The 144,179-nt window shown below is 36.1% G+C and overlaps 3 protein-coding genes across 6 annotated transcripts; all 3 read left to right on the plus strand.

Moving 5' to 3' along the window:
* The first annotated feature begins 691 nt into the window (after positions 1-691).
* On the plus strand, positions 692-43,244 carry LOC140144367 (carbonic anhydrase 1-like). Its single transcript, XM_072166188.1, has 5 exons — positions 692-790; positions 37,522-37,557; positions 39,226-39,405; positions 40,769-40,914; positions 43,218-43,244. Exons 1-5 carry the CDS (start codon positions 733-735, stop codon positions 43,242-43,244), a joined length of 447 nt encoding a protein of 148 aa, XP_072022289.1. The 5' UTR covers positions 692-732.
* Positions 43,245-60,904: 17,660 nt separating this feature from the next.
* On the plus strand, positions 60,905-104,066 carry LOC140146788 (carbonic anhydrase 7-like). Of its 4 annotated transcripts, none has more exons than XM_072168670.1 (9): positions 60,905-61,258; positions 91,634-91,696; positions 93,016-93,057; positions 95,664-95,843; positions 98,474-98,619; positions 98,781-98,876; positions 100,533-100,596; positions 100,977-101,143; positions 103,364-104,066. In XM_072168670.1, the coding sequence occupies exons 1-9, from the start codon at positions 61,183-61,185 to the stop codon at positions 103,541-103,543; spliced, it is 1,014 nt and encodes a 337-aa protein (XP_072024771.1). In that variant the 5' UTR covers positions 60,905-61,182; the 3' UTR covers positions 103,544-104,066. The 4 variants fall into 4 exon arrangements, with proteins under 4 accessions (XP_072024771.1, XP_072024773.1, XP_072024772.1 ...); XM_072168671.1 differs by lacking the exon at positions 60,905-61,258 and adding an exon at positions 87,099-87,219; XM_072168672.1 differs by lacking the exon at positions 93,016-93,057 and having other exon boundaries at positions 60,908-61,258; positions 103,364-104,065.
* Positions 104,067-119,382: 15,316 nt separating this feature from the next.
* On the plus strand, positions 119,383-140,261 carry LOC140144379 (carbonic anhydrase-like). Its single transcript, XM_072166199.1, has 10 exons — positions 119,383-119,434; positions 125,414-125,452; positions 126,367-126,546; positions 127,197-127,342; positions 128,308-128,403; positions 129,828-129,891; positions 130,270-130,436; positions 131,538-131,655; positions 139,175-139,354; positions 139,852-140,261. Exons 1-10 carry the CDS (start codon positions 119,383-119,385, stop codon positions 140,259-140,261), a joined length of 1,452 nt encoding a protein of 483 aa, XP_072022300.1.
* The last annotated feature ends 3,918 nt before the right edge of the window (positions 140,262-144,179 follow it).

Genomic DNA, 144,179 nt, shown 5'->3' on the forward strand with positions numbered 1-144,179 from the left:
TAGCATAACATGTCAAATGTATTCTATGAAATTTATTTTTAAAAACTATGGGGAATCGCGCACAGTGCAGTTTTTGGGTTGAGAAAATAATACCCGTTCACATGGTGACCCAAATCATGAAAATCAGAATACAATGTTAAAATTTCTTATCTACCAAAAGAGGCAAGAGGTTTTTTCCGTGCTTATGGTCATTTAAGGAACAAAATATTGTTAAATCAAAAAACCTGATCGACAATTTTGTCGTCACTTTACAATAGTACTCTGCCTACTAGCCATAGGCTTCAACATAAAAGTTCCAAGTTTTCTACAAAAATCAAGAGCTATCTCAGGAACCAATTAACTAATGCTAAGGTGTGTAGGACTGCTCATTTTAATCAAGTTTATAATGGTGATTCAAATTAAGGGCATGAACATGTTCAATTCTGAAATGACAGGGTCAATATAATATCATTACCAAAACAGGTGAGTTAGTGAACATGTAGGCATGACGCACCCATTAATCTGTGCCACATACACTACATTACAACATCATGTTAATACGTACGTGACTCCATATATAGCTCCACCAACGACACCGTCATGCTTTTAGAACACTTAGAACCGCGAAACTGCTCGTAGTATTCAAGGCGGGGAATCACATAAGGGATTTTCCCATGTAAGTCGAGTCACTGAGTGTATTTTTGGCGCATTGCAAACTTGACTTTGCAGACGACGTGACTCTCTAATACTACGATGGAAATAAGGGATTTTTTCAAAGCGATATTCTGGAATCTTATCGTAGCGGTATTGGGTAAGTTGTTATACTTACTGTATCGACATTTTTATCCAATCATAAGTTTGTTTGCAAATTATTAATACAATGAACATGAAGACATATGCCTAATGAAGACATGATTGTTTGTAACGTGCATGTAATGAGTAGTAGCGCATCGAATAGGGGAATAGTGTCAGTCTCCAAACTGCTGTTACCACTGCTTACGGAGCAAGTTCATCTAAAGGCCAGAAATCAAGCAGAATTATCCTGTGAATCTCCTTCTTGCCGCCCAGTAAACAACTTGGGGCTAAAATCGAGTTTAAGATGCAAATTGGGACTGTAACCGCCAAATTTCACCTAAAAGTTGGGCGAAATATTGTAAAATTAAAGCTTGCGTAAGGCTTACTTAAACAAGTAATGGTTTTGTTTCATCTGATGTCATAACTTATATTTATCCCGCTCTATTCTCACTTTCATATTCAAAGTTCATTTAATTTTCTAGCTCCCACTGGGAATTATATTTGGTCTTTGAAGGTATGCCTACAAGTCTAATTTACGTCCCAAATTTGTAAATCAGTTTCCAAGATCAACTAAGATACTAGATAAACGTAACGGGTTCCACAAATTAAGCATTCACAAAAGGCATTGTTACACTGTTACTGCTTTGCGCACTTGTTAAGAAGGTTAATATCACCCCTAAAATGTAAAAAAAAAATATTTTGACAGAAAATGCATAGCCGTAAAAACCGTAGTTCTCTTAAGGGATCTGAAATGAGCGTTTAGAGCGTTTCGACAGTATTTTTTATGGGACATGAGAGCACCACAGACGTATCGAATTGCATTCTGAATACGAATAATGTCTTTCTGATATCAAATAATTTTCATTTTTTGAAAATACCGATATAATACAAATTTTATGACAAATTATAAAAATTTGATATTTTTCAAATTTTTGATATATAACAGTCCTCGAAGTAAATTTTATAAATCTAATTATATATTCTTAAAGTGTATGTAGCTGGGAGGAAAAGCCGACGATCAATTGACAATTTTGACCTTTCATATTGAAGATATGGATTTTTCTCCCAAAAAGACCTTATTTTTTTGTGTGTTTTGGGGAAAAAAATCCATATCTTCAATACGAAAGGTCAATATTTTCAATTGATCGTCAGCATTTCATCCCACCTACATACACGTTAAGTATAAATCATCAGATTTATAAAGTTTACTTCGAGTAGGCCTACTGTTAAATATCAAAAATATCAATTTTAATGATTTGCCATAAAATGTGTATTACATTGCGAATTTCAAAAAATCAAAATTATTTGATATCAGAATGACATTCTTCGTATTCAGAATGCAATTCGATATGTCTGATGTGCTCTAAGGTCCCACAATAAATACTGTCCAAACGTTCATACCCCTTCCCTTAAAGCCATGTTATATAAGATTTTCGTTAAATTTTAATGCTTGTATTCTTTCACAAAAATGATAAAGTGTTATTAGTAATAACTGTTAGCATGGACAGGAAGGCGATTTATTATCGTATTACTATGATAATACAAAATTGATGTGCATTCTTATATAAAAACGATTTAGAACTTGGCTGATTCCAAAATTCATCTATCATTTAAAAACAATACGAAAGGTGTTTCCTCACATACCACAGTCTTAGAGAGGACTTCGTTTTACAACAAAAACACGGGACGGGCATTGTTGATATTTTTGAAGGCATAATGTACAATGACCAAACGCAACGATTTTGCCCTTGACATTTAGGTGTAAGTTGAGACATGTGTAAACATTACAAATATGCAAAAAAAAAAAATCAGGTTTGATCGTACATACTGACTTAAAAAACGAATTACCATCTGACGTATAAGAGCATCAACTCATCTTGTACATGATAGTACTCAATTCCAAGAATTTCTTATTTAAATAGTATAGACCTACATTTGAATACCGATGCATTGCCTTAACGTATGTCTGTGCATTGGCATTATTAGTGTCTATACTGATAATGTCTGCGTACTTTTGTGTATACCATGCCTACCTCAGGATCCATATGTACTTTTACAGTGTCGTAAGCTGATATGAATGTTATTTGCATTAGTTGAACTTGTTAGCTATCACCTATATTGCTCTCTTCAAAGTGTACTATTATTATTCACTTGTTACATAGCTACCTTAGATAGCTACCTATAGATACCTAACATGCCTAATGACCAAACTAGTTTTCGTTCAACAGAGAGGCTCTCAGACATAAGAATATGGGGGGGGGGGGCAATATTAATCACAGACACAATTCTGGTTTACCCTGCTCACCCTATGTTTAGGGTTAGAGGTAGGGTTATGTTAGAGTTATAATTAGGGATAGGATTAGGCCTAGGGTTAGGGGTATAATTAGGGATAGGATTAGGCCTAGGGTTAGGGGTATAATTAGGATGTGTTAGGATGAGGGTTAGGGTTATAATTAGAGTGGGTTAGGATTAGGGTTAGGGTTAAATACTTGTACGCATGTATACCAGAATTAGTCCAGTAATATTAATCACATTCAAAACTCGTTGCTGTCTACTGAATATAGCAATATTAATCACATTCTAAACTCGTTGCTGTCTACTGAAGATAGCAATATTTATTAATCACATTCCAAACAGTCAACTGAAGATGACAATATTAATCACATTCTAGACTCGTTACTGTCTACTGAAGATAGCAATATCAATCACGTTCCAAACCGTCTACTGAAGATAGCAATATTATTCACATTCTAAACTCGTTGCTGTCTACTGAAGATAGCAATATTAATAACATTCAAAACTCTTTGCTGTCTACTGAAGATAGCAATAATTATTAATCACATTCCAAACAGTCTACTGAAGATAACAATATTAATCAAATTCTAGACTCGCTACTGTCTACTGAAGATAGCAATATCAATCACGTTCCAAACCGTCTACTGAAGATAGCAATATTAATCACATTCTAAACTCGTTGCTGTCTACTGAAGATAGCAATATTAATCACATGCAAAACTCGTTGCTGTCTACTGAAGATAGCAATATTAATCACATGCAAAACTCGTTGCTGTCTACTGAAGATAGCAATATTAATCACATTCAAAACTCGTTGCTGTCTACTGAAGATAGCAATATTAATCACATTATAAACTCGTTGCTGTCTACTGAAGATAGCAATATTAATCACATTATAAACTCGTTGCTCTCGCTGAAGATAGTAATATTAATCACATTATAAACCCGTTGCTCTCTACTGAAGATAGCAATATTAATCACATTCTAAACTCGTTGCTGTCTACTGAAGATAGCAATATTAATCACATGCAAAACTCGTTGCTGTCTACTGAAGATAGCAATATTAATCACATGCAAAACTCGTTGCTGTCTACTGAAGATAGCAATATTAATCACATTCAAAACTCGTTGCTGTCTACTGAAGATAGCAATATTAATCACATTCAAAACTCGTTGCTCTCTACTGAAGATAGCAATATTAATCACATTATAAACTCGTTGCTCTCGCTGAAGATAGCAATATTAATCACATTATAAACTCGTTGCTCTCTACCGAAGATAGCAATATTAATCACATTATAAACTCGTTGCTCTCTACTGAAGATAGCAACATTAATCACATTCTAAACCCGTTGCTCTCTACTGAAGATAGCAATATTAATCACATTATAAACTCGTTGCTGTCTACTGAAGTTAGCCATATTAATCACATTCTAAACTCATTTCTATCTACTGAATATAGTAAAATTAATCACATTCTAAAATCGTTGCTGTCTGCTGAAGATAGCAATATTAAGCACATTCTAAATTCCTTGCTGTCTACTGAAGATAGCAACATTCCTCATATTTCATACTCGATATACTCTCTACTGAAGATACCAGCATTCTAAACTCGTTGCTGAAGATAGCAACATTCATCATATTCTACACTCGGTACTCTCTACTGAAGATAGTAATATTAATCACATTCTAAATTCGTTGCTGTCCACTGAAGATAGCAATATCGAAATGCAACCTTCTCTGCTGTCTACTAAAGATAACAACATTAATCGAATTCTAACCTTGCTGCTTTCTACTGAAGATAGCAATATTAATCGAATTCTAACCTCGTTACTGACGATAATCATGATAATGCTTTCACGACGTTTTTGCGTATCTGCGGGTTTATTTGTTTTTGCGAAGTAGACCTGTAGGCAGTAAATTAGGTCGATTTGCGCATAGTCTGTGATTTGTCAAATATGTATGTTATGACGGACCTATCTTAATCCAGGGCGGACATGGGCATGAAAATCAGTAAACATAATTAGCTCCAGAGGCTTACTTTGTATGTATGTCATGTTCTTTTAGTTCCTGCATGTTTAATTGCATTAAAACTTAAAACAATATTGACAATTTACACAGGGTGTGCAAGATTGCAGAATTAATTGCATCTAATTCAGGTAATAACCGCGTTTGAAATCCTCCTGCATGTATGTAAGATAAATGTATGTTTTATTTTAGTGTGAATATGTATTGCAACTCAGAATAGCCCAGTGTGTGCTTTGTTCCCGAAAATGTGCATGTTTTATCAATTAATTTCCCAAGTACAGATTGATTGATCCATGAATTGAACTGAAAGAAATTAGTAAGTGTTGAAATGCACGACGGAAAAATCTCCAAAATAGTGCTTTTGGGGAGTTCGCAGAGTTGACTAACTTTGACTGCTCGTATAGAAGTAGGTATACGCGCAATAGCTGTCCTCATGTGAACATTAGGCAATTTACACATTGTTTTATACTCATCTACACATAGCAGCTACACAGGCAGCTATTGCACTTACCCGCTTCTGGCACTGAGCAGTCGACTTTTTCTATCAAGACGTACTTTTTAAAAAATGCTTCTAATGTTAAATGAAACATATTAGGTCATATTTTCTGCCTTAAAAGACTGATTTCGAGTTTACACAAGTCATGTGTACTGAGCACATTTCTTACCGCCAATACTTAGGCCTATACAAAATATGGCTTCAGAGTTATGGGGTGTTACTGTGCGCTTCATGTTTGTTATCGATTAAAAAAAGTCCAATTTATGCATGGATTAAGGAGATAATGGTTCTTTTTAAAGGAGAATACAGTTTAGTTTTACTCCTAATGACAATTGCTGCGTAAATGGGCCATACCATGATACAGTACGGATTTGACATTTTGACTAAGAAGTAAATATCACATAAATATCAGTCATGTCCTGGAGTCCACATGCCCTTTCTGTAAGATTACTAAACTTGAGTCAAATTTGTCTGAATTGTGATAGTTCAATACCCTCCACTCAGAAATTGGCTATTGCAGTTGAAATCCACACACCCCTTATGAAAGACATGGCTTAATCTCTCACAGAGGGAATTTCAACTAGGATAGCCCAATCAGAACTGAATATTGCCCACATGATGTAAAGTATGGATATTTGTGCTCAATGCTATGAGTGCAGACGCTTGTGGATTGGCATGTCTCGGATCATATAATTATGAGATTATGCGCAAAATATTAACAAATTCTTAAACGTACAAATTAAGTTAGGTTGTCATTTCTGTGGGATTTACAAAATGTAATGTTATTGTTTGTATTCATTATATTTGAGAAAATGAGAAAAGATAACATTTTCCATTGTGATGTCAACATGGTCAAGTTGAAAAAGATTTCTTTGTATTGCATCGCCAGAAGAAAGTGACTGTCTCCAGAACATCATTCATGAATAAAGCCAGATACCCTTTGATCTTGAGAAGACAGTATGGGGTAACCCGGGGCAGTGTTTTTTTTTTTTTTTTTTTTTTGTAATTGTTAGCCCATTTTCGTCAAATTTTGCCCCCTTTCTGGAAATTTGCCTTGCGTCCTAACTTTTGCATCTTTTGGCAGATCAATGTTCATACAAATTCTATTTATCAGGTATTGATTTTTCTTTAAAAAGAAAGGAAGACTGATTGAATGAAACCAACCTCTGATATATTTTTAAAAGTATTGAACTAATAAAAGGTGACCAGCCAAAACTGTTAAACTGCATGTCAAAACTAGCTATATATATTGTGAGGTCAGAACGAGAGCATACACGTTGCTATCTTTTAGCGAGAATATAATGTGATGCACGTTGTTATCTTCAATAGACAGCAGCGAGAATAAAATGTGATATACGTTGCTAATTTCAGTAGATAGCAGCAAGAATATGATGTTAATACATGTTGTTATCTTCAGTAGACAGCAGCAGGAATAAAATGTGATGCTATCTTCAGCAAAATAAACGTCATATACATTGTTATTAGAGTCACGCGGTAGCATGACCAGCAAGTTTTTAAAAAAAACGACTGATAAAGAAGAATAAACAGATGCGCCGCGAGACTATATTTACACGGAACAAAACGCTATTGTTCTATGATATTTTTCGCTGCGTACAAAATATATCTAAAACCATGCTAAATCGTATTTACTGTCCAAAGTGTCATATTTTAACAACTCTTTATTTCAAAAAGTTACACCAATCTTACAGTCAATCCGATTGTTTGATAATAAACAAACATTCTTGCTTTATTTCACGCGGTATTTCATAGCTAAAATTAGTGGCAAATCATAGCTAATCATACAGATATCCACAATCTTTCGTCACTGCTACAGCCATACATGGCTGTCACTGTCGCACTAATTTTTCAGATTCACTTTCAAATATACCCAGGCAATTTCCTGGATACCCTACATACAAATTCTGGACCCCATTCGCCAAAAAATCAAGTTTTTCACAATTCTCTTATTCTCTCCGGACCACAGCATATATTCATATTAATAAATACTCCACTTTCACACAGCGTAATAACGGGACGTCCCCGTGGCGAAGTGGTTAAGGCCATGGACTTCTAATCCATTCATGAATGTTTGCTCAAGTTCGAAACTTCCCACCACTTTTTTTTAATGTTTTATTAATCAATTTATTGTCGTAAATCAAGAATAACACCATTTCGAACATCCATTGCTATTGTGATATTTTTTTTTTTTTCATCAAACAAACATATTTGATTTTTTATTCACATTTAGTCCTAGGCCTAGGGCCTACTTTCACCATCCAGATGCTATCACCAAGCCTGACTATCATGGCAATGCATTTTCGTCATTTAAAACACATTTATCAGTGGCTCTGTTCACAGCTCAGACTGAAATTATATTTGATATAAATATTATAAATTAAAATCACAAACCGCGAAAGATCGCCAACAACTGCCGCTGAATATTGATATCCAACAAGATTTCCCCACAGGGCTATAAAGAACCACAAACCTTGAAATTTGGATGTCCAACTACATTGCCTCGCAGGGCTACAAAGAATCACACTCCACGAAATATGGATAGCCAACAAGCTTAAACTATAAATTAAGCTCCCGATACAAGGCAGGACTTATTAAAATCACAAACCGCGAAAGATCGCCGACAACCGCCGCTTAATAGGGGTATCCAACTAGATTGCCCCGCAGGGCTACAAAGAACTACAAACCGCGAAATTTGGATATCCAACCAGATTGCCCGCAGGCCTATTGATTATAAAGAACCACAAACCGCGAAATATGGATATCCAACACATTAAGACCACAAACCGCGAAAGATCGCCAACAACTGCCGCTCAATATTGATATTCAAGTAGATTACCCCGCAGGGCTATAAAGAACCACAAACCGCGAAATTTGGATATGGAACTATTGCCCCACAGGGCTTCAGAGAACCACAAACCACGAAATATGGATATCCAACAAGCTTAAACTACAAATTAGCTCCCGATAGAGAGCAGGACTTGATGAAGGAAATTAAAACCACAAAACACGAAAGATTACAAAGAACCACAAACCGCGAAAGACTAGATTGCCCGCAGGCCTATCGATTATAAAGAATCACAAACCACGAAATACGGATATCCAACAAGCTTAGACTATAAATTAGCTCCCGATAGAGGGAAATTAAAACCACAAACCACGATATTCAACTATATTGCCCCGCTGGGCTACAAAGAACCACAAACCGCGAAATTAGATTAGATTGCTCGCAGGCCTATCGATTATAAAGAACCACAAACCGCGAAAGATCAACAACAACTGCCGCTCAATATTTATACCAACTAGATTGCCCCGCAGGGCTATTAAGAGCCACAAACCGCGAAATTTGGGCTACAAAGAACCACAAACCACGAAATATGGATATTCAACAAGCTTAAACTATAAATTAGCTCCCGATAGAGTGCAGGGCTTGATGAAAACCACAAACCATGAAAGATCGCCGACAACCGCCGCTTAATAGGAATATTCAACTAGGTTGCCCCGAAGGGCTACAAAGAACCACAAACCGCGAAATTCGGATAGCCAAGTAGATTGCCCCGCAGGGCTACAAAGAACCACAAACATTAAAACACGATCATCTGGGGCATTTAGACGTTTCCGTAGTTTAGGCTTAAATATATGCGCATTTACCAGTTCCGACATGAAGTAGGCCTAAATCGGATTTACTCTATGTGCGTCTCTCTGGCATTGTCAACATTGGGTTTGTGTTTTCCATATTTACATTTTCTTTACATATTTACGTAGCCTTGAATAATTAAAGTATATTAAAATGTTTATTGATCATTGTGTACGCCTCTGAACATTACAGTCACGCGTGACGAGCAAGTTTTAAAAATAAACAATTGATAAAGTTTTGTTTAATTATTTATTGTCATGAATCAAGAATAGCAACTTCAAACATCCATTTTTCGTTTTATTCGTTTTATGATGCACTTCGTAACCTGATGACTTTCCAAGCTTGGAGCTGCTTGGCTACATTCATAAAAAAGAAAAGAAATCTACCAAAAAACGTTGACAACGTAAAGAAATCAGCAAGTTTAAAAAACCCACCTCGGCTCACTTTTTGAAACTTGGTCCCATTTATAAAAGTTACTGATTTAAACTTTATCATATTTATATAAATTTAAAACAATTCCAGAAGTGTTAGGTATCTTTAATGTGCAGATGCGATATTAATTTGTAAGCTTTCTGGAACGACCTGAAAGGTTATTATCTTGTTCTTGCATGGTAAGCCAATATCCTATTGTGTTTTTGTTTATAATAATCATGATTAATGATTGAATTAAACGAATAATAAGTAGGCTTGTAATCTTGTTGGAAACGCTGTATTCTGTTGAAATAAAATAAAAACACTGATTTGCTGTTGGTGTTCAAAATGGGACCAAGTTTCAAAAAGTGAGCCGAGGTGGGTTTTTTAAACTTGCTGATTTCTTTACGTTGTCAACGTTTTTTGGTAGATTTTCAGTAGACAGCAAGGAGAATAAATGTAATATGTGATTCGATCAAGCAAAATCAGTCGGAACTCGGAAATATTGATTTTGAGATATAGCCAAACAAAGGAAATATTTTCTTTTGTTTAATTGCTCATATCTTTGGAACGGGTCGTTCTATTTCAATGGGGTTTTCTGCAAAATCTAGCTTTGTAAATGTTTGTTACCGTCCTATAAAAAACTGAAAATTAAATATTTCCGAGTTCCGACTGATTTTGTTTGATCGCATCACATATTGCTATCTTCAGTAAATACAAGGAAAATAAATTGTGATACATATTGGAATCTTCAGAAGATAGTAGCGACAATAAAACATGATAAAATGTAACGCACGTTACTGTCTTCAGTAGACAGCAGTGAGTATAAAATGTGATATTCGTTACTATCTTCAGTAGACAGCGTTACGAATTGATTTACATTGCTATATTGTTCTATAATAGCAGTGTTATTTTATATTGAATAGCGTAAAATATACGCATTGCTATCTTCAATAGACAGTGTGTAATTCAACGAGTTTACACCACAACTTAAGTACTGCAATGAAGTTAAATGTGAATTTGAATATGTCATGATACACCGATTGCTGTATAAGTAAGGATAATATTTTGTTTGAAGAAACCCTTAAACCAGAATAAATAAAATGTAACACAAAATACGTCTGGATTTGATAAAATAGACACCGAACTTCATTAAATCAATCTTTGTCACTTTACACCAGAGATAAGTTGCATAGCTCTTCTTGTTTACAGATCAAAAACCGGCTGACATTTTTGGCTTTGAGTGTCATTCACGTGGAACAAACACATTCACTATGGAATTGGCGTTAAGGAAAACACAAAGGCACACATACAATGCCAAGTCCACGTGCCATGTATAATAACACTTCCAATTTATCAAATTGTACTTAGCAAAATATCATTTCATGTTCGGAGAATTTAGATGTAATTATGATGTATATAAGGTGTAGTCAATTCATATTGTGAATTTACTCCTGAAAGTAAAATACACCACAAAAGTGAAAATCTAATTTATAACTTAATTTGATTTTCTTCAATGAATAAAAAGCATTATGCTTTTGTACATAATGTGAATGAAGACTTCAGAAGATAGTAGATTGGTGTTGGCGACGTTAACTCACGTACATAGGGGCGTGTTTAATGTATATTTTTGCCTTTCATCTGTGATTTTTAACATGTGTATTTGTTATTAATATTTTTCATTTACACTTATTTTGCACTTATTTTGTTTTAGTTGAATTAATTTTATGTTATTTTCTTTTATTATGTTGTGTGAAATTATATTATATTATACTTATTATATTATATTATATTATATTATATTATATTATATTATATTATATTATATTATATAAAATATGACAATATACGGAATAGAAAGACAGAAAGAAAGAAAAAGAAAGAAAGAAAGAAAGAGAGAGCGAAAGAGAGAAAGAAAGAAAGAAAGAAAGAAAGAAAGAAAGAAAGAAAGAAGGAAAGAAAGAAAGAAAGAAAGAAAGAAAGAAAGAAAGAAAGAAAGAAAGAAAGAAAGAAAGAAAGAAAGAAAGAAAGAAAGAAAGAAAGAAAGAAAGAAAGAAAGAAAGAAAGAATGGAAGTAACTTTATAGGACCTTTTGTTTTTTATTGATGACATGCATATAGTCTATTTGGAGCAGTATGTTTGCTTTTAAAGCCCATGACTAAAATATCTGTATATTTCAATATCCAGATACATTTGCCCGAAAGCATTTTTAGCTTGCCATTTCAATAATGTATGTTTCTTTATTTGAAAAGACCTATAATTTCGGAATCGGGGGCAGTGTTAATACCGTAACTAAATTATCACAATGAGTCCATGAAACAAAATACCCACGTGTCTTTTCAAGGGAAAGAGCCTTTCCTATGAAAAGGGGTTGGAAAATGATTTAAATTGAGCGATATCGGTGACATTATTTGGTTTAACATGTTTAATAACACAACTTAACAACCCATAGGCTATGGTGTATTGTGCGCAATTGGGTGTTTGAATCCAATTCGAGCAGTCGCAATTTAGATCTGTCTGGTGCCCGAATTTAAAAAGTGTATTACATTTGCAGACACGATTTAATATTATCCCTGCAAATACAAAAATACTTTGAAATCGGTATAAATGTGTTGTAAACCTTATTTGGCTTTGGATAAAACGGTTTAATAACATAATGTCGGGTTATAAGACTGATCATAAAATGCTTTTAGAACGTTTTGTGTTAAATAAAAACATTACATTTGTTTTTAAATTTTGTCTAAATTTTTCATTGTAAACTATTTCTGGTAAAACGTTTTTACAAAATGCTATTAGGTAGCATTATGTTAGAATGTTTTGCAGCAAGTTTTCAAAAATATATTGGAATGTTAATAAAACATTTTATACCCCTTTGTATAATATGGCCCGACTGATAAAGGTTTTTTGTAAAATATTTCGTGTTTACTGGGCATGCTGGGAGGTTTAATAGTTAACTTACAGTGGCATAAAGTATAATCAAACAGAGAGTTGTGGAAAGGGTCTTAGCAGTTGATAGTGGTGTAGGTGTGTGATTAGGGCCGTCTAGTAGTCCTGTCTTTTCACCTATAGGGCATAATTGTTATACTTTCTTTCTTCCCTCCCGCCCTCCTTCCTTCCTACCTTTCTTTCTTTATCCATTCTTCTTGCTCTTTGTTCCTGCACCCGTGAGGGCAGTAACTGAATAAGGAGCTTGACGCACCCGGTTGGTTTAAAGTTTACCTGAAATCCGTTGTCATACGCCCGTCATAAGTCGGACCAAATAGTAAAGTTGTCAAACAGGTTTGAGCATGCCCAAGAAGTCTAGACCTATATCACATTTTATAATGTTTATTTTTGCAATCGTTTAAGTCTAGGCCTATATCACATTTTATAATGTTTATTTTTGCAATCGTTTACACAACCCAATTTGGTGATGAAAATCAAAAGCGGACTAACTTTTAGAAGAAGCATTACGTGTCGATACTTGTTGCTGGACGCTTGGTAACCAAAATTAATTTGACCGACGTTTCAGACATGAATAGACTGTGTTGTACATATTGATTGATACCTGCATACAGGGTGATTTAAAATGAACTGTACCTAACTTTACCCATTTTTTATATATATTCGCGGAGATTGTACATATCAAAAAACTATCATAGAAAGCAGTGATAAGTGTTCTGTAGTAGAAATTTTGAATTTTGATAATAAGTGGTTCTAGCCAGAAGATATCACATTTTCAATTTATCATCCCATTTTTAGACCAACACATGGAACTATGTTTATCCGTGTTCTCTACCGCAGTAACAAAATTGGTGTGTTTTGTAAAAATGTACTTTTCTTCAAAACCATTTGATGTAAAGACCTGATTTTTTCACCAATAATAGGACACATACTATCCTGTTACAGCTTACAAACACAAATTATTTAAATATCGCTAAGTATTTTATTTTGATTTTTGAATTTGGGTACAGTTCATTTTAAATCACCCTGTACATTAATACTTATTTGGTGCGGGGATAAAGTAAGTTTACAAATATCATTTTCGAGTAACTTAATAGTCACCCTAAAATTTATTGAATATCAAAATCGTGTATATATATATATATATATACATATATATAGATATCAAAATGAGTCACTCAAAGTGGGTTGTCTAAATGAAATATTAGGACCTACTTGAATTGTGATAGCCTACTTCTTTGGCATGTTCAAACCTGTTTTAAAACATTTTGTTTTCCTTTTAGATGATCTAGCTTATGATGATTTAAATCATACAGTATCAGAAACATAATGTAGGTAATTTTTTAATTATCATTTTGCTGTAATAAAATATGAAAAAGCTTTGATTGGTACCCATGCGGTTAGCATATTGATTACACGGACATTACTGACAAATGAGCATCTCAAATTTTTGCTAAATAATGCAGTATGCTTTGACTATACGTATTTATAAATCCGCACATGACCACCTCCGCGCTGCCATAACAGCTTGTAGACAGTAAGTCTCGAAGTGACCTTCAATATAGCGGGTGGTCTCCCTGTACATTTGAATGCAAAGGCGGTAAACAACGCGAGACTGTGTAGCAAAATTGTCTATTCAACTTTGTGATGTTAGAGTCATATTGCACACAAAACCAAAGTGTGCCACGACCTAATTGTAGTGCCACCAAACCATATATATCTGAAGGAAAACGTAGATCAGATACTCAACAGTCAACATGTTTGTGCGCATACTTTGGATGTATGGGACATGACATTTTGTTAAATTTTAAAGACGGAATTTATGCGATGAATGACATACCCAGCAAAACACAAAACGTTTTCGACATCATTCACAAAAAGGTTAGAAAAGGTTGCCAGAAAACGTTGAAATGTCGGGTTATAGCGGACATATATAAAACGTTTACAGAACATTCATAAACATTTGTTGATAACCTAATGCAAATATTCTAACATTTATTTAAATGCTGACACAATATTTTGCAAAAAATGTTTCCAAAAATATTTTACAATAACATTTTTAAAACATTTTAAAAATATTGTTGCAGTGTGTTTTTATACAAAACGTTTTAAAATGTTTCCATGACCTTTATATAACCCGACATTTAGTGTTATTCAAACGTTTTGATCTAAACCCAAACCCAAAGTATAACATGTTTAAAATGCTTTAAATTAAAATATTTTTGTGTTTGCTGGGTAACTTACATTAAATATGTGACCATTGAAAGTTTGTAAAGGGATGAGCACTTTAAAATAACTTTAATATAACGATTGAGGAATAACACTATAATTCGCAGTATGAGCATTGGGTGAGAAAAGTGAATGGAAATTCTTGGTGAGATGAACCTTTAACAATGTTTAAGACACAGTGTTGGGCACAGAGTGAAGGACGTATCCATTATTATCTAAAGTAACCTTACTTTTGATTGATTTATCATGTTTATTTCAACTTTTTCCAATATTTTTCAGCACTTAAAAACATAATTATGCATGCAAACTTTTGTTTGCAATTATGTAAAATTTAGAACACATTACAAGACACACAGTGCACAAAGAAAAACTGTTTTTACTGTAATCAGTGATTTAATAATTAATGTAGTAGATTACAGATATCAATGTGGACGTATTATTGGCGAGACTGAAGTGTAACATTGCGTCTATGACCCGCTTTCTCGACAGCCAGCTTATCAATTTGCTATTCAGCCTCAAGATTAAAGAGGTCTTATTTTCAGATAACCTTTAACACGACTATAAGTCGTTGGTTACACAAATCGACATGGAAATAGGGGGAGAGCCGGGAAAGAAAGCAATTTTGAGCTGGTTTTAAATTTCATTGTTATCTGTGAAATGAAATAAAATTAATAATATTGTCTCAGAAAAGTATAGTTTCTTATTACCCTGATGTTATCGGATGTCTCCTGAAGATAGTAATGTGAATTACATTTCAATCTCACTGCTGTCTATTGGAGATTACGACATTTATATTTAGCATACTTTCTATAACCTCGCTGTCTCATACGTTTATGGCAAGCTAAGCGGCTCAGAACGTGGAGATGGCTACGCGCAGCTTATTTAAAGCTACGTGCAGCTGTTTGACCAATCAAAATAGTCAATTTAATCACGTGGTTAGGTCGTTAGCTGCGCGTGGTATAGTGCTAGGTATCCTCTTTCACAAGTATTATTTTGTGATTCATTTACGGAATTAGCATAGATAACTGACGAGCGGGTAAGGAGGCCAAATCACAGCACGTGTCAAGAGAACATGTTGCTAATGCCTGGCTAAAATGACACAAAGCATATTTATTTAGTGTTTCCAAGTTTACACCGTGTTCTGTATTAGCCGTGCAGGGGATATGAAGGTCAAACAACACCTACTACTGATGTAAAGCGCTGTGTAAAGATATTGCAGGGAAAGCGATATCACATGCCACTGTGTAAATATGGAGAGAGTAGCCTAATGGGTCATCATTTTCTTCGGAAGGGGGGGAGGGGTCCTAAATTTACAAAAAGTCGGCGTCAATAAAATTGCGGCCCTCACTATTTTGGCATCAAAAATGTTATGACCCCGGCTCCCACCACCGATACACCTTACCCCCATAGACAGGCTAAAATTGTATTGAAATCAGTCTTTTTGAATACAATAAACACATCTTATGACTCCCTACATTTTTTATTATGAATTTATGACCCCCTCCCCCTTATTTTGCTTTTCAAAAAAATATGACCCCTATAATTGGGATCCCCTTCCGAAGAAAATGATAGCCCCCTAAATATAGAACAATCATCATTCTGTTCAGATATTACTTTAATAGCACCTATACCATTTTTTGCTGATATACTACAGATATTTACAAAAATTAACAACGTAATATTTGTGAGAGAGGATGTTTACATCAGCTCCACGTGTTTAAAACCGCGAATCTGATTGGTTAATAAGCTGCACGTAACGAGAAAGAAGCTGCGCGTAGCTAGTCCCACGTTCTGAGCCGCTTAGCTTGCCATATATGTTAGATTTATATCTAGGACTTATGCCCCCGTCAGACTTTCCTGCCGCTTGCCGCTGCTGCAAGCGGCAGGGCGTTTCAACCAATGACAAGCCTTAATTGTGTCCGTTCGTCTGTAATGCGCGTGCGCCACGCCGCTCAGCGGCAAGCGGTAGTGTAGTGTGAAACCAGCATTAGTGCAACACTGTCCCATCTCCATGTCCAGAATTGTGCTTGAATAATTCTGGCCATATTTTACTGATCTGTGTCCTTATTACGGTTGGAGATGTACACGTTAGTCTTTGATGTCATTGAAAACCCCATTGTGTTTTGATAATTTGCACCTTTATTCCGTACTGTTCATATTTTTGAATAGAATCCGTAATCATTAATTTTGATTCCGTTTTTATTTGTTTTGATGAGGTATACTTTTCATTTTGATTAGGTATAATTACTTTGAACCGACAATCTTATCAAAATGATAGTTTCCGTTTTATTTTAATATGTAAATATTCTAATTTACAAGATCTCCAGCTCATTATTTGACAAGATTACCCATTTCATTTTAATCAGATTCTGTTAAATCCCCCTGTGACAAGACTGTTCAAATTTGACAAAACAAACTACTCAAAAATTTGAGTACATATCATTGAATTTATAAAGTTTTATTACTTCGAAGAAATATCAATTTTTAATAATTTGCCATAAAATTTGTATTATATCGCGAATTTCAAAAAAATCAAAATAATTATTATTATTTGATATCCGAAGGACATCCCTCGTATTCAGAATGCAATTTGAAATGTGCTCTCATGTCCAAGAAATAATACTGTGCAAACGTTGCAATCCGAACCCCTAAACCAAAACATTACCTAAGCTGTAATTTGTCACAAGTTGCTGGATGACAAACATCGGTTTACGGGGTCTTATCAGATATAAAAGTACGTAACCAAATAACATTTATAACATGTACTGCATTTCTCACACATGATAGTTGGTGTAGGTCATGTTTATTTTTCAACAGGGACTACGAGCTAAAAAAAAAGTCGCTTGTCTAAAACTTTTTTTTGTTGCCATCCATGTACAAGAATCTCTTTAATTTTGATCAGAATCAATTTGTAAAGAGTAACTGCTCGTAGTGCCAAAACAATAATAATGAATAACATTTAATGAGCGAAAACCGTAAGACGTACTAGGTATTATGAAAGTAGGTGGCAGCGTGAACTCTTTGTATTGTTTTATTTGTAAAGACGCACCAAATACAAACTGCATGAGAAAAATTGGCATTAACATCAATAATGTCAAGTGATCATTTAGAAAACACTAAAGCACATTAAAGCGAACCACAATGTTTAATAAAGAAGTATGCCCAACTGAATGAAAGTTTATCACCCGTTCTACATATACGGTCCATTGAAGTCAAAATGGCTATTCCAGTTGAAATCCACCCCTCCCCCCGCGAAAGATTTAACTGAAGTCTACCACAGATGGAGTATGGGGTTTAAATAGAATACATTACAAGAGGTTGTATAATTGGGCATAATTAACCATAGCCAATTCCATTTAAAAAACATACTCCCCTGTGGAAGACTTTTCTATATATCTTCCACAGGTGTATGGCAGAATTCAGTAATTTAGAATAGCCCACTGCAGTAGCTTACCTGTAAAAACTTAAGAAAAAATATACTGACATTTGTTTGTTTTTTTACTTGGGAGACATGTGTTTTTGAATATGTCTTCTCACACAAAAATCGATTGCTCAGTGCCATAAGTGGGTAAGTACAATAGCTGCTATGAGACGCTATCATGTAAATGTGTGTAAATTTCCAAATGTTCACAGGGCAGCCATATGAAAAGAATTGACTAAAAACGACTCTCTTATAAATGTATCTACTCACAGTTTCCACCTCGATACGCCGAGCACACACCTATTTCCAACACAGCAAGTCTGGCTTTGTACACAGTCTGTGTTATATTAAACGGTTGACTGCATAGCATCATAAGAGCTGTGTAAGATCTAGTGGAAAAAAGGATTCTGTGATTGGTTTTTGTCAAAACCTCAAGTGTTCCCTTCATCCAATCATAATCTTTTTTTTTAATATCAAACAAAAGCTAACAATTTTCCCCATTAGTTCACCAGACAACGCAATTAAATGTTGACCTACCTTGACCTATGGCGTTCACTCCAACTTAGGGTTGAGTGGTGCCATATGCTTCATAATGTCCTACCACTTCCTTCTGTCTTGAGCTAGCCTGGTGGCTCTGACCAAAGAGCTGATGTTTACTTTATTACAGTCGGCTTTCAGGCAGTCACTCCATCTTTTTGGTGGTCTCCCTCTTGGGCGTTTGCCATGGATATGTGCCTCAAACGCTAGTTTAGGAAAACGTGATGGTGGCATTCTCTGTATATGGCCGCAGTACCGGAGTCTTTTTGTTGCAATTCTGGATGGTAAATTCCATGTCGAGGGTTTTGCGAATGGCGGTGTTTCGGTTCCTGTCGAGACGTGACACTCCCATTATTTTGCGAAGGCACGTCATATCAAATGTTGAAAGTCTGTTTTCATCTTCCTTCTTGAATGACCAAGTTTCCACTCCATACAATAGAGAGCGTAAGTACCTTATAGAGCTCGATCTTTGTGCTTCTCTGGATGTCTTTGGCGCTCCATATCTTATGGAATTATAATTAAATGTTATAGCAAATGTGGTAAATCTGTTGAAAATTACCTATCCAAGAATATTTTTTGACCAAAATGTAGGTTTTAAAAGTCAAAACCTCAAGTGATCCTTACAATTGTTTTCAAATTTTATTTCATTAAATGAACAAGCACACTTACATTGTCCATATATTAACCTCATTTTAATGAGCAATAGTCAATTCTCTTTAAATTGCAAATATTGTGTAAAAGTTACTATTTTCGCCTGTTTTGTCACACGGTTGTAAATTCAATGAATTATGACATTGCTAAAGAGCGCTTACAAATTGATGTATTGCACTTGCCCACTTCTGGTACCGAGTAGTATTGGATTTTTCCCAACATTTTCAACACTTAATCAAAATTAAAAACATAATTATGTAAACCTTTGTTTACAATTCGTCGCTGTTTTGACATACTGTCGTATGACGAAAAATGCAGTTTTGAGAAAATCGAATTTAAAGTTTTTCCAATTTTTGAAGACCCACTGGAGAGCACCAAAGTAAAATACGTTTATTATTAGCAAATAATATAATCAATATTATATCTGTCTTTGTTCTCAACATAATAAAAACTGTTTATTCATTCACTAATTAGCAGTAATTAATCTGCAAACTCATACGACAGTATGCCAAAATATGCACAATTTGAAAACCTATGTATTAATAATGATACGACATTGTGATACGACAGTATGTCAAAACAATAGGCAACTACAGTTACACTGTGGCCTATGGCGACATGATACGACTGTATGTCAAAATACAGAATGACATTTTCGGGGGGGGGGGGGGGACATAAAAACCATGTCGTATCATACTAATTAGTGCCATATATCATTAACTAATTACATTTCTCAAAACTTTGTGAATATATAGAGTTTCATTTACAGATTTTTGAAAGTTTATATAACTCATTTTGCCCAAAAATCGTCATACGACAGTATGTCAAAAGAGCGACGAATTATGTAAGATTTTTGAACATATTACAAGCCACACAATGCACCAAAAATCCTTGTTTTTACTGTAGTCAGTTTTAATAATTAATGTATTAGATTACAAATATCAATATGGACGTAACATTGACATCAATGAAGTGTGGCATGACCCGGTTTCTGCACAGCCAGATTATCAATTGGCTATTCTACTCAAGATTAAAGAGGTCTTATAAGTTCATAATATAACCTTAAATAAGACTAAGTCGTTGGTTACTCAAATCGACTTTGATATAGGGGGAGGGGTGGGAAAGAAAGTAGTTTTGAGCTGGTTTTGAATTTCATTGTTATCTGTGTAATGAAATAAAATTAATAGTATTGTCTCAGAAAAGTAGAAGTTTTATTTCCTGATGTTTACTGATGTCTCCTGAAGATAGTAATGTGCATTATTGTTTAATCGCACTGCTGTCTACTGGAGATAAAGACATTTATATTGAGCATATGTGACGTGTCATGTCAAAAGGAGACACTTTTGGGCAGGTTATCAATTTTGAGTTTTTTGAATATCTTAAATATAGAGATATTTTGCTCCACAATACCGTTTTCCCCAATAAAATCGGACATTCCTAAGCGAAGATATTGAGTTCGTACGTTATGGTATTATAAAATTGGAAATTGAGATATCGGCCTTTAAAAACATTATTGACAGTGTTGAGAGTAGGAATTACCTACAAAATGTCTCAAAATACAAGATGCCAGTTATATTCCAGTCTGAAACTATCAGACAATATTTTAAACATTAATAACGTCACAAATTCGCAACAAACCCAAATTGTGAAAAAATCTCCCCGGGCAGATTTTTGGCTATTTCTCCGTTTGCGATCCTGCCCAAAAGTGTCTCCTTTTGACATGACACGTCACATATTTTCTATAATCTCGCTGTCTGATATCTCCATGGCGGTCAAAATTGCGTTTAAAGAATCCTGCCCTCTTATAGTATAGTCATCTACATCAATTCCCTGACCGTGGAGTGAGGAAGTTCGTTTCTCAGCGGATTTGTCTTCTGTGAAGGTTAATTAAAACCGGGGGTACGTCTCGCAAAAGTGTGGGCGGAATCCGTGAGAGCCGGATCCACAATGGCTGCCGTCGGCCATTTTGAAAATTCTGCCCGCATGAGGAACCCCCGCTAAATATTTAAATTAATGGCATATTCAGTGATCCCAGCGAAGATGTAAAATATTAACTTGTGTATAAATGTCCTGAAAGTGAAGGATAAGTCATTATAATTGGTATTTTTGAAATTAAAAAATTGCAAAAACAAGGAAAACAGCAGTATGGACAAAGTGAAGGCTCATTCAAATACATGTTGCTAATTTATCTACTTAAGTAGAGAAATTGGCATGTAAAAATGTCTTATTTAATTGTAGGCTACGTAAGCGAATCTACATGTATTGGACTAATAAAGGTGCCAAAATCTGAAATTTGATGAGCAAATCACTGAAAAGGCCTTTTAAATTAACCTCCATACAAGACAAATTCACTGAGAAACAAACCTTCATAGGAATTATTGAACCTGTATAGGCCGCATAATACAGACAAAAAATCTTGTATTTTTAGGAAGAACATAAAATTTGATTTAAATACAGTCCTCATCTACTCTTATTCTTCTTTGCTGAAGTAGAATAATTTACGATCGAGTGAAAAAGCGTCATATAACATATAATTCACAAATTGTCTAAAACTTTTTTTGTTGCCATCCATGTACAAGAATCTCTTTAATTTTGATCAGAATCAATTTGTAAAGAGTAACTGCTCGTAGTGCCAAAACAATAATAATGAATAACATTTAATGAGCGAAAACCGTAAGACGTACTAGGTATTATGAAAGTAGGTGGCAGCGTGAACTCTTTGTATTGTTTTATTTGTAAAGACGCACCAAATACAAACTGCATGAGAAAAATTGGCATTAACATCAATAATGTCAAGTGATCATTTAGAAAACACTAAAGCACATTAAAGCGAACCACAATGTTTAATAAAGAAGTATGCCCAACTGAATGCAAGTTTATCACCCGTTCTACATATACGGTCCATTGAAGTCAAAATGGCTATTCCAGTTGAAATCCACCCTCCCCCGCGAAAGATTTAACTGAAGTCTACCACAGATGGAGTATGGGGTTTAAATAGAATACATTACAAGAGGTTGTATAATTGGGAATAATTAACCATAGCCAATTCCATTTAAAAAACATACTCCCCCTGTGGAAGACTTTTCTATATATCTTCCACAGGTGTATGGCAGAATTCAGTAATTTAGAATAGCCCACTGCAGTAGCCTACCTGTAAAAACTTAAGAAAAAATATACTGACATTTGTTTGTTTTTTTTACTTGGGAGACATGTGTTTTTGAATCTGTCTTCTCACACAAAAATCGATTGCTCAGTGCCATAAGTGGGTAAGTACAATAGCTGCTATGAGACGCTATCATGTAAATGTGTGTAAATTTCCAAATGTTCACAGGGCAGCCATATGAAAAGAATTGACTAAAAACGACTCTCTTATAAATGTATCTACTCACAGTTTCCACCTCGATACGCCGAGCACACACCTATTTCCAACACAGCAAGTCTGGCTTTGTACACAGTCTGTGTTATATTAAACGGTTGACTGCATAGCATCATAAGAGCTGTGTAAGATCTAGTGGAAAAAGGATTCTGTGATTGGTTTTGTCAAAACCTCAAGTGTTCCCTTCTTCCAATCATAATCTTTTTTTTTAATATCAAACAAAAGCTAACAATTTTCCCCATTAGTTCACCAGACAACGCAATTAAATGTTGACCTACCTTGACCTATGGCGTTCACTCCAACTTAGGGTTGAGTGGTGCCATATGCTTCATAATGTCCTACCACTTCCTTCTGTCTTGAGCTAGCCTGGTGGCTCTGACCAAAGAGCTGATGTTTACTTTATTACAGTCGGCTTTCAGGCAGTCACTCCATCTTTTTGGTGGTCTCCCTCTTGGGCGTTTGCCATGGATATGTGCCTCAAACGCTAGTTTAGGAAAACGTTATGGTGACATTCTCTGTATATGGCCGCAGTACCGGAGTCTTTTGTTGCAATTCTGGATGGTAAATTCCATGTCGAGGGTTTTGCGAATGGCGGTGTTTCGGTTCCTGTCGAGACGTGACACTCCCATTATTTTGCGAAGGCACGTCATATCAAATGTTGAAAGTCTGTTTTCATCTTCCTTCTTGAATGACCAAGTTTCCACTCCATACAATAGAGAGCGTAAGTACCTTATAGAGCTCGATCTTTGTGCTTCTCTGGATGTCTTTGGCGCTCCATATCTTATGGAATTATAATTAAATGTTATAGCAAATGTGGTAAATCTGTTGAAAATTACCTATCCAAGCATATTTTTTGACCAAAATGTAGGTTTTAAAAGTCAAAACCTCAAGTGATCCTTACAATATTTTTCAAATTTTATTTCATTAAATGAACAAGCACACTTACATTGTCCATATATTAACCTCATTTTAATGAGCAATAGTCAATTCTCTTTAAATTGCAAATATTGTGTAAAAGTTACTATTTTCGCCTGTTTTGTCACACGGTTGTAAATTCAATGAATTATGACATTGCTAAAGAGCGCTTACAAATTGATGTATTGCACTTGCCCACTTCTGGTACCGAGTAGTATTGGATTTTTCCCAACATTTTTCAACACTTAATCAAAATTAAAAACATAATTATGTAAACCTTTGTTTACAATTCGTCGCTGTTTTGACATACTGTCGTATGACGAAAAATGCAGTTTTGAGAAAATCGCATTTAAAGTTTTTCCAATTTTTGAAGACCCACTGGAGAGCACCAAAGTAAAATACGTTTATTATTAGCAAATAATATAATCAATATTATATCTGTCTTTGTTCTCAACATAATAACAACTGTTTATTCATTCACTAATTAGCAGTAATTAATCTGCAAACTCATACGACAGTATGCCAAAATATGCACAATTTGAAAACCTATGTATTAATAATGATACGACATTGTGATACGACAGTATGTCAAAACAATAGGCAACTACAGTTACACTGTGGCCTATGGCGACATGATACGACTGTATGTCAAAATACAGAATGACATTTTCGGGGGTACATAAAAAAACCATGTCGTATCATACTAATTAGTGCCATATATCATTAACTAATTACATTTCTCAAAACTTTGTGAATATATAGAGTTTCATTTACAGATTTTTGAAAGTTTATATAACTCATTTTGCCCAAAAATCGTCATACGACAGTATGTCAAAAGAGCGACGAATTATGTAAGATTTTTGAACATATTACAAGCCACACAATGCACCAAAAAATCCTTGTTTTTACTGTAGTCAGTTTTAATAATTAATGTATTAGATTACAAATATCAATATGGACGTAACATTGACATCAATGAAGTGTGGCATGACCCGGTTTCTGCACAGCCAGATTATCAATTGGCTATCCTCAAGATTAAAGAGGTCTTATAAGTTCATAATATAACCTTAAATAAGACTAAGTCGTTGGTTACTCAAATCGACTTTGATATAGGGGGAGGGGTGGGAAAGAAAGTAGTTTTGAGCTGGTTTTGAATTTCATTGTTATCTGTGTAATGAAATAAAATTAATAGTATTGTCTCAGAAAAGTAGAAGTTTTTATTTCCCTGATGTTTACTGATGTCTCCTGAAGATAGTAATGTGCATTATTGTTTAATCGCACTGCTGTCTACTGGAGATAAAGACATTTATATTGAGCATATGTGACGTGTCATGTCAAAAGGAGACACTTTTGGGCAGGTTATCAATTTTGAGTTTTTTGAATATCTTAAATATAGAGATATTTTGCTCCACAATACCGTTTTCCCCAATAAAATCGGACATTCCTAAGCGAAGATATTGAGTTCGTACGTTATGGTATTATAAAATTGGAAATTGAGATATCGGCCTTTAAAAACATTATTGACAGTGTTGAGAGTAGGAATTACCTACAAAAATGTCTAAAAAATACAAGATGCCAGTTATATTCCAGTCTGAAACTATCAGACAATATTTTAAACATTAATAACGTCACAAATTCGCAACAAACCCAAATTGTGAAAAAATCTCCCCGGACAGATTTTTGGCTATTTCTCCGTTTGCGATCCTGCCCAAAAGTGTCTCCTTTTGACATGACACGTCACATATTTTCTATAATCTCGCTGTCTGATATCTCCATGGCGGTCAAAATTGCGTTTAAAGAATCCTGCCCTCTTATAGTATAGTCATCTACATCAATTCCCTGACCGTGGAGTGAGGAAGTTCGTTTCTCAGCGGATTTGTCTTCTGTGAAGGTTAATTAAAACCGGGGGTACGTCTCGCAAAAGTGTGGGCGGAATCCGTGAGAGCCGGATCCACAATGGCTGCCGTCGGCCATTTTGAAAATTCTGCCCGCATGAGGAACCCCCGCTAAATATTTAAATTAATGGCATATTCAGTGATCCCAGCGAAGATGTAAAATATTAACTTGTGTATAAATGTCCTGAAAGTGAAGGATAAGTCATTATAATTGGTATTTTTGAAATTAAAAAAATTGCAAAAACAAGGAAAACAGCAGTATGGACAAAGTGAAGGCTCATTCAAATACATGTTGCTAATTTATCTACTTAAGTAGAGAAATTGGCATGTAAAAATGTCTTATTTAATTGTAGGCTACGTAAGCGAATCTACATGTATTGGACTAATAAAGGTGCCAAAATCTGAAATTTGATGAGCAAATCACTGAAAAGGCCTTTTAAATTAACCTCCATACAAGACAAATTCACTGAGAAACAAACCTTCATAGGAATTATTGAACCTGTATAGGCCGCATAATACAGACAAAAAATCTTGTAGTTTTAGGAAGAACATAAAATTTGATTTAAATACAGTCCTCATCTACTCTTATTCTTCTTTGCTGAAGTAGAATAATTTACGATCGAGTGAAAAAGCGTCATATAACATATAATTCACAAATTGTCTAAAACTTTTTTTTGTTGCCATCCATGTACAAGAATCTCTTTAATTTTGATCAGAATCAATTTGTAAAGAGTAACTGCTCGTAGTGCCAAAACAATAATAATGAATAACATTTAATGAGCGAAAACCGTAAGACGTACTAGGTATTATGAAAGTAGGTGGCAGCGTGAACTCTTTGTATTGTTTTATTTGTAAAGACGCACCAAATACAAACTGCATGAGAAAAATTGGCATTAACATCAATAATGTCAAGTGATCATTTAGAAAACACTAAAGCACATTAAAGCGAACCACAATGTTTAATAAAGAAGTATGCCCAACTGAATGAAAGTTTATCACCCGTTCTACATATACGGTCCATTGAAGTCAAAATGGCTATTCCAGTTGAAATCCACCCCTCCCCCCGCGAAAGATTTAACTGAAGTCTACCACAGATGGAGTATGGGGTTTAAATAGAATACATTACAAGAGGTTGTATAATTGGGAATAATTAACCATAGCCAATTCCATTTAAAAAACATACTCCCCTGTGGAAGACTTTTCTATATATCTTCCACAGGTGTATGGCAGAATTCAGTAATTTAGAATAGCCCACTGCAGTAGCCTACCTGTAAAAACTTAAGAAAAAATATACTGACATTTGTTTGTTTTTTTACTTGGGAGACATGTGTTTTTGAATCTGTCTTCTCACACAAAAATCGATTGCTCAGTGCCATAAGTGGGTAAGTACAATAGCTGCTATGAGACGCTATCATGTAAATGTGTGTAAATTTCCAAATGTTCACAGGGCAGCCATATGAAAAGAATTGACTAAAAACGACTCTCTTATAAATGTATCTACTCACAGTTTCCACCTCGATACGCCGAGCACACACCTATTTCCAACACAGCAAGTCTGGCTTTGTACACAGTCTGTGTTATATTAAACGGTTGACTGCATAGCATCATAAGAGCTGTGTAAGATCTAGTGGAAAAAAGGATTCTGTGATTGGTTTTTGTCAAAACCTCAAGTGTTCCCTTCTTCCAATCATAATCTTTTTTTTTAATATCAAACAAAAGCTAACAATTTTCCCCATTAGTTCACCAGACAACGCAATTAAATGTTGACCTACCTTGACCTATGGCGTTCACTCCAACTTAGGGTTGAGTGGTGCCATATGCTTCATAATGTCCTACCACTTCCTTCTGTCTTGAGCTAGCCTGGTGGCTCTGACCAAAGAGCTGATGTTTACTTTATTACAGTCGGCTTTCAGGCAGTCACTCCATCTTTTGGTGGTCTCCCTCTTGGGCGTTTGCCATGGATATGTGCCTCAAACGCTAGTTTAGGAAAACGTTATGGTGACATTCTCTGTATATGGCCGCAGTACCGGAGTCTTTTTGTTGCAATTCTGGATGGTAAATTCCATGTCGAGGGTTTTGCGAATGGCGGTGTTTCGGTTCCTGTCGAGACGTGACACTCCCATTATTTTGCGAAGGCACGTCATATCAAATGTTGAAAGTCTGTTTTCATCTTCCTTCTTGAATGACCAAGTTTCCACTCCATACAATAGTATCGAGAGCGTAAGTACCTTATAGAGCTCGATCTTTGTGCTTCTCTGGATGTCTTTGGCGCTCCATATCTTATGGAATTATAATTAAATGTTACAGCAAATGTGGTAAATCTGTTGCAAATTACCTATCCAAGCACATTTTTGACCAAAATGTAGGTTTTAAAAGTCAAAACCTCAAGTGTTCCTTACAATATTTTTCTAATTTTATTTCATTAAATGAACAAGCACACTTACATTGTCCATATATTAACCTCATTTTAATGAGCAATGGTCAATTCTCTTTAAATTGCAAATATTGTGTAAAAGTTACTATTTTCGCCTGTTTTGTCACACGGTTGTAAATTCAATGAATTATGACATTGCTAAAGAGCGCTTACAAATTGATGTATTGCACTTGCCCACTTCTGGTACCGAGTAGTATTGGATTTTTTACCAACATTTTTCAACACTTAATCAAAATTAAAAACATAATTATGTAAACCTTTGTTTACAATTCGTCGCTGTTTTGACATACTGTCGTATGACGAAAAATGCAGTTTTGAGAAAATCGCATTTAAAGTTTTTCCAATTTTTGTAGACCCACTGGAGAGCACCAAAGTAAAATACGTTTATTATTAGCAAAGAATATAATCAATATTATATCTGTCTTTGTTCTCAACATAATAAAAACTGTTTATTCATTCACTAATTAGCAGTAATTAATCTGCAAACTCATACGACAGTATGCCAAAATATGCACAATTTGAAAACCTATGTATTAATAATGATACGACATTGTGATACGACAGTATGTCAAAACAATAGGCAACTACAGTTACACTGTGGCCTATGGCGACATGATACGACTGTATGTCAAAATACAGAATGACATTTTCGGGGGGGGGGGTACATAAAAACCATGTCGTATCATACTAATTAGTGCCATATATCATTAACTAATTACATTTCTCAAAACTTTGTGAATATATAGAGTTTCATTTACAGATTTTTGAAAGTTTATATAACTCATTTTGCCCAAAAATCGTCATACGACAGTATGTCAAAAGAGCGACGAATTATGTAAGATTTTTGAACATATTACAAGCCACGCAATGCACCAAAAAATCCTTGTTTTTACTGTAGTCAGTTTTAATAATTAATGTATTAGATTACAAATATCAATGTGGACGTAACATTGACATCAATGAAGTGTGGCATGACCCGGTTTCTGCACAGCCAGATTATCAATTGGCTATTCTACCCTCAAGATTAAAGAGGTCTTATAAGTTCATAATATAACCTTAAATAAGACTAAGTCGTTGGTTACTCAAATCGACTTTGATATAGGGGGAGGGTGGGAAAGAAAGTAGTTTTGAGCTGGTTTTGAATTTCATTGTTATCTGTGTAATGAAATAAAATTAATAGTATTGTCTCAGACAAGTAGAAGTTTTTATTTCCCTGATGTTTACTGATGTCTCCTGAAGATAGTAATGTGCATTATTGTTTAATCGCACTGCTGTCTACTGGAGATAAAGACATTTATATTGAGCATATTTTCTATAATCTCGCTGTCTGATATCTCCATGGCGGTCAAAATTGCGTTTAAAGAATTCTGCCCTCTTATAGTATAGTCATCTACATCAATTCCCTGACCGTGGAGTGAGAAAGTTCGTTTCTCAGCGGATTTGTCTTCTGTGAAGGTTAATTAAAACCGGGGGTACGTCTCGCAAAAGTGTGGGCGGAATCCGTGAGAGCCGGATCCACAATGGCTGCCGTCGGCCATTTTGAAAATTCTGTCCGCATGAGGAACCCCCGCTAAATATTTAAATTAATGGCATATTCAGTGATCCCAGCGAAGATGTAAAATATTAACTTGTGTATAAATGTCCTGAAAGTGAAGGATAAGTCATTATAATTGGTATTTTGAAATTAAAAAATTGCAAAAACAAGGAAAACAGCAGTATGGACAAAGTGAAGGCTCATTCAAATACATGTTGCTAATTTATCTACTTAAGTAGAGAAATTGGCATGTAAAAATGTCTTATTTAATTGTAGGCTACGTAAGCGAATCTACATGTATTGGACTAATAAAGGTGCCAAAATCTGAAATTTGATGATTTTTGATGAGCAAATCACTGAAAAGGCCTTTAACCTCCATACAAGACAAATTCACTGAGAAACAAACCTTCATAGGAATTATTGAACCTGTATAGGCCCTCATAATACAGACAAAAAATCTTGTATTTTTAGGAAGAACATAAAATTTGATTTAAATACAGTCCTCATCTACTCTTATTCTTCTTTGCTGAAGTAGAGTTATTTGCGATCGAGTGAAGAAGCGTCATATAACATATCATTCACAATGTTTTTCTTTATGTCTGCTTTATTATTTCAACCATTTTAAGTGACCAAGTGTTACTTTGAAGGCACTCCAATGCGGGCTGCTTATCATCTTTGCAGATATCTAGGCTATACATATTATTATATTATCGCTGTTCCGGTGCACTTGAGTCCTTATTTCATGTTCCCTTCAATGAATGAAAAAATAATTCCGTACTTGACCCTCTTAAAGTCATATTGTACGATTTTATAATATGAAATTATCATTTGTTTTGTTGTTGTTGTTTTAAACCTGATTTTGTAGCATATGTGTAATGTTTACACATGTCCCATGCACATCTTACACCTAAATGGAATCTGCCAAATTTGTTAAGTTTGTAGGTCAACAGTGCTATTTTAACATAAGTCATAAGTATGACTCTTTAAAGTCCGCCATAGAACTCCATGTTAAACGGGCAAAATAGCCAGTGGGGTTTATTTCACTTTACCTTGTTTTCAGCTTAAAATGACAGAAACCTTTCTGGCAGTTACACTAATGTTATTTCAGCATTGTGGGTAAAAGAATAACAAATTTGACGGAAATCGTGCATTATAAAAGCTTTAAATAGGAGTCAGCTATAAGGGGGTCAAATTTAGTTTTGCTCCGTTAACAGGGTTTTTTTGTAATTCTATTCAATGTTATCTTTGCATATGTAAACTAAAAAACAAAAAATTATCAACAACTTGCGCAAAATCTTGAGAAGCGCCCTCGCTCTCAATTTTGACCTTAAATGTCAATTTTCACGAAAATGCAACATCCAATTTTCATGGAACTTTCAAGAATTGATATTTCGACTTCATTTACATATATTTAGACACCAAAATCATATCAAAATACCAAAATATAAATAATCTGAAGGATTTTGCACCATAATTTGCTCATTTCACTATATAAAGTATGGTGACGCTTGAGGGAGCTGCATACTTTTTTGTTGGAACTATATCCAAAAAATTTGTCATTTCATGTTGAGATAGGTCAAGTGTAATAGAAAAAAATTGTTAACAGAGAAAAACAACCAAAAAGCATTTTTGACCCCCGTAATGCAGACTCCTACTTTAAGTTTCTAAAATCAAACTTTGTAATGGCTTTTTGCCAACCAATTTGTTCATGTACAAGAATCTCTTTTATTTTGAAGAACAGTTTTTAGTGCTAGAACGATAATAATGAATAATAATGAGCGAAACCGTAAGACAACCTGGCTTTTAGCAAATCGCTCTCGGAAAGTAGGTGGCAGTGTGAACTTTTTGTTTTACTTCTAAAGACGCACCAAATACAAACTGCATGAGAAAAATCGGCATCAACATCAACAATGTCAAGTGATCGCTTAGAAAGCACTAAACCTCATTAAAGCGAACCACAATCTTTAATAATTGAGTATGTCCAACTGAATGAAAGGTTATCGTCCGTTCTACTGTCCTCCCAAGTCAAAATAGGGTATTCCATTTGAAATACTCACCCCCTGTGGAAGATTTATCTGTCTTCCATAGATGGAGTATCGGTTTTAAATAGAATAGACAATTAGGTAACTTCCATTTGAAATACTTACTCCAGCTGTAGAAGATATATACAGGGAGAGTATGGGAATAATGTAATTAACCATAGCCAGTTCGATTTCAAAAACATACTCCCTCTGTGGAAGACTTTTCCACAGGGGTAGGGCAGATTTCAAAAAGAATAGCCACTGTAGTATCTGCGAGTAAATTAGATACTGCCCTTTTTGTTCACGAAGTGAACTATAATTCCACTTGAACCTACATCTCATTATATGTACAGTTTATTCCTTACATACCATGTGTCTTGAATAGGTATTGTAGCCCATCCACATCTGGGGTTAAGAGACTAGGATATGATTCCCATATCTCATACCCTCGCTTGTATCACTTTTTCTAATCCTGTCCCATATGAAAAGGACTATTTGGGCCATTTAATTTGCAGTGAGACTATGAAGTGTATGAAGTGTATGCATTTTTTAGCTTTTTCTCTAAATATGTTTACAATTGGCCTCCAGTCGTCACATAATTATTTAGGCTTTACTGATTTATGAGCAAGGTCAGTACAATATAAGAACAATATTTCCAGACAACCGATTTATTTCCAAACTTAGTCCCTATTCTTGACCATAGTATTAAGAAATCAATAGCATTCAGACTTAATAGAATTTGAATACATATTTACCCAGTAATGCTTGCTAATATTTTCTACCCGTTAAACATATTCCACTTAGATTTGGGAGGCAGACACTGGGCTATTCCAGTTTAAATCCATACATCTGGAAGACATGACCTTAATCTTCCACAGACATGACAGAGGGAGTGCAAATTTCAAATGGGGTTACCCGAATGGGTGACTCCAACGTCTATACCCGCTGTGTGGGTGATTAAGCCCCAGAGATAGGGTGTATGAAATTTAAATTGAATAGCCCATCAGTGTGCTCCTAAAGGAAAATACAGCATCGGCTTGTAGTAAGTAAATCAGATACAGCGTTCTTACTTGGGAGGTCAACGTACTATTATCCACTATACCGTAAAACCCCGTCTACAAGGATATACCTAAGAAACGCCCTCAATAAAATTGGTTGCTTGTTGTATTTGGAGTTTGAGCAAATATATACTGGCACTGGGTGGCTATGCATTCCATCTAAGTATGTTGTAACACCAATCAATTGTATTGACATAATAACGACTGTTTCGTATATCAGGATCGTATAGCTCAATTGATAGAGCGTCAGACTTTGGAACTGAAGACATGCTGAAGAGAGCATGGTCCGGGCACCGGTTCCGTTTTTTCATTCTCGTTTAAAACTTTTTGACATGTTCTTTTATCTTTCTTCAAATCTACCTTTCTACTTTTAATTTTAGGTGTTTTTGTTTTTTGTTTTTTTGTTTTTTAGTTTTTTTATAGTTTTTTTTAGTAATGTTGTGGTTTTATAGAAACTAGTAAAAGCATTTATTCTAAATAATAGCGAAACCCACGGTTAGACAGATGTGTTGTAACTACTTGTCTGTCCTCGTCTTTGCAATAAAACCTATGTTGCACCTTTGTGCCATCCCAATTCTTGAGGAATGGTAGGTAGGGTGCGTTTTTGGCTTAAGCACGATTTTGTTTCTACTTGAAATGAAATCAAAATAAATATTGTTCTGTTGCCACAATTGCAGTTTTTTCAATAAAAAAAATAGATGAGGAATAATAATTATTCCATATTTGAATCTATTGTCCCATCAAGAATAGAGTGTCTTCAAAAACTTCAATCAATTCATCTGACAAAGGAAACTATTCTGGTCATTCAATTTTGTTTCGCTTGCACCTGTTATATCACAGGCGTTGGTAGAGAAGGCACACTTCTCTTGTCTTCACCGAAGTAGTGATGTAAACACTAACATGATTAATTACCATAGCTAGCAATGGACATACACTATTTTTGTTCCACTTGAACCCATACTATAGGCTATTCGCTGTCGATGTGACGTAATTAATCGGATTAACTACCATAGCAATTGATGAATACAATTTCGAATATATAGCCCTGCACTTCATCGTTCACGTGGCACCTGTGCATTAAACCATAGTTGTCAAAGAAATGCTAATCACTCGCCATGTAAGATTAGTATTTATGAAAAGAGTGGTATTCAATCTATGTTTGGTGACATACGCGGGTGATTAGTGCAATCTGCTTGATGGTAGTTATTGCGATTATTACGTCACTTCGACAGCGAATTGTAGTATAGACGAATCCAACAAGCCAAGTGATGGTCAGAATTTATTCGGCCATTATACGCTGGTGAAGTTGCGTAATTAATCGGATTAATTACCATAGCAATAGGTGAAAACAATTTTGAACATATCGCGCTGCGCTACAAGCAGGTTACACTCATCACCTGTACTGTGTATGTCTGCAATCATAGATTGAATACAATACTGGTCTTTTCAAAGATCTTACAGGTGCAGCATGATATGGTTCAATGAAGAGGTACCGCCTGAACGTATCAGTGTATAACGCGGTATATTCAAAAATTGTTTTCACCTATTGCTATGGTAGTTAATCCGATTATTACGTAACCTCGCCAGCGTATTGGAATAAAACAGGAGGATGTGAGTACATAAGGGCAATGTCGGGGATTATAGGTGGAGAGATGAGAGGTCCGACCAACAGCCATAGCGAATGGTTCATGTTCAACTAATTCCAGCGGACGGTCTGTGGCTAGTAAGGAATCGTCTTTGACCACATGCGCAGATCTGTCTCGTCAGGAAGATATTTAATATCCCGAATTTATAATAGGCCTATGCCTACCAGTTCCATCGTATAACCGATCTGCTAGAGAATATTTGTTACCATGTTTAATAAATTCGTATTTATCGTATAATAAAATGTAGCCAAATGTATATTATGTGTCACACGGTTTTCTGCTGAACCACTAGCATGCAGGCTATGTTACCACATCTATGACAATGACAAAGGTGAATTTTGATGATTTTTACGATCGTCCGGATGAGCAAATCACTGAATGGGTCTTTAGTTCCCTCCTCTCCTTATCCTGCCAATATTATATGAATCAAAGAAAAATAAAGAAAAAATAAAATTAAACAAGAAAAAAAGACAAAGAAAAGAAACAATAAAAGAAAAACAATAGAATAAATTAAACTAAATATGAAAAAAAATGATCACGAAAGGAGTCTTTAGAAAATGCAAGAAAATATAAATGAAAAGTTTGAACAATATTTTGTTTATAAAAGTTTGTGTGACCGTGATGAGGCTCGAACTCACCATCTTCCGATCTAAAGAACCAAAGTCTTATGCCTTGCCAAGTGAGCTATGCTCGTGAGATGCGAAATAAAGATAAAATAATACATTGTATACCTGCTTGTGTCGGTAAATGATTTGCTCAAATTCCATAATGATATAATATTGTGGAGGGCGCTAGCGTGAAATATGCTATCATCACAGTCGCTTCTATTCCTTATAGACGGGTTTCTACGGTATATCACGTACACCACTGCAATGTCAGCTTATCTATTTTGATATTAAAATACCACGGTGACAAACAGGCGGTGATCATTATTATTTTAAACAAATTATACTGCAGACGGAACCATGTTGTTACGTCTTGTTAGAATTTTACGGTATCACCTGTGGCAGAGCACCTGTGTTAATTCAACTACTGTACAGGTGTGTAGATATAATCGATTACAAGTGACTGTTGTTCTGATGAGATACAATGGCATGGTATATTCAGGAAACTGAAGAAACTGTTAAGTTGGCTGTTTTAAAGCTGCTTTTTAACTGAACTCTTGAAATAAAACTGAACAAGAATAAAATACCGCATTCATCATGCTACGACTGTGCCCTACTCAAATGCCACACCAAACGGTGGTAATGAACTGTCGAGTCATATTATTATACAACGTAAACAGCGTGATCAGGGAAAGTGTGGAATGCGGACTAAATGTGACCGTCCACGGCGAATGAGCCGTAAATTCCTCCCCCGGTCAATTTTGTTTTATTTTGTTTTTTATAAATAAACATCATAAACTTAAAAATGGTATATCATTTGACTTCAAACGATATCCAGATGCGGGGTTATGGTTTGTTAAACTTTGCTCCTTCAACAAAATTATAGCTTTTTACGTTTTTACGTGTGTCTCTTTTTCCACATTGTTGGCAATAAATATCAAACAGTCATAATTGGCGGTCATTTCAAATCATCCCCAAGTCAACGAGGTTTAAGAAAGTTCTCTCATTGTTAATTGTTGGATATGCATCCCTGTACAAAATACAATGCCTGGTAACCCACCACTTGAACAGGATTTAGCAATATAAGCAAACAAAGACCAGAGCTATTAAAAGTTCTATAGCCATCTAAGGTAGAAGCTTATTATCCACTTCAACAATAGGATTATTGATTAGTTTTTGACTATCGAAATGAGACGGATGTCGGGCCAGCTTAAGTTACCGATGAATATGACCTTCGTACACATTTTACACCGTAACTCAAAATAGAATTTAGGGAATTTACGGCTCCTTTGTGCTGCCGGGTCACAAATACGCAAGTTGTGAACTTGTGAAGGGGTACTATAAACATAGACTATGTCATGAAAAGAAGATTTATATTTTGTTAACAATAACTTATATTTTCAAAAATGTTCATTTATTAACTTTTTGGGACACACGCTACATATATATCCCGACGCACCCTTCCCGCATATACAGGGTGAGTCAAAAAAAAGTGCAATAGAGAAAAGAATCCATTTTTATTTAAGAACCGAATTGAACTTTTTAGGTTTTAAAACATTTTATATATGGTATATCCATCAGTGACCTTGTGTGAAAAAAGTAAGGAATTAGCATTTACCGTTTTGTTTTTATGACACATTTTATAGCGCTACTTAATTTTAATGTTTGTCCAAGAGACATCTAAAATTTGAATGTCAGCCCACTCTGTGTTAGGTAGATTTGGAACAACTGCCATTTTCTTAACCTCATTGGCATTAAAATAAAATGGAGCACCCAAAGTGTTATTGCCCTTGGTCTTGTTTAAGGAGAAGAAACATTATTTGTTGTTGTTTTCATTTTCCCTTTACTTTAAAGATGTTTATTCTCTATCAAAAAGATACAAATTTGTAGGCGGGTTTTTCAAATGTCAAAATGAAATACGCGCAAATTGAAGTGGAGTGATTCACGAAATATCCAAAAAGTTGGACATATTGGGATTTAAAAAACTGGTGTTGGAGTCAAGTGAGGTATGAAGGACTTAAAGTAATGTTAGAAAGTTTGTTTGAACAGAAAAAAAAATTAAAATAACGCAAAAACAACCTTATTTAAGTTAAAGTCAGTTTCAGATCTGGTGTCTTTACCGTGCACTGTGTGCTCTCATTCAAAATACATGGTACCTCGTGGACAAATAACGAAATTGGGTATCGCAGCAAAAGGACTCATAAAAATTAAACGGTAGTCGTGATTCAATTCATATTTTCACAGAAGGTGGCCATTGAGTGTAGCATTTATAGAATCATTCAATATTGGGAAAGTTCGACTTGGTTCTTACATAAATATTGATTCTTTGCTCTATTGCAGTTTTTTTTACTCACCCTGTATACCACACCAGAAATGGGTCTGTTGATGAGGATGTTGGTAAAGTAGGTTTTTGAAGGGCAAATATTATGTGGGGTGTGTGGGGTTGCTGTCTTAAGGGTGGTACTTGATGCAAACCTTAATAGTGAGCATCCCTGGCCATCCCCGACTCCACATGCACACATTTCGCTGATATTGTTAAATTTGAAATTGTTATATTAAATCGTTTTTATAATATCATTATTATTATTGTTATTTTTCAGGGTGTTTTGCACAATGGAACTATTACGGTAAAGTAGGTAAGTTTATTAACATTATACGTCACGTCTTACCTGTTTACCTGTCGTCTCGGGCACTCTTTTGGAAGGCTGTAAAGCCTTATAACGCCCATCTAATTTCATCAATATTTGACTTGATCTATACTCCACTATAGGTGAATTGACAATATAGCCTATGTCACATGCTGATCAATGGGCATCACAAAATGACAAGTAACCAATCAAACGAGCATATGCATCTCAGTTACTTAAGGGCTGGGGTATGAACGTTTGGACAGTATTTATTTTGGGACATTAGAGCACATCAGACATATCGAATTGCATTCTGAATACGAAGAATGTCATTCTGATATCAAATAATTTTGGTTTTTGAAATTCGCAATTTAATACACATTTTATGGCAAATCATTAAAATTGATATTTTTGATATTTAACAGTACTGAAGTAAACTTTATAAATCTGATGATTTATACTTAACGTGTATGTAGGTGGGATGAAATGCCGACGATCAATTGAAAGTTTTGACCTTTCGTATTGAAGATATGGATTTTTTTTCCCAAAACACCAAAAAAAATTAGGTCTTTTTGGGAAAAAAATCTATATCTTCAATATGAAAGGTCAAAATTTTCAATTGACCGTCGGCTTTTCTTCCTGCTACATACACTTTAAGAATATATCATTAGATTTATATAATTTACTTCGAGGACTGTTATATATCAAAATTTGAAAAATATCAAATTTTTATAATTTGTCATAAAATTGGTATTATATTGTGATTTTCAAAAATGAAAATTATTTGATATCAGAAAGACATGCTTCGTATTCAGAATGCAATTCGATAGGTCTGAGGTGCTCCATGTCCCTCAAAAAATACTGTCGAAACGCAATAAACGCTCATTTTAGATCCCTTAAAGCCCGTCCGTCATACCAAACAGACTTTTCTTCGGTGCCCTAAAACGCTCAAGTAAGCTCTCAAATGACTCGGAATAATCGTAAGCCCATCCTTAGACTACTGCCCTCATTCGTCAACTGTCTCGGTTGGCGACCGGGGAAACTGTGTATTGAAAAAAAAGAGTGGCGAACTTTGCAACTAGATTCTGGTTGCACTGAGACTGTGCAGTTGTGTCCAAATTGACCTTTTGACAGAGTTTGTTATTGAAAACGTATTTTTAGTGGCGCGGTACACGGGCGCGCTATGGCACACAACCAAAATCACGCAAGAATACTTTCATGAGTCCGACCCGTTGCGAACTGTAAGTTATTCAATATAGTCGGATAGAACTTCCTTGTGAGTGTAAAGTTAGGTATGACTGACATTTTTTGCTTAAATATTGATATCTGCTTAAATATTGATGTCTCATGTGTATAAAATAAGAAAATAACGGATGCCCCATGGGCATACTTAGGCATGCCAAGAGACCGGGGTCAAAGTTTACGCAGGGGTCAAAACTCAAAATTGTTTCTATTTGGTTAAAACCCATTCCAAAATATTCCTCAGAGGAATAGAAAAGGTTTCAGAAAATATATAGTTTGACCTACCTACGACTAATCAGTCAGGAGTTATTGGCAAAAAGGTCAGAGGTCGAAATCTGAGCTCCATGGGAGTCAAACACAGAAAAGTTTATACCCAATTTGGCTCAAAATGGTCTCAAAAATAATTCTGAAACGAAATATTCTTTTTCATTCCAGGGCCATCAAAGTGGGCTGAACTATGGCCTTATTGTTGTGCAGGGAATAAGCAATCACCAATTGACATCAATCCTTCAACGGCGGAACATTTGAATGTTAGTGACTTGACATTTCACGGATTTAGTTCAGGTGACTTACCTAGTCCATCGGCACTGGACTTCATTAACAATGGACACACAGGTACGTAATATTTGTGCACATTTAGAAGGACGAACATGCCTTATAGGGAAAAAGGTTTGGTGATTTGACTAGAGTCTTTTCTTTCTTCTATCCATTTGTCCTAACACCAGTGGCATAGTCAAATGAAGTTCCGGAGGGACCTGTGTACCTCCAAACTCAGACTACGATGCGCACGCACACTGCAGGGCAAAGAACAATGGAAAGTACCATAATGCGTGCGCATACTGCCGGGCAATGACGTCATATGTCAAGTGGTCTATAGAATCCTTAAAAATAGCTCTAGTCTTTGTTTGCTTTGGCTAAATCCTGTTCAAGTGGTGGGTTACAATGTATTTTGTCTAGGTATGTATAACCAACAATTAACAACGAGAACATTCCTGAACCTCGTTGACTTGACTTGTTTGATATTTATTACCAGCAATGTGGAAAAGGAGACACATGTAGAACCGAAAAAATGTACCATTTTGTTGAAGGAGCAGAGTTCAGCAAACCATAACCCCGCTTCTGGATATCGTTTGAAGTCAAAATATATTCCATTTTAAAGCTTATGGTATAAATTTATATTTTCTAAACACGAAATAAAACAAAATTGACCGGGCCGACGGCTGATTCGCGGTGTACGCTCACATATAATGTTCCATTCTAGACCTGGACAATACCAACAACCATCACACTAATAATTATGTACATAATATTTCCAGCTCTTTTTAACAACATTTTCCAACTTATTCATCTTTTTCTGCATTTTTGTGGTACTTTGTATTAAACTGAATAATTTACGCAAATAATATAAGTTACTCCTAACATTTCATGATAAAAAGTTTTTTAGAAATGTCTTTGTTATTTGTTACTCTTTTTGCTCATGTTTTAATGTCATTGTACCAGTGTCTACCCCTTGTAAGTATGAAAACACCATCAGTGTTGACCATCAGGTGTGTGTATAACAGGTTGTTTCTCATGTTAGTTTTAGAAGCCATGATAAATTGATTGGACCTGTCTAGAAAGGTTACGTTCGCACCTCACCCCTTTCCTTCTTAGTATGTGTTTATGATTTTTTCTGTTCTCAGTGTTATGTGTTCCTTTTGATATACTAACAATCTGATGAATCAACAATTAATTAACTCTTCACTCTCTGTAGGCGACAAGTTTCAATTCTTTTTAATTCAAATTTTATTTTCGGAATTGAACATTTTCATGACCATGGAAAATACATTAAATGAATACAAAGAAGTCTAGTATTAGTATGGTTCAGTGGTTCTTAAGATAGCTCTTGATATTGTGAGAAAATATCTCAAATCTTTTTATGATGCAGCCTATGGCTAGTACACAGAGCATTAAAATGTTTATGATTGTATTATTACAGTTGAATTGAAGCTGCTGGGTAACTTTTACATTCGAGGAGGACCATTGGACGCAACTTACCAAACCTCCAAAGTCAACTTCCACTGGGGTGAAACAGATGAATTGGGCTCAGAACATTCTGTACTTGGCCGGAAATATCCTGGCGAGGTGAGCTCTTATTTTCTAAACATGTTAAATATCTCATACATTGCTTTCCATTTCAATGAATATTATCCATACAACATGATGTTAGAAAATAGAGTTATGCAAATACAGGGTGTCCCAATAAAAACAGAACCCTCATAGCGCCCTCTTTTTCTCTTATTTCTGAAAAGTTGATCAAATGTATTTTGGTATGTAACGAAAACTGAAAGAAATATTTTAATCGGCTCACAACTTGTGAAGATATGCTCTTTTAAAGAAATTTGTCCGTTTTTCACTCTGTCCACGGAGGAGGTTTGGATACTTCAAAGATTAAAAAGGAGTACACGTACCATGCATGAATATCAAGTATTCCTCAATCAAACTTTATTTAGGGACTGGGCTTTACCGGTGGGCCTATGGGCTATGGATTGTGTTAATATGTTTTTACTTTCTTACTTTGTTGTTTCTTGCTTTCTTTTTATTTACAAATTTGGTATGTCCTTGGTTCTTCTGAAGTGAGTTTATTGTGCTGCTTTGACCTTTACTTGGTTGCCACAGGTTTCAGCCCTGGTCCTCATTGCATCAATTACATTGCGTACCCTCCTTGTGCGCCGGATACTTGCGAATGCAGCAGTATAATACCGTAAACGTTCGCCTAATGGCGCTAGGGAGTTCATGGAAATGAGAGAGCGCCATCCCTGTAAAAGCCGACTATTATCACTGATCATTAAGGGTACGTGTAGTTAAAGAGTGAAACCTACCGACACATACAATTTGAACAAGCTCGAACAAACTTGTTCATGATAATGCGGTAATCATTCACCTGATACGTGGTGGCCCAGTGAGCAGAGCATTAGACTATAGTGCGAGGATAAAGTGAACTTGTTGAGAAGATTGATGGTTCGAATCTCATGCAGTACTTTCTGACAGATTATGATGTCTGTCAATGTGTTTTTTTCTGATTTGATAAAATTTTATTCTCTATTTTCTTGATTTTATCTTTAACATTGTTTATATAATTTTATTATTTTATCTTGTATGTGTCTTTTTTCATGATTCTTTGTTTTTATCGTTTCATTTTAGAGTAACTCAATCCATTCAATCAAATGTTGTAATGAACCTATTTGATTGTATAGGCATTTGTTATGTGTGTGTGACGAACTGTCGCGTGCGACAAGTCTTTCAATTCGCGCGAGTGTCCTTGCCTATGCATCAGTGGTCATAAGAGGTATATCATTTTATTCGAAGGGGGGGTCCCAAATATACGGGGGTTTTATGGACAAAATGTAAGGAGTCACACGATGAACACAGAAAGTGTGTTATTTTATTCAAAACGACTGATTTCAATAGAATTTTGGGGTTTGGGATCATAGAATTTTTGTTGCCGAAATAGGGGGTGCGCAATTTTATTGACGCAGACTTTTTGTAAATTTGGGACCCCCTTCCGAAAAAATGATAGCCCTCTAAGAGGATTCAAAAGATAACCTCTGCCCCAATAATCCCTAGCTATATTTGTTTGAAACTGTTCCACGGAGGATGTATCATAATAGGCTCAGTCTTCAAATGATATAAATAAAATTTGAATGAGTGAACGAACAAAATCATACAACGACCAACTGAATAGAGGCTGTGCATATGACGTATCATCCCTTAAATATGGCGGACTACTCAAATACATTCAACAAAAGCTTGATTGCATCTACCGCGACAGTTCGTCTCACACACATACCAAAATGCACTACGATCAAATGTTGATGACAACATTTGATTGAATGGACTGCACTGTGCCATGATTACGGGGAAGAAACCGGTTCAAATCCATTGTTTGGAGCCAATCGATAAACGCAAGGCCTCTATATAGCTATCATTGAATACTGGCTAGGATTCCACAACACAATGAGAACATGTTATAAGGCGCTTTGGAAGGCACACAATACCCCAATGGCTTTCCATATTATGTGCACTATTCAGTATCGAAGCCCGGTATCGAAGTTACGTAATGTTACTATGTCAACGGGATCACGCGCTTAAGTAATGAACCACGATCGAAACAATCAGTACACAAAAAAGGCATACCAAAATAGCGTGATCGTAATGATCGCCATACAAACAGTGCTTGGTTCCGATACCATCACGGAGTTACGTAACTACTTCGTGGTCTGATAGTTATATGCTCAATGGTCTGATCTACTTGTGTTCGATCCTTTTAAGAAAAGAAAAAATAGCTGATCATTTATAATGCATAAATGAATAAAGTAATGTAGTTACACAATTTGAAACATTGAGGCCGTTCTATTTTTCAAAGGTCATTTAACTATTAAATGCAGTGGAATATAACACGCATTGATAGGTAGCAGGTGGAGCAAATTTTGTCAGCGGTTTTTGTTGCCGTTTGTTCGCAGTGCCTATTTATCTAAAAAAAAATAAGAAAATTAAAATTAAATTAAAAAAAATTCACAATATTCGTTCGTAAAATGGGGACAAAATCCAAAAACATTTCTTGACCCTTCTTCACATAAAATTGGGGCAGAAATCAAGATTCGAACAAGTACCATTCACCATTCAAGGCGCACCCTCTACCGACTGAGCTAACGGGTCAGACAATAGAAGGGTGTAATTTTGAACTGAAGAATATTAAAAAAATATGAAGAAATTACAATGTTATAAAAATATTTACCAAAATGAGTTAGGTATAACGTACGAATCGATTTACAAATTACGTCCAATGGCACTTTGAGAAAGAATACCTGAAGAAACCCCAAAACATTTGCTGCTCTAGCAACTAACCTAGTGACCTAAAGTATTGGGTCATGTCACGATATTTTTTTCTGAGGCATTATGTCCAGGTTGCTCAATTTAACATACACGTATCCTTAATGCTGTTGAGATTTTACAAGGATGGCGCTCTCACATTTCTAAGAATCCAAAAGCGCCATTAGGCGAACGTTTACGGTATACGGTTGCAAATATGTTGGGAGGCCAGCTGGTGATCCTCGCTCATAATGAATGCGTTCCAAACCCTAAAGTTATTATCTATCCATGTCATAATTGCTCCTTGCCTTTTTTCCTTTCCTTTGCATTCCAAATTGTGTCTATCAGCTGATTTTTGCATTTTTATATAAACATTACTTTCGCGCTCAATTTATTTGTACTTTCAGATTCATATGATTCACTTTGACCGAGATAGACTGAGGTCTCTGAAAGAAGCCATCGAGTACAGGAATGGATTGGTAGCTCTTGCAATTTTCATTGAGGTATTAATGTTATATGCGACACGATCTGCTCCATGGGCGCCAAAGGAGGCATTTTTGAAAATTGAGTTACTATAATTATTACCTTGTAGTAACATATGTAGTGAAAACACCAAAGTTCTAACATACTTGGTTCTGAAGTTGTGAGGTTTTGTGATGTGTATTTTCTTATGTATTTTATTGTTTTTTACTCCATAATTATTTTTACCATTATCTCAATTTAAAATTTGCCGCCTTTGGCCTCATGGACCAGATCATGTCACATTATACAGACAATAAACTAAATCGGCATTACAATTCGTTATGCATTGTGGGGCAGTTATTACAGTTTTAGAACACGTTGAACTCTGACCTATCGGATTTTTTATGTGCTTACAAAAATATTGTTTGAAATGTTTTACTAGAATAAAAAAAATAAACAAATTAAGTATTATTTTTAATTATAACATTATTACAATGTTAGATGAATAAATAATAATCAAAGTAATTTTCACGATAGGTCAGAGTTCAATGTGTACCAAACTTGCCAAAACCGTCCCACAATGCTTTAGGAACTTTTAATGCCGATGTCGCGTATACTCCAATATAAGAGAGTGTAAAGAAAATACTTTGGAGAGGAGCTGTCGAGGTATGAGAATCTGACACTTGCCCGTCAATAACTTACCCTCCCCTTTATTACGACAACCTGAAACAAAATCGAAACAGTGGATGCTGTAACGAACGATTTAAATGTTCCATTCTATTTGATTGGTTATGATTGGTTTTTCATAAAAACAACGTTATAATACGTTAAATATATATATAATAGACAAGGTACATTAACCTTTTTGGTAGACGTATTATACAAAATTGCCACCGGAAGAGATTAATGAGGTCACTGGAAAATAAACTTCCAATGTGATTGGGGAAAATCCCTTAAAAAGCAGTGGCATTATATCTGTATAATGTTACTTTATAAATAAACCTCACATTTCAATTATGGGTGTACTAATGTAAATTGTATTAGCAGGCAGACTTCGCATTTGGCTTGAAATTGTAAAGGAAAGCCTACTAAAAAAAAAAAAAAAAAAGCGCAGTGATTTATAGTGCGCTACGCACAGGCACAACGCGTAGACGTTGATCCACAAGCCTCAGCACACTTTACAGGTTGTCGCTGACCACTACGGCCCCACATCATTCCATAAACCATTTAACAACAAATCAGGGACTTTGCTGCTACAAGAGCGCACACCCTAGACATTCCACATATAACCATCGCAACCAGGATCAGCTCCCCGAGTTTCGTACGGGTTACAACGAGACAATTAGCAGTAAGTTCCTTGTCCAGGGGAATTTCAAGCTAACTCAATTTTCCACGAGAGCATACTAGGCACCGTCAGGGTTCGAACCCGCAACCTCTCGCACCATAGTCGAACGCCTTAACGATTGAGCTAACTTAACTATCAATTTGTGACTTTATATTCAAAAAACACCATATTAATATAGTATTCCGAATATTGCTACCAATTTATGAGTTCATGTCAACTTTATAAATATGTCATATGTTGAAACTTGAAACCTATGCATTATAACAATTATTCAGCATCTATTGCTGTGTGTCTCTTTTTTATATTTTTATCTGATGACTATCACGTTTCATAATTTTATAAATTCTTTGTTTAGGACAGGAATACCATCCAATATTTATTCACAAAAGTTATCTGCTTCAGCATCTATTGCTGTGTGTCTCTTTTTCATATTTTTAACTGATGACTATAAACACGTTTCATAATTTTATAAATTCCTTGTTTAGGACAGGAATACCATCCAATATTTATTCACAAAAGTTATCTGCTACAACGAAATGAATATAAAGTCACAAATTGATAGTTTCGAGACATCCTGGCTGCATGAGTTGATGTTCTTTGTTTGCCGCGCACCTGTACTTAAGCCAGTAGTATGTCCTTCGCGATTGGCCCATTGTGACCCCGTTCACAAAAGGACATACTTTTGGCTTGAACAGGTGCATTTGAAACAAAGATCACCAACGCAGTAGCCAGGGCGTTTCGAAACTACCAACTTCAGACTTTATACTCATTTCGTGGTAGCAGGCCACATAATATATTACTTTCTTGTTTACTAGTTTTTAGTTCGTCGGTCGCAACACATAGTGGCGTACGTGCAGGACAAACGCAAAATACATTTTCGAGAAAAACGCTCTTGAAGGATAGGCTACTAATAACATAGTCAGTACTTCTCCAATATTATCTCTCAGTGGACCGATTACATTTGAAATTGAAGTTAAAGGATTAAACTATTAAACTGTAACTTAAATAGTTAAAAAGGAATAACCTTTATATGATATATCTAGCTCTAAACTTATACGCCACTATGTGAAACGGAAGATTTGGGTGGTTTCGGCGGATTTTTGAAGCGTAAGTCGCACGTACGCCACTATGTGAAACGGAAGATTTGGGAGTTTCAGCAGGTTTTTGAAGCGTAAGTCGCACGTACGCCACTATGTGAAACGGAAGATTTAGGGTTTTCGGCTGGTTTCTGAAGCGCACGCCACATTATTGACGGATGATGTGCCTAAATGTCATCAAATCCGATTTTCGCTGTTTCACATAATGGCGTATGTTGATCGTACGTCAGTTTGTGAAACGGAAGATATTGGATTCTTACGGGATTGTAAACATAAGTCAATTAATTAATTAACGTTATTTATTAATTAAGTATAGTTGAGCTTTCTAACTTGGTATACTTGAAGAACTTGATATATAAAACCGTTCAGCCGAATTTCATAAAATTGACCAAAATCACCGTACGCCACTATGTGTTGCGACCGACGAGTTATTTGAGCTTACTCTGTTCTTTTACAAATACAAGCAAAACAAAGCAGAGGACGAAAGAAAACTGTTTGGTGATTTTGCTTTTTCATTTTCTGCATTTTTTATAGGTTGGCGAGACTCCAAATCCAACATTTGCGAAACTAGTTGACGTACTCTACAAGATCAAACTTGAAAGTTAGTCCCATTTGTACTATGCATTTTGATAATGTCATCCTTAAAAATTTGAAAGACAAACAAAGAAATAGTGTAAACTTAAAAAAACCCAGTGATTTATAGTGCGCTACGCGCAGGCACAAAGCCCAGACGTTGATCCACTAGCCTCAGCACACTTTACATGTTGTTGCTGACCACTAGGGGCCAATATCATTCCATAAACCATTTAACAACCACTCAGGCACTTTACAGCTTCAAGAGCGCACACCCTAGACATTCCACAGTTGACATTCGCAACCACGACCAGGTCCCAGGGTTTCGTACGGGTTTCAACGAAACAATTAGCAGTAAGTTCCTTGTCCATGTGAATTTCAAGCTAACTCAATTTTTCCAAGAGAGCGTACCGCCAGAGCTCGAACCCGCAACCTCTCGCACCATAGTCGAACGCCTTATCGATTGAGCTTACTTGACTGCTTTTAGGCAACTGAGTGTCCGTTATCTAATATGCACATGAGAAACCAGGTGACAACTAACCTGCTCAAAGGAGTGTTGGCACATGAGAAACCAGGTGACAACTAACCTGCTCAAAGGAGTGTTGGCACATGAGAAACCAGGTGACAACTAACCTGCTCAAAGGAGTGTTGGCACATATGAGAAACCAGGTGACAACTAACCTGCTCAAAGGAGTGTTGGCACATGAGAAACCAGGTGACAACTAACCTGCTCAAAGGAGTGTTGGCACATGAGAAACCAGGTGACAACTAACCTGCTCAAAGGAGTGTTGGCACATGAGAAACCAGGTGACAACTAACCTGCTCAAAGGAGTGTTGGCACATGAGAAACCAGGTGACAACTAAACTGCTCAAAGGAGTGTTGGCTCTAAAAAAGTCTTGTTATGTAAATCAGACAGTTTCACGCTCCGTACCTTTTGGGCAGGATTTCGGAGCGTACGCTTTTGTTATATGCTCAAACCTTTCCCTATTTCATGTGTGCAAGGTCGTTCCTACGCAGGTGAAAGAACATGAAAGTGAGTATCGCACGAGTACATCGTGCGGGCAAAATAGCACATTACCGTACTCAGAGCATGTATTGATCAGGATTGTGTTATCAACACTCAATTTTGTGTAATATGAATTAACGATTTCAGAGAATGGTCAATTAGGCAAGGTTTAAAGTTCATGTCAATCCTGACTAGTCCTACAATTATTTAATATATTTAGGTATATAACTTTGGGGAGTCTTCAATAGTAACCATTACTCTATACAACTGTTACATTTGATATAGCTCATATTTGATATGAGAATAGCAGACCTTTTCAAACTGTCTTACAGATCAATTAGCCTTATCATTGTGTTGACCTCGCCAATTTATACTTCTTTCTCAGATAGCACATACATTTTCCCCAAAGTGATGCCTTTAGAAGGACTATTACCGAACAAGCAGGATAGATATGATTACTTCTTCTACCAAGGCTCTTTGACTACACCACAATGTAACGAAGTCGTACAATGGATTATCTTCAGAAAACCAATTTACGTCTCTCGGCAACAGGTGAGATTAGCAGGTGGTCATGAAAAGTGCACTTGAATAATGGAATACTTTGTGTGGGTGTGTGGGGTGTGTGCGTTATGGACAAAAGTTTTACTAACATTGTCGGTATTTAATTCTGCAATATTCTGCAATATTATTTACATCACAAGGTCAGGTGCAATATAAACATTTAATGGTAAGGCTATTGACCTCTTCGGTAAATCCCATAACCATTTGCGAGTACACCTAAGAACTCGTCATTTTGCGTCACGCCGCTCTGCGCAGATGCGCACATCGTTTATCGAACATCGTTACTGCGCATTGCAAGTCGGCGTGACGTAAAATGACGAGTTCTCAGGTATACTCGCAAAGGGTTATGGGATTTAGTTACCGAAAAGGTCAATAGAGGCCGTCAGCCTTTCGTCATCTTGTGGGTACAAATGATACGCGTGTTCATGCGTCAGACACTACGCGCAAGACGCAGCTTGCCACGCAGCTGTTAACACGCATCGACACAGTGATTTTGCTGTTCATGCATGGAGATCGAACGACCATCGCAGCGTGTACCCACAAGATGGCGGCATATGACGTCACGCTGACGGCCTCTATTATGTATAACAGCAATTTAGGTAACAATAGTGATTTGTCACCATTCTCTTGCTCTTCAAATGTTTATAAAATGAAGACCAGAGCGCAAGAAGACCGTAAGTCCACTTGGCCCCTCAACATGTATACACTCAAGTTGCGTATAGTTTCGTATAGTTTGGTAATGTTTTATACATGTTCAGGAACCATAAGAAACTATACGTAACTTTAATGTATACATGTTGAGGGCCCAAGTGAACTTACGGTCTTCTTGCGCTCATGTCTTCAAATGCTGTTAATAGGCATTTCAGAGTATGGGAGAAACGATCATCCGTAAACAAAATATTTTTTCATTATAGATTTTTGAAAGTCTATTTTATTTTTCATTTGAGCATAATGTAGCAGTTGATGTTATTGTTGCAAACTGTGCGCACAGTAATAAAACAATAATTTGTTTAAAATATTTTGTTTTTCTGATGACTTGCAGTTAATGTAAGATTTCTATTTGTGTGGCTATAGTGTAAATGATGATGACGACGACGATGATGATGATGATGGTGATGATGATGGTGATAATGATGATGGTTTAGATGATGATGATGATGTTGTTTTTGTTGTTGTTGTTGATGATGATGATGATGATGATGATGATGATGATGATGATGATGGATAATACAACTGATGTCAGATGATTATTAGAGTCGTGATGGTGACGATGATGGCAGTGATGAGGATTTAATTTAGTATGAAATTCTCAACCCCCCTCCCGCACCCACCAGTCAATGTTGTTTTGATACTGAGAGAGGAACGGACAATTGGTCTAGTATTGGCTCCAACATTGCTGGGGGGGGGGGTTGCAAGCAATATGAAACATTAATGTTTGCCACTCATGTTACTTGTAATGTTTAAACAAAGAGCACGTTTCTATGGTATCACTCACAGCATGGAAATAGTAGACATGCTCACATTTTCGGCAAGCCCCACGTGTCAAGGCCAAATCGACTTTTACAATGTTTATTGAAGAGATAAGATATGCATAATCTTAGTTTGCGAGAAGATAAGAGGTCAAACGTTTCCATGTTAAAAATAGAATTACATGCTAGGCATGTTTGTTCCTCTTTGTCGTTTGTGTATTAATTATCATCATCATCATCGTCATCATCATCATCATCATCATCATCATCATCATCATCATCATCATCATCATCATCGTCATCATTATCATCATCATCGTCGTCGTCGTCATCATCATCATCATATCATCATCATCATCACCATCATCATTACCTGACTACTAGCCACAACTAAAACCCATACCAAGGAAAATAAAATATCAATTTTGCTGCAAACCCTCAGAGAAAATTAATATTCAAATATTTAAAATCGTGTTTTATTACAACGTATCTAATAGTAATAGGAATTTACACACAACCATGACAACTGCTAAATTAAGCTGAAATGAAGAAAACATAGACTATAAAAAAGTCTAAAATGAAAATAAATGTTGTTCGTATCAGATTAATTTGAATCTTTGAAATTCGTGAGGTCTGAGAGGATGTCCTACAGAAGTGCGTAACTGTTAGAAACTTTGGAAATATAAGTGTCATAATGGGATTTACCCAATATCTATATAAATTATAATCATGACAATCAGGCCTCATCCTTAAATGTCCCTTTAAGTATTTCTTGGTTTGCATACGTACTCAACTACATTTACCAGTGAACTTTCAAGACAACCCATACTTGTGATAGCTTTTAATTACTCTCTAGTAAATTCCTTGTTAGGACAGGAATACCATCCAATATTTATTTACAAAAGTTATCTGCTACAATGAAACAATAAAATAATTGTCATTACGTTATCCCTGCCTTAGGCGGAGTTTGCAGTTTCTGATGATAATATATATGTAGGCTATACGTTATCCAAATGGGTCAATGAGTTATGTGAGATAACCTTGTGCAAGACACAATGTGCATGCATATAGTTCCTAGGACGTGATCTTCGCCCGGAACTTATAAGCTATTTTTAAAAACCCTCTCCATTCAAGTGTGTGTTGACTGCAGACGACAAGATTTTTAAAACTTTTTTAAAAAAAGTTAAACAAAAAAAATTTAAACAAAACTTTAAAAAAAAAAACTTATTAAAAAGGATTAAAATTTTTTTTAATTTAAAAAGTTTAGAATTGTACATTTTCATGACCATATTTGGAACCAGCATGAAAAATGCATTAGATTGAGTACAAACAGATCTAGCCTTGTCAGTGGTTCTTAAGATAGCTCTTGCTATTTTGGGAAAATATCCCCAAAACTTGGGACTGTTAGCACACAGAGTATTAACATAAGACCTATAAACGTATTCTCTCATTTCTTCACAGCTTGCTTCATTTCGTAAACTCCAAGGAAGCAACTTTGGCATGAATGGAATAAACACGACACTTGTGGATAATTTTCGGCCTGTGCAGCCGCTGAATAATAGAACGGTTTACCTAGCCACGTGTCACAGTAGTGCCTCTACGTTGTCCATATATAATTGGGCATCTCTGGTCGTCATAATGTACTGGCTGTGATTTCACAAACGTTCTTGTATACAACTCAAAGGATTGAGTAAAATTATGTATCACTTTGTCGAATTGAATGACCAAATTATCCCACTCCACCATGTCTGCTTCCTGTTGGAACTTGACGTTGGTGGCACTGTTTTGGGTTTAGGAGCTGGTCATAATTTATGTCATATTTTTACTTGTTTGATAATAAAATATTTTACACTCTCTTCTGACCACGCTGACAATGCAATTGTCAACATATTTATTATTACATGATTTTTATGAAGGTTTAGCAAACCCTAAAGTTGAATGTTTTTTACGCAAACCTTAACAAAAGGTTTTAAACGAAGTTTGAAAGAACTATGAGAACATCAGAGTGCTGTGATGTACAAATGACATCTATTGTACTAGTCTGTTTTTATCTTATAAAAACTATAGCTACTCAATTTGATATATTTTAAGATTTGATACTGCGCCCGAGACTTAAGCCCAAGACTCCCAAAATGATTCGACTCGACACGAGACTGAACGTATACAATCGATTCAAAACTAATCCCGTCACTCAACACTTCGAGACTCGACCTTCTGACTCGACTCATATGTGATGCGATCAAGCAAAATCAGTCGGAACTCGGCAATAATAAATTTTCAGTTTCCTATAGCATTGTAAAAAGTATTTATAAAGCTGGATTTTGCAGAAAATCCCATTCGAATTGAACAACCAGTTCCAAAGATATGAGCAATTAAAGAGTTTCCAAAACAATAGGAAATAAAAGGAAAAATTTCCGTTGTTTGGCTATATCTCAAAATCAATATTTCCGAGTTCCGACTGATTTGGCTTGATCGCATCACATATATTGAATGGACCCTGAATGGATCGAACCGGGTAATCAAATGAGATAAATATCGATCAACTAATCGTGTAATGCGGCCCATACACGTTCAATGTTTTGATCAATATCAAAGACCCTTGATACAAGAGTGGATGCAAAATCTACCATTGTACACGCACAATTGTAGATTTTGTATCCACTCATGCATTTAGGGTCCGCAATATTGATCAATAACATTGATCGTGTATGGGCCGCATAAGATGTGTGCCGACTAATTCCAATATTGAACATTTATGAAGTGCAAGTTATTCTTCAATGATTGCACAATATCCCAATCTTTATTGTGCTATTGACTACTTTAGATTAGGATGACGAATACAAAGAGCTTTTAAATAGAAATAGAGTCGCAATAGATTATATAATCTTTTGTTCGTTTGATGCCGATTAGAAGTTGCGACAGGCTATTCATAAAAGTGGTACCATGGTTTCGAATAAAGGGGTTCCGCCATTAAGGTTACACGAAGAAACGTATAAAAAACGTATAAAAGACGTATAAAGTTGTTCTCTAAAACCGCGTTTTCTCAGCAATCAAATATCGCAGTGAGTTAAATGTTGGTGCATGGATGTATCTTAACATTATTTTTGTGTGTGTATACAAATTTTTAGAATCCGTTTGAAAATCCTTCGTTTAAATCATTTTTACGCACCATGTTCACAAGATCAAAACACGTTCCATGCAGTTTTTTTCAAATATTCGCTCCGTATAAAACCACGCCGAGTGATTGTTTTCTCCTTTTTGTATTGTACTACAAATCGACCAAAGAAATAATGTTGCCATGGGGAAGAACCAAATACAGTACCGATTAAATTTTATTAGCCCGTTTTTGGGAACAATTTTCAAGAATCTTGTACCACAAAACACTGTTATGTTACATTATCGATATCTGGATTGTTGAACGTTAATTTTGATTTCTAACTGCCTACATTATTTCTCAAAAGTACGTCGATTCCTTTACCATTTGAATTTCACTCCAAATTTAAGCTACTTTTGCAAAAATCGAGGTTTTTCGCCATCGATACCTCCGACATTTACAGCGGTGATGAGATTGTTTATCATAAGAGCCTGGTATGCACTATTCCATAATAGTCAGTTTGAGATCAATCGATTTCACAGGTAACTCAGTAGCTCAATCGGTTAGCGCGCCAGAGTCACGTTCGACTATATACTATAGTTTTGAGCTGGAAAATTTTGTTACGTGTTCGAGTCCCGATGTGGTCCATTCCATCTATTTTATTTTATTTTTTTCTCTCACTTTTTTCTTTTTTCTTGTTCGTTTTTTTTCTTTCTGATTGCAGCGATTGATTGTTTTTGCCCGGTTTTTTTTTTTTTTTATATAATTCAGAAATATTTAGGCTATACTAGTCTAATACTAGGCCTAGTAATAGGAGCTAATAGGCGCGGCCTATGAATATATTTTTACAAATCAGATGAACAAAATATTGGTTGTTGGTTTTGTTACTGTTGTTGTAGTTATTGTTGTAGGCCTATATTGCTTAATCAGGGTATAAATAGGCATACTAGGCCTATAGCCTATAGAAGCATTGGTTTATTTCACGACAGATATCATCCAGGATAATTTTAAAAATTGAAAATTTAGAAAATCCAAAGGAAAATTGCCGAAAACGGCTGCCCACAATCACCCCCCACCCCAAACCCCCCCCCCCCATCAGCCCATATGGTCCTATCATGGTCGCCCCTCCCCTATCCCTGCAACATATAGGATCACTCACGAGCCGCGGTTTGTCCGTGGCCCCTAGTTCAGATGGATACACTATTGTATGCGTGAGTAAGTTCATTCTTTTCTGCATGGCTGTTTCCATTATTAACTTACGCCCCTCTGGAATCAAGCCTTGAAAATCAATTGTATTTAACCTTAAATTGGTCACTGATCCGGCATCATATTAACGCTCTACACAACAGGCGAGTATCAATAAGTGACCACACTACAGTCATGTGTAAGGGCAGTCATGTGTAAAGTGGTACCATTGTACTCGCGTATCCCAAATGTGTGCTTGTGTGGGTCTGAAGTCTATAAGGAGGCTTTAGCTGTCGATGCAATCATCTTTACCACCCACCTGACGTTAGGCGTTTCATTTAAATAAATTGAATGCTCTTGCTGATCGATTACACATTAGAATGTATAAAGGCTGCCATGTCCAGTCCATATATCTATATTACACTATAATGGTAATCGCTATACGTATACATGTAAGTATATAAGTATAGGCCTAAAGGTTGTTTTTTTTAAATTTCCATTTAATTTTATTTAAGAAGGAGATTGGTATAGAAATAGTGGCGTACCCAAAGAGGGGGGTTGGGGAGGGCAGATTTACCTCTGTGAGAAGTCTTGGGAGGGAGGAGAGGGAGGAGGGATATGGAGAATGAGAGAGGGCTGGAGGAAGGGAGAAATAAAAAGATATAATAAAGACAAGTAGATAAATAGAAATATAAGGAAAATGATGGGAATGAGAGAGGGAGAGTGAGAGGGGACAATGAGAGCGAGGGAGTGATAAAGTGTAGGCCTAGGAAAGAATAAGTACAGAGAAGGGAAAAGAAAGGAATGATGAATACATTTAATAATAATTATTAGGCCTATATAATAACTAAACACATAAAAGCACTGGGCAGCCATTCGATGATGACAATGCCTTTATTCGTTACGTAATTAAAACGCCCAGTCAGATGTATTTCACACCTACCAAACACAACTCACCCAATTTCGCAAACTGGGCGTTGAATGTACACTCTCATGAATATTGATTGGCAACATTTTCAAATATGTCAGCGCTCTAATCGGAAACAATAGAACAATAGACCCTGCAGAGCGTTGGACGAATATATGACCAGTGATTTGGGTTTCTTCACATGTCATACAGGTCTTTCATGCTTCGATTTGATAAGGCAATGTCTATCAGATGAATTCAATTTAAACTTTATATCAACGTTGTTGTGTTCTTTAAGGTCCATTATCTGGGTATAAAATGTAATTCATTATTTTTAGGTCAGACATACCTTTTTACAACGTAGTCAACTGCAGATATCCCTCAAAATAAACAAGTTGATCCTATAGGACCACTTTTCTTAGGGAATCATATTTTTACTTTGGTTGTGTGACCGTCTCGATTTTCTGATCAAAAGACTTGACTCGACTCTTGGCTGAACAGCTGAGTGACTCGGCTCCACCCCGTAGAGGACACTCGAGACATCAATAACTCAAATGCCCACATGTGCTTCTCAGACATGATTAGCCCTTAACTTGAATAATGATATGCGTTAATGACAAATTAGGTTGCCAACATGTGCCGGGCTTTAATCGTATTTGTGTGTGCTTTGATAATAAGAATAAAAGTGAAATAAAGTAAAATGATATTATGTTAAGCCTATGCTTTATAAAAGAAAATATTGCTATGATCAGAAACTTCACGTGCAATGTGTTAAACCTGTGTTTTGTGGAAGAAATATTTCAATGTTCAATGTGCTCCATGTTCGTTTATGTGGTTTATCTAACAGTATGTCATATATTATGTCATGCAAGTACTCAAAATTAGTGGGAACTCGGAAACATTGATTTTGAGATATAGCCAAACAAAGGTAATATTTCCTTTTGTTTCCTGCTTTTTGGAAACTCATTGTTCATATCTTTGGAACTGAATGCTTAATTTCAATGCGGTGTTCTCCGGGGGGGCACTTCAATATGAAATGGATATAGGTGTAGGGCTGGCACTTTCGCACTAAGGGGCATTTGGTGAGAGCAAAATGTAAAAAATATGGGGTCATTGGGTGAGAACATGAACTTTGTTTTAAATGGAATCTGAGAGCCGAAACAGCGCCACAGAAACCTCGAAAATCGAATTTCTAGTTCTAAATGGCTTCAAATTTCCTTGTTTTTTCAAAATAAGTAACAAAATCAGTGATAAATGAAAGTTGTTGTTCAAATTGAACTTGTAAGGGTCATTGGGTGACAGATCAAATGGACAAATATGGGGTATTCGGGTGACAGCGCATGTGTTCGTAAAAAATATGGGGTCTTTGGTGACAGCGACTGTGAAAAGGGGGTCTTAACAGCCCTACATACGCGTCACCTCCAAAGTGGGAGTGCCAATCCCCCCCGGGAGGGGGGTTCTGCACAATATGCAGCTTTGTAAATGCATATATAAGAAAATTTAATATTTCCGAGTTCCAATTGATTTTGCTTGATCGCATCACATGTGTGTGGAGACTTGTGTGAAAAACGTTTCTTATAATTCATATTGTGTGACATTAATGTTGTATTAAAGGCCCATTCAGAGATTTGCTCATCGGGAGGATCGTAATAAGCATCTAAATTCCGGTTTTGGTACCTTTGCTACTGTCATAAATAGATGTTCTAGCATAGCCTGCTAGTGGTTAAGCTGACAGCCGTGTATTAGAGAAAATAAAAGACCATTTTACACGAATCTGTCATTTCTCTACTTTTTCACTTTAGGCAATTTATAAACAGCTTCAATATTGTTACAATTACATTGGGATCACTGAATGGACCTTTAACTTTGACATGTTTGTGTAAAAACATTGTTAATATTCGTCAATACCAAATCGTCACTAGTCAAATGCAAAACCTCACAATATACAAGTGGGCCTTAGTTACATAAACCTTAAATATACATCCTTTTTTGTATCTTAACTTTTTTTAATGTAAACTACATAAATGTTTGTAAATAGCCAAATAACCAATGCCGTTTTCCATGTAAATCTTGTTATTGTTTGTTTTTACCTCTTAGACGAAATGACAAAATCGGTACAAAGGTTTATGTAACTGGCCGTAGAAGTGATGTAATAATCGGAATAACTACCATAGTAATAGGGTACAACTATTTTTGAATATATCGCACCTCACTAGTACGTTCACGCGGTACCTCTGTATTGTGCCATATCATGCTGATCACTCGCACCTGTAAGATTAGCATCTTTGAAAAGAGCGATATTGTATTCAATCTACGTATTCAATCAGACATACTGCTTACAGTGCAACACGATATATTCAAAAATTGTTTTACCCTATTGCTATGATAGCTACACCGATTACTAAACAGCCGGCATTCAAAACGCGATATTCAACATTCCCGCACCGAAATTGTCCAGTGCAATGACGTCGTGGTTATTGTCAGCCTTCATTGTATTACTGGGACGTCATTGCACTCGACAATCTCGGCGCCCGGGAATGAGAATATCGTGTGTTGAGAGACAGCTGTTTTAATTCGTTGTGGTTGCCAGAGTCATTCTTTAACGTTTTAAAACATTCCTTTCCGCCAAAGCATGTTTAGAATCGTGGCTTGTTCTTTATATGGTATTTCTTGTGAGTTTTGTATCGTCAATTCTATACTTGGTATATAGACAATTGTGTCTCTTTTCGAAGAAGTTTACATTTTGTATTATGTAACGTGCCTGCATTTTTTTAAATAAAATATGGATAATATCCAAATTCAAATCTATCAAATCAAGTACAAGAAAGAGTTTGATATTTTGTGTGTTTGTTGCGTTACCACAGTACGTAGAAAGTGGACCCTACCCGTTTGAACTAATATAGCATGTTTTATACACTTTTAGAAAGTGAGAACGATTCCAATCAGAGCAACTTTATACCGGTAGCCAAGCACCAATTTATCTGATTAGCGTGTATTAATTTTGTTTCAATTACGCGAGGACGTGTGTGGAAGGTGAGGTGAGGTGGTCAAGATATTCGCCGTAAAAGGGATGATGTAACAGGATTAACTACCTTAGCAAAAGGTTAAAACAATTTTTGAATATATCGCACTGCGTTAGTACGTTCACGTGGTACTTTTGCATTGAACCATAGAGGTCAAAGAACAGGGATAAAGACCTGGATGTAATTCTAATGATCTAATCACTCGCAACTGTAAGACTAGTATCTATGAAAAGAGCGGAATTGTATTCAATCTATGATTGCAGACAGGTGATGATTGCTATTTGTTTGTAGTGCAGTGCGATATAATTGTTTTAACCTATTGCTATGGTAGCATATGGAAAGGTTTCCATACAAAATCGATTCTCTTACAAACCATCTACGCAGTTTCCACCTCGATATACCTGAGCAGACAGTTTTGTCCAAGAACTTCCAAGCAAGCAGTGCATTGTCTCCACACAGTCTTTGATTGCTCTACACGGTTGAGTGCATAGCATCGTAAGAGCTGTGGAACCTCTAGCTAGAAAATGGGCCTCTGTGATTGGTTTTTGTCGAAACCTCAAGGGTTCCCTTCATAGAAATCAGATATTTTTTATATCAAACCAAAGCTAACACTTCCCCCTAAAAACACTTTTCGTCATTTTTCAACAGATAACTCAATTCAATGTTATAGCAAGGCAAATGTGGTAAATCTGTTGAATACTGCCTATCCAAAAACATTTTTTGACCAAAATGTAGCTTATAAAAGTCAAAATCTCAAATGTTCCTTACAATATTTTTCAAAATTTATGTCATTAAATGAAAAAGCACTCTTATATTGTCCTAGCTATACTAGCGTCATTAGAATGAGCAATGGCCAATCCTCTTTAAATTGCAAATATTGTGCAAAAAGTTACTATTTTGGCCTGTTTTGTCATACGGTTGTAAATTCAATGAACTATGACTTTGCTAAAGAGCGCTTACAAATCGATATGTAAATCATGTTACATCATCACTTCTACAGCGCATTAATGACACCTAGCACCTACATATCAAATACTAGGCCTATCCTGTTAGAAAAATGTCAGGAGTGTAGCATTGATTCTGTATAAGCACTGGCGTGTATTAAAAAGTGGTAGCTAGGCTTGTATGTATGTGATAAAAGTAATGTAATGTAATGTGTAACAGCGTAATAATGACAATATTGGTAGTGGAAATTCAAAACAGCATAACTCAACTGATGATAATTAACTTTAAATCAAAATATTTGCGTGACCATGTTTGGAAACAGCATGAAAAATGCATTAAAGTGAGTACAAATAAGCCTAGTATTGGTTCAGTGGTTCTTTAGAAAATCTGTAAAAACTTCTTATGTTGGAGCATAATGACTTTAATAGTACGCAGAGCATTATTAATTGCATCCTTGTAATAATGTGATCATATTGGTTCATCGGCATGAACATTGTCATGACATAAATTAACACTTAAAGTACCATATGTTTGGATTCCAACATACCGAATAGAACATTTTTCAAAAGCCATTTTTGAAAAAAAAAATATGACAACACCTGTTCTATATGATCTAGTTGTGAAGCCTGGATTTAATTATCTGGGCAGCAACGAAATCTCGTGCAGAAAGTTTGTTAAAAGTAAAATTCCACTTTATTTGGTTTCTTTAAGCTTATTTAGGATGTCAAGTGTTCTAAAAATCAGGGTGTCATTTTATCCAAACGGTTTAAGGGTGTCAGATCCATGATGGCTGCCAGTTATATTAAACTGTAATAATTAAGCTGTAAAATACCTCGCCTCGATACCTTTCTCTGATTATAAACAACTAAAATGTCATCGGTCGCGTATTTCTTGAATGCTTGGTTAATAATTTACAGGTTGAAATAGGCAAAAGGTCAATTTGCTGCAATTTTTGAAATTTAGGTGCTCATTCTACAACTCCAACGGACTGCCGCGTCTATTTACGTACTGTGTCCGATTTGAGCGCTGACATATTGGAAAATGTTGACAATCAATATCAATGAGAGTGAACATTCAACCAAGGAAATTTGAATTGTGGGAAGGTGAACAGAATTAACCGTTTTCAGCAATTTAACACTGCTGATGAGAGACGAGTTATATCGGAGGCAGATCTGAGGCCAGTCATGGTGTGAAACCAATCAGATTATGGATCAAAGGACATGTCTGAGGGCAAGTCTAGGGAATGGATACTTGAACTCAAATATTTCTTCTTTGATCATATTTGATCGATTTACTTTAAAAATATTGTGACCTATCCTTTCAGCATGGCGGCTATTGTTGAGACTTAACAAATCCACAATGTGACATTGTCTTCCCATCGTTATTTAAATTCCCTGATCACACTTTCGAGGAATACCATGTCCCGCAGGATATGACTAGCGCCCCCAAACGAGGTCAGTACAACATTTTAATAACAATATGTCAATAACAACATTTGAATAACAATGGGACACGTGCTAATTATTAGTGACGCTTCCATGTAATATATTCCTTGATAGTATACTAATCCAGCAGCAGAACCAGAAAGTAGTGCTATAGTGTACTGATAAACCAAAGCGACAGATGTGACGAATACTATAGACGTATACCTAGCAGATGTGATAGGTACTACATGTATAGGTTTTCAAGTACATTTAATTTATTTAATTGAAACGCCTACCACAAGATTCCCGGGACAATACTATAAGTACAGCTGTTAACTGTTGCAACATGCTAATTCGGCGTTCGTGTATATTAATTTAGCGAACATAATCAGTGTCTCTAGAGCTACTCTCCGCTTTAATTAATATATGTTTTAGGCTGGAATTATACGATGCCGTGTTTTAAAAGCGCACTAACCGTTCTCCTTACTTCTGTGATAGTGGAGGTGCTAGTATCACAAGTGAAAGGTAATTCGGTTTATATATTTTAGTTATATATTTTAAAGTTAACTTCTTTAATAACTATTTTCTGTTTTATACTATAATTCACACCACCAGTGCATGTCGCGTTTGATAATTATATTGTTTTTCTCTGCTTAATTATTCCTTATTGCTATATATAAGTATAAATGAAGTTATCTATATATATTGTATACATGCAGGTATTTAGAAAATTAAAGATAATTTAATAAGCTTCCAGTGTAGCCTCCTCATTTTAAGCAGTTGCCGTCAAAATTTGTGATGCTGTAAGTGAACCCTTCGCCGTAACCCTAACCTAAACTAAGCCATAATCCTAATCCAAAACCAAACCTTAACCGTAACCCGATCCATTTTGTTCAAGTTGTAAGTAATCATTAAAATAAAGCAACAGTGAGGTATGACAATTTGGCATCATTCATCCGTGCGGCTTATTATGCATATTGTCCATTGGAATGCATGACACATGGGCCGTATAAGAAAGGAGATTGCGATTTGCATCTTTCATACAAACGTCCACATGTAATGCCCAGAACACGTTGAAACGTGACTATTTTTCCACACGAACAAGTATCATATTGATGATAACGTCGTTATAATATGCGCGTAGTCGTCTCAATCTATCGAAATATATGTTTTGCAACCATACTATTTCAACAGCATGTTAGCAATGTTTAGTCGACATCAAAACAGGCTGAATTAAAATAGAAATATAACTAAAGACATATTTTGCTTAAAATTAATATTAGTATTAGACAGTCGCCCTCGTGTTGCCAGATTTCTTCCGCGGAAGTATTGGTCTCGGTCATAGCCGGCTTGTGGTCCTTCGTGACGAATGAGCACAATTCAGACTGGTGGTATGTACGCACGTATGAACGACCGACCGCATGGCGAAATGCGTAAGGAACATCACAATCTCTCCTACACCTGTAGTTACATGCACATGTTGGGAAGAGATTGCTTCTTCGCGCGATTTACGCGGCATTAACCGCTACCTCATGGACTCACCGATTAAGTTATGGGTAAATTTTAACACATGACACGGCAGAAATTGGTTTTGTGTTGTTCTGTAAGATATGACATATTCTTTAGATGCTATAATATTAACTGTCTCAAATTCAGGTAATGGCCGAAATAATAATCCCTCGGTGAAACATGAATTGTTCCGTTCCACTCACCTTGAACAATCCATCTTTCACCTCGTGATTATATTTCGATCACTCACACCTGCAAACGGTTAATAGGATAGTGGTCCTCGTCGTAACTGGCATGATTGGGTCACTAATATTTACGAGGTGTAATAAAAATGAAATGCCCAACAGTATTTTATAAATAAGCTATATAATTTTTATGAAGAGCTTTTCTACAAAAGAAATTGCTCATTAAAATGAAGCTATGTGTTCAATATAAGTGTGCTTTTTCATTTGATGACATAAAATTTGAAAAATATTGTAAGGAACGTACACTTGAAGTTTTGACTTTTAAAACCTACATTTTGGTCAAAAATTGTGCTGGGACAGGTCGTTTTCAACAGATTTAACAGTGTTTTTTTTTTGGGGGTAGCTTTCGTTTGATATTTAAAATATTTCTGATTGGATGAAGGAAACACATGATGTTTTGACAAAAACCAATCACATATTTCCATTTTCCAATAGATCTTACACAGCTCTTATGATGCTATGTTCTCAACCGTGTAGTATAACACAGCCTGCGTAGAGTCTAGACTCTCTGTGCTTGGAAATTTCTGTGTGGTCGTGTGTATCGAGGTGGAAACTGTGCGTAGATGCATTTATATATAAGAGAATCGTTTTTGTAGTCAAAAACCTTTTCATAATTTATGAGAAGCTAAAATCGTCTACATCAGATGATTATTTCATAAGAAACGTAGTCATTGCCAATCACTAACAAGAAGATCAACCAGGTTAAGTTGCTTTCTCTATTGATATCAGCAATAGAACTAGAATAAAACGGCAATGATTAGCTGCTTCCTCCAAAATAACCAATTCTCGCGATTCAAAATACGATGCGCCGCCAGCGGTTGCTCTTGCCAGTCCATTTTTTTTCGTACGATCAATAGATCTACTATTGCTGTTTAAGTGTGCATTAGCGTAAAGCGTCATTATATTGACATTTAAGGGTAGACAATGTATTGTTGGTCGAAGCAGCCTAAAAATCGATTTTCATTATCTAAATCAATATATTATTGAAAAATAGCACTTTGATGTTTTGCAATGTTCAAATACTGCAAATCATATTCTTTGAAAACTTGCTTGATTTATTGCTGTTAATGAGTTACGTACGTTTTACAAAAGTGTTGTTGTTTCAGTCCTCTTAACTTAAGAGCCACAGGACCTACACAAGTAGATCTGTAATATTTGAATTCTTCTACACTCTCGCTATGAAATCATGAATGTAATTTTTGCCAAAGCTTACTACCATTCGTAAGATGCTGTCAACTACCAAATCACAACAGCTAAGGGGGCACACAGGATCACTCAAAGTGGGAAATTTTAGACATTGTTTTGTATAGTATCTTTAAAAGTAATGTAAAACTACATAAAAGTATACATTTTCTGAAAGGTAATGACACAAGGAATCCAACTAGCACGGCAGATTTCTGCAATATTTGAGAAAAGCGTCAAAATTGATTTCCCATGCCAATTTTTTTCGGTCCGCCATAACAACTTACCCTAAATACCAAAATTGGTTAAAATTGCATATTTGTGTTCTAAAGACACAAATCTAATTTTAATTGTTCCTGTACGTATCGTCATTACTTCTAAAGATACAATACAAAACAATGTCTAAAATATCCCACTTTGAGTGATCCTGTGTGCCACCTTAAACACACAATGACTATAATGTTCGTGTGTTGTATTCGTATTACGCGGGTTTTGGATGTTGACCTCGTCCCAATATGCACTGACGGTATTTTGATAACTGCAGAAGGCACATAGAGGTATCCTTTACTCATGTGTGACTTCTAACAAGAGGCGCCCCTGGGTTACCTTCATGACTTTGACCATAGACCGTGAAGAGATGGACGGTCATCTGGATCGTAATTCTATAGAAATTTCACATTATGCTGAGACCATGAGACGTCTCGCTCGCACCTGTTGGATTAGCGTGTTTGAAAGAAGCGGCATTCAATCGAAGTACATACATTGTCTCTGACACAGTTACGACTGCAATCTAAACTCTGTTGTCACTAAACAATAATTATTGTAGTTACAAGAAATGCCACGGTAAAAACTGCTTATTTGATTCAGTTTGAAGTTAATTAAATAAATACATATATTCACCGTTGCGATGTATCTAACAATACATTTTACTCTGGGATTGAATGACTTTCACTTTGCGTTATATATATAAGCCCTGGTCTCCATCCATGTAGTCAAGTCAAAAACTTCAATTTGGTGACCACTCTCTGGCTAGTAAGGTTTGACGATTGACTTCTATGGACCATTTAGAAAAAAATAGCCCCCATGTCCCTCGCGAAAATCCCGGCATTTTTCGCTAGAGGCTAAAATCCAAAATGGCTGCCGCCACCATTTTAAAAATTTAAGTTTTGAACCAGAGAACCTATAATCATGCACAAAGACACTTTTTCGGATATATCGAGTACAAGGATTCCAATTCTGACATTAGTTTGACATTACGGCATCATTTTCACCCAGAAATCCAAGATGGTGGCCAGCACCATCTTGAAAATTTTTGAACCAGAGGACCTAAAATCGTGTACAAAGACAATTTTTTGGATAAGTCGACCACAAGGATTTCAAATTTGACATTACTTTGACATTACGACCTTATTTTTACATATAAATCCATGCTGGCGCCATCTAGAAAAAAATAGCCCCCATGTCCCTCGCGAAAATCCCGGCATTTTTCGCTAGAGGCCAAAATCCAAAATGGCTGCCGCCACCATTTTAAAAATTTAAGTTTTGAACCAGAGCACCTATAATCATGCACAAAGACACTTTTTCGGATATATCGAGTACAAGGATTCCAATTCTGACATTAGTTTGACATTACGGCATCATTTTCACCCAGAAATCCAAGATGGTGGCCAGCACCATCTTGAAAATTTTTGAACCAGAGGACCTAAAATCGTGTACAAAGACAATTTTTTGGATAAGTCGACCACAAGGATTTCAAATTTGACATTACTTTGACATTGCGACCTTATTTTTACATATAAATCCATGCTGGCGCCATCTTGAAAAAATAAGTTTTGAACTAGAGTGCCTAAAATCGTGTAGAAAGACACTTTTTCCGGTAAGTCCACTCCAAGAAATCCGAATCTGACATTAATTTGACGTTATAACATAATTTTTGCCCAGAAATCCAAGATGGCCCCATTTGGTAGAGCGTAAATGTGATTTTTGAATGAGAGCAGAAGCATAAGTGTGTCATTTCCGCCTTATCTGGGGTTCATGTCCCTATGGGGTTTAAACTGCCTTATCTTGGGTTTACATCCCTTATCTAGGGCTAAGGCGCCTTATCTGTGGTTTAGACGGCCTTATCCTGGGTTTACGTTCCTTACCTGTGGCTAAGATGCCTTAACCTTAGCATATCGCAGTCTAAACCCAGATAAGGCATCTAAACCCCAGATAATGCGCCGTAACCCCAGATAAGGGACGTAGACCCCCGATAAAGCAGTCCAAACCCCAAATAAGGCGCCTTAACCCTAATTGAGGAACATAAACCCCATATAAGGTGCCTTAACTCTAGATCAATCGTCAAACCTTACTAGCCACAGAGTGGTCACCAAAAAGTTTTTGACTTAACTAATGTCCTGCTTGCACGGATGATCAGAGTACAACATTCCATTGGTTTGTAGACTTCTCCGTCATTGTCCGTAGTCCACTTGCCAATTGTGCATTCTCTGGATATTACATTTAAGCTTAAAACTCTGATTCAATTATTTGTGCACAATTGATAGATTTTCACATCTGATCTTTTCAGTCACCGTACTCCCTCTGTTTCCCAAGCTTCCCAAGTGGACTACTGACTTTGACTTGCGGTTAACATTTTTAACACGGGACTGTATGGAGAGTTAGGCCAATTTCTGGCCTAACTAAAATTGGTCATGATGTAATGCGAAAAAAAGGTTGGCACACTTTGCCTGTCTTTTGGTATATCTCTGCCCCCGCTCCCCCAATTCAATGTTGGACCAAGCCATGTTGTCAACAGGTCCGTGAGACCCTCCAACATTGAAAGATGGGGAGTGGGGAAGGGTGAGATATAGGGGGGAGTCTGTACTTCACATATATTGCATGCATGTTTCACTCACCTCCCCAATTTTTATAGGGCACACATTTCCATTGTTTAGTGCAAGTGTGCCAACTCTTTTTTTTCCTGGATTGTGGCTTGTGATTGGTCGCCCAGATCTCGTTATTGTTTAAAACCTCCCGGCACGTACCATTAACTATACATGGTACACAACTAGCTATGGAATGCGGCGCTTTTGTGCTGGCGCGAGAGTTAGTGGATAAACGTACGCATCTAGCGCGTATTGTACCATCATGCTTACCGTCGTTTTATCTTTTCAGTTTCTGTTTCCGTATCCGTAATAGTTTTTGTAAGTCATTGTTATTCTGAAGTGGTAGTCTCCCAGGTATGACCAATCTTTTATTCTAGCCTTTTGTTAGTTACTGAAAATTTGAAGCTCGTGAATTTCAGTTTTCGTTTTGGTAAGTTATATTGATTTTTTACATAAAACCTTGAGATGTGCGGTTGGGTGCCAACCTAGACAAAAGAAGAGCCTAAATTTTACGGTCCTAAAATTGCGGTAAATTGTACGGCTTCAATTGACTTGTGTTTGGTGTATATGCACTTACGCCTAGACGTAAGTGGCTCTTAAAAAAAGTCTTGCATTGAAATATATACTAACCATGTTGCCAAGTTATAAGCAAAAGTCTTTCATATTGGCGATGAAACGAGCGTCTAAAATCTCCCAATGAGGCGCGTACAAGTGGTGATTTGGTAATCATGTTTTATATTGAAATGCAATACAAAAGAATTTGCATTGGAGCAAAGATAATGTATTCTATTCATGGCAAGCTAATCTGATAATTGGTTGGGCCTATATGCAAGACTCGGGTTTATTTTAAATGTTTATTTTTGCAGAGCTTATTTTCAGTCATGGATCATACTGATAAATTTCGCGAGGGGGAGGGAGGAGGGAGATACTTAAGTTGAGACTGAACAAGCGAGAGTGCGAGGGGGTGAGGAAGAAAGAGAGGAGAGGGAGAGACGGAAAGACTAGAAAGAGAAGAACTCGAGAGGAGAGAGTAGGGACCGGGGGACGGGGAGGGAGTGGGGAGACTGATCATATGGGGGGGGGCAGGAGGAAGCAAAATAGGGAGATAGACATTGATACGAGTGAAGGGCGACACTGTGGCCCTGCACAAGTGCTTTGGGGTTCGACAGGCTCATAAGCGGACCTTTTGTGATTTTAGGGCTTATTTGCAACGTTTTTACAGAAAAAAGTGGACTTTGTCATTCGGATTGGCATGCATTTTGTCAAATCAATGTAGATCAATTTACCAAGAGGGCGCTAGGCCATTAAAAACACTGGTGTTATCATAATTTTTTCTCTCCCAGTTTTATTGACATAAGCAATCACCTCTATTGAAATAAGCTGATTGGTACTTCAGAGTTAACAATGAAATCAGATTACAGTAACTTACTGAATCCCTTGCGTTTTCGTATCTGAACAAAAGACTTACGGAAACTGAAAAGATAAAAAGACCCTTAGTCTTGTGGTTAGATTTGATTGATAAACAAGTATGATTGACAGTGTGTTTTAGAGAACGAATTCCCGGGGTAAAGTTCTGCTTAAAAGTGAAAGTCCATAGTCGATTTTTAACTTGAATAATAAACTGGCAGATTCTAAAATTAGAATTGTTCAGTATTGAAGTGCCATAATAGTTATGCCATTATGATATGTTGCATTCAATAATAAAAGCCTACGTATATTTTACTTTTACTGTCACAAATATAATTATATAATTTTTTTCATAACCATTTTATACTAGTATTTTGATGTAATAAATATCAGTATGATTTCGAGTTCAACTAAATGCGTTCATCATGATTAATAACATATTTTTATTTATCAAAAATCGACTATGGCATAGTCTAATTGGTTTGCAACTGATAATGCAATTGAGTGTACGAGAGTTGAGTTATTGACCTTTTTTACGGTAATCGATTCCATGGCAGGTTTGAAGACTATCTTGTCTTTGTGTTCAGGCGAGACGATCATATTTTTATAGGATATGCTGCAGATGACCGTCCTTGTCTTCACGGTCTGTGCTTTGACGGGCTGTTTTGAAACAGTCATTGTTGCACATGCAGGTACCTCTTTTGAAAGTCCTAAACAAGGTATAGCAGTCGAGATAAAAGAGAGAGACAGAGAGCGAGTGGACAGACAGACAGAGTCAGAGACGGATATAATGACAGACAAACGGACAGAAAACAGACAGACGGAGAGATAAGCTGATAGAGAACTGTCAAATCCTATTCTGGCAGCTGGTCCCGTAAAACATTAATTAATAAACGATATTACTTTTGTAAATTAAAATCATTTCGTGTTATTTATTGCAATTAATTCATCTTTGATAAATAAACTATGTTTTATAAAGATTCGAGCTAAATTATCAGCATTTTGTTCGTATTTAATGTTGAAAATAATTGTGGATTTCCATATTGATAGTTGCATAATTAAGTTTTCATTAATGATTATTTAAAAGCATTATTCTACAGATGGCCTGAAATTAAACAATTGAGTGGCGCAGTATAAAAACGGCGTAAATAGAGGTCACTAGGACACTTTCACCTGAAAACCTAATTTTTCACAAAAATGTGCCATACGCCGTTTTTATACTAAGCTACTCAATTGATGAATAGTGTTACATGTTGAAACATGCTTGATAGACATAGCAAGCGATCTTGATAAATAGTTTGATTATGTTTAATGTAGAGTTGGTGATATGCACCCAAATTTATCAAAAATCTTTAAAACACTATTTAAAGTGATTATTATTATTATTCAGTGATCCCAGCACAAGTGTAAAAAAATTAAAATTGTTTATAAAATGCTTAAAAGTGAAGGATAAGTCATTCAAATTGTCATTTGGTATTTTTTAATGACAAATTTGGCAAAAAGAGAAGAAAACAGCAGTACTGTCGAAGTTGAAGCCCCATTGAAATACATGTAGCTAATTTAGATACTGTCAGTATCTAAATTACAGATTCGTGTAAAATGTCTTATTTGGTCTTAAATACACGGCTTTCGGCAGAACCACTCGCAGGCTATTTTAGCACATCTATGACAATATCAAAATCGGAATTTTGATGATTTTTACGATCGTCCGGAGAAGGAAATCACTGAATGGGCCTTTAACAGCAGCCAATCACCCATTATCCATTTATGATAGATGCAGGTGGCAATGATACTCTGGTTGTGGACGAGATACTATTGTTATGGAGAAGGAGAAAACCTTACTTGCCAAGTTTTAATTTTTTCCAAAAAAGTGTTTTTGATTTATGCAACTTTTTGTCATCTCAAAATCCCATTGAATTACTACAGGGAAGGGCTTTTGGCACTTTGCCAATTTCTCAAAATAGCCACATTTTTGAAAACAAAGATTTTATTAAAACTGATTTTTCTCTCCTTTATAGTAGTTGTATATAAAAGTTTTAAGTTTCATTTTGCTGCCAATATATCACAAAATAATGCAAGCCAAGTTTATTTTCTAACTTAGTGTTACTTAAGTATATATTTAAAAGAAATGTTGGTACTTTTTTATGATTTTTTTATTTTTTCTAGAAACACTAAATTACCTAAATGCTAGGATTTGTTTAGCCAACAGGGAAGGGTACAATTAGGGGGGGTGTTATTTTGCAAATTTCAACTTTTTCATATGAATTGCAGTTCAAAATATGGTATCAACATTGGAAATCAAGAATATGAAAGAATTTTATTCAAAAAAGATTTCTAACCCCCCTGTACATGCCCATTGAAAATTTTGAAACAAGGTTTCCGAATTCGGCAGGCTTGTATACTTATTGAATGTAGCAGACGACATTAATGGAAGTTCAAATGGCTGTGAACACTTGATTAAAGTGCTTTTCGCTAAAACTATGGGTTTTGTATGTGGCCTTCTTGATTAGCTAGTGTGAAATTAGTTCCATATGATGACATTTGAGCAATTTTAGACATTTATAGGTTAGTGTGGTGTAAAAAGTGAGTAGGCCTATCTTCGTGATCTTAGAAGCAGCAAGTGGAGTAGAAACTAAAACACTTTAAAATGAAAAGAGAGACTTTGTCATCACAGATCAAACAGCTCATAGTGTATGTGTAGAAAGTCTTATTTATGAAAGGCTGGATTCTGGGTTTATGTCTGACCATCTTTTCTGTAAGGAGTAGGCCCTAAGGTCCGTATGCACAAAAGAGTTAGACTGGTCTAAGTGGAATTGTGTTCCATCAGGAATGGTCTTTTACTCTTATTTACTTCATAGAGTAGCTAGCAAATTCTAAAGATTTACATGTAAAGGGAAATGTCCCTTGTCCTGGGACTAAATTCTACTTAGACAAGGTCTAACTTTAGACCCGATCTAACTCATTTGTGCACACGGACCTAAGATTAAGAGTCTTACCAAGCACGTAATTGAGAACAGAATAGGTAGACAAAATAATGCCCAAGAATAATATTACTCAACTACTGCCTGAACGTCGAGCAGTTTGACTCAACAGGCACTTGGCTGCATACAAAGTTAATAAATCATGGAACAAGTCCAATGAAACATCCACATTTCCCAGTGAGCCTGAAGGACAAACGCTTTAATGACTTATATGATATAACTCTACCTATTTAGATGATCTTCAAAAGTAGGCCCTATATGAACACATACTTGCATGCATTGTCAGTGCATCTTGGATCTGGACTCCCTGAAAACCTGATTAGTTTACATCATATTATAGAGCCATATTTTTCACTAACTAAACTTCAACAGTTACAACTTACTCAAAACTGATACCAGCCTTTTATCAACTTTATGATGACTAATTGCGCAATAATACCAAGAACCTTCTTAACATCAACATACCAGCATTCTCCTTTGTGTCAATAGACAGATTCCAGCAAATCAAGTACATGTATGATAATAACATATTATGATAGGCCTACTCATTTAAAGTAGCAGATCCTTCTCATATATGAAGCCACAAAGATAAAGATGATCGATCATGTCTTGTTCCGGGTTTCAGAAGCAGAAGGGAGACAGTTTTACCTTTGGGGAATGTGATCTTACAGCTGAGCATGCCATAGGGCTATCTTCCATGGATCCAGAGAAGCTTGACAAGCCACCGATCCAAAACCTTGCAGCTGGGTATCTTGAAGGGACACAAGTCTTTCACTTCTTAAATCAAGTGATGTGGATTAATGGACTTATATGAAGCATCCCAGATAACATATACTTATTGGGCCAATATTGGCAAAAAGTTGCATTGGCATTATATCAGTATATAATATTGGGCCAATATTGGCTCACCATTCATTGGCAGCTGATCTCGGGCCAATAATAAACTTATCATTGGTTTAATGTTGGCCTTTTATATATCGTTTGATTGGCATTACATCAGTATATAATATTGGGCCAATCTTGGCTTTCAATTGGCAATGTTTACATTGGCATCATGTTGGCAGCCAATATAGGTTATCACACCAATTTCGGTAACAAATTGGGTAACAATATGGTAACAAATAATTATTGTGATGAGTACTAGTGTTTGTAAGACCTTATTTAAATCCTAAATATTATACTAAGTTGAAATAATAGGAAACAAAACCACGGATGATAAAACGCAGGGCAAACGCTATTTAACACCACGGATTATTTATTTTAAAGAAAATACACAAGAATTTTCGGCAATTTCAATTCTAAGACCATACTTTTAAAGATTTCTAAAGTACGTGTCACCATGCTATCAAATACTCTTGATGGCTATTGATGAGTCGTAGTGTTCCTCTCTTACCGAGAAGCGGGCAAGAGGTGATACATATGTCTTTTCCGGAGCCAATAACGTCCAATAATTAAAATAATCCATTGCATCAATATTGGCCCAATACTAAAATTACATATTGTTAAAACATTGGCAGCCATTTGTTTGCCAATGAGAAATAGGTACAGGCCCAATGTTGGTTCAATAACTGTGACAAGGTTTGGGCCAAGCTGGGGCCAACATTGGCCCAAGCCCAATATTGAGCCAACCTTGGGCCCATGAGCAAAACATGATTGGCCCAATACTGTCAGCCAATGTTGGGCCAATTGAACTCAAACATTGGCCCTTCATTGGGCCACCATTGCCATGCTATCTGGGATTGTACTCTCAATAAAAAGTGATTTTATCCTCCAGCTGATAAGCTGTTTATGTTATTATCGACACGTACATTTGATCAAACTCAGCATTTACAATACAAAATAATTATTAAATAGGCTCATGAACCTCAATTTCTTTCAGTTTCTATGATAACCTACTACATTAAGCAATGTGCAAGGCTGCCGAATTCGACAACCTTGTTACCAAATCTTCAGGGGGCATGTACAGGGGGGGGGGGGTAATCTACTTAAATTTATTTTTAATGATCATATTCTTGTTTAGTATAGTCGATACCATATTTTCAACAGCAATTCATAAAAATTTGGAATTATCACACCCCCCTAGTACTATGGTTACCAAACTTTCAGGGATTGTAAATAAGATTATTATCTAAATTCTCTCGTCAGCTTTTTCCAATTAAGTGTTTATATTTTAAGCTACAGTGTTTCTAACATTCCCTTAAATGAAAAATGGAAAAATTTTTTTTTTTCAAAAGTAAACACTTTATCAAAAAAAAATGACGAGAGAATTTAGATATTAAGCTTATTTACCATCCCTGAAAGTTTGGTAACCGTAGCTCCTTCTTAAAGTGGGCAAAAAAAATCAAAAACTGTCAAAATTAAGGGAATTTTCAAAAAATAAAGAAAAACATAAGAATTGTTACAATTCTTATAAGACTCTTAAAATAGGTGGGGAAAATACTTTTCTTTGTTATGTTAAAGATTTAAATGAATAGACCTGAATGATCTGACACAGGAGCTATTTTTTCTGCAAGGGTGTTGTATCCGAGGCAGCTACCTTAACGCTCATCTAACTGAGGGGGAATGTGGTTTACCAAAACGCTCAAACAAACCGCCAACTGGCTCCATGTAATTACTGGCCCGTCCTTTCGTCATGTAAGGATTTTTATTGACGTTTATTTTGTTAGCTATACTAGAGACATTGCGATTTCCAAACGTAGCATCGAACGTACGTGGAATATTTTCAAAATTCCGTCACAGGAGAGTGGTTTTGAATAGATTCCACGTACATTCGATACGTACGTTTGGAAATCGCAATCTCTCTACTTATTTTCTAAAACGTACAGTCATGTTAATAAACTTTTATAGGAGAAATAATGCGGCTCGTAAGCTGAAACTTACTACCACCAAAATCGCTTTAATTATGGTAATTTCAACGTTAATAATATTTACCGGGCGGTAACTCAGTATTAACTTACTACCACCAAATTCAGTATTAACTTACTACCACCAAAATCGCTTTAATGATGGTAATTTCAACGTTAATCCTATTTACCGGACGGTAATTCAGTATGAAGTCCGAGTTTATTGATTTCTTAAATACACCTGGATCTGGATAATATTTTCTACCATTTTAAGGCGAGTCAGTTGGCATGAACCATACTTTACCATTTCTAGACATTTAACCAAATATTGTAGTGTATTTCTTAATAGTAGAATTCTCCGCCCGAAACCAAATCGTGTGCATGCATCGGTGGAAATGATATCTTTTATATCAAGGCTATAGAATCCATATCATTTATCCTGTGTGTCAGCTTTATTTGTCTCAATAATTGTTTCAAAAACCGATAGATCATGCTCCCCTCCGACCCGCCTTAAGGCGAGCAAGATTGTGGAAGCCATATTGTTACAGTTTTAGCCTTGTGATTAAAAACATGCAATGCACTTCTTAATGCATTAATCTTATAATTAATGAGTCAAGGAAGCCTTTGTATTTCCATAATGTCTTGTGGTTCGTGAGTTCCGGCCATTATCAAAACGAACGCTTTGAGCGTTTTCTCCCTCCCGAAAAAAATGATGCACATGGGCGGAATTTACACCCCATAGCCTAAATTGAGCTCTTGGGATCTCATTTTTGGAACTCATACCATTCTTCTTGTCTGCAAGCTTTATTTGTCTCAATATTCATGATATTTGAGTGTAAACACTGCTACTGCTAGGTCATGCTCCACTCTGACCCGTCTCAAGTCATTTAATGTACAATTATTATCATTTTTAATTAAATGTAAAATTCATAAATGTCATACCTGCATAATACTGAAATATTAGAACAGGAGAAGCAATGGGTTATTCCATCTGAAACCCAGGCCCCTCTATGGAAGCAGTTGTGTAAGATATAGACGAATCCAAATACACGCATTCCTACACCTGACTAGCAGCCTTTAGTTGGGTAGCCGTCGGCTACAATGCACTCAAAATGTGAAATGATTCGGCCTTGGCGGAAATTTTAAACTGCATTCCATCACCCGTTTTACACCTTCCGCGAAAACACAGGTAGACAAAAGAATAACACAATACAGTTCCCTTCGACAAAACACACAGCATGGTCTATTCGTTGTTGAATTGACATAATAATCGGATTAACTATACGCGGTATCTATGCATTGATGTACTTGCGAACAAAAGGACTATGTAGGCCTATATGAATAGATGCGACGGGATTATCTCCATTATATATATTATTAGCTATTATTCTATTAACCCTCCTCGTCCTTGCATCTTCTCTAGGTGTTAGGCGGCTTTTATTTGCACAATTGGACGCTCAAAACACCAGGTTGGTGCTAGCGGCTACCCAAAGATGTCCGACCAAATCCTGACCATGACTTGGCTACTTGGATTCGTCTATAGGTAAAGCCATGAACTGTATATTGTCCTACGGGTTGAAACATAATGCTAGCCAATTCCATTTGAAAAACATATTCACTCTGTGTAATATTATTCTTAAATCTTCTACATTGGTGTGGAAAATATCAAATGTGTAATATTTTGCCGATAATTTCAAATATATACAGTATTATAATATCACAAATAAAATTTGTACAATTAAAATTGGTACAACGATAACTTGAAAACACATTAAAAGTGTTTAATTTTATTAAACAGAAACAGCTGCAATGACAATGCATTTAAAAGCGGCCTAATATTATACATGATGTATAGAGGCTCGGAATTGCACAAATTATTCACCATTGTGATACTGTAATATATCCCGTTTTTAAGAGTCATTGAAAAGAGGAAAAATTCAGAAAAAAATGGGTGTATACGAGTGGATACTCATACGTAGTGGTAGATAGAAATGATTAAAAAGACGACCTAACGAACTTGAAGTAAAACTCTTTAATCAAAATTGGTGAAGATCTACTATTATATTGTTCAATCTGAAATAGGCCTAATGTATTTACGTGAATATTTTTGAAAATGTCACGATTTTAGATACATTCATGTTAACTATCTGGCCTTTTATACCCACCCCCATATATAACCCTTTTTCAGAGTTTTTTTTAAAAAAACCACTGCTTCCAAACAAAACCAATTATATTTCTAATTAACTCTTTTTTGTGACATTAGGGTTAGCTTCTACACCTTGAAGTTGAAAAAGATTTTATAATAATATTGTAAGGGTGCCCTAGCGGTTCAAAATGACCTGACCAAAGTTACCCCGCCTTTGGGGCAACTTTGGTCACAGTATTACATTCCATGAAGGAAAAACAATCAAAAAAATTGATCTTCGCTGAATATGGGCAAGTTGTTGTTTTTGTGACATTTGACACCTTGCAAAATTAATCAAACACACATCCTTGCTCACAAATATCGATTTTTATTTTTTCTGAAAAAAATGTAAAAAAATGCTGATTTTTGGTCAAAAATCCCGCTTTTTTCGTAAATTTCAAGGAAATTACACATGAGCGACTATTATTTCTTCCAAACATATTTCTTAATAAATTGACACCAAATATGACTAAAAACAATATTGCTGTACGAAAATATGACCATTTAAAAATATATATTTGACCGACCAAAGTTACCCCGCTGACCGAAGTTACCCCATTTTACGGTATGGTTACCTATCTAAAAGGTCAGCTTTGAAATTTCCAGAATTCCAGTTAACTACTTTGTTCTTATTAATTAGTACATATAAAAACTACATATCTGAAAGTCCGAGTCAAATACCGTAAAATTCCGTCTACAAGCATATATATGCCTCTAAACGAGGTTTTTTTGACACAAGAGACACGAGGCAGACACTCTCAACAAAAACGTTATTTGGAGTTTGAACAACTATATAAAGGCGGCTGTACAAACATGTATATTTGTAAGACCAATCTATTGCAATGTTTTTGAGAAGGGTATTGGCCTTTCATATATTTCGTTTAAAGAAACCCTCGTTTAGAGGCATATATGCTTCTAGACGGAATTCTACGGTATACTACAACTTGTTTAATGAATTGTTCTATTTTTTCATACACTTTTATTTTTTATTTTTGAAAAAAAAACTGAGCTTTATACATCATGCGCCTTTAACCATCATAATAATTTCATAAGACACTATCGTTTACGTTTTAGATATGATATCAATATGATTGTCTCGGACAGACTCAACATGAACACATCCCATCAAAATGCTCTGTGTTATGTTCTCAGACCATTAGGCTGCTGTACTTAGTTATTGAGCGAAGTGCGATTGAATTTATCCTGATTGAATTTTGACCAATAAGGAACAGCTATTTCTGTTGCGTCGGAAAAGGTGCTCCACTTTATTAGTCAGAAGTCAGTCGCTCGTCGCTACTACTCACAAATGAGTGTAATTCCAGCTTAGGTGTCATTTGAGACATTGGACGAAATCATGTTTCGACACTACCTAATTGTCGGTCTCCTTTTACTGGTATGTGAGCTCATGAATTGTAAATGTTTGTTATTAGTATTTCTGCCTCCGAGAGTCAGTATGTTTTCTAATTGACACCCAAAAAGCCGCACTATTCACGGCGGATCCAAACAGAAAAAAGGAGTGCGCCCGCATACGTTCGATATCAACTTTGACCCGGCTCAGCACGGGCATTGCCCTCTCGGTCAACAGAGCGGATTCGCTAACCGCCGCAGTGGATATAGGAGTCCGATTTTACAGGGATCTATATAATACGTGAACCAAAGCATAAAATGACTTGAAATCAAAGATTACCGTAGATTACAAGGTGCCCGCCAATTTACTAAGCTGTCTTGAGCCATGTGACTTTTTAGAGTTGAAAAGAGTGAAACAAATCAAGCAAAAATACGAGTAAATATTAGCAAGTTGTATTTTATTAGTTTCAAGTGAAAGAATACATCTTAGTGTTGATAAATATCAAGAAATCTCAAATTCGGGCGTGAACGAATGTGTCTTCCATTACTCTGGCCTTAAAAGCATTATTCTACAGATGGCCTGAAATTAAACAATTGAGTGGCGCACAGTGGCGGATTTAAGCTGTCAGCAAGTCAGCAAGTGCTGACAAGGCCCCCCTGTTATTTTGGCCAAAGGGCCCCTCTGCTTTTTGTTGTTGTTTGTTTTTTGCTTTAATCGTTTTCTGCCAGGTTCAAAGGTGCGGTTGGTAGAATAGTACTGAAAAGGTTATATATATATGCCCGTGCATGCAAGAGGACATTCTATTTATGCCAGTAGGCCTATTTATGATTCTTGAAAAGTTTAATTTTGCCCGTTTTGGACCCAGCAAGACGGTCAAAGGTCAAGGACCCCATGGGCCAAATTTAATATTTGGGAATATAATTTCTATAGAATCAGGACTACGATATGGTACCTAGAGCATTATACATTATCAAAATACAAGTAGGTCATCTAGTATGGGCCCAGGGCCCCCAATGTTAGATATAAGGGTATCATCATCAAAGCTGGCTCTAAAACTACAAAGGACCCCGTATGTGGACCGTGATATACGCCTAAAGGTCTTTCCTCTTAGATATTAATTTTCCCAATTTTGGCCCAGCAGGTATCCAAGATCAAGAGTTCCCGGGGGACCAAATGTCAATACAAAGGACCATTCGTTTCTCAATAACTATTCATGGGTACATGAGCTCCAAAGGTCAACTATTATTGGCCCACTTGGCCCTTTGGTTTAACATTTGCGGCCCTCTGCCCCAGGGCCTAAATGTTTTAAAAAAGTAATTTAAAGCAAATATAACAGTTCATGGTTCTACGTTGGTACACCCAGTACTTGGGCAGTGTTTCATGGGTACATGAGCCCCATAATGTCAAATATTATGGGCTACAGGACCCAGATGGGCCCAGGCCCGGGCCCCAAAAATTGCCCTGTGCATCTTCCTTTTTAGACCTAAACACCATATTTTGGGCCAAAATAGGGTAAAATTTTGCCCGCGCAAAGCGCACTGGCCCTCTATATAGCAAATGTCACCTTCATTTTGGGCTAAAACAGACTAAGGTGCATCAGCGTAGATCCGGTGGGGTGTATTGGGGAGGGGGGATAAATTCCCCCTTTTGCACCATGTTTTAACAGTTTAGTTTCAAAATGGCAAAAATGTTCACGCGCTTCACGCGCATTTGTACCATAAACTTGTTTTCTTGGCAAAATGTCCTGGATTTCAGAATTTTTCCAACCCCATCCCCCATGATGTCAAAATTCACGCGTACATGTACTAACGTATTAGCTTCCTATTCCCTGATGTCAGACTTATTATGATATTAAAACTGATTCTGGACCTTAATCTGGGATTTTGCTTGCTTGACTATCTAGCAAAAACAGAAAAGGAAATATTCCTTGTTTTTTAGTACCTACCGTTTAAACTCTCACAACATGATGCAGTCATGTCTACAGTAGAATTCACCACGAACTTTGCAGGACTTAAAAACCCCATTAAAAGCTATTAAACCAAGATAACACTCATTGAAAACAGATCAACTGATTAAATCAGATCTTCTCTGGTAGTACACATGTTTCTGTTTTACCTGTACAATGAGCAATGAGCTGGTATTATAGTTTCAGTTTGGTGAACGATTATAAAGCGAACGCAAGGTAACAATATGTGTGCGCTTTTGTTTACGAAATGAGTGTGCTTATTGTTAACCAGCGTTCTTGAAAATGAGAAGCATAATGGTTTGCAGACTTAACATGGTTTGAAAATAATTTCTTCATATTTTTTGGTGTTATCTGTCGTTTACATATCCTTCCTAAAACACAAAAGTGCGAATATTTCCAAACACCTAAATTAGCTAAAAATTTAGGACATGTTACAAAACTATATTTCAGAGAATACTTTAAATATTGGCCGGTTATTTTTCACACAGTGGCGTTAACTAGGCAATTGCCTATACTTCTAACATACACTACTTGTAGAGGTCACGCGTGAGTTGTGAGAGCTCTGTGTATTGTGTATAGGAAAACGGACAGTAACTGCAGTATGAATCTTATCAACCCCGATTTGGGTAGAATAGTGTGAAATTGCACATTTTCGCGCGCTTCGCGCGAAATTCACCAAATGTACATGTATCAAATTTTACTTCAAATAGTATGAAATGGAATGAATATTCGCGCAAAACGCGTACATAATCTCATAACATTGCGCTGAACTAATGCTCACTGGCCATTTTTTTTTTGCCCTCCTCCCGACCAAAAAAAAAAATCAGGAATGCTCCGCGTCAACTCTTTACTTGGGCCCCGGATATTTTGCTGACAGGGCCCTTTTCCTTAAATCTGCCTCTGGTGGCGCAGTATAAAAACGGCGTAAATAGAGGTCACTATGACACTTTCACAGAAAACCTAATTTTTCACAAAAATGTGCCATACGCCGTTTTTATACTAAGCCACTCAATTGATGAATAGTGTTACATGTTGAAACATGCTTGATAGACATAGCAAGCGAGCTTGATAAATAGTTTGATTATGTTTAATGTAGAGTTGGTGATATACACCCAAATTTATCAAAAATCTTTTTAAAAACACTATTTAAAGACCCATTCAGTGATCCCAGCACAAGTGTAAAAAAATTAAAATTGTTTATAAAATGCTTAAAAAAGTGAAGGATAAGTCATTCAAATTGTCATTTGGTATTTTTGAAATGACAAATTTGGCAAAAAACACGAAGAAAACAGCAGTACTGACGAAGTCGAAGCCCCATTGAAATACATGTAGCTAATTTAGATAATGTCAGTATCTAAATTACAGATTCGTGTAAAATGTCTTATTTTGTCTTAAATACACGGCTTTCGGCAGAACCACTCGCAGGCTATTTTAGCACATCTATGACAATATCAAAATCGGAATTTTGATGATTTTTACGATCGTCCGGAGGAGGAAATCACTGAATGGGCCTTTAACAGCAGCCAATCACCCATTATCCATTTATGATAGATGCAGGTGGCAATGATACTCTGGTTGTGGACGAGATACTCTTGTTATGAAGAAGGAGAAAACTTTACTGCCAAGTTTTAATTTTTTTCCAAAAAGTGTTTTTGATTTATGCAACTTTTTTTCATCTCAAAATCCCATTGAATTACTACAGGGAAGGTCTTTTGGCACTTTGCCAATTTCTCAAAATAGCCACATGTTTGAAAACAAAGATTTTATTAAAACTGATTTTTCTCTCCTTTAAAATAGTTGTATATAAAAGTTTTAAGTTTCATTTTGCTGCCAATATATCACAGAATAATACAAACCAAGTTTATTTTCTAACTTATATTTTGATTAAATTACCTAAATGCTAGGATTTTTTTAGCCACCAGGGAAGGGTGCTATGGTTACAAAACTTTCAGGGATTGTAAATAAGATTAATATCTAAATTCACTCGTCAGCTTTTTCCAATTAAGTGTTTCTATTTTAAGCTACAGTGTTTCTAACATTCCCTAAAATGAAAAATTATTTTTTTCAAAAAGTGACGAGACAAAACAAAATGACGAGAGAATTTAGATATTAAGCTTATTTACCATCCCTGAAAGTTTGGTAACCATAGCTCCTTCCTAAGTGGGCAAAAAAAAATCAAAAACTGTCAAAATTAAGGGAATTTTCAAAAGATAAAGAAAAACATAAGAATTGTTACAAATCTTATAAGCAGTAGCGTAGCCAGCAGGAGGGGGGGGGGGGGGGGCAGAGTGCCCCCTCCCTGACAAAAAGTGAAAGAAAAAAGTGCCCCTCTGACAAAATTGAAAGAGAAAATCACGAGGGCAAAGGAAAAGAAAAAGGGCACGGAGTCCCTTTTCTAACAAAATTCAGGGCCAAAATAGTATAAAAGACAACAATTTTCCGCGCGCGCACATTGTAACAATAAAGCCCCTTTTAAGGCCTTTTTCGGGAAGCTCGTAGATATTAATACAGTTGTATTGTATGATGCAACTGCAATTTTTTTTTTTTTTGCCCCCGAAATTTTATTTTGCCCCCACCCCCCCCCCGACCCAGAAAGCTGGCTACGCCCCTGCTTATAAGACTCTTAAAATAGGTGGTGAAAATACTTTTCTTTGTTATGTTAAAGATTTAAATGAATAGACCTGATTGATCTGACACAGGAGCTATTTTTCTGCAAGGGTGTTGTATCCGAGGCAGCTACCTTAACGCTCATCCAACTGAGGGGGAATGTGGTTTACCAAAACGCTCAAACAAACCGCCAACTGGCTCCATGTAATTACTGGCCCGTCCTTTCGTCATGTAAGGATTTTTATAGACGTTTATTTTGTTAGCTATACTAGAGACATTGCGATTTCCAAACGTAGCATTCAAAATCCCGTCACAGGAGAGTGGTTTTGAATAGATTCCACGTACATTCGATACGTACGTTTGGAAATCGCAATCTATCTACTAATTTTCTAAAAACGTACAGTCATGTTAATAAACTTTTATAGGAGAAATAATGCGGCTCGTAAGCTGAAACTTACTACCACCAAAATCGCTTTAATGATGGTAATTTCAACGTTAATAATATTTACCGGGCGGTAACTCAGTATTAACTTACTACCACCAAATTCAGTATTAACTTACTACCACCAAAATCGCTTTAATGATGGTAATTTCAACGTTAATCATATTTACCGGACGGTAATTCAGTATGAAGTCCGAGTTTATTGATTTCTTAAATACACCTGGATCTGGATAATATTTTCTACCATTTTAAGGCGAGTCAGTTGGCATGAACCATACTTTACCATTTCTAGACATTTAACCAAATATTGTAGTGTATTTCTTAATAGTAGAATTCTCCGCCCGAAACCAAATCGTGTGCATGCATCTGTGGAAATGATATCTTTTATATCAAGGCTATAGAATCCATATCATTTATCCTGTGTGTCAGCTTTATTTGTCTCAATAATTGTTTCAAAAACCGATAGATCATGCTCCCCTCCGACCCGCCTTAAGGCGAGCAAGATTGTGGAAGCCATATTGTTACAGTTTTAGCCTTGTGATTAAAAACATGCAATGCACTGCTTAATACATTAATCTTATAATAAATGAGTCAAGGAAACCTTTGTATTTCCATAATGTCTTGTGGTTCGTGAGTTCCGGCCATTATCAAAACGAACGCTTTGAGCGTTTTCTCCTCCCGAAAAAAAAAAATGATGCACATGGGCGGAATTTACACCCCCATAGCTTAAGTTGAGCTTTTAGGATCTCATTTTTGGAACTGGTACCATTCTTCTTGTCTGCCAGCTTTATTTGTCTCAATATTCATGATATTTGAGTGTAAACACTGCTACTGTTAGGTCATGCTCCACTCTGACCCGTCTCAAGTCATTTAATGTACAATTATTATCATTTTTAATCAAATGTAAAATTCCTACCTGCATAATACTGAAATATTAGAACAGGAGAAGCAATGGGTTATTCCATCTGAAACCCAGGCCCCTCTATGGAAGCAGTTGTGTAAGATATAGGTAAAGCCATGAACTGTATTGTCCTACGGGTTGAAACATAATGCTAGCCAATTCCATTTGAAAAACACACTCCCTCTGTGGAATAGTATTCTTAAATCTTCTACATTGGTGTGGAAAATATCAAATGTCTAATATTTTGCCGATAATTTCAAATATATACAGTATTATAATATCACAAATAAAATTTGTACAATTACAATTGGTACAACGATAACTTGAAAACACATTAAAAGTGTTGAATTTTATTAAACAGAAACAGCTGCAATGACAATGCATTTAAAAGCGGCCTAATATTATACATGATGTATAGAGGCTCGGAATTGCACAAATTATTCACCATTGTGATACTGTAATATATCCCGTTTTTAAGAGTCATTGAAAAGAAGAAAAATTCAGAAAAAATGGGTGTATACGAGTGGATACTCATACGTAGTGGTAGATAGAAATGATTAAAAAGACGACCTAACGAACTTGAAGTAAAACTCTTTAATCAAAATTGGTGAAGATCTACTATTATATTGTTCAATCTGAAATAATGTATTTACGTGAATATTTTTGAAAATGTCACGATTTTTGATAAATTCATGTTAACTATCTGGCCTTTTATATCCACCCCCATATCGGGTATGGTTACCTATCTAGAAGGTCAGCTTTGAAATTTCCAGGATTCCAGTTAACTACTTTGTTCTTATCAATTAGTACATATAAAAACTACATATCTGAAAGTCCGAGTCAAATACCGTAAAATTCCGTCTACAAGCATATATATGCCTCTAAACGAGGTTTTTTGACACAAGAGACAAGAGGCAGACACTCTCAACAAAAACGTTATTTGGAGTTTGAACAACTATATAAAGGCGGCTGTACAAACATGTATATTTGTAAGACCAATCTATTGCAATGTTTTTGAGAAGGGTATTGGCCTTTCATATATTTCGTTTAAAAAAACCCTCGTTTAGAGGCATATATGCTTCTAGACGGAATTCTACGGTATACTACAACTTGTTTAATGAATTGTTCTATTTTTTCACACACTTTTATTTTTTAGTTTTGAAAAAAAAACTTTGAGCTTTATACATCATGCGCCTTTAACCATCATAATAATTTCATAAGACACTATCGTTTACGTTTTAGATATGATATCAAAATAATTGTCTCGGACAGACTCAACATGAACACATCCCACCAAAATGCTCTAATGTGTTATGTTCTCAGACCATTAAGCTGCTGTACATTACTTAGTTATTGAGCGAAGTGCGATTGAATTTATCCTGATTGAATTTTGACCAATAAGGAACAGCTATTTCTGTTGCGTCGGAAAAGGTGCTCCACTTTATTAGTCAGAAGTCAGTCGCTCGTCGCTAATGCTCGCAAATGAGTGTAATTCCAGCTTAGGTGTCATTTGAGACATTGGACGAAATCATGTTTCGACACTACCTAATTGTCGGTCTCCTTTTACTGGTATGTGAGCTCATGAATTGTAAATGTTTGTTATTAGTATTTCTGCCTCCGAGAGGCAGTATGTTTTCTAATTGACACCCAAAAAGCCGCACTATTGCGCGGCATAGGCCGATTGTCCTATATGCGTGACAAATTTTTATTCTGACAAGTACTCTAATTTCTATTGCCATTTCCCTAAAATGAAATTTCAAAAATTTATGTGCAATAAATTAGCATTAAAATTAATCTTATTCTATAGAGGAATCGAAATCCACGCATTCCTACACCTGACTAGCAGCCTTTAGTTGGGTAGCCGTCGGCTACAATGCACCCAAAATGTGAAATGATTCGGCCTTGGCGGAAATTTTAAACTGCATTTCATCACCCGTTTTACACCTTCCGCGAAAACACAGGTAGACAAAAGAATGATTTAAGTTTACAAGCTTCTACATGGTCTATTCGCTGTTGAAGTGACATAATAATCGGATTAACTACACGCGGTATCTATGCATTGATGTACTTGCGAACAAAAGGACTATGTATGAATAGATGCGACGGGATTACCTGCGGAATTATCTCCATTATATATATATTATTAGCTATTATTCTATTAACCCTCCTCGTCCTTGCATCTTCTCTAGGTGTTAGGCGGCTTTTATTTGCACAATTGGACGCTCAAAACACTAGGTTGGTGCTAGCGGCTACCCAAAGATGTCCGACCAAATCCTGACCATGACTTGGCTCGTTGGATTCGTCTATAGGGATTCTAGAAACACGTAGCAAGTGGCGCCATTCATGAATTATGCATTGGAATATTCTCATAGCGCAGAAGCTCTGTCATCAGCCGTTATACGATGTTGTTGCGCCAAAATCCTGGGATTTCGGCAGCTGCCGAATCACGGGACTGCCGAAATCACGGTATTTCGGCAGGTTTACCATAATGTCTGACGTACAGTGTTGTAGGCCTAATGGAATTTATTATCTATTATTATTTTCTTGCATTTCGATAAACTTCCAACAAAATTGGAATTGGGCATTTTTTCAACCAGTTTTTGGTTAAAATTTCTCAAGTTGGTCAAAATCAAAAAATTCAAAAAATTCAAAAAAACACGTGTCAGATATTTGTATCTAGTTTTCAAAAGTTCATAAAATAAATTGCTGAATATTTATTCTGTAAATGATGTGAAATTTCTGTAGTAAACTAAATAGATTTTATTTTTATATATTTTTCAAAAGAAATAAATGCATAATATTGCTGGCAAACTGAAAACAAAAAGCATAAAACTATACGTCACTATGGAAAACATGCAAAACGCAATACCCTAACCTAACGTTAACCTACGCCACCTCGGTCGCCGTGTAATCCCTATGGCGTTACTTTTTGTCGGCTGTATTCCATAGTGGCGTATAGGTCCGATACGTGTACGTCACTATGACATACAATGTTTTTCATTTTTGCCGATATTTCATAATTATAAAATGTGCATAAAAAGTGGCGTATGGTCGATACGCCACTATGGAAAACACAAAATATCACTTTGCAACTATACGCCACATTTAATTAATTAATTACTAATTAATTAGCTAATGTTGACTGATGAGACTTAGAAAAATGAAAGAGAACATCATTAAAAACATATATGCCAATTTTCAAAAAAATGACCAAAAATCACTATACGCCACTATGGAATACAGCCGACGGATTATGTGTACTACACTGCTCCACTGTGTTGTAATTTCGTTCTGGTATACCAGTTCAACGAAATTAAAATTTCACGATATCTTTGCTGAACGAATTAATCTGCAAGAAAGTTTTTGTACATAAACATTATGTAGCCAGAGGTTTCCAGTGGTGTAAAAATCTCAACTTTTTCTTTAAAAACTGGGGGATGAGGTGTGGATCACGAAATGCCCTTTTAATAGGGGGTATATGCCTATAAGGTGTAGGCCTATCGGTGGTGGGGCATACAATTAGCCTAGTGCCGAAATAGGCGAGTCGCATTGACGCCGATTTTTTGTAAATTTGGGACCCCCCTTCCCTTGCCAGCCCCCCTAAACGTTCTTTTTTATTCCAAGGGGTAATGGCATACGTGTAATATACAGAGGGTGGTATATCGGAGGCATTGTCTTTTTTAAAGACATTTCTTGTTTTAATGCGCATTTTATTCATATCCATCGGACAGATGTCAGTAATTTAATCATTCCTCCCTCTCAAGCTAATTTGTCAATACTAATTAGCGAAACTAAGGCAGTGATTGGTCTATGATGGTCACGTGACATGTGACATCGATCAAGAGTGATGTATTGTCCCCACTCGGTGACAATATAAAGCCATGGTTATTTTTCTGGAAAACCATACGTACACAGAACCAAACTTGTACTTCATGCTTCAAAACTTTTGATACAATGATTAACATCTTGTTTCGCTACTACTTGGTGTTTGGTCTCCTGTTTGCCTGTACGTAAGTTTAGCAAGAGTTTGCATGCTTAGACTTTATATCTGATTTTGATTTTTTTGTGTTGTTTCATTTGATATTGTTTTGCGTGCTAGCTGCTAGCCATACGCTTCAACATAAATAAGTTTTGAGATATTTTCTCAAAATCTTAAGAACCACTGACTGAACCAATACTAGGCTTGTTTATCCTCTTTTAATGCATTTTTTATTTTGAATCCAAATATGGTCATGAAAACTAGGTTTAAAAATGAGCATTTTAATCGACATGGAAGGTAAAAATATGATACAATACTAGCTTTTCATAGGCACCTAAAGGTTTTTAAATTATATTGTGGTGGCTCATCCATATGAGTCTAAATATTATCACATAATTGGGAGGCATGTGGTATACTTGGGCCCGTACCAACATTATTGAAGTCACAGCACGGTTGTTTTGATAGCATTTTAAACTGAGTCAATTTTTGAAGTTGAACAATGATGGCGCATTTTGTCTTGCTTGCATCTTTACATGGGGTAGACACTTATAAAATGGTATTAGAACATTTTCAGTCAAAAGTCAATTTTTGCCCTATATATATTCTATTCGTTGACACAACTTTAAGAGAGCGCCCTTAAATTACGTCATATGGAGGCTTTTTATTTTGGTATCACTGGTTCGAAGAGACCCGTGCAATCCCGTGGTACTAAATACAACCAGTTAGAGGTTTGGAATAGACATTTGTGGGCATTCAAATCAGACATGCTACAACTACGTATTTGCTTTTAAGTTGAACATGTTTTCCTGATAATCTCAAATGAAAGCATTATCTTAGGTTGGGAAAGTAAATGTTGCCTGGGACATGAATGTCACTGCCACAATTTCTATCAATAATGCAAATGAATAAACTATGTGTATTTTCGCATAGACCATCTAATTATTAGATGTTCTGTGATTTTCCATTATAATCCAATAATCAACAATCCTGAGGTAATTCATTGGTAGAGCACCAGCGCAGTCACCTTCGGAGCCTTATTTCACCCTTATATAGATAAGCAATCCATTGAAGGTGTCTCGGAAAGTATTTCTTTAACTGCATATCTCCTTGTCTTGGCAGGGCTGTCAACTCTCACGCATTGGCCGTGAGTCTCACGCATCAAGCATTGGGTCACTTTCTCACGGTCTCACGCCAAGGTAGTACAATCTCACGCCTAGGTAGTAAATCTCACGCAAAAAGTTTTGAAATCAGTAAAATGTCACCCATCGTCAAAATAATTTGTTGTCCCTACCCCCCATCGTCAAAATAATGTGTTGTCCCTACCCCCCACACCCCCCCACACACACACACACACACACCCACACCCCGCTTTTCAGATTCTCGAGGGCCGAGGCTCAAATAATCAAGGGTCAAAATGAATATTGTAATCGGCAAATCCCGGTACGCCTCTGTCTCACGCCAAGCAATTCCAAAAAGTTAACAGCCCTGGTCTTGGGTAGGCATCAAATAATTTTCTGAGGTCTCTCGACTCTGGTGGGATAAACCACTTTAAAGGTACCAAACCACTCCATCCTACTTTCAAGCTAGGAACAGCTGATATGAGTGGCGTAAACCAGCGTGCCCCTATATTACACAGCAGACCCTTGTGCTAGAGTCAGCTGAGCAGAGCTTGCACTGCTGGAATAAGGATAATGACTGGTCACAAGAACCTGGTCTTACTGTCAGTTGGAGTGTAGTGTCATTTGGAATGTTTAGGTCCGAGTGTCGTGTACTGGTATGTCTTCTTTATCTTCAATTGGAGACGGTTACGAGCTTTGAATCAGGTCTATCTGTCGGAATGCTTTGTTTTGACGACTATTTTTTACCGATCACCTATACTGCGCCATCGCAGTATGTCGTATCTATAATTTGAAGAATTTGTCGTTACACATAGTAACGTACTCGCCCAACGTATTTGTGCGCGACTTTGTCAATGATCGGTAAAATTGCTGTTTTGTCCTTTTCACATAGTGACGTATTAGCACAACTGTTTCACATAGTGTCGAATTTGCGAGACGTATTTGTCATCTGAATGGCGAAATTGGCATTAGTCCTTTTCACATAGTGACGTATTTTATTTAATATTGATTATTTTCAGAATAAGTTCGTCGCTCTGATAGCGATAAGATTACATTGAAAATATGGTATATCTGCATTACTTTAAACCAGGTTTTAATCGACAATAATCTTTTATTTAAGATTATGCAGCAAATGAAAATCGCTCAATTTTCAAATCCGATTTTCTCGAAATGCGTATTTTGCAAATATGTCAGTATGTGATACGGCCGACAATATAATGTCGGCGTTTAAGGCTCTTTATAGTGCGCCAGCTTATCTCATTAAACGTTATTGGTCGCCACTATAAACAGACCAATAACGTTAATTGCTGCTCACATACGGCATGATATCATATGGGTGCCAATGATAGCGGCGCACAGGAGGATTACATATGTTACACATGGACCGATAGCTTGGCGTCCCCCGGACGAAATAGTCTCATTGTTCACTTCCACAATTCTAAATATACCTTGGGATATAATAGCAGAAGTCAGAATAAGACTTTATAAAGAACCAAACTTATACTTCGTGCTTAAAATATTTGATACAATGGTTAACATCTTGTTTCGCCACTACTTGGTGTTTGGTCTCCTGTTTACATGTACGTAAGTTTTGCAAGATTTTGTATCTGATTTTGATTTTGTGTATTGTTTTTCTGAAAATCTTAAGAACCGCGGAACCAATATTAGACTCTTTTAATGAATTCTTTATGTTGATTTCAAATATGGTCATGAACATTTCAAATAACTTTTAAAACTTTTCGTATGCAGTCAATACCAGCACTGAGAACGCTTACGTTTGTTGTTGCTAGGTTTAAAAATTAACATTTTAATCGACATAGAGGCTGAAAATATGATACAATGCTATGTTTTCATAGGCACCTAAAGGTTTTTAATACTGTGGGGGCCCATCCATATGAGGCTAAATATTATTGGGAGGCCCTGTGGTATACTTCGCCACGTCCCGGGGCCACGTACCAACATTATTGATTTCACAGCACGGTTGTTTGATGGCATGTAAAGCCGAGTCATTTTTAAGAAAAGTTGAACAATGATGTTTATTTATCTAAAATCTTGTTTGAACACTGTGTACTTTCATTCTGGACAAAATTAAGTCCAATTTTCTAGAAAACTTCAAAAGAAAATACAGAGTGTGTTGCAAATATGATTTTGAATTCAGGAATTATCCATTTTTTTAAAAATAAAATGAAAGCAAAAATGCATAATAAATGTGTTTTGCAATAAAATATTTGTCATTACTAGTTGTGTGTGGGGGTGGGTGTGTGGGGGTGTGTGTGTTTATCTCGCAAAATGGTTGAATCTTGCGCTGCAATCAACTCGCTAGCGCCAGGGATTGAACCCGGGACCTTATGTACCCCAAAGGCGAGTACCATAACCAGTATGCCGAGCTATTCCCAAATGATATCCAGTGGCGTCACCGGGACTTTTGTCGAGGGTGCATGGGGGGGGGGTGCAAAATGAATTTCAGGGGGTGGGGGCAGAATCAACAAATTTTGTCAAAATTTGCCTTGAAAGTGGGAGGGGGCAAACTGGGGGATAGGAAAAATATGGTGGGAAATGCCCCCCGTAGTGCCGGCACTGATGATATCCCTGTTTGCATAGTTTAGCTCAAGTCATCCAAATTATATGCCACCAAACAAACCCTCCCTCGGTTGTTGATAACGACTGTTAATGTATAACGTTATTAATCAACCAAAAACAGGAAAATCTGTAACAAAGTAAACAATCTCCGTACAGAGCTGCTAGCAAATTTTCGCGGTCAATAAAACGAGTAGGTCTGGTGATTAATTGAAATATCATCAACATACAGTGTTCCAGGAGCACTATAACAATAGTGGTGTGAGGCTATTATTTGTTGAGTGAAGGGGAAGGTGGTTTTACCCAGAGATGGAACCGAGACTGTGGGACAGTCTACAACACAGTTTCGCTTTTAATTTAATTAAATCTTTATTACTCATGTAAGTTGCCATCTAATTATGAACCAGAAAATGGTACATTGTGGTTTTCCGCGAACATTATTACCAACAACACAAGAAATATTTGAAAAATTAGTCTCCGTATTTATAATATGTGTTTTTACAACTTGGTAATGTTCAGATATGGTGTTTCAAAAATATTAGTCTGAAAACTGGATATTTTCGCGTTAGTATTGGAAAAAATGCCGGGTTTAATGCGTGACTGCAATATAATTCGGTAATATAACTTTTAAGTATAGAAATCATGGTAAAATAAAAATAAAAATAAATACCATCAAAATCGATACTTTTTGTATCCTCAAAGTATATCTAACAATAATATCGCTCGTATTGTATTTGTATTTACAGTATCAGATGCGGCATCACATGGGGCACCACATGTGGCAGAATGGAGCTACCATGGAGCTAAAGGTAATAGTTGCTTAAATTGTAATACTAAATTTGAAAAGAGAATAAGCGACATGAGAGTTTAAAAATTCGAAATTGTGGTGGTACAAATAAACTGTGACTTAGCGCATTACTAATTATTCATCTAGCCATATTATTGTAATAATGTTATCATTACAAATAAATATATTTTAAATTTTCGTAAAACATAATTATAAAACAAATATTTTGTATAAAGCACAAAACAACAATTTTCCCGATAGGTCAGAGTTCAACTATGCGGAAATTTACCAGAATCCCACAATGCATTTGAAAATGGTATTGCCAATATTGCTTTAAAGAAATGAAATCAAAACTCGGCCGCCGGTTACCGGCGGTTGAACCGCGCTCCAATATTTAGAACTCTCTAAGCGGACGGTCGAGTTTTGATTTCATCCCTTACTACATCATGCAGTTATTGTTAACTACATGTATGCACACAACACAGGGGCACTCACATAGGTAATTGACCCGTACTAGTAGCGCTGTGCTGTGGGTATATGAGATGAACTAATTAGCGTCATATATCAAAAAGTATAAAAGCTCTGATTTTAGTACTTGCTTTATGTTTCAATTACTTATTCTTTTCAAAATATCTGAATTTTTAATCCGGTACAAGCTTTAATAACGGGGGAACATACATTTGTATGAGAAAGGAAATCTACCATCTTATCCAAACTCCCGTGTTAATCCAATGCACATTTTGCTTCACCGGGCCGCCCTGACTTGGTCGCGTTTGGAAGAGGAGTGCCACCAAACCGTAATAGGTACAAATTTAGTACTTTCTGTCAATCAAGTATGGTTTATTTTCTACGTTATTAGCATAGTCCTTATAATAACGGTGGAGCGCCTTGATGAGTAAATGATAGCAAACCAGTGAAAAATCCCCAAAAGCTCCACCCGTACATGTCAATAGCGTCATTATCGATTGGATTAGTCGACCGTAGCGGACAATTCGATCGCTCATTGGATTAATATTACCACGTGGTAAGAAATGTGCATTGGACAATCGATTACTATAATGGGTTAGTACTGCATATTTCGGTTTAATCTTCACTAAGCGGGTTTATGGCTGAAAAGGTCACGGTTAATTTGCCGTGGACAAAACTGCACCATGATTCACGTTTTTAATCGTAAGTTATAGATTGGGCGATACTTTAAATGTCAACTCCGCCCAAAATATCATATTTTCAAATAGAAATCAGTTCTATACTGTTAATGTTTGTCGAGTTTTAGATATTGTCCCACATTAATAATAAATATATTTTTTCCTGCAATTTTGTATATGTTACCAACTGCGACAGAGTTCTTGTTAGACCTCCAAGTCAACTTGGAAGTTGATCAAGGTTTGTACAACCCATGTGCAGCAAACAACTAACCATTGTCCGTCATTAATTATATATATATATATATATATGTGTGTGTGTGTGTGTGTATTCCGGATCACATTCTGATATTAATTACCATGGTTTCATATTCTTAGATAGCGAGAACCAATCGGTGCAAATAACTGTGTACGATGCCCGGGCGCGCACTTGCGTACTCGCAGTACTTTCGTGTTCGCTTATATTTACACGCTTTTTCTAACATTTTTAGTGACACTTTTGTTATAAAATAGCCACAATCTAGGGATTTTTTTCTCGTGTATGAAATAGGTTCATAAATGCGTATCACTTGTTGCTTGAGATATTGTACAAAGTAATGCACCAGTACCGAGATGTTGATGCGACTAATATAATACTCCCCCTTCGGGGTCGTATATTAGCCACATCAACATCTCAGTATGCGTGCAATCCCCCACAACTGATTTTTTAAAACCAATAAGTGCATGGCGATGTATTGTTTCTATATATTGGTTTGCCTCAAGTTCGGTAGTGACATTATAACATTTGTTTGTTTGTTTGTTTGGTTTTTTTTGGGGGGTCTCATCCTCATCGCATTATATTCTTAAATCTTCTGTGGTTGTACATTGAGACTAATTCATTAATCATTAATTGTTTTAATTATTGATGTTGTATTACTAACTATATGTATAGATGAGTTGACCTCAAAGTTTATCAACAAAGGCAAGGGACTGATATATCGATATGCTTGAATAAACCACATGCAACCACTGCACTGTTCAATAGCCTTATTGTGATGTGGCGGGAGTTTTACAAATACGAGCCCTGAACAAAATATAATGCGCGCGCAATAAACAATGGAAATTAAAACGATGCGTGCGCATACTGACAGGCATTGATGTCAGAAGTCAACTCATCTATACCATGGAAACTGAGAAGAAGAAAACCTGCATCTGAATTTGATAATTCAAATTTGATTGATTGGTAAATTTGCATGATCTGAGCGTTGACTTTTTCTGAGGATTTCATAGTACAACTAACCTGAAGCATTGTGCAATTTGTGATAAACGCTTGAGAGTTTAAAATAAATGTTGTCCCTTGTACTTCATGACTATTGACTAACCCTCATGCTTTTATCACAAAGTGCACAACAAGCTCTCAGTTTGGGAGCTTAGTAAAATGCACAAAATATTATTAATAGATTATATGTTAAAGTTGAATTTATAGTCACGCGCATGCTCAGTATCCAACATCAGGCATCCAATGATTCCATGTGCTATATACAAAAGCGATCGAGTATAAATTTGACTAATTTAACTGTTATAACTTGCCAGATTATTCTAACCAGGACGTAGATTTTTATCACGAGGATATGCCTCTTTAGACAAGGAGCTACCATGCATGCTGATTTTCCAACTATCATACAAACTCACACAAAGACACACAATACACCCTCACTCACCCATTAAGCAACACACATTTTGTTTGAGCTTGGTCCCATCAGGACCCAAGTGTGTCTCCGCAGGGAGAGACCGTTTAAACAAACAAACACTCACCCACCGCACATGTACACCACCACCAGAGCCACACTCATAATACGTACATAAACCGAAACATAAACTACATCAAAGTAGACTTTAAAGTCCTCACCAAAAATTCAAACGTTAACGAAGTTAACACATCAACAATTTACATACCCAGCGCACTGAAAAGTTTAAGTTATGCGAGTTGTGCTGTCCCATTGTTGCAACGACGGCACCACTGCTCGCACACTGCATAGACGTGCATGGTTAAATTTGAATTTGGACTGATATATTTACAATAAAAACACATTCAAAATGCTGGTCGATTTCACATTTTATGTTATCTACAGAAGGTGTGAATTATCCTTTATGCATACATCACTTTTGTTCTGAAATCGACCAAGTAATAATGACACACACACACAATTCTTAAACAACATCTTTTGCATAGAATTCAATGGGATTTGAAAAGTAAAGTGGCAGTTGAAACTCTAGTGATAACACTTTTGCAGTGCATGATGGGGCTTCCTTAAATCATCCTCTGACACCATAATAACGTTAACAATGTGAACATACCAACAATCTACACACCCCACGCAGGTTAGCCCATGATGACATAGACCAGCCGACCTATAGAAGGGATTAACGCTCAACTTGCAAGGGTGTGAGCGTATACATGTTTGCGGAAGCACATTTGGGTAATCAGCAGGCTCAGGCTCAAGCAAAATGATCAAGCCAAGCTACAAAAGCCTCCAAAAAGTATACTGGCCTACTGTAGAACGAAAAGTAAAAGATACATTCAGGATAAATAAAGAGCAAGGAAAAGAAGGCCACTCAGAACAAATTATGTAAACAAATACTGCCAACCTTTGGCACCCCCATAAAACACTCACACTGGGACAAGGAAAAATTACTCAGAAAATAAATCAATATATACATCCACATCAACAAACAAACCCCACACTCACCACTCGTATCCCTACACAAGAACAGGGTATATTTGAGATATCAATTTTATTATTAACTGTTTATATCACTCCCTAGGTGATATATTTTGATAAGTTATTCGTAATTATTGTTTTCCAGGACCCTCTAGTTGGCCTGAACTGTTTCCGGACCAGTGTGCTGGGAATGAGCAATCGCCAATTAACATCACACCAACAAAAGCATTGTACAGCGCTGCTGGACCTGTAAAGCTTCATGGCTACGAAGCAGATGATACACCCGATAACGCACAGATGGAGTTTACCAACAATGGACATAGTGGTAAGCTCTACATATTAGATAAAGAGTGAGAAACATACAATTGCCAGAAATAATCGATGTCTTGGCTAGATCCGGAAGGGCATTAGGAAACGAATTTGGAGAAAACCTTCTGTTAATAAAATACTATGCTGAGCCACTAGCCTGGGTGGCTCACTCTCCAGTAATTTCAGATGATTGAGCTCAGTAATACATCAAAGAATGTCTTCCAATGCATGAAAACAAATAGATAATCAGTGTTTGTAATTATCAGAAGGTTTTCTCCAAATTCATTCTCTAATGGGTCCAGCCTTTTGTAAAAAGTCGCAAAATTTTACGCGCTTTGCCAACATTTTGTTTGCTCGTTCCTTGCATAAATATTCCCTTCTAGATTTTAATGCTTGGTGCCACAAAAGTTGTGTAATTAACAGAAATCGTATCCCTTCTCATAAAATTGTAAATATAGACACAACCATATGCACTTTATGCAACTTTGCATAATTTGTATGCGTTATAAATTTTCATCGAGCTGTAGTTCGGTATGAATTAACATTTTAAGGTTATACATAATGTTCAAGGCTTGATTCCAGAGGGGCGTAAGTTAATAATAGAAACAGCCATGCAGAAAAAAAATGAACTCAAGCGTACTTGGTGTATCAATCTACAAGCACAATGACCAGGAACCTATGAAACCGTGTCACGTGAGTCATCCTATGTTGCAGGCATAGGGAGAAGGCAATCATGATAGGGGCTTCCGTGGGGCAGCCGGTTATCTGCTATTTTCCTATGGTATTTTCTAAATTTTCAATTTTTTTAATATTATCCTTAGATGATATCTGTCGTGAAATAAATCGATGCTGCTATATGCTATAGTAGGCCTAGTAGGCCTACCCTGATTATGCAATATATACAACAATAACTACAACAACAATAACAAAACCAACAACCAATATCTAATTTGTTCAAAAGGCCGCGCCTATTTAGACTAGTAAGCCTTTTCCTGAATTATATAATAATAAAACCAACGGCAAAAACAATCAATCACTGCAGTCAGAAAGAAAGAAACGAACAAGACAGAAAAATAGAAAAGTAAGAAAAGAAAATAATTAATATAATTGGACCACAGGGATTCGAACCCGTACTAGTTGTCCAGCTCAAATATTACATAGTCGAGAAGAGTATGAGTCAAGCGCGGTAATCGATTGCGCCACGGAGGGGCTTACGAAAATTGGTGGTCTCAAACTTACTCTAATATGCAATAGTGCATACAGGCTGTTATGATAAACAAGCGCATTGCCCTCGCAAAGTTGGACGCATCGATGACGAAAAAACTCGTTTTTTGCCAAAGTAGCTTCAATTTGTAATAAAAATCAAATGGTAGAGTAATCGTTAGACAGTTGAGAAATAATGTAGGTAGTTAGATGTCAAAATTAACGTTCCACAATCAAGATATCGATAATGTAACAAAACAGTTTTTTCTCATGCAAGATTCTCGAAAATGTTCCCCCAAAACGGGCTTTTAAAATTTAATCGGTACTGTATTTGGTTCTGTTAAATGGCAACATTATTTCTTTGATCGATTTGTAGTACAATACAAAAAAGAAGAAAACAATCACTCGACGTGGTTTTATACGGGGCGCACATTTGAAAAAAAACCGACATGGAACGCGTTTTTGATCTTGTGAACATGGTGCGTAAAAAGGATTTAAACGAAGGATTTTCAAATTAATTCTAAAAATTTGTATAAACAAACCAAAATAATGTTAAGCTACATCCAATGCACCAACATTTCACTCGCTGCGATATTACGCTGTGTGATTACTGAGAAAACTATGTTTTTGAGAACGTTTTTTTATACGTTTCTTTGTGTAACCTTAAAGGAAAACCTACTGTTCTAAATAAATCCAATTAGCCTAACATTTTCTTCTCTGATAGTGTATGAGCCTGGCCCCCTCAGATGGGGTGTTTAGTACCACTTAAAGGGGGGGGGGGCAAAACTGCACTTTTACCAAATGGTAGTTGACATCATGGGCTACACAAAATGCCTGATACCAATTCAATGGGAGTAGCTTTTGGCGGGAAAAGGTAATCGAACTTTACACAGATTTCAAATTTCAAACTTGCTCAAATTGTGTTAAAACCATTCCAATGTATTTCCTTAGTCACAAGGATTCAGAAAATGTATATCGTGATCTATCTAGGATGTACCTTTCTTGAGTTATTACCGACTACCTATGGTAAAAGTGCAGCTTTTTTGCAACATTTTGCAAACATTATAAATTCATGAAATTGTAGGCACCAGCATTTTATGCAACGTTTTACTACGTTTTTGCATTCTGATTAAAAATCGAGTCATATGCAATTTCAGAGTCTATATAATTTTATGTGTCTATTTTAGTTATGGAAGAACCAAAAAGTGACATCATAGAATAATGAGAATGGTTGTCAAACAAGCCGGAAAATTGGTGTAAAAACAACAAAAAGTACGTGTAGAGCGGGGGTATAGAGAAAGTCAGCATCTAAAAGTCTGCGTGGCACTTCCCCGTACATAATCTTTCGAAGACCCACCACAGGTGCTCCTAAAGTACAAAATGCAGCCATTTTAATGCTCTCGGGGTAAAGCAAAGTATCAGTTCCTAATTGTCTCATTTCAGTTCAGGTAGATCTTACTGGTAATTACTACATTGAAGGTGGTCCTCTGAAGTCAACCTATCAGGCAGCGCAATTTCACTTCCACTGGGGGAGCATCGACTCTCAAGGTTCGGAACATACACTGAATGGAAAACACTATCCTGCTGAGGTAGGTTTGTATGCATGAGCCATCGTAAATAAAGATACTTGTGTTAATTGGTGATTATTACTTTAAAAGCTCTCATCCTGCGGAAGCTACCGTATCCGTTAAACATCATCATTCGCATAAATTTGAAAAAGTAACAGATAGTTTTTTATTGCTTTAAACAGATGCACATCGTCCATTGGGACCGAGATAATTACCAGTCGATAGGAGAAGCAGTTGGGCATAAGAATGGTTTGGCAGTATTGGGAGTATTCCTTGAAGTAAGAATATTTCAACAGAACTTTATCTCCTATGAGTAATGGTCTTTCTGCGAAACCTTTTTGTCGACAAAATATGGTACTAATTTTATGAATTGCAGTATATATCCCGTTGACAAATCAATTAGGACTAAGCAACAATATATTGCCTACGATTGCCCATCCGTGTTTACTAGTATATCAGTGGTTGTGCTATCCGATAGGGCTACCTTAAAGCGTTTTCACTTCAGGGTCAGAAGTAAAAAATACACACGGTTGTTTGATGACATGTTAATCTGGGTCATTTTTAAGAAAAGTTGAACAATGATGGAGCTGTTTATCTAAAATCTTGTATCTTTACAAGGGGTAGACACTTGTGAACTGATATTAGAACATAGGTAAACAGACTAACAAATAACAGGGGAATTTTCAAAAAACTTTTGTTGTAAGGCAGAACTCATATTATTTGGATAATTTAAATTTGAAATATATGTAAATAGCGCCCTCAATTTGCACAGAAATACACAGTTTATAGAATTAAAATTACCACAAAAAAGCAGAAAAAGATGAATAATTTGATATAGAAACGAAAATCTATGTTAAAAATTACTACAAAATATAATGTATATACAGTTTATTAATGTGATAGCTGTTGATATTATTCAGGTCTAGAATTGAACATTATAATAATGTTTTGTTAGAAATATTAATAAATGATCACATCAAACAACCGTGTACATGCAAGGGAATGCTTGAACAAAACACATCCAAAAGAATGACATTTTCATTGCGTGCGTGTCGGATTATTTGATATTCGATGACAATCAACATGAAAAAGGGACTCATTTAATAAATGACAAAAGAGCTGCACATGAGTATGTAGTTAAATTTATTCGGTTATAGACAGTACGTCACTCATTTATCAATAGATGGCGCTACCACACCTACCAAAGTGTTCAACACATGTTATAAACGTGTGTGGATAGTGCTTTTATCAGTAGGCTACTTTAAACAAAGAGACTAATTTGTCTCAAATACACGTGGCTGCACACAACACATTTAAAAATCTCTCGGCAATATTTTTTCCAGAATAGCACTTTTGACAAAAGTGCAGTTTTTAATAGCAAGTAAAGGGAACCGCAATAGAAAACATAAATTATACGACTACATTGCGATTATATTGATCCTTTCGACATCGCAGGTAATTCCCTCTGTAATTCCCACTGACGATTATTTCTCCCATACCCAGCAGGCATGTACCAGCACATAGCTTCAAACAAGGATTTTCAGAACTAGGCACTAACCCGTCAACGTTACCTGAATAGAACCTGAACCTGCTCAGATTAGCCTTCACATTAACATAACACTTCGATATTACTTTCATTTTATATTCCATTAATAAACTTTACATTCTTTTCGAGTCACTTTAAAAACGAGAATCTTAAAGATAAAAACACGTAGCATCCATCGTGCATCTAGGCCTCTCGCCTCATAATTTATCACCCATGATCGACTAGTATAGTAGAATTTAACGTAGAAATATGTCCTCAATTGTTTTCATTGATTGGGTCACTAGTAGTGTAAATATTGTCTCCGATCAACTCTACGGCCATCAATCGTATTAACTTTCAGTGTTTTCTTTAAAATTTAACGCTAACACGATTCTTCTGTGATACACAGGTCGGCAAACCAAATCCTACATTTGATGAACTTGTACAAGTCATAGACAAAATTATGTTCAAAGGTATGTGGATCCTTTTTGCTCTCTTTTGTTCACCTATATTTATAACAACCCGAGGGGTAACTGCTTTAGACATCCGTGCATTCGTCGTATTGTTTTACTGTCCCTCGGAAGAGGCATTCATTGTCGGTGTCGTTAGAATAGACTAAAGCTGAATTTATACTTCATTGATGAGCGACGAGCGATTTGCATTTGACCAATAAGGTAGCGTAGTTTTTCAAGAGCAACAAAGAGCGCTAAACTCATTGGCTAAAAACCTATCGCTTGTGCTCAGATATTTAGTATATAATTCAACTTAAGTGTACATCTCATACATCACTGTCAGTTTCGTAATCCTAAATTTTCCCATCCATGGTAATATTACTGTTCTTTGTTTGAACTAGACGATAAGCACACGTTTCCTGGGGTGTTTCCCATTGCTGGCCTGATGCCTCAAAAGGAAGATCTGAAGAACTACTTCTACTATGAAGGTTCACTAACCACACCACACTGTAATGAAGTAGTCCAATGGATTGTGTACAAGACACCAATAGAAGTATCATTGAAACAGGTTTGTTGGTTGTTTGTTCGTTTGTATCGGACTTGTATTTCCAGATGGATGTCATGCTCACGAAATGCATCCTATACAGGTATTTACACCAAAAATATACCTAAGAGAAGTACTTTGCAGTTCAGTTCCAGGCAATGAAATAGTATGTGAATGGTGAGGTGGATGCCATGAGTGCACAGGCCATCGTGGCATGCGAGTCATAATCCATTCTACGATAGTGGCGAAAAACTTAAATTATTTTCTTTTTTCTTTTCTTTTTTTCCTTTATACACGCCTGATCGGGAGCATGCGACGACGATGCACAACCGTTATAGACAATAACGGTGGCCATACAATTAATTGATGGGATCAAAAGAATTTAAAGGAACTAAAGAAAACTGAAAAAAAAAAGAACTGAAAAATAAATTGAAAGTCGTGAAAAGTACAGAGAAGAAAAAACTGGACCTAATCAAATCAATCTAATCAAATGCTTGTAAATTTACTTCCTGAGATTTAATGGTGTGTCATATGTGAATGATTAAATAATGCATGACGCGTACATATCCTTAAAAAGTTTTGAAAGCAAATTTGAAAAGCTGTCAGCTAGAATCCCTACTGGTGTGTTCATACCAAAATGTCATTATTGACTATAGTTAACAACAGGTGGATGCATCGTAATAAGAGCAGGGAAAGAAGATTTATTACCCTCGCTTTTCTCTAATCGAGGGCAATTTTTAAAGTTCTTTAAGGATCCGATTATATAAATAAATTTACCCAAATATGGTTTAGTTTTAAAATTGGGATTTGTTTCCAAGTGTAAGGATTTTTTGGCTCAGTGTAGTTATTATGTCTCGTACAGAACCTATTTTCCCAGCAAACACAAAAAGTTATATTTTGGCTTTTGGTTTAGGTAAAAACGTTTTAATAACATTAAAATGTCGGGTTATATAAAGGTCATGATAACGTTTTAAAACGTTTTGAAAACGTTTATGAAAACACACTACAACAATATTTTTTAATGTTTTCAAAAAATGTCATTGTAAACTATTTTTGCAAACATTTTTGCCAAATATTGTGTCAATACTTAAATAACACTATGTTAAAATATTTCAACCCAGCAAACACAGAAATGTTCTTAAAATGTTTTTTCAAACCTTTTAATAACATTTAAATGTCGGGTTATATAAAGGTCATGAAAACGTTTTTAAAACGTTATTGAAAATATTTTGGGCAAACATTTTTCGCAACATATTTTTTCAACCCCAAAATAACATTCTGTTTAGAATGTTTTGTATCAAGTTTTCAAGAATGTTTTTGGAATGTTATTAAAACGTTTTTATACCCTTTATATAACCCGACATTTAAACGTTTTCTGTAAAACATTTTTGTTTGCTGAGCAGTAGATTATCAAAATATGTTTTTTAAGGTAATAAAAACGTTTTATACTCTTAGTATACCCTTTATATAACCCGACATTTAAACGTTTTCTGTAAAACATTTTTGTTTGCTGAGCAGTAGATTATCAAAATATGTTTTTTAAGGTAATAAAAACGTTTTATACTCTTAGTATACCCTTTATATAACCCGACATTTAAACGTTTTTGATAACCTTTTGTAACCTTTTGCGAATGATGTCGAAAACGTTTTGTGTTTGCTGGGATTTTCTCACCATAATTACACAAACATTAGAACCCAAGTGTGTGTCCACCCGGACCGACCGCTTAAACAAACAAACAAAGACTTGTACTGTTATTAGAGCGAATGAATATGTTTGAAAAACGATAAAGTGAAGCATGTGAAGATACGGTTGGTCGTGTTTGTCCCGGCATTTGTGTAACAGCAATGACAAGCGTGGTCCCGGGTTCTAATCTCCGCAAGAGAAAATTGGCTCTCTTCGTAGTTCATCTGGAAAAGGCGGCGCAGATGACCGATGATAAAAGACTTCATTACAGTCGGTTCCGATCAGGGTATTTAAATAAGCCCGATTGATATCCCGACCAGCTATCCACGGCGACCCACTTCACCAGGTGACTTGTACCTGAACGAGGATGAAGTATCGTCAGTCTTATCTCCTAGATTTCAGCTGTTAATACTTAGATGTGCTTTACATAAAAAAAATATTTATAAATAGTTGCTTACCACAAGTATACATTAAATATTTACCCGTTGGGGACAAAACTAATTATATCCACTCCGATTCACCATTAACCAAAGACTTTAATTATCTTTCTTTCCGCTCAGTTACAAGCTCTTCGTTCCGTGTATGGAGATTTGAAGCTCGAAGATGGATCGGCGAATACGCATCTGGTTGACAACTTCCGGCCAACGCAACCTTTGAACCACAGGAAGGTTTACGTCGCTGGTGAAAACCCATTATCGATGCTTAAACAGATTCTAAAACAGAACTTGAAGAATGTCTAAATTAATAAACGGATCAATCATGATATTTTTGAGCTATTGTTATTTAAAAATTGCGGGTATTATTGGACGTAGCAAGGTGGCGTATCAGAATTTAGAAGTTTTTAATAAATTTTAATGTCTGTTGTAATGGCTTTAAAGGGGGAAATCGGGTCTTTTAAAGCAGTATGTATTTTAGAAGTAAGAATCATGCAGTATGCAAAATGATGTTTACCTATCATGATTACCTACATGCACACGTTCTCCTTAGTTATTACGGATAAAGAACAACAACCATGTAATTGTTCATACGGTAAGTTATTAATACATCTTAATTTAATAGTTCGTCTCATAGCCCCGCTCGCATTAGTAAAATCGCTCGCTTTTTGGCGCGTTATTCAGTTTTTCGGCTGTTTTTTTTTTTCAATCCAACCGCAGAACAATCTCTGGTCTGACATCGCCAGACGTCAAAATAGCCCAAATCGTCAATCTCAATAAAATTCTTCATCTTGACTTAAGGGATCTAAAATGAGCGTTTATTGCGTTTCGACAGTATTTTTTGTGGGACATGAGAGCACGTCAGACCCATCGAATTGCATTCTGAATACGAAGTATGTCTTTCTGATATCAAATAATTGTCATTTTTTGAAAATCACAATATAATACAAATTTTATGACAAATTATAAAAATTTGATATTTGTCAAATTTTTGATATATAACAGTCCTCGAAGTAAATTATATAAATCTAATGACATATTCTTAAAGTGTATGTAGCTGGGAGGAAAAGCCGACGGTCAATTGAAAATTTTGACCTTTCATATTGAAGATATGGATTTTTTTCCAAAAAGACCTAATTTTTTTTTTTTGGTGTTTTGGGAAAAAAATCCATATCTTCAATACGAAAGGTCAAAACTTTCAATTGATCGTCGGCTTTTCATCCCACCTACATACACTTTAAGTATAAATCATCAGATTTATAAAGTTTACTTCAAGTACTGTTAAATATCAAAAATATCAATTTTAATGATTTGCCATAAAATGTGTATTAAATTGCGAATTTCAAAAATCAAAATTATTTGATATCAGAATGACATTCTCGTATTCAGAATGCAATTCGATATATCTGATGTGCTCTAATGTCCCACAATAAATACTGTCCAAACGTTCATACCCCAGCCCTTAAGTGAAACCTCCTTGAGAAATAAAAAAAAAAGGTGCTATATTCTTATCAAAAAGCTCATCCCACGTATAAAAAATATTAAAGAAAAAAAAAAACTCGAAAAAAACAACGCATTCTGCATTAAGTTTTTAACTTGGGAAGGGCTTTGAGACGAGCTATTAAATTAAGAAGTCCTTTAGATGTATGTTAACCTACAAGACACGCCCACATGTTATTACGATCGACCATCGATCGGTAAGCGCTTAAATTTTTAAAAAAATTTGACGACTTCATGCCAGCTTCTTCGTTTCCAAAGGAATTCTCTCTTCTCTCAGTGTATCTGAGATGAAAGACCAGATCATGCAATTTGTCATACAGCAAAAAGTAATTCTCGCATTTCAAAATACAATGCGCCGCCAACGGTTGCTCTTGCTAGTCCAATTTTTGACCTCCAGCGTCGACATCGCCTTGCTAGCCACCATTTGATTTTTACGCGAGTGTGATAATAATGCTGAAAACAGCTCCGCCAAGGATTCCGTGTAATCAATAGATCGAAAATGGATCTATATAATTAGTTTAGTGTGCATTCGCGTGAAGCATGATTATATCATGGAAGAAAGAGATGAGAAGGAACCACAACGACTTCGATCGGCCAAGTTTTAATCCGCCTATCCATTGACGCATGAAAAGAAAAGCTATCAATGGTACTTACTTTCATGTATGATCCATTTACCGCGATCGATGCTTGGCGAAATCATTACTGAAAAAACTATAACAAACCCATCCAAGAACAAACAAACGCTACCCAGAAGTAAGATTATGGAATTTCACTGATGCTCTGAACATGTATAGTAGCTTTGTTTTGGGATCTACAGTCAAACTGTTTTCTTGATCGTGTTGTGTAGAAAATGTCTTTAACACATCGAAAAGGTCATCAAAATCGGCCGTTTATTTGCTGAGTTTCATCTTTAGCAAATAAGGTAAGATTTTGGTGACTTTTTCGATGAAAAATAGATGCAAAATGTTCTTAAATAATGCACAATGTTCCGGTTGAGTCCGGTACATGAAACCTGTTTAATTTAATAGTTTATATGTGTATAATCGTAACTAGCTAACTCGTTTCAGTGCCAAAGACTGCCAACTCTGAGAAAAAAAGTCATCAAAGTTCGGGAAAATTGGGCGAAATGGAAGAAAAAGATGTAGGCCATCAATGACCGATGATCACGTAACCAGAGAAAATCCTATAGAGTGCTTGCACGGAAGGTCATTAGTTCAAATCATCCTTCAGACACGCTCCAGAAGACATGCAAATACATAGAGTACAATACCAATCACCTATTTAACGCGGGGTATTGATCAAAGTAAATCCTCATGAATAACAATGTCAATTAAATGTCGGTAAAGGGAGTGGACAAAGTGAATGTGTTCGTTGTGGTTCCTTCTTATCTCTTTCTTCCATGATTATATTGACATTTATACACATAATGTTCCTGTGTTACGGCTAATTTGTGACAACTGAATGCGAAATTACGTGCGAGTACTTTCGGGTCTGGCTTATCGACCACTTTCCCACAATTCAACGCGCTATGACGACTGTCGCATTTCAACCGAATGGTGGCGCATAGATTGCGAAATGCGAGAATTTACGACCCATATGGGCAACCACTTCCAATTAAACCAAGTTGTTCAGTCCAGCTTTCTAGAAGGTCACAGTGACCTTTACTTGAGGAAAGTACTTGTTTGTGGGTGGCAACATGTGTCATGTTAGAGGTAGTTTTTGGCTCTAGAATGCTTGAATGAGTTTTAAGCTTAAAGCTCACGTTTTAACACGTTTTAACTAAACGTTAGTAAAATATGACCGATTTGTTTATCATATAAGAGATATCATTATTATGAAATCAAATATAATTTCATATCTTATTACTCATCTGGATCAATATTCTGTACAATTTAGGCTAAATCACTTCTAATGTTGGCAGAATTCAATTTGGCGACAGAGCATTCCAAGCTGCTGCACCGGCACTGTGGAACTGCCTCCCACGTAACATCATGGAAGCACGGTCAAATACTGAGCTTCAGGAAACTTTTATCTGACTATTTATATATATGCTTATTAATTGTGTGCTATGTTTATTATTCTGTATGTTCTTGTCATTCACTGATATGCGCATTGATCTTTATGTAAAAGGCGCTTTATAAATCTTGTATGTATGTATGTATAATATGGAAGTTGATATTGCTGGTAATGACAATACATATATATGCATAAGAAATTCGTATATTATGTATTTTAATTACCAGCAATATCAACTTTCATATGTCATTTAACATTCTATTCAGTATATAGTTCCTTTAATTAGCAAATATTATGTAATGATAGTAATAGTGATATGTAATAATAGTAATAGTAATCATGGTAATATACATTTTGTTCAACGTCATTTATCTAGAATTAAACCGTATCCAATGTGCTGTTAAATAGAATAGAACAGAATATAATGTGAAATAACAATATATAGGTCTTAAGGGGGTACTACACCCATGGCTAATTTTGTGCCTATTTTTGCATTTTTCTCAAACATTATAGCCCATTGGTGACAAGTAAGATATGTAAAGTCTGCACAAAAAGAAACTCAGCTGTTATAAATACGCCTATAGCTTCAGAACTAATAATTGTTTTCACAATATTTCAACATAAAAAGGAGGAGGATTTATTTACGCGCAGTTTGATACCCCATTTGTTTAATTTGGTTCAATATTAAGAACACAGCAGCGTTTTGAAAGAAAAATACCCGAATTTAAAAGTTGCAGCTATTTGTATTGATTTGAAGTTTAGCGCGAAGATAATGGCGGATGTTACGTGCCACATGCTTGTGTAATCAGTCTAAACGCTGGACAACCGATTGTTATTGTTCTGCAAGGCTCACTCAGTCATTTAATAAGGCAATACAAACGATCGAATTTGGTATTCAAATGAACACAATTTTGAGTTACACCTTTTCAGAGTAAAATTTTTTTTCTCGGCCAACTGAAAAGCAATAATTTTCATTTTTTCAGTAAATGTCAGGAAAAACTGTAATGCTTGATACTGTATTTTTTTTTCAAATCTTAGTGTTAAACTTAGTCGTGAAATTCAGTCATTTAGTGTAAGATTTTCGATTTTGATAGGCTTCAACTCTGCCCGCGAGCCTTTTTTTTTATCAACCTGTTAGCTTTTCAAAGTAATATATTTCGCTAAAGAAGGATTTTTCCCCAACTTTCTAACGCACATCACCGTGAGCGATATATCATAGATTTGTCAGAATTTCCGTTTTGATTCCATAATTGTTGACTACCAGCTAAAAAATTTTCAAATCCACGCGTGAAATACTAGCATTGTGGATCGATATCTCTGGGTGCCCGGCCTGGATACAGTGTTGCTAGAACTTCAATATAGCAAAGAAATTACCTAGTGTTTCAATTGTCATGAAGGTGACTGGGTATAGTGCCATAATGAAGCAGCCAAAACAATACAAGGTTAAACATGGAAGTTTATAACAACCTATTATAATGACCTAAAGGAAAAATCATTTATGGCAACAATGAGCCTTGCATTGTAAGTCATGGTTCAAATGTGTTGAGTACCCACCCCACCCCATAGGCCTACATAATATTACATACCGGTACCTTATAATATTTATATAGCACGGCTATAGCTATACATTTAGAAAGTAGGTCCTATAGCGCTAAATTATGACAAATAGGCCTACACAAACCCGAACTCAAGTCTGAAGGGTGTAATGAAAATGCCAACCCGCGATGGGGGGGCATTCAAAATTCACCTGGAGATAGGAGGGACAGAAAAACAAACAGACAAAATGGTTTTCATAATCATGGAATCCATAGCCCCTATAAATTGAAATTGCAGGCTATCACGGGAGCAAATTTCCAAAATTCACCTCATTTACCAGAATTGGGGATTTGGGCTACCAAATCGCTGGTCAGGCAATCCTGGAAAAGGGACCTGGTTGACAACAATTGAAATATCGATTATTTCTGCTGGTTGCTCTCGAAATAGAGTACATATACATTTTTTTTTTAAATCCTGGTGTTAAAATTCAAGCATCATATTTTGTCTTTTAGTGTGATATTTTTGATTTTTATAGGCCTTTAGTTCGCCCGTGAGCTTTTTATGGAATTCATTTTTTAGCATCTCAAACTAATATAGTTTGCTAAAGAAAGATATTTCCCACCTCTGTAAAGCACATCGTGTGGGTCTATATATTATAGTTTTGTCAGAATTTCCGTTTTTATTTTACCATTTTTCCTTCGTGCTCCGAAAATGTCAAACTCAGTACTTTATCTCGAGAACAACCAGCAGAAATAATCGATATTTCAATTGTTGTCAACCAGGTCCCTTTTCCATTGAAAACCAGGATTGCCTGACCAGCGATTTGGTAGCCCAAATCCCTGATTCTGGTAAATGAGGTGAATTTTGGAAATTTGCTCCCGTGATAGCCTGCAATTTCAATTTATAGGGGCTATGGATTCCATGATTATGAAAACCATTTTGTCTGTTTGTTTGTTTGTTTATTTACCTAGGATGAATGTCCTTGGGAAAATCCACTGTCCAAACCTACAAAAATTCGCGTGTTATTAGAGGGGATTTTAATTTTCTGTCCCTCCTATCTCCAGGTGAATTTTGAATGAACCCCCCCCCCCCCCCATCGCGGGTTGGCATTTTCATTACACCCTTCATACTTGCGTTCGGGTTTGTGTAGGCCTATGTGTCATAATTTAGCACTATAGGACCTACTTTCTAAATGTAGCCGTGCTATATAAATATTATAAGGTACCGGTATGTAATATTATGTAGGCCTATGGGGGTGGGGTGGGTACTAAACACATTTTAACCATGACTTACAATGCAAGGCTCATTGTTGCCATTTTTCCTTTAGGTCATTATAATAGGTTGTTATAAACTTCCATGTTTAACCTTGTATTGTTTTGGCTGCTTCATTATGACTTTCGGTGGGTTTAAGCAATTTCAAACAAACACAAACAAAAGGCACTATACCCAGTCACCTTCATGACAATTGAAACACTAGGTAATTTCTTTGCTATATTGAAGTTCTGGCAACACTGTATCCAGGCCGGTCACCCAGAGATATCGATCCACAATGCTAGTATTAGCCTAAGATTTCACGCGTGGATTTGAACATTTTTCAGCTGGTAGTCAAAAATTATGGAATCAAAACGGAAATTCTGACAAAACTATGATATATCGCTCACGGTGATGTGCGTTAGAAAGTTGGGAAAATCCTTCTTTAGCGAACTATATTACTTTGAAAAGCTAAAAGATTGATCCAAAAAAAGGCTCGCGGGCAGAGTTGAAGCCTATCAAAATCGAAAATCTTACACTAAATGCCCGGGGGGGCACTCAACTTAAATTTTGGTAGGGGTGTGCGGCGCTCCGCGCCGAACTTTGGGAACTGAGAACTGATTTTCGGGCAAAATAGGGGCTTGAAGAACTGAAATTTGGGCCAAATTATAGGCTGTTGAGCTAAAAATTTCCAAATTTTTTCCAAATTTGAGCTTAAAGAGCTACAATTGTCAGAGTTTGAGGCTCAAAGAAATGGATTAGATTCAAATGTAGGGCTTAAGGAACTGCCGGAGAGCCTGAAAAAGGGACCCTTGACCGCCGCACATACCCGTACCACCTTAACATGTGAGTGCCCCCCTCCCCCGGGACTAAATGACTGAATTTCACGACTAAGTTTAACACTAAGATTTGAAAAAAAATACAGTATCAAGCATTACAGTTTTTCCTGACATTTACTGAAAAATTGCTTTTCATTTGGCCGAGAAAAAATTTTTACACTGAAAAGGTGTAACTCAAAATTTTGTTCATTTGAATACCAAATTCGATCGTTTGTATTGCCTTATTAAATGACTGAGTGAGCCTTGCAGAACAATAACAATCGGTAGTCCAGCGTCCTAACTGAATGCACTATAATTTTTGAGAAAAAGGCAAAAATAGGCACAAAATTGGGCAGGGGTGTAGTACCCCCTTAATGCATACTGTTTAAATGTCTATCATGCCAAGGCATGATTATCGAAAATCGTATCAACTATATACATTATTGTTTGCAATATTAAATAAGAAAGCTGACGTACTCCCTATTGAAAAGTTTTGGTGCAGCAGAGGAAAGAGCGCGGTCACCAAATGATGTTGCAACAGAAGGAAGCAGTTTGTCAACTCACAATGAAGACCGTAGTAAGTTCAGGCTTTCCGATTCTCAATCCTCGAATTTTTTCATTTTGTCCTTTCGTGCATAATCAGTCCGGTCTTTGACACACATGAGCTACATGTAAGTTGACAATTTTTCACCGGGCGAAAAAAATCCACCGGGAGAAAAATAATTTAAATAACAAAACAATTTCTAACGGTTTTTTAAAAATTTAATTTAAATATGCAAATTAACTTTATTTTAACTAAAATTGATGAAAAATTACTACTAATGGTACATTCATTGATAATTTTATATATTTTACCTACTTCTTTACTCTAAACCAAGAAATAACGGCATATTAAAAGATGCTCTATTTGAAATAGAGCATTGCATTGTGGGATACCATACAGCCTGACTCGGCAACATACTGCCTGATTCGGCAGTACTTCCTGATCAGGCAGTCGGACCGGACTGATAATTGTGGAAGCTAAATAATATAGTCATTGAGAATGGTGTTATATGATAATATTACGAATTTATCTGATATTTGTAAGTTCAGGCTTTCCGATTTTCAATCCTCGATTTTTTTCATTTTGTCCTTTCGTGCATAATTTTAGAAGTTAAATACTATAGTTTTTGAGAAAGGTGTTATATGATAATATTACGAATTTATCTGATATTGGATTTTGCTGACGTTTAATAAGCAAAAACTCAAGTGTATTGAATTGTGGGTATAAGGATATACTTTAATGATTTTGATTTAAACTTTTGATCCAAACACAAGGAATTAATTCCTACCTCAAGTGAGTAAAAGATGTAGTACCATCTGAAAATTCTGAGGTAGGAATTAATTCCTTGTGTTTGGATCTAAAATTTAAATCAAAATCATGATTTATACCAACACAGATCTAGTGAAAATTAAATATCTGTGATTGTTTTTTGCCAAAACCTCAAGTGCTCCCTTCAGATATCACACCACCAAAACAGAGTCCCATAGAGATATGTGCTAAATTTACCCTTAAAAACGTCATTTTTTCTTCACAGGAGCGACTCAGTTTTAAGCGACAGCTATGATGGTTGAAATCAGCCCTTGCCTGGTCCATCTGGAATCGCCTATTTTACATGCAAAATAATGTCAGTGTTTCTGTAAAAAAAAGGCTGCTTAAAATCATTTTAACAATTATTCAATCTCTCCCATCTGTGGTACACTTGCAGTATTTTTAAACATTACTACCCTTACCTAAAAAACTAGCATTCCCCTAGCACTCACTAGGCATTCCATTGAATGGTAAAGAACCGGTAATGAATGCCTAAATGGTGAATGCCTCCAATACTATAACATTGAGTTAATAGGCGGTTGTTAGCACTCAACCGCCTGTTTGCTAGCCCTCAACCACTTATAGCGGTTCGTAAGTGGTTCATAAGCCCTCCTCAGAGGCGAAATATGTAAATGAGCTAAGCACTCGAACCACTAAGGAGGCATTCGAACCACCAAGGAGGCATTCAAACCGCCTAGCATTTAAACCACCTAGGAAGCATTCGAACCGCTTGGGAAGCATTTCAACCGCCTAGGAAGCATTCCAACCGCCTAGGAAGCATTCCAACCGCTAGGAAGCATTCCAACCGCTAGGAAGCATACCAACCGCCTCGGAAGCATTCCAACCGCCTACAGGTTAGCACTCGAACCACTTGTTTAGCCCTCAACCGCTACAAGTGGTTCGTAAGTGGTTCATAAGCCCTCCTCAGAGGCGAAATATGTAAATGAGCTAGGCCCTCGAACCACTTAGTGGCATTCCAACTGCCTATGAAGCACTCCAACCGCCAATGAAATTTCCAATCGCCTCAGAAGCATTCCAACTGCCTATAGGCATTCCAACCGCTTATTCCAACCACTTACAGGTGAAGCACTTGAACCACTGTATTATTATATAGCTATGCTGGCTAAGCAATTATACCAGAGTGACGAATAGGAATATAATGCACTGCAGAAAATCGCACATGGTAAGCCCAGAATATACTCTATTTTTTATCCATTGTGACAGACGCAGCGTCTGTCTTTGTCGAGTCTATGATATTTTTAGTGTAGACACTACCGGAGATGTGACTCCAAGTTCTTCTGGTTGAACGATATAATTGTCAAATCAGCTTAGAATTCAGTATTGTTTATCTTTTTTATTCTTTGATGTAATTCTCCAAATTGACTCCTGGAAAAAAATTAAATAACAATCAACAACTGTGGAGGTCCAAACTATTCCCTTCATAATAAATGAAGTGAAAAAAAAGACAATTTCCCCTAATTTTGCGCCATATGAGTGCTTTTTTTAGTGGATTTGTGCGTGGTATAAATGTACACTATTATTATTAATGTTTTAATAATGCCCCAATATGCTAAGTAGCTCCTCCTTCCTAACACTAGACCATTCCATATTTCAAGAAACTGCCTACATAAAAACCTATATTCAAAGTTACATCTAGTCATATTTAAGCTTACCTTACACCATCCATATTGTGGCATATTATTGCACACAAAGATAACTATAGATGGATCCCATACATGTATGATGTTGTCCACATAATATGCATTGTCATGTAACATCCCAAATGTAAAGAGTGAAAAATAAGGCCTATAATAAAGCTGGAAACATGAAAGGATTAAGATTCAATCATCTCTGCATTCACACGTACACCAGTTCAAAATGGCAGTTAGAAATATATTCCCATCATGCACCTGTTTTACCCTTGGGTCAACCACTAAGGAATGCTAGTCAAGGCTATTAGCAGAATGCCTAATTGAATGGAATGCCTAATACTTATACATTTTTTAACCGAATGCCTAATACTTAGAAATTTTTCAGTGGAATGCCTATTACTTAAGAATTTTTTTAACCGAATGCCTAATACTTAGAAACTTTTCAGTGGAATGCCTATTACTTAAGAATTTTTTTAACCGAATGCCTATGACTTATCCGAATGCCACTGAGTGCCTATAGGAATGCCTAAGTTAATAGTATTGAGCTTTAACGAGGACTTAATGAGTAAATAGGCATTCGGTAGCATTCTTGTGAGGCATTCGGAATGCCTGTGAACCAGCTCTATAGGCATTCATTAGCTGCTGAGTGCTAGTGACCACCTAGTACCGCTATCCTTGGCACTCGAGGGCTTGGCGAATGCCTACAGAATGCCAAATAGGCATTCATGTTTGGTAAGGGTAATCATGATCAATCCAAATTTTGCCAAAATTATGCAAATTTCTGCTCATTTTAATGCTTACTTTATAGCTGTCCAAGGGTTTTTCTGATAATTGGAAATTAAGAGCGCACAACCATATAAATTTACCTCTATTTGGTGGTGTGAAATCTTCATCTAATCACTTTTACATTAGGTCAACCAATAACGCAATTCAATGTTATAGCAAGGCGAATGTGGTAACTCTCTTGAAAGCTACCTATATCCAAACACATTTTTGACCAAAATGTAGGTTTTATAAGTCAAAGTGTTCCTTACAATATTTTTCAAATTTTATGTCATTAAATGAAAGAGCACAGTTACTGATTTCACCTGTTTTGTCATACGGTTGTAAATTCAATGAACTATGACTTTGCTAAAGAGCGCTTACAAATATATGTGGATCTTTGCCATCATCAAAAGGTTGGTGACGGTTCTTCCACCAACGTCGAATGACCATTCAAAACCATCCAAGGCTTCCGTAATTATATATTTAAGAAAGATGTAAAAGAGTGGCGGATGACAGCAAACAGCCTTGTGTGACTCCAACACATGCGCAGAACCAATCACTGATTTTGCCTCCCAACATGCCCGCGCAGCAAGCATAATCCCGGACAACTATCCAGTTACCACATGGAATAAAGCATATGATTCTATCGGGGTCAGTCGTGGTAACTGGATAGTAGTCTGAGATAATGCTTCCTGCCATGACCGCACTCTTGGATGATCAATCGCTTTTAAAGTTCCTCTACTGATCTTGAAAATTTTCATAATAGCACATATTCCTTCATTATTGGGGGGTTAGGGATTTTTTTGAAAAAAGAATTCGCCCACTAGTGAGACGAAAAACAACAACAAATTTGCCAACTAGTGAGATGAAAAAAAAGCCTCACTGATGAGTAAAAATACATTTCCCTATCCAACTCTGTATAAAGGTATACATTGAAATTGATAAAAATGATAACTAAAAATTGCCCCTAAAGGCAGCAAAAAAATTCTGCCTGACCCTAACTCCCTAGCCCCCCCGATAATATCTAATGTTGCGTCCCTTAAGTACAGAAATATTTGCAATTTGTCATTCTAACAATTTACATAATAATTACAGCAGATGTAATGAACAACAATTTCAATTAATATGCAAAATGGTAATAATTATTATGAAGAAACACACCTGCAATCCATCTGATATGCATAAAACTAATTACTCAGGGGTCAAATTTGAGGTCATTGACATGTGACGTCATGTTCCACTGCTCATTACACTCAAGACATCACTTTCAAATGTCTCATGGGATGTTCTATCCAACTATTATAACAAAAAACACCTGGTCATTTTTGTCAAAGAAATTCTTGCTATCTCTTGAACTGACTCATGTGATATTATAGTACTATGCTAGAAGACACAGGCGTTGACAAAATCTCACAATAACAATGGTAATGGAAAATGATCTGTAAGGCGACGAAGAACCCTACCCTGTTTGACAGGATCGAACAACCCAGATTTTTTTTTTTTTTTGAGATGTTGTTTTATTCGACTTAAATCATGTAAAATCAGCCGTTTTATGGCGAAATGTATTGATTTTGACTGAAAATGTTTCAAAAAAGAAATCCGATTATTTTAAAAATATGTTTGCAGAACAAATATAAACTTTTGGTCAGATTTTTCAGGCTTTAATGATTCTTAAGGGTAATTTTAGCCTCCGTTAAAAAAAAAAAAAATCCCTACTGAAAAGTCTCTCTGCCTGAATAGGCACTCTTCCAATTTCTAAACTTTGTTCATAACAGCAGATGTGGATTCATAATATATACACAACAGGTGTAACAATATCAATTAAAATAGTGCATAATAATAAGGCAATTATAAAACGCCACCCGGTTGACCCAACAAACACAAAACGTTTTCGACATCATTCGCAAAAGGTTAGAAAGGGTTGCCAGAAAAAGTTTTTCAACATTTCTGGCAACCTTTTCTAACCTTTTATGAATGGGGTTATATAAAAGACATATAAAGGGTATAAAACATTTCCATAACATTCAAAAACATTTGTTGATAACCTACTGCAAATATTGTAACATAATGTTCTTTAAGTGTTACCAAAATATTTCGCAAAAATGTTAGCCAAATATAATAACAATAACATTTTGAAAACATTTTTAGAATATTGTCGTAGTGTGTTTTCATACAAAACGTTTTGAAAAGTTTCCATTACCTGACCATTATATAACCCGACATTTAATGTTATTAAAACGTTTTTATCTAAACCAAAACCTAAAATATAACATGTGTAAATCGTTTTAAAAACATTTTTGGGCTTGCTGGGGAAAAGTGACAAAACCAAGAAATATGGCATTTTCGGCGGCATTACATAATGTCGTATCTCAAAAGCAATACTCGACATTTTTAAATGAAAGAGAGGAAAATATTTTGACCACAAAATGAGTATTTTTCCAGCTTCAGAATTGATATACATTTAGTCAGATCAAAACGGTTTTTCAATCCAATTTTAACATAAGGAAGCGGCAAGAATCTGATACGAAAAAGCCTTTTCAGTTTAAACTGGTTATTAATTCCAAGCCCTGGGCATGGATGACACATCAACCATCTTTCGCAGGTATGATATCTTTGAAAATGGAATCAAAGATGTGGCAGAGTGAGTAGTTGGCAATCATTCATGCCATGTGGATTGCAAAGCTGAGATTCAAAAAAAAAAAGATGGAGGAACTTGAATACCAGCCAGAATGAATGTGGATGAGCTTGATGCAATCGTAAAGGAGATCGAGGCTCTCAACAGTGGACTTCGGTTGTATATATAAATGCGCATATATAAATGCGCACGTGACATCCACAAGTCGCCATACCGTATTAAACGTTATAAGGTACCCGGATGTACATAAACTCCCCGTGCAAAAGTATAGGGGAAAATGACAGTTCGCAAGGAAAATTGCTTTTGCAAAATAGTGGCATTGATTGCAAAGGGTAAAATAACTTGACCCGAAAGATAAACTCTTTATTAACGTTTTCCATCACGGAAAAAAAATTAACTACGGAAAAGCTAGATATAGCTGATTTACAAACTTATATTTCATAATTTCCGTGCTAAATGGGCGTGCCAATTGGCCATATCTATGACGTAGTGCTGGTTTCATACTATCATGCTGCTTGCCGCCGACCGGCGTATAGAGGGTATTCATTACTACGTCATTGGTGTGATTGCTCATGCATACAATTCCTCCACATAGGCTGTTTAGCTTATTCATGAAAGTGGCCTCTTGACATGATATAACAGTAACCTTTATGTCATTAGTGAGGCCCACTTACAATGTTCAACACAAAGTGAACAATGCTATAACTTGGAGGACAAACAAACGAACACCGCCAAATTCGACTGACGTGTGTACAACGTAGGAAGCTATGGGGAAATTGAAGACTCGCTCTCTGATCATGCATGTGTTTATGGTTCGGTTAGCGGTTACTTAGCAACTCTCGTTCCGCTTGGGTTTATTGCATACACTCTATAGTCGGTTAATTTTGTGGGGTTCATTATCGAACCCCAACGGTTTTAGCTTGTATTTATATTATTTATCAACATAGGCCTATTTGTTTGTGATATTTCAAGCGTTTTAAAATTTCAAAATAATCCCATTAAATTACACGGTTGACGATGAAAATTTACTGAATTTAGAGAATGCAATGCGGCCACCACTTGGAACTGTGGTCGCAATTTCAGTGATTGACAGTGAGGTAACACGAACATGGCACTGGCCATCTGGTCACGTGCGCATTTATATATGCGCATTTATATATACAACCGAAGTCCACTGCTCAAGCTAGCCAATGGGACTGGTAATTACACAACCACCTGGAAAGGCAACCATGCTCTCTCAGAAAATATAATGCAAAACGGCTAACCAGCAATGGTTAGGAATGGCTCAAGGAATGGAAATATTATTTCAGGTCACTCCTAAATAATGATAGTGGCTCACATTCACCAAAAATGCCTCCACCAGTTGTCGCGGGCCAGCTGTTAAGGAACTTGCAATCAACAATGACCCACCCCTCCCCACACCCACACACACAAATGGAGAATCAGCCAAAAAGATCATTGCATCCGTGTTAATATGTGGTTACATCCAGGGCTGGATCTTAACTTTTTTTGGCACTAGCCAGTCAGACGTGTAACTCAAAAAAGTTACACGCCCGACAGAAATCAAAATCCGTATACAAATTGGCACAGATGATGAGCTGATCAATGCCTACAAAAGCACGAAGAGTTGTTTTCAGAAAAAATGTGCCTTTTTAAATTACGCGGTGAAATAACATTATTGGCCGCGCCCCCAGACAATCCAAAAACGGTTTCGTATGTCTTGCAGCCATGCACTACCCCCCAATATGAGTTGCTCAACCGTCCTTAATTGTCAGTCCCTAGAGTGTATACCTAAACCCATGAGTTGTAGTTTTTGTTTTTGGTTTGCTTTTTTTTTAATGATGTCGGTTTCCATGAAAGTGTAATTCATTATTATTTTTCCATCACAAACTGATTATTGTAAATAATAACACTAGGAGACATTTTCCGTAAACAATCTTAGACCACCGGGGAGGGGGGCACTAAACACAAATGACCATACGGGTATGTTCCTCCGGAAAGACCCCCTATTGGATTTCGCAGCTCCGAAAGGCCACCTTTATTTGGTCAAAATAAAGCTCCGAAAGACCATTGATTTTGATAATTTCAGCTCTAAAAGACCCCTATATTGCTCATTCCTCGTATTTCCTTTTGTTTACTCATATTTACTGTTCGCAGCTCAAAAAGTTCCGATTTCACTTGTTCGCAGCTCCAAAAGACCCCCCTTTTACCGGTACGCCGTCAGCTCGCAAAGACCCAGCACCTCAAAGTTCCGGGGGAACATACCTACCAAATTTTTGATGTGTCCCCCGGGCTTAGGCCAGTTGAAAATACGTGAAAAGTATGTGTTGGACTACGGATTTCCCACGGTTTTTTTAAACGATCACGAATATGTATCTCCTAATGTAAATTAGCAAAGTATTAGATATAGAAGGCAGTGATTGGTCAATGATGTTCACGGGACGACAAGCCACGTCGATCAGAAGTCAACGATGTTTTTCTGACGATAAAACGCGCGATCAAAAGTAAATTGCCCCACTCTGCGAAGAGACATTGATATTGGATAGGTGAAAGGCAAATGGTCTGTAAAAAATACGTATAAAGAACCAAACTTGTGCTTCATGCTTCAAAACTCGGATACAATGGTTAACATCTTGTTACGACACTACTTGATGTTTGGTCTTCTGTTTGCCGGTATGTTTTTCAAGATTTTGTCAACTTAAATCTGATTTTAATCATGTCCTGTGTATTTTATTGCATTTATTTTACCTGGTTTAAACTTCTAATCGACATGAACGTTAAAACCATGTTGAGAAACTTATGATTCGAGCCTTGTCTTACTTGAGGGAGGGCTCTACCAAACGCCCGAAGATATATTTTCCTGGTGTAATTAAACGTTCAAGTAAGCGCTCAAATTACTTAGGCTTAAGTTAAATCCATTCCTTGCGCTCATTTAAGGGTAGACTCAGTATTGTTGGTCGAAGCAGCCAAAAAATAGATTTCATTATCCAAATCAATTTATTATTAAAAAATAACAATTTGATGTTTTGCAAAATTTCATTCTTCAAATCATATACTTTGAAAACTTGCTTGATTTATTGTTGTTAATGAGTTATGTATGTTTTACAAAAGCGTTGCTGTTTCAGTCCTCTTTGCAACATAACTCAAGAACCACAGTACCTATAAAAGTATATCTGTGATATTTGAATTCTTCTACACACTTGCTATGAAATGATCAATGCGATTTTGCCAAAGCTCATTACCATTCGCGAGATGCTGTGAACTACCAAATTGCATCAATTTAAATTAGTTGCTAACCTTGAAGGCCAAATAGACTCCGAATTTTCGATGTAGAATATTCGTTCAACAAGTGTTCGTTATTAATCTTTTTCAATTCATTCTTATCTCCTAACGAATGTGTATATGTTATGTCGAATGTCTGTGTCTGTTGCGTCGAATACTCTACGTCCACTAAAGGTCTGTAGGGGCTCTTAAGGGTTCCTTAATTGATTTAGTGACAGGTTACTCATTTCGGGATGCAAACATGCTTTATGAAAAGAAAAATAGTTTTCGAGGCGCCAATAGGACTCGAACCAGCGATCTGTTACTTCGTTGTGTGTGAATCCAGATCTTTGCCGCCAGGCCACGGACGCAGTTTTTTACATAAAAATAGCATATTTTGTAAAGATGGAATGCCCGTTTTACGTAATAAAAAGCACAACGTTTGGAGAAGTCTGACAAAAAAAACGATGGCATTGACACGATGATGAAATTGCATAAGTCAGGAAATATCTGTGACGCAATGTTTTTATTTTGGTTTTTGTAATTTTTCCTTAAATTTATCGACCTCGCGACATTATCATTCGAAATCAACAAAAGATATTTCAACAATATACAGCCTCATTCTTTCCCTGGAGTTTGTGTTAAAAATGGTTCGCTGGTAAATAAATTTAGTAATAACAGTATTGGCCTAAAAAAGGCGAGAGGTGCCATATTTACCGATTCAGACAAAATTCAAAATTGATATTAAACGTTTGTATTTTGATCGATTTCAAAAACATTTTGAAATATTTGTCATTGATTGAAATTGTGTCTGTCAATCATTACACTACAATTTTTACACCAAAGGCTCTTTGTTTAATACTAGTACTAAATTTATTACTCCATTGCATAAGCTTTGTTTCAATAAAATTGGTGGTCTACAAGCGAAGATATAGCCAATTGTGTAAAGCTTGGGCGACTTGTCTTAATGTACATGGTGTAGCAAAAGTGACAGAATTGAGTTGTATCATAAATTATCTCGTCGGTGTTCTTAAGATGAGTAATTTTAAACAATTGGGCATTTGGAGTGGTATTTTAATTTATAAATTTGAAATAAATATCATGTTATTTATTTACTAGTGTCAATTAAGTGATAGAAAAAATTTTAAAAAAACCCTTTGCTTTTGTTCTGAGTTCTTTGACGATAAGTATGAGGGTTTATTTTACGCCGTACAAACTTGACATGTGCGAACTTGGCGAACATGGCGCTTAAAGCCATGTTGTAACATTTGCGGAGGAAGACGCCCTAAATATTACCGAATTACAACCGCCGGACTAACACGTATTGGCGCTGGTAGTAAATTCCAATGTTCTTTCCTTACCTCATTTGCTCGGCTCAAAATTGAAAGGGAACATATTTATTTATTTATTTATTTATTATGCTTCATCACTGGCTCATATACAATTACAAAGATAAATATATTATATAAATATTGCACATACTAATAATCAAGACAAAGTAAAGAATAAAATGCCAGCGAAAAGAATGGGACAAACAGGTGCAAAATCACCTCTAGGACCATCCCACCTTTCGATTTTTGAAAACAAATTATTGGAAAAAAAAACCCATCACAGTCCCATCCCAAATTAAATAAGCCTGCAATTCGAGCATCTGCAGTAAGAGCTCCAAGAGCATGTTTTCAAAGAACAAAAATTTTGAGTAAAATGAGAATTCAAAAATTCAACCACCCCGGATTTGAAGGAAGAAAAGGAACCGGCTGTCCTTGTAGACAAAGGCAGCTGATTCCAAAGCTGCACAATGCGATTAAAATAAAAAGTCATGTGCGCTTCGGTTTTGCAACGTTGAATTTTGAGTTTAAATGGATCGGAAGATAATCTAGTGGTGGGATGGTCCTTCCCATTCCCTTGGCTGAATTTAACATAATTATTGACATTAATATCATAGTGACCCTCCCTACATCTGTAAAAAAACAAGAGATCACTTTTGTCTCTCCTGAGAGTAAGGGGGAGTAAGTCCAAATTGGTAAGCCTCTCCTTATAATCCTGATCAGGATAGTGTAAAATGAATTTGGTAGCTCGTCTTTGGACTCCTTCCAACATTTGGATGTTATGTTTGGATGTACCGCTCCAAAGACAGCTACCATACTCAAGATCACTCCTGATCAGGGAACTATAAAGAGTTCTGGTAACTTTTACTGGGGCATTGAACCCTACTGTACGCATGATCATGCCCATCTTACGATTGCATTTTTTGACAACTCTATTAATATGGGTATCCCAGACAAGTTTAGTTGATATGTCAACACCCAAATCTTTGATGGTATCAATTTTACTGAGAGTTGTGCCATTCATATTATAATCATAAAGGATGGGTTTCCTGCATCTTGTCAAGGAAATGACCTGGCATTTGGAAGGGTGAAAATTAAGCTCCCAGGTATTACTCCAATTGACTAGTGCATTTAAGTCCGACTGAAGCTGCTCATAATATTTGACAGTAAAAGCTAACATTTTATGGGAACGAAATACTAAGCTATTTTTATAGAAATGTTACAATATGGCTTTAGGTAAAATCGGGCATAGCGTTTGAACCTGAACTAGGAAAGAAACCAAGTAAAGTTTTTCAGTTAACCAAGGTATTTACTGCGTATTAAATTTACGCCATAACCCCCTTTTTTTGTGAAAAGCGAAAATGCAATTGCAAAAAAAAAATTGCGCGAAAATGTCAAATGTGGCCCAATTCGTTTTCTGAAGCCTATTCAATGGTTTTAGAGCTGATTCACTGATTCAAGACGGTTTGTTGTGTTCTGTGTGTATGCTGAAAACTGAATAGGCCCTTTTTTTTTCTACCTCGTGTTACTTAAATATTCATATCTTTTCTCAGGAGTGTCGTAGGGTAGTGATTGGGGTATCCAAATGCGCAGGACAATCCCCCGCATGAGATTATTTAGCAAACGTACAAAATTAGTCGCTAGATTTAATAGTAGTTAAATTTCCTAACCATAAAGAAACTTTTTTTGCGTAGTGTAGATTTATTACGATGCCACTATGACATCACATAGCAGAATGTTATGATAATAGCACACAGAAAGACTACTCACTAACAGCCTTGGCTAACAGCTCTCTTTTTTCTAGCTGGGAGGAGTGAGACAAGCGAGTATCTTATCCAAGGACACCATAGTTGGTCCTGAATGGGTATCTAACCCACATTTTTTTTATCATGAGTCGAACTGTTAATTCCTTTAATCAACAATACCACTTTAATCTAAAATTTATATAATATTCAACAATATAGGACCTACTTGATTATCGAGTCACACCAGTAATTATTTTTAAATAAATATTTATAATATATGAATAAAAATTATCAAAAATAAACCTTAAAAAATTGCTGCAAAATAGCTGAACACGACGGCTTGCCAGATGTCAGCTGCTGTTGACGCATGCAATACTTTCATTAAAAAATTTAATTGCTTTTATCTAAAAGTGTATATTAAAATATATAATTGGGAAAAACAATTTGTTCAAATCAATTATCGAAACCAAAAATTCACTTCATAAAAATACTTGGCTAAATTACAGAAACAAACTCCTCTTCTAATGAGTTACTCCAGTTGAAATCCACAGACCCTCTATAGAAGACATGACTTGAATCTTCCACAGAGAGTGTGAATTTCAAGTGGGGTTACCTGAATACGTGACTCCATTTGAAATCTACACCTCATGCGTGGAAGATTATATAGGGTCATGTTTTCCGTAGGGGTAGTATGGGTTTCAACTGGAATAGCTTATTCACACCTCTTGCGAACAACACTATACAAAAAAGTTAGTAGTTATAAAAATGATATCAAAAACATGAAAACTATCAATAATGTTAGCTCGGGTGGTCTAAAGGAAAAGATCGCCAAATTTTCAATGAGAACTTAAACATAATCTACAACTGCCTTAGGGCTCTGTAACCCCCAGACAAACGAGAACCTAGACCAGTGACTTTGACTCACGTAGTGAAGCTGACACTGCTTAGCAACGACTTTGTGAAGGACGCATACCCGGACGTAAACAAGCAGACATGTTCGCGTCTACGGAACATGTTGCATTTGACGCGGGCGATAAAAGCGCAGTAATCACGCAAACGAGCGCGTCAATCATGTATTCGATATTTCTCCGCGCCTAGTAACCCCGTCGATCCGTCAATATCACCTTGGATACGGGGCTTCAACTCCCGCTGTGGTAAGGGATGGGCAGTCATAGGTCTAGGTGGTATGTCTATGCTGTAACCCACCTTTGTAGAGTGTTTTTGTGGGACCGCATCAGACACATCAAATTGCTTTATGAATACCAGGAATGTCTTCCTGATATCTAATAAAGTTGGATTTTTTTTAATTCGCGATATAATAGACATTTCATGGCAAATTATCAAAAAACTTACCTTTTTGACAAGTAACAGTTCTTGAAGTAAACTTTATAAATCTAATGATATGTATCTAAGTATATGTAGCCGGAAGAAAAGCCAACCATCATTTTAAAATGTGGGCCTATTGAAGATAAACAGAAAGTTTCCAAAAAGACGTAACATTTTTAGGTCTTTTAGGAAACTTCATGTGTTTTACGCTTGATCACCAGCTTTAACGCTAAAATGTTTTTCTGTAAGTTTTAGCGTGCTTCGTTCCTTTAATATTGGGAGATCTTCTCAATGTGCTCTTTTTTAATAAGTGCTTTCACTTTTGTATATATTTTTTGCATATTATTGTTTTCTTGATTGCAGTCAAGTCAAGTTAGCTAAATCGTTAAGCAGTCAAGTTAGTACTCAATGGTTAATGCGTTCGACTATGGTGTGAAAGGTTGCGGGTTTGGACCCTGGCGGTGCCTAGTACACTCTCACGGACAAATTAAGTTAGCTTGAAATTCCCCTGGACAAGGAACTTACGGCTAATTTGTCTCTTTGTAGCCCGTACGAAAACTCGAGGAGCTGATCCTGGTTGCAAAGGTTATTTGTGGAATGTCTAGGGTGTGCGCTCTTGAAGCAGCAAAGTCACTGAATTGTTGTTTAATGGTTTATGGAATGATGTGGGCCGCGGTGGTCAGCACAACCTGTAAAGTGTGCTGAGGCTTGTGGATCAACGTCTAAGGCGTTGTGCCTGTACAAAGGGAACTATAAATCACTGATTTGTTGACTGATTTTTTGCAAGGCATATTTTTTGCTTGTAATTTCATCTTCGCATGATTCAATTTAGCACTGTCCATCAACTAAGGTTTGATTCTAACGACATACAATATATACATATTCAAATTATGAGGAACTATTGATAACAAAGTTAATCACACCAAACGTGATCCTTTCTGCGTCCTCAAGTTTCTAATAATAATATTGCTCTTTAATATCGTATTTTACAGCATCACATGCGGCAGATTGGACCCACCACGGATCTCATGGTAATGAATTCATGCACTCTTTAGAAAGCGAGAACCAATCAGAAAAAAACCTTTTTTTTATTGATGCATTTATGATGCTTATATTTTCAAACATTTTTAGTAACAATTTTGTTCAATTTTTTTTCTCGTGTATAAAATAGGTAAATATAAATGCGTAACTCTTGTTGTGAGCGAAAGTGTACAAAATAATGCACTTGTACTGAGATGTTGATGCACTAATACACTCCCCCTGCGGGGCATGTGTATTTAAGAATCAATACCTCAGTACGAGTGCATTATTTTGGTCACAACAAGATTTCGCTCAGAACAAGAGTTTCGCATTTAACCTACAACTATCAACTTAAAATATGTAAACTTTGATAGAAAATGAACAAAACAAATAGCTACATTTGATGCATAGTAGTCATAGTAGTCTATTACATCAAACTTTGTATGAATTTATTGTGAGAGCTAATTTTCTAAGATGGGACAATTTGTTATTTCTACTATATTGTGACGGAGATGATGAGGCCTTGACATCAGACAAAAAATAATGAGGTTGCTAATTAAGTTCGAACCAAATGTTGTTTTCCAACCCTTAAGACATATCGCTTTCTTAACCTGTAAAAAAAAACTTTACAAAATCATTTTGAAATCGCTACTTTCCAAACCTACAAAAAGGCACATTACAGAAAATGACCCTATCAACATAACAAAATATCGTCAAGCATCCACATTCTACCCCCACCCCCACCCCAATACGCACTTTCACATTATGCACACCACTTAACACACACCCGGACGTTCGCACTACCCATATACCACTAGACACACATCCGACACAAGAATAGGGTATATTTTAGATTTCAAATTTATTAATTGATCTGACTCCCTACCTATATTCTAACAAGATATTCACAATCGTTGTTTTTCAGGAGCCTCCAGCTGGCCTGATTTGTTCCCGGAGCATTGTGATGGTGTGAAACAATCACCAATAAACATCATACCAAAAACTGCAGAATACAGCACCTCTGGACCTATAGAGTTTCATGGCTACAGAAAACAAGATATACCCAATCCTTCACAGATGGATTTTATAAACAATGGGCATACTGGTAAGCTCTAGTGGTATACACTAATCCTAAGCCTATCATTGTCACCATCATCATTTGTCGGCTGCGGAGCAGGTGATTACAAAGCCTTTGCATGTACTACAATTTGTGACCAAGGAAGCTGTCGCCGGGACTATGGCATCTGGTTGAAATAAGTCATATACAAGTACCTTTTAACATGTCTGAGTATAAGACAGATATGATGTGCTATGTCGACTTGGTATCCTCTTCCCACGTTGTGGTGTATACAGTGTGTATCTTCTACAGGGTCCTTCCCTAATGCTAACCTAAAATGCCCATCACCCTAAAATGTCCTATACTATGATCAGCTCTTTATAGGCGGGAATTAAGTCAATTAATTGAGTCAATTAAGTTCCAACTTACACACGCACGCATAAATTCACAAAAGCGCGCGTCATTCACGCAATACGCAAAGCGCAGTTCGCGTAGGTGCTGCGCCCAGCTGTGTGTACGCCATTCTGTATCAATCCACGATGTTATGAGTCCCGCCTATTACGAGCTGATCAGAGTATGAATGCTAACCTAAAATACCCTAAACCCTAATAATATCTAAAAGTATATATGCAGTAGATGCTGTACCTCTGTATATTTTTTACTGCTATCAAAGTAAAACAAAATATTTCTCATTTTAGTTCAAGTAGACATTACTGGAGATTTCTACATTCGAGGTGGTCCTCTAGAGGCGACCTATCAGGCAGCGCAATTTCACTTCCACTGGGGAAGCATCGACTCTCAAGGCTCGGAACATACACTGAATGGAAAGCCATATCCTGCTGAGGTTTGTATAAGCATTATGTGTTTTTATCTTGGATGGGATCAGCTGAGGGATGGGAGCGTATAGAGTGTATGTGGATTAGGGGTGAGTTCCTGTACGTACAGAGAGGCCGTAGCTAGAGAGGTATTATGGGATGAGACACCCCAATACTTAGATTTATTGGGGGAAAGAGTTGGTATGTGGATAGGGGTGACTTCGCACAATTGATTTTTACACGGCTCACAAAAAAAGCCACTGAGTCCTTATTTATGGTCACACGTCAGTGATTTTACAATTGTGGTAGGACAGGGTGTTAATTATTTTGACCAAATACCTCATACTTTTTAATTTAGTGACATTTTTCAAACTGCATACTTTATTTTGATACACCCTGTATAGCGACGGGTCTAGGTATGGGGTGTTTGTGTTGGGGCGGGTGTAGTGTGTTTAACCATTAAGTAACAACATTATTTCGTACAAAATTTACCGCGAACGCTTGCATCCAAATTTATATCATTGAACTCCTTCAACACCTGTTACCAGATCGTATGATTATTGATCCTCGTCTGCGGCGTTCTGTCAGATCCCACGAACAAGCTGTCAAAATCTCAAGATCCAACCTGGTCAGCCACCAGAGGTCATTCCTTTCATCCTCAGCTCACCTATGGAATGCTCTACCTGGTCCAATTACTTCTAACCAGAATCGGCTGAGCTTCAAACGGGAGGCTAACAACTATCTGGCGCCAACCCATCAGCGCTATCATACTGATAGCAGCTGTTAATGCCTTGCATAGTTCGGACATAAAAAATAAATAAATAAATAAATCTGTTTAGAGCAATCATACAGATTTTGGTCAAACATGTGGTTTTGATTACTATTACTTTTATTACTTTATTAGCTTTTTGACGGGTACATCCAAATTCGTCCTGCAGTATCCGTTAAAACATCATCATTTACATAAATTATTAACAAATATTGCTTTAAACAGATGCACATCGTCCATTGGGACCGAGACAATTACCAGTCGATAGGAGAAGCAGTTGGGAATAAGAATGGTCTGGCAGTACTGGGAGTGTTCCTTAAAGTAAGAATATTTCAAGAGGACTATATCCCATATGATTAATGTTTTTTTTCTATTCTGTGCAAATCTATGCGTTTATTTTTCGTTGGATCAGTTGCCAATTTCATGGCGCATTCTTTTTTGTGGAAAAAAATATGGTAACAATTTTATAAATAGCAGGGTACATCCTGTTGGCAAATCATTTACAATATTATTAGGCACTAGGAACAATGCGTTTACTTAACATATTGCCTACGATTGCCTATCCGTGTTTATACCAGTGGTTAGTACACATTAAAGCGTTTTTAAACAGTAACATACATATCGTTATGAATTCGGCAGACGGCCGAATCCGGATTCGGCTTTTGGTAAATTAATTTTTGGCATGCATTACTTTTAAATTAGAGAACAAGGGATCAATGCTTTACCTATAGAGGGCGGCATATCGATTTTTTAACGGTTATCGTCTTTGACCGTACTGTGAGTCACCGTTAGCTAACCCTGTATGCCGCCCTCTTTTGAATACTTATCATCTGATCTCCGTTAAAAATTGACATGCTGCCCTCTATCATGTATAGCATTGATCCCTTATTCTCAAATTCAAAAGTAATGAATGCGTAAAATGAATTTACCAAAAGCCGAATCCGGATCCGGCCGTCTGCCGAATTCATAAGGATATATAATTAGCCTCCATCGTGCATATGTTCTCCTTTCATTTTGTTTATGGGATCACTAGTAGTATATGTTAATGCACCAACTCGACGACCATCAATTATATTAACTTTCAGTGTTTCCTTTAAAATTTAAGGGATGGGGTATGAACGTTTGGACAGTATTTATTGTGGGACATTAGAGCACATCAGACATATCGAATTGCATTCTGAATACGAAGAATGTCCTTTTGATATCAAATTATTTTGATTTTTTGAAATTCGCAATGTAATACACATTTTATGGCAAATGATTAAAAATTTAACAGTACTCGAAGTAAACTTTATAAATCTGATGATTTATACTTAAAGTGTATGTGGGATGAAAAGCCGACGATCAATTGAAAATTTTGACCTTTCGTATTGAAGGTCTTTTGGGGGAAAAAATCCATATCTTCAATATGACAGATCAACATTTTCAATTGATCGTCGGCTTTTCCTCCCAGCTACATACACTTTAAGAATATGTCATTAGATTTATAAAATTTACTTCGAGGACTGTTATATATCAAAATGTGAAAAATATCAAATTTTAATAATTTGTCATAAAATTTGTATTATATCGTGAATTTCAAAAAATGAAAATTATTTGATATCAGAAAGACATTCTTCGTATTCAGAATGCAATTCGATATGTCTGATGTGCTCTCATGTCCCACAAAAAAATACTGTCGAAACGCTTAAAACGCTCATTCCAGATCCCTTAACGCTAACACTATATTCTTCTTTGATACACAGGTCGGCCAACCAAATCATGCATTTGATGAACTTGTAAAAGTCATGGACAAAGTTAAGTTCAAAGGTATGCAGATCTTTTGTTCAGCCTTTTCCTTCTTTTGTTTACCTATATAACGCCCCGAGGAGTAACTGTTTCATCTGTGCTTCCTAATTGTTCGCTGTCCTTCGGAAGAGGTATTTATAATTGTCGATATGGTTTATAAAGTAACCACAACGCTGAGCGACAAGAGATTGCAATTGGCAATTAACCAATAAGGTAGCGCCATTTCCAAACGCAACAAAACGCGAGCGCTCTACCTCATTGGCTAAAAACTATTCGATATCGCTCAGCGATTTAGTATAAACTAACTTAAGTGTACATCTTATACATAACAATCAGTCAGTTTAGAAATCGTAAACTTTTACGATCCATAGTATTATTGTTGCTCTTTATTTGAATTAGACGATAAGTACACGTTCCCTACGGTGTTTCCCATTGCTGGTCTGATGCCTCACAAGGAAGATCTGAAGAACTACTTCTACTATGAAGGTTCTTTAACGACGCCAAAATGTAACGAAGTTGTCCAATGGATTGTGTACGAGACACCAATAGAAGTATCAGTGGAACAGGTTTGTTGATTGTTTCTTCGTTTACATCGGGGACTTGTATTAATATCATGTCGTATTGTATTCAGAATGCTATTTTGGTGTGTATTTAATATGCAAACGTTGCTATCCGATTCTTTAAAAAAAGTTGATGTTAAGTGCTTTGTATAAGCAGAGTTGTGTTATTGTTATTATTATATTACTCTATTAAACGTAACTTAACCTGCATTTTCCCCCTCTATTTTTCCCCTTCCCTTCTTTTTTGGATTTGGTGGGCGGTCTTAGAAGTGCTTGGCACGGTATGGCACCTGTTGTAATTTTTGATGTAACTTATGTGCAATATTATATTTTTTTGTAATTCTGTGCCAGTGATAAAGTGTAATAAATAAATAAATAAATAAATAAAATAAACATTTAATTAAAAAGGAATAGAAAGGAAGCGTTGTTTGACCTAAAATGGATATTGATTCGGAAGCTATTTTCTCACCCTAAGTATACACCCACCAAATACATAACGTAAAATTACCAAAAACGTTTAAATATTAGGGTTATATAAAGGTTATAAAAACGTTTCAATAACATTTTAAAAACATTTTTGAAAACCTGATGCAAAGCATTATAATTCTAACTGAACGGTATTTAGGTGTCGACAACATGTTTTTCAAAAATGTTTGCCCAAAATAATAACTTATTAATTTTTATTTAACAAGCCATTTAAATGTTATTAAAACGTTTTGAATTTTAAAACGTTTTGTAGCTCATCTGGAAAAGGCGGGCAGATGACCCATGTTAAAATACTTCGTTACAGTCTGTTCCGATCAGGGTAATAAGTCCGATTGCGATCATTGGCTACACTTTTCCGATCAGCTATCTACGGCGACCCCTTTCACTGTGTGATTTTGTGCCTGGACATCATTTTGTGAATGTATCTCCTAGATTTCAGCTGCTAATGCTTAGATATGTTTGATTAAGAAAAATTACCTATTTCTAAAAAGCTGCTCTGAAGTTTAATTTACCACAAGTAAACATTAAAAAGTTGCCCGTTGGAGACGAAACAATCCAAATACACAACCATATCCACATTGTCATTAACAAAAGATATTTATTATCTTTCTTTCCGCATAGTTGCAAGCTCTTCGTTCCGTGTATGAAAACAAGAACCAAGGTGGATCGACGAATACGCATCTTTCTGACAACTTCCGGCCAACGCAACCTTTGAACCAGAGGAAGGTTTACGTCGCTGGTAAAAACGTTTAAACAGATTATAAAACAAAACTGGAAGAATGTCCAATAATAAACAACTCAATGTTGGTATTATTATTAATAAATATTGTGGGGTATTATTGGTATTACTAAGGCGTACGTAGCAAGTTGGTGTATCAGAATGTCTGAAAGTTAATTGCGCCCAGCATGGTTTTAAGAAATTTTAATGTCAGTTATGAATGTTGTGAAAATATCTTGTAGGATACCCATATTCTATATTGCGGGCCACTGACGCGCGATTATGATAAATCAACTTTAATGAGTTTAAAGGGGGAATCGGGTCTAAACTTAAAAGCAGTATCATTTTGGAAGTGAGGATGCACCACACAGTATTTATGCAATGAAAATTCTGCATTCCTTCAATAAAATACACGTTCAAGTGCATTAAGGTCACTGAGTAAGTGGTAGTACTGTGTATTAAGAATATAATAAAGACAGCTCTCAACAAAATTTGTTTTGTTTTGTTTACATGCTTGTTTCTTTGTCATTCAGGAAAATATTACTTTGAAAAGTTTGTCCATTCGTAGTGTAGGTAAAGCCATTTGAATATAACTTATTTGGTAACTAAAAATATAGGAAATGCATTACTATTGGGCTACCTACAGCCCCGGTACAAAAAAATTTCTGCATTATGTTTTCCTACATGCAAGCATGCATCCTTAGTCCTTACGGAATAAACAACAAGAATCATGCAATTGTTGAAACTTACTATCGATGGGGAATTTACCTACGACCCACGTTTATTTATTTCCATCGATTATCGTTCAATATTTTACCTGCGTGCAACCTTGCAACGTCACGTCGTAGGTAAGCGCTAACTTGTAAGTAGAGTCGTCGTATGTAAAACAAGATTTTTCCAAATACTTTATTACGCCATACGAGGGTGGGTCAGTATGTGTGACGTCATATATGGATTGTTTTCATGGCATTTCTCAATGATCTCATACACACTGTACATTTGTCTTTCAAACAACACATGTAAAAATTACATCACACCCATGATTATGTAACATCATTAGCATAAAGTCAATATACTATGGACACTGCTAAATCAAGCAAATTATCAAGCACGTATTTAAAGGTGAATATGGCTAGTTTTAGGCAGGAATAAACACTAGGTCCTCAGTTTAATTGTGGTAAAATATGAACCGGGATGACGGGGCCCACCATCTAAGTCACGTATATGATCCTCTACTTAGTGACAGTTCTGCACCCTCTGTTGTCGGAATTCGTCCAACCGGAAGAAGTGATCATCAATCAATATTCTGATGATGCTTTTCGTCCATGAAAAGCGAAACCGTCAAACTAGTGAAATTATATACATGAAATTGTTTTATCTATTTATCTACAAACCTGATGAATCTGTTCAGTGAACCAATATCGACGCATACCATATATATGTACATATTTATATTTATGTATAACTTTTTTCCCTGGTTGCTATGGTAATGGGACTAGGCCTCTGATTAGCTAAACATTGGTACAAACGTAACTCAATAACGGAATAACGGATGATAAACTGATTAATATTATTATTATTTTTCAATTAAAGAAATGGAGCTCAGACAAACTGGCATTATAATAAAGGAGAGAAAAAATCAGAACCGTTCGGATTCGAACCAGCGTGCACTAACGAGTACATGTCGTTGGCTCACCACCACACGCCATAACAGCTCATGGCGGATCAGCCGGCGAATTGAACATGTAATGATTTTATTCTCTTTGGCCGTGCGACATTTACGAGAGAATAAAATCATTACATGTTCAATTCGCCGGCTGATCCGCCATGAGCTGTTATGGCGTGTGGTGGTGAGCCAACGACATGTAATCGTTAGTGCACGCTGGTTCGAATCCGAACGGTTCTGATTGTTTCTCTCCTTTATTATAATGCCAGTTTGTCTGAGCTCCATTTCTTTAATTATTATATATTTTCTCAGGCATGTATCCTCTGGATCCTCGCATTTAATATTTAATGTCTCATATTGACTGATGTCATGCTATGACACAGCAGATAGGCCGCCCTCTCTAATTATAATTATTATTTTTCCATCACAAACTGATTATTGTAAATATGGAAGCATCGATTGCTAAATGATGTTCACGTGACGACAAGTCACGTCGATCAGAAATGAAATTGTCCTCACTCGGCGAAAAGACATTGCTATAGGAAAAGTTAAAGGCAAATGGTCTGTAAAAAATACGTATAAAGAACCTTCATGCTTCAAAACATCGACACAATGGTTAACATCTTGTTACGCCACTACCTAGTTTTTGGTCTCCTGTTTGCCGGTACGTTTTTCAAGATTTTGTCTACTTATATCTTCGATTTCATTATCCAAATCGCTTCATTATTAAAAGATAACAATTTCATGTTTTGCAAAAGTTCATTCTGCAAATCATAGGCCTATACTTTGAAAACTTGCTTGTTTTATTGTTGCTAATGAGCTTTGTAGGCCTATGTTTTACAAAACTGTTGCTGTTTCAGCCCTCTTTGCAAGTAAATCAAATCGGGCATAGCGTTTGAACTTGAACTAGGAAAAAAACCAAGTAAAGTTTTTCTGTTAGCCAAAATATTACTCATTTTACTGCGTACTCAAATTTATTTACTTCATGACCCCTGTTTATGTTTTTCTGTAAATCAACAATGCAATTGCTAATCATGAAAGTCGCTTTTATGCGATGCAAGCTTGATATGCGCGAAATTTTCAAAAGTGGCCCAGTTCGTTTTCGTTTTGAGCCCGAACTAAGAAAGAAACATGCAAAGTTTTTCTGTTAGCCAAGATGTTACTTATTCCACTTTGTTGCCACGATATATTGCTTTTTTTCTAAAAAGCGAAATTGCAATTATTGTAAATTTTGTTATTGTTACAGTCTGTATGGGGCCTGCAATACAGCTATTAAAGGGCTTTTACATAGATTTATTATGATGCCAGTATGACATCAAATAGCAGGAGGCTATGATAACAGCGCACAGGAAAGCTACTCCATAACATATTAACAGCCTTGGCTAACAGCTCCTTGTTTTTCTAGCTGGGTGGAGTGAGACAAGCGAGTATCTTACCCAAGGACACCATACTGCCTGTCCACATAGAGGTACAAACCAAATATGTGGCATCGGGGGTCGATGCTTTGCGTCACACGCATGCGTGTTAAAAAACGCGACGCGTGAACAGCGTGGTGCACTCGGCAAGTACAAATCGCGCAGCAGTTTGTGCGCTAAAGAAGCAATTACACACGCATTGCATTGAAATAATCATATCTCCATTCTCATACCTCCAATTTCCGAGGTCTTTTTACTTTGTACTTCTACGTGGACTGTAGTTGGCCCTGCGTCGAACTGCTAAGGCACTTTAATCAATAAGATATCTCTTTAATCTATCACACCAGTAATAATTTATCACGATATCACTGCAGTGTTTCAAATGTTTAATTTTTTATTATAATTAATAAAAATAAAATCATGAAAAAAAACCAAAATAAAAACTGCTGCTTTAGTAAATGAACAAGAGGGCTTGCCATATGCCCTTAATGAGAATTCATCAGCTGATGCTGCATGCCACACTGTAATTAACAAATTTAATTGCCTTTATCTAAAAGTTTTTATTAAAATATATAATTAGGAAGAGAATTTATTTGTTCAAATCAAATATACCTTCGATTAGTGACACGATCTGGTCAATGGGCCAAAGGAAGCATTTTTGAAAATTGAGTTACTGTAATTATTAATTATATAATATATATACATATTAGGCTATCATTTACTGAAAATACCAAAGGTCTGGCATACTTGGATCTAAAGTTATGAAGATTTTTGATGTCTATTTTCTTATGTATTTTATTGTTTTTTACTCCATATGTTTATCTTTATTTCAGTTTCAAATTTGCCGCCTTTGGCCCCCATGGACCAGATCGTATTATTGAAACAAAAATTCACTTCATAAAAAATTAAAAAAATCTCAGCTAAATTACAGGAACAACCTCCTCTTCTAAGGTTACTCCAGTTGAAATCCATACACCCTATAGAAGACGTGACTTTAATCTTCCACACAGGGTCTAAATTCCAAGTGGGGTTATAGGAAATATATGTGATGCGATCAAGAAAAATCAGTCGGAAGTCGGAAATATTAAATTTTCAGTTCCTCATGGGATAGTAAAAAGCATTTACAAATCTGGATTTTGCAGAAAACCCCATTGAAATTGAACAACCAGTTCCAAAGATATGAGCAATCAAAGAGTTTCCAAAATAATAGGGAACAAAAGGAAATATTTCCTTTGTTTGGCTATATCTCAAAATCAATATTTCCGAGTTCCGACTGATTTTGCTTGATCGCATCACATATATGAATAGGTGACCTCATTTGAAATACGTCGAAGAATAGTGTCATACGGATTTCAACTGGAATAGCAAAATTCACACCTCTTGCAAACAACACTACAAAAAAGTTAAATAGTTATAAAAAATAATATTTAAAAACATAAAAAACTATTAATAATGTTAGCTCAGGTGAAAACTGACACGTATCTACAATTGGCTAACCCACTTTTGCTGATTGTTTTTTGGGACCTACCTAAGAGCGCATCAGACACATCAAATTGCTTTCTGAATACCAGAAATGCATGCCTTCCTGATATCTAATAAAGTTTTGAAATACGCGATATAATACAAATTTTATGGCAAATTATCAAAAAAAATTACATTTTTGACATGTAAAACAGTCCTTGAAGTAAACTTTATAAATCTAATGATATGCACTTAAAGTATGAGGGTCATTCAAAAAGTTCTACCTCCATCGTCATATCTTTGTTAGCTGAAGTGCCAGGAAGTTGAAATTACTCGTGATTATACGCTTATCTTGGCTACAAAATAAAAGTTGTTTAAAGGAGTATTTCGTGATCCTAGCATCCTCTTTTTATGACATTTTTCAGTAGATATCTACGAAAAAACCTCATTCCTAAAATTTCAGTTGATTCCGATTTTGGGAAGGCCAACCATCATATTGAAATGTGGAACTTTTGTATTGAAGATAGAAATAAAGTTTCCCAGAAGACCTAAAATTGTTAGGTCTTTAGGAAACTTTATGTGTTCTACGCTTGATCACCACTTATTTCTGTTTTGTGTATTTCTGTTTTAATGAAGCACGCTAAAACAGAAATACACAAAACAGAAATAAGTGGTGATCAAGCGTAGAACACATAAAGTTTCCTAAAGACCTAACAATTTTAGGTCTTCTGGGAAACTTTATTTCTATCTTCAATACAAAAGTTCCACGTTTCAATATGATGGTTGGGTGGGAGATCTTTTCAAAGTGCTCTTTTGTCATAAGTGCTTTCACTTTTGCATATTATTGTTTTCTTGACTGATTGTTTGCAAGGCATCTTTTTTTTAATTTTAACTTTTTTTTTGCTTGTCATTCCATCCTCAAATGTTTCAATTTAGAACTGTACATCAACTTAGGTTTGATTCTTACGATATTATTATAATAATAATTCAAGAAACAGACCTTCCAGAATAGGTAGTCGTTACTCGTAGTTTCATGCCTTTGGGGATTGAACACTTTATTCAAAAGATAGTCTAACTTGAGTAAAATGTTGATATTATTATAATATATCTAAAGGTGGGTAGCCTGATTGACAGCCTCATCCCCAACTTTACTCGATCAAAATGCAGATTTTGGTATCAGATGAAAGCTCATATTTTTCTCATATTGAAATTAGGCGTTCCAAATTGGTATATTTCCAAAGAAATCGTCAAAAAACTGTCGAATTAGTCTCAACTGTGGTATACCACGTTTTCGACTAATTCAGCATTTGTTTGATGATATCTTCTGAATCTTTTATTTGGTATCAATTTATTAAATGATCATGATGATTATCATTAATAAAAAAACTGTAGATCACCAGTTTTACGTTGTATTAAATGCCAGAAATTCCATAAAGAATTAGTTGCATTTACAAGGAACATTTACATGACCTTTCTCCATAAAATGCTTGAAAGGAACAATATTTTATGTTACACATAAGTTTTAAAGAATTTGATTTTCCAAATATATCAGGTCACCTTCCTTTAAATAATGAGGAACTATTGAAAACAAAGTATATCACACCAAATGTGATCTTTTCTATTATATCAGATTATAATACTGCTCTTTATTATCGTATTTGTATTTACAGCATCACATGCGGCAGATTCGAGCTCCCACGGATATATTGGTAATGAATTCATGCACTCTCAGATATATAGCGAGAACCAATCACAAGAAACTTAAGAAAAATGCGAACCAAGAACTAATTCTCGCGTTTTACAATACGATGCGCCATCAGCGGTCGCTGGATCGATCCAAAATACACAGTGCACCATGGGAAAATGAGTCGACATCCACAGCCCGCGTAATACGAATACAATACAGGAACATGCATTATTGTGGGTTTAAATGTCATTATAATGATGTTACATGCGAATGCACACTAAAACAACAATTTACAACTATAGTAGATCCATGTTCTATCTATTGATCACATTGAATCCTTCCTGGAGCTGTTTTCAACATATTTATTATCACACTCGCGTGAAAATTCAATAGTAGCTAGAACGGCGATGTCGACTCTGGAGTCGACAATTTGACTGCCAAAATCAACCGCTGGCGGCGCATCGTATTGTGAAATGCGAGAATTGTGTATAATGTACTACGCACCATGCTTTCGGACGCGTTGCTCTGTCTTGCTGGTTGATGCACTTATATTCCTCATATTTCCCAACATTTTTAGTAACAATTTTGTAATAATTTTTTTCTCGTGTATATAATAGTTAAATAAAGGCGTAAATAAAGGTTGTGAGCGAAATTGTACATGAATGCACTTGAGATGTTGATGCGTCTAATACACTCCTCATGCAGGGCTTGTGCATTAGACGCATCAATATCTCAGTGCGAGTGCATTATTTTGTCTAATTTCGCTCACAACAATACGCATTTAACATACAAATATTAATTTCAAATATGTAAACATTGATAGAGAATGAACAAAAATAGCTACATTTGATACACGGTAGTCTATTACATCAAACTTTGTGTGAGTTTATTGTGAAAGCTAATTGTCTAACATGTCTAAGTTGGGACACTTTGTTGCTTCTACTCTATCGTGACGGAGATGATGAGGCCTTGACATCAGCCAAAAATATTATGAGGTTGCTAATAAAGTTCAAGTCAAATGTTGTTTTCCCAGACTGTAAGAAATCGCTACTTTCCAAACCTGCAAAAAGGCACATTATCGAAAAATGACCCAATCAACCTAGCAAAATATTGTCAAACGTCCACATGCACACACCCCCAAATCACTTTCACACTATACATACCACTTGCACACCACAGCACGTCAAACCATACCCATGTAACACTGCACACACATCCGTCACAAGTACAGGGCATATTTCAGATTTCAAATTTATTAATTGATCTGACTACCTATATTCTCACAAGATATTCATAATCGTTGTCTTCCAGGGGCCATCCACTGGCCTGAAATGTTCCCGGACTCTTGTGCTGGTTCGAAACAATCACCAATAAACATCATACCAACAACTGCAGAATATAGCACCTATGGACCTATAGAGTTTCATGGCTACAGAAAAGAAGATATGCCCAATCCTTCACAGATGGTTTTTGTAAACAATGGATATACTGGTAAGCTCCAGTGGTAAACACTAATCCTAGCCTAAGCCTATCATCGTCATCATCATTGTTCGGCTGCGGAGCAGGCGATCACAAAGTCTTTCTATGCACAGCAGTTTGTGGAAAGGAAACTATGGTCCGGGCTATGACATCTGGTTAAAACAAGTTCTCTACATCCCCCAGTAGCTTCTAACATGTCTGATTATAAGACAGGTATGATTATCTCTGTCGACCTGGTCTCCTCTTCCAATGTGGTGGTGTATACAGGGTTCTTCCCTAATGGTAACCTAAAATGCCCTAAACCCGAACTTTATCCCATTTCGGACAAAGGAGCTGATCTCAATAAAATAGCAAAGTAGATCTTGCATGAAGTTTGCTTGAATTCAGAATAACAAAATGCAGTATCTAAAAGTATATAATATTACATGTAGCAGATTCTGTACGTCCGTTTAATCTTTTACAGCTATCAAAGTAAAAAACAACATTTCTTGGTAATTTACTCATTTTAGTTCAAGTAAACATTGCTGGAGATGTCTACATTCGAGGTGGTCCTCTAAATGCGACCTATAAGGCTGCGCAATTTAACTTCCACTGGGGGAGCATCGACTCTCAAGGTTCGGAACATACACTGAATGGAAAGCCATATCCTGCTGAGGTTTGTATATGTCTGGTTTTTATCTTGGTTGGGTCAGCTGAGGGAGGGGAGAGCATGGAGTGTATGTGGAATAGGGGTGAGTTTCTGTACGTACAGGCAGGCCGTAGCTATAGAGAGGTATGGGATGAGACACCCACATACCTAGATCTATCGGGGAAAAGAGTTTGTATGTGGATAGGAGTGACTTCACGCAATTACGAAATCTTTATAAATGGTCACACATCAGTTGTTGTAGGACAGGATGTTGATTCAGCTATAAACTAAATTTTGACCAAATACCTCATACTTTTTAATCTAGTGACATTTTTCAAACTATACATTATTTTTGATACGGGGTGTGTGTGTTGGGGTGGGTGTGGTGTGTTTAACCATTAAGCAACAACATTTGAAGAGCTTAGTTGCAACAGCCCTTACATCCACCTCTGGGTGAAATTAAGTTATTAGCAGGATATTATAGTGTGGGTAAAAATACACATTTTGGTAGTTGTTTGACCTTCATACCACTTTCCCTTCCAGAGATATCGTATATTTCCCGTTTGGGAAATCTTAGGGGATTTCAGGAAATCTGAACTTTAAATGAATATAAAATAGTTTTGTTTTAATTTTTTGATGTATAATAATAGCCTTGAATGTTCTTTACCTATTCAAACCAAAAGGAACTGTGTTTGATTATTTTAATTAACAAAAGTTGTAGCTTAGAAATACTCAAAAATGGCATTTTGCCGAATTTAATTAAAATTTAATAATTAAAGAAGTAAATGAGATACTTTAATTAATCATAATTTTTCTTTTTGATTTTGAAAGCATTTGAAAGCATTTGTCAAGTTACCTAAAGTAGTGCAAAAAAATGGGATCGAATTTGATTGCAAAGGTGGTTTCAAGGAAACTTTATTTAGTTGCAAAAGCCCTTACATCCACAAAAGGCGCGATATAAAAGAAATAATAAAATAAAAAGGAAGGCTTGAAAATTGTACCAAACCTATTCTGTTAGTTTATATTCATCAGCACTTTATTCAACCCAAAATGAATCAAATTGAACAAGCAATAATTGCACAATTAAAAAGGCTGTTTTTCTTGAAAAGCCAAAAAGTGGATGTAATGGCTTTTGCAACTGAACTCTTCTTATATATTTGGTAAATAATTTACCGCGAACTCTTGCATCAAAATCATCATTAATTTTAATAAATTAACCGATCTGATTAGAGCAATCATACAGATTTTGGTCAAACACGTGATATTGATTATTATTACTTTAAAAGCTTTCTCGGCTGGTACATACCAAACTCGTCCTGCAGTATCCGATAAAACATCATCATTTACATAAATTTGTAAAAAAATATATATTTGCTTTAAACAGATGCAGATCGTCCATTATGACAGAGACAGATTCGACTCGCTAGGTGAAGCAGTTGGGCCTCAGGCTCATTTGGCAATACTTGGAGTGTTCCTTAAAGTAAGAATATTTCAAGACGACTATTAACCCCCTATGATAAATGTTTTTTCCATTCTGTGCAAATTCAAGCTTAATGATGCACATTTGTGACACAATCTGGTCCATGGGGGCCAAAGGCGGCAAATTTGAAATTGAGATAAAGGTAAAACAATGGAGTAAAAAACAATAGAATACATAAGAAAATAGACATCTCAAAACTTCATAACTTTAGAACCAAGTATGCTAGACCTTTGGTTGTTTCAGTATATGAAAGCCTAATGTTTGTGTAATAGTTATAGCAACTCAATTTTCAAAAATGCCTCCTTTGGCCCCCATGGACCAGATCATGTCACATTTGATATCTTACTTCATTTTTATGCTAAATGATACTCGCAGCCGAGGCTAGCGCTTATTTTTCGTTGGATTGGTTGCCAATTTCATGGCGGGCCTTTTTTGTGGAAAAAAATGGTATAATTTTATAAACAGCAGGGTACATCCCGTTCGTAAATCGTTTACAATTAGGCACTAGGCCCTGGGCTACCAACCGAACCATCCCCCTCTATGGATTTTGAGAGGCAACTTTTTTTGGAAACCTTACCCATATGGGAACTAAAAGCAGGTTGTCTGCAAAAATGTCGACCCTAGGTTAAGCAATGAGGGCGCTTTTTTTTTCCAAAATGGCCGTATCTGATCCAATCGTAGTAATGGCATTTTAATAGAATTTTGAAGTCATTACTACGATTGGATCAGAGAGAAGTATGCCCAAAGTTGAAATGACATAATGTCATTGTTATATTTACCAAGAATGAAGAAAAACAATTCACCTCGAGGGCGGGTGTAAGAACTTAAAGTTGACCATGAACATTCTTGTTTTTTTCAACTTCTGAAAATGTGAAATTTCAACGTGGCAACAGGGTATCGATCTGGCAACACTGACTCATTAAAATTGGGTAATTGTAAGACAATTGCTAGGGTTACTCAACTGTGAAGTCCGCTTGGGCAAAAAGTCTACCGCCTTTATGTGCAGTTTTTGCAAAGTTTGTACTTTTTCACGAGTGAAATCAGAGAAATTATGGTGTTTTTTAACCTAAAATCAATCAAAGTAGGCCTGTACCATGGCAACAAACGGATGCGGATTTTTTTTTAGATATCTTTTTTTGCATTGGGGTCCAATAGCTTCTATCTCCCAAACTTGGAACAAAATCCAACTTTAAATGAATATAAAATAGTTTTGTTTACATTTTTTGATTTTAAGGCATTTTGGCGCCCATTTTGAAAAAGCGCCCTCTATCATTCTTTTTCATTTACAAAAATAGGCTTGAGTCAATATTACACCATATTTGCAAAGAAAATAAAATAAAAAAATCTCACAATGACTTCAAATTGCTACTAAAATGCCATTATATGGGATTCTGGCGGCCATTTTGAAAAAAGCGCCCTCACCGCTTAACGCAGGGTCCACATTTTTGCAGACAACCTGATTTCAATTCCCATATGGGTAAGGTTTCCATAAAAAGTTGTCTCCTAAAATCTCTAGAGGGGGAGGGTTTTGGTTGGTAGCCCAGGGGCTATAAGGAACAATGTGTTTACGCAACGTACTGCCTACGATTGCCTATCTGAGTTTTTGCTCCGCATGCTTTTATCGATTGGCTCCAAACAAATGAATTGAGCTGGTTTTCCGTAATCATGGCGCAGTCATGATGCAGTCATGTCTACAGTAGAATTCACCACGATCTTTGCAGGACTTAAACCCCATTAAAAGCTATTAAACCAAGATAACACTCATTGAAAACAGCTCAACTAATTAAATCATATCTTCTCTGATTAAATACACACAACATAATGTGTCTGCTTTACATGTATAATAGCAATGAGCTGGTACTTTAGTTTCAGTTGGGTGAACGATTATAAAGCAAACGCTATAGAACAATTCTGTGTGGGCTTTTGTTTACGAAACGAGACAAAACTCTGCTTATTGTTAACCAGCGTTCTTGAAAATGAGAAGCATGGTGGTTTGCACACTTAACACAGTTTGGAAATAATTTCTTCATATTTTTTGGTGTTATCTGTCGTTTACATATCTTTCCTAAAACACCAAAGTACGAATATTTCCAAACATCTAAATTAGCTAAAAATTTAGGACATGTTACAAAACTATATTTTCTAGAATTTTAGAAGAGTACTTTTAATATTGGCCAGTTATTTTTCACACAGCGACGTTAACTAGGCAAATCCCCATACTTCTAACATACGCTATTTGTAGAGGTCACGCGTCAATGGTAAGAGCACTGTGTATTGTGTATAGGAAAACGGACAGTAACTGCAGTATGTGCAGCCCTCTCAATCAAATGTTGTCACCAACCTATTTGATCGTAGTGCATTATGTTATGTGTGTGAGACGAACTGTCGCGGTAGATTGCAATCATGCTTTTGTTGAATGCATTTGAGTAGTCCGCCATATTTACGGTATGATACGTCATATGCACAACCTCTATACCACTGCTTATAGTATACATTAAAGCCTTTTAAAACAGTAAAATACATAATAAGCCTCCATTGTGCATATGTTTTCGTTTCTTTTTGTTTATTGGATCAATAGTATAAATGGTGTCTAATATGTTAATACACCAACTCGACGACCATCAATCATGAGTGAAGTGTTTCTGTTAAAATTTAACGGTAGCACTATATTCTTCTGTGATGCACAGGTCGGGCAACCAAATCCTACATTTGATGAACTTGTGAAAGTC

This window comes from Amphiura filiformis, chromosome 2 (genome assembly GCF_039555335.1).
Source record: "Amphiura filiformis chromosome 2, Afil_fr2py, whole genome shotgun sequence".
NCBI classification, from domain to species: domain Eukaryota; kingdom Metazoa; phylum Echinodermata; class Ophiuroidea; order Amphilepidida; family Amphiuridae; genus Amphiura; species Amphiura filiformis.

Coding starts and splice junctions, on each gene's coding strand:
- LOC140144367 (XM_072166188.1), top strand. CDS start 733: ATGGAAATAAGGGATTTTTTCAAAGCGATATTCTGGAATCTTATCGTA. Junction 39,406..40,768: donor CATTAACAATGGACACACAG/GTACGTAATATT, acceptor GTATTATTACAG/TTGAATTGAAGCTGCTGGGT. Junction 40,915..43,217: donor GCCGGAAATATCCTGGCGAG/GTGAGCTCTTAT, acceptor TATTAAATGCAG/TGGAATATAACACGCATTGA.
- LOC140146788 (XM_072168670.1), top strand. CDS start 61,183: ATGCCGTGTTTTAAAAGCGCACTAACCGTTCTCCTTACTTCTGTGATA. Junction 98,877..100,532: donor TATTGGGAGTATTCCTTGAA/GTAAGAATATTT, acceptor TGTGATACACAG/GTCGGCAAACCAAATCCTAC. Junction 101,144..103,363: donor TAGAAGTATCATTGAAACAG/GTTTGTTGGTTG, acceptor CTTTCCGCTCAG/TTACAAGCTCTTCGTTCCGT.
- LOC140144379 (XM_072166199.1), top strand. CDS start 119,383: ATGGTTAACATCTTGTTACGACACTACTTGATGTTTGGTCTTCTGTTT. Junction 129,892..130,269: donor GGACAAAGTTAAGTTCAAAG/GTATGCAGATCT, acceptor TATTTGAATTAG/ACGATAAGTACACGTTCCCT. Junction 130,437..131,537: donor TAGAAGTATCAGTGGAACAG/GTTTGTTGATTG, acceptor CTTTCCGCATAG/TTGCAAGCTCTTCGTTCCGT.